Here is a 144,179-nt window from a genome sequence, read left to right as displayed (position 1 = left end):
GGCACGGCATAGAGGGGCCTGAGCTCTACATTAGGTTGAGTGCCTCAGCAGCTCCAGGTGAGCTAATTTAAGTTGTGACTAGACTGCTCCATGAAATGATCTCTGCAAGGCCCGTCAATCTGCAGGCTACACACCCCTTGATAGCTACTGACAGATAAATGGAAGAGCCCTTATGGTATTGCAAGATGTAATTAAAATGATATTTCTCATACACAAATTCTTACATCCACCCTTGAAAATGTGTAGACCAAGGCAGCTGTGTAAGGCAACACTCAGTAATAAGTCATCCATTCTAATCAATATCAAAACAGAAAACATATATCTTATAGACATAACAGTCCCCTAATTGTGCAGTTCAGCAATATTTCTTAAGCTATAGCAATCTGTCTAGCTGCTTCATACAGTTCTCACCTCACTAGTATCTGAGCATCTTTCAATTTATGGCTATAATGTTAGGCACCCCTCAATTAAGCATGACAATACATAGCACTTTTCAATAGCCTTTGTCAGCTGGTAAGCACATTACAGTTATTAATTAGGCTTCCTGATGCTCATCAGATGTAGGTTACAAAGTACAGCATGGTTATCTCTGTTCAGTGACAAAAAGCTGCTAATGCAAACTTACAGGTGTCCGGTGATCAGAAAATGCAGTGCATGGGTCATGCCTCAAAATTTCAGTAGTCTGTTACATCGTGTTTACCATCCTTTTTCAGGACTGAAAAGCCTCTTTTCTTCTCTGCTTTCCCAAAATACTTACAGGCATTGTCAGCATTTCCAGGTCATTTTCCCTTCCTGTTAGATCGTCAGCAATTTAGAAGCCATTAGGATATTAAAAATTGCTTACTGGCTGTCTGGTCTCTGAATGTGTTGATGAAACAGGTTTCCAAGCACGTACATAAGGGTAGGAGCAGAGCTCTTAAGAGTTTCTGCTAATTCAGGTTCATAATGCTCCATGCTGCCTGTAAATCAGTCAGTGGCTGCTGAGCTCCTTTCTTATGGACCTGGCCATGGTGAGTGCACATACAGAGCAGGAGTGCATACATCTGTAGGCGATAACTAGCCTCTGTTAAGAAAACTAATGGGCCAAAAAGTCTTCACACAAGTTAGTTTGCAAATGTGCAGTGCAACTCATTGGGCCATACACTTTGGTAACAGTCAAGTTCTTTTTTGGGTAAGATACCCCACAGGGTAAGTGTCAAGCAACCCAAACCACTCAGGGCAAGATCAGAGTCATCACTTGATTTTTGCCTCTCTGCACAAAAGAGCCGGAGGAATCTGGTTTTCACAGGAAGAGTTCATTTGCTCATTTTCTGGGGAAGAGGAAAAAAATCTCAGGAATCATTTCTGAAGTGTCTCCAGTTTTGGAATACTTCCCCTATTCCACCTCTTGCAAGGTACGCAGTAGCTTCAGGACAATTCAAGGTTACATATTGGACCACTTAGAGAAGTCAACCTTGAAAAGAGAGAAGTTTTTACTTTTATCTAGGACAGAGTAGTGTTGCCTTATACAAAGATAAGAAACTCAAAGGCATGCCTGCTGCAGTGATTTAAATTAGCCTTTTGACTTTGCTCTAAAAGAGCCTAAAAGGGCTCATGCAGTCACATACAGCTGTTCCTGGCGTCCTGCTGCGATCTGAGCTTGCCATACTGGTAAAGTTGAAGGGGTTAGCTGCACCCCATGAAGAGCTGAGCCCCTTGTGCCAGGGAAGGGAGAGGGTGAGAGGAAGGGCAGAGCAGAGAGAAAAGCCCTGGAGGCAGGGCTAGCCCCTGCCCCAGCTGCCTGGGGAGCACAGGAGGGCAGAGAGCAGCCCAGCAGCTCCTGGCCCGGCCTTGGCGGGGTCACCACAGGGGATTTGGCCATTCCCCACCACCAGCAGACGCTTCCTGTCAGCCACTAGCAAGACCAGATAAAATCTCCAGGTATGGCCAAGGAGCAAGAATGGTGCCTTGGTCCTCTCCGTGCTTCCCTCCTGGATGGACACCCTTAACTTGCAGCCCAGAGTTGCCCTGTGCCAGCACGCCTGGGAGCACCAAGCGCTAAACCTCACGTTTCCTCAGGTCAGTGCCCAGCTGAGCTGACATGACTGAGACCTTGTGGAGGTTAAGGATATGATTAAGCAAAGTGCTACGGGCCTTGGTAATTAGTAGCTTTGCCAGCCCAAGGCCACCAAATCATCAGGTCGAGACACTACGTCTTTGGGAAAGACTGACTTAAAACATAAGCAAGTACTTTTAGGGTCTAGTCTCAGCCCATTAAACAACGCTGTGTACTTACGGCATGTCTGACAGTTTAAATCAGATTTCTGAGTCAAGATTTTATGAATCTATTCTACTTGATTGGGTCTAAAATCTATAAAATGTGCACCCATTTGTACTATATATGTGCAACCATTTAATAGAAAATAAATCTTATATGGGAATGCTGGTGGGTTAGAAGATGTTTTATTGAAGCTGTAAAAATTACTATTAGCTTTTAAGTTTGACTATCAGATTAGTGTCTTACGAATAACAGCTCTTATGTCTTGAAATGTTACATCCAAAACAATATAGCAATTTGCTATCAAATAACAATGGTAAGGTTACTTCTGACAACACTGACTAACAAATTCTGTTCAAATTAAAAAAAAAAAGTACTATCCCTAAAATCACTTTCCAGCACAGTCAAAAAAAACCCATTATGTACCTTTTGACTAAAAACCTTACTCACAACCAACCATCTTGGCTTCCATCCAGAAATTAAAGATGCACTAGATAACAACTGAAAACGTACTAAAAACCTGTCTGTTCCCTATGGCATCAATGGCAAGGACTCATCCATTTTATGGATGCAACAAATGCACAATAAACATGTTGCTAATCCAAGATTTGCTTGCTGTAGGAAAGGAGTATATAGTTATGACTATTTACTCTTGTGAAAGAACTAGCCAGGTCAAAATTCTCTGTAATGGCCCCTTCTGCTGAACTGTCCTTACTAAGTGATAGGCACTATGTGTAGGTATTAAGAGACTAAAAAAACAAATGTGATACAGATGGATGAAGGGGAATGGAAAATATGGGGAAGAATTCAATATGAATACAGGCACACCTTTTCAGTACTAAACTCTTCTCTTCCCTCTTCCTCCAGTGCCCCAGATAATCCTTATCTAAATATTGTATTATAAAACTACATTGTCTTTTATCTTTTGACTCCATGTTTTTATCTTTTTCTGTTTCATTTATACCAGCCTCTGGCCTTTTTGCATTTAATAATTTGCTTTCTGCAGAAATTTCCTGTTAAGAGTAGCAAAAAATATAAGTATTTCAGTGGGTAAATAAGCACATGAGAGCTGATGTTGATGTGGGAAAAGATATGGGCATTTTAGCATGAATTCATTTTCCTGAAAGTTAAAGACAAGTCACATCTTTTTTTTCTTATAATGATACTTTCCATAGGATGAAGGCATGCTGAAGGCAGTGCAATGAAATTACACCAATTTACAAAATTGCAAAACATCAAAACTCCAGCCTGCTGTCTCAGGAATGTGCCTCTAGGTTCCATAACAGCTCTGGAATTCTTTGGAGGAAATATTTACTTTATAATTTTACCACAAACTAGAAATTCAGCATCAGCTATAGCATTGTTAAATTATTCCCTACTCACAAAAGCAGCTGTGAAAGAGCATTATCATTACAGACCTGAAACACGCTTTTCTTTTTTGGTTACAAATTCTCATTTAAAGTTGTCAATGAATATTAATTCTCATTATCCTGAAATGCAACTGAGCATGTATTCAATCATAAATTCCTAGTAAGACAATCAGGACTTCATATTTTCTATTGCCACTTGAGTTTTTTTCTGTTAGACAAGGAACTGCTTTTCTGAGCTGGAATCTGAATTTTGATATTATTCACCACTATGTCTTTCAGAGCAAAAATAGAATCTTGACTCTTGTGGATTTTTCTTCTATGTTGTAAGACCATTGCCAACATGGCCTGCACGCAAAATTAGCATTCCTTTTCCTCATATATTTCAAAGCAGAAAAATCCTTTTCTTTACCAAATACATATTTACTCTGACCTTATCATGCCATACAAAAAAGCTGGACTTGGAGTATAGCTCCACTGCCACAAAGCTGTGCTGCAGAACAAGTAGGATATGCAGCACTATGTCCACCCTGGCTGCCACACGTAACAACAGAAATGCAAGCACAGACTTTTGTATGGGGTGTATAGGCTCACCAGGGACCTTGGATCCCATTTCAGAGCCTATGCTAAAGTCCAAGCCACTGACCCACCATTGCTACCATTACTTTTGCTAGCCAAGTAAAATTTAGGATGTGTCCTAGTGTGGTAGTCACATTTCTATTTGAGTAGCTATGGCAATTACTGTATGGAACTATCCGCAAAAGCTGCGCAAAATATTTTGAGTGAGTGATGAATCCTCAGGCTTACACTTCCAGGAACTTGGCCTCAGGTTTACTCGCTTTATAATTATAATAGAAACCTCCTCCTACTTATTCACCCTCATACCATGCTGCTTGAAGTTCTCAAAATCTATGTAGGAAATGAAAATACTAGGGCCAGGCATAGCTGAGAGAGAGAGAAAATTCTGCTGTAAGGAATTCCATCTGGAATTTTATAAATTTTCTTCTTGTTGAACACCCAAACAAACCCGCACAGGATGTTTGCTTCCAACCAGTGCAGCCTGCAGGGTTTAATTAGCTGAAAGCTCCACAAAATGAGCCCTGCTGAGTTTGCTTTGCCATGGTTATAACCTAAGTTTTAAAGGAGACAGGAACAACCATAGGATATCTAATTATGTCCTTCAGCAAAGTGAAATGGTGAACACCTGAGTTCAGGTGATAATATGATCAAATATTTTTAAATGCAATGGAAACTGTCATTGTTGTTCTTGGACCTCTTTGAACTGCTGAAATATTGCACTCCTGGAGAGAAGCACAAACACACAGCTAATATAGAAGTAAGTAGACAGCACACTCAAGGTGAGACACTGTGTCACATTCTTGACACTTTTCTGGCTACTCTTTTAAAAATACATAATATCTTATGGAACTCAGCTAAGACTTACCTTTGCTTTCCCTCTCTGTATGAAAGATGAATATAAAAGTTTCAAAAATAGTGAAGCTGTATGTATAGTCTGTTTTAATAAGCCTGTCTGCATCATCTTGCCAAATGTGGCTTTCAAAACTTGTTTTCTTTAGATTTAATAGCATAGTTTTACCAGACAGTGTCTATACTTAAAATACTTGGTCAAATACTGTTTCAGAGAAGAAAATCTGCTGTTGTCTAGCAAAGAAATGACAAAATGAGTCAACCACCATGGCTCTTCCTGAAGTCAGCCCCTGCAGGAAAGCCTATTTTCAAGAATCATGTCCTTCACTCACTGATGGCCTTACTCTCTTCTCCCTTTACAGCTGGCCTCAAATTTCTCTTCATTGCTCTCTGCAGTCCTGGGTGGCTTGTGGACCTGTCATTCCCAGTAGCATGTTGGGCTGAAGCCTTGAGTGTGAAAGCTGCTGTTTTTGGAAAGCTTTCTCGAAGCCATCCTTTCCCAGAAAGGAAGACTCTTTGAGTCTGTCTCAAAGAGGCATGCTGTTTTGTTTATTTGTTTTGGCCTCTCCTGGCTTGATTCCTTGTGAAAATGGCTTATAGACTCTCGGCTTTTGGGATTCTGGCTGTCTATGACTACAGCCCTGGCTGTCCTAATTTCCCAATGCGTTGTTTGTTCTCTCCCTGCTACTTTGAAAAGAATCAGCCACTCCCTAGTTTGTTTTGTGTAGAGGTTCAAAAAAACAGAAGGAGACATTCCCACAGAGCCATGTAGACCTCGGCCCAAGAAAGATGTCACTGGGAACTCCCAATCCCAGAACCAGCAATGTCAAGCAGTCTGATGAAACAGAACGTTGTGGCCACCTCTTATGGCCATTGTCACCACAGTACTTTGTGTGCTTACTACATACTTTTTAATTAGAATTTGTGTTGCTTTGCCTTAAATATACCTGTTGTTAGTGGAAAAAAAACTTGCTAGTGGATAGCAAGTGAACTTGCTCTAGCAATCCTCACACTGCGGTAAGAGGAACTGTGGCAGCTGTGACTGGTGCTGCAGTCTTTGTGTTCAGGTTACAGAAGCTCCACAGTGCTTTGCAGGCAGGACTGTGTTTTCTTTTAAATAGCCCTGATCTGAGAAAAACTTTTGCAGTTTTCCCATAGCTCAGAAAGCTTCACTTACAGACCTGGGAACTGAGGAGCACCTAGATTTCAGCCCTGAGTTATAATCTGATTTACTGATCATTAAGTGAAAGGTAGTGCAAAAATTTCAAGCAAATCCCCATCTATGCATATCACAGACTTTGACACAGACTCTCATGGAAGGTAGTACTTGACTTGAAAGGAGAGGACAAGCACGCAGCAGGATTGATCAAGGACCTAATTTTCCAGTGCATCATGTCCAGTTTATGCTAGATTTGCTTCAGTGAAGCCACTGAATTTACACTGATTAGAGTTAGCATAGCCTAATGGAAAATTAGGCTCATGATCACTATTATTCTGGTCAGTACTGTGACTTTTTTATAAACTCCTTCTTGATGAACCAATGCCTACAACACAACTACCCATTATTTCAGGATTTGTCTTCCAGTGCTCTGTATTTTGCGTACTCATCTGCACCAAATACACATCAGTTCTGTTTTGTCATCGTTTCACACCCACTTTGCATAAAAATGAGCATAAAAGGCAGGGTGAAAGGCAAGGGAAAGCGGCCCCTTTGGAAACAGCCTCCCTGCTCCCTGGGCACCCCCGGGCTGCCAGTCCTGGGGCAGCCCTTGGCCTCTGGATTTAACACTCCAGAGGGACCTCAGCCAAGGCCAAGCAAAAGGCACCAGCCTGTGTCCCCTCCATGAGCATTCAGCAAAGGTTATACAGGAACGGAGGGAAAATCGAGCAGCGGAGTCTCTTTTTGGATGTAGATGCTGAAGTGTTGACAAGGAAATCGCCTCCCTCCCGAACAGGTCTCAGGCCATTCTGTGGGAAGCGCTCCTTAGAAAAAGTGCCGGCAGAGGTTGTCATGCTCGCAGAAATTGTGGGGGTGGAATGAAGGTGTGCGCGCTGGGAAGTTAAAAACAACTTCAAGCCTGATGACTGTTTATTAGTGGTGACCTGGGGACAAGAAGAAAGTAGGAAAAGCACTCTGTGTGTGCTCTCTGATTTATTACCACCCATTGTCTAAAATAAAGCAAGTCAAAAAGATTGTTAAGTCCTGCTGTGCTCTCTGGTACTAAATCCGCCAAACAAATAATTCCATTACTTGTTGTTAACACGTCCCAGAAATGTGAAACAAAAGGTACAAGCGATATGTTACTCCCCTCTCTGATTTTAAATGCAGTTCTTCAGACAAGATGTTCCTTAACACAAATTTATTACAAAGCAGCAACAATAGAGTGGCAAAGTGAAATAAAACCCCCAAATCTCCTTGGGGAGGTACAACATTTCTAACACTTTTTTTCTTTTGCTTTTGCTTTTGTGTAGATAACTGGCTTCAAAGGGTAAGCAGACATAACAGAACTATGTGCTATTGCCAAGCTGTGGTTAAAAGAAGAAAGGCTAATGTGAGATTACACTATTCTTCAGTTTATAGCGCAAGAGAGGAAAAGAATGACAGTAGACTAAGGCATGGAGGTGGGGCAAATTACCATTACTTTCACAGAAGATGGACAGTTGGTTCTCTGAATTATGGAAAGATCCAGCTTAAATATAATAATTAGCACAGAATGGGAATGGAAGTTTCTTTCATACCAAATAGCAATTACTGAGGAGGCCTTGCTTTAAAAGCTAATGTGAGTTTGCAATGAATAGGGAACTAAAGAGCGGATGTACAGAGAGCAATTTAATCATTGTAGGGGTATAAGGGGCTATGGTCAGCTCCAGTTAGCACAGTGGAATGAAAAAACACATGTTATTAAAATATCAATACAGGTAACAATGAAGCCATCCAAAAGATAGGCTAAGAATTAGTCACTGTGTATTTCTCCAGGCTGCATAGTGCTGTCAAATCAAAAGCTATTCATTCCATTCACCCAGGAAGAAAAAAAGGAAAAGAAATACATTGTCCATATATAGGAAATACAGGGAGGCCTGCAAGTCTTCCATAAGAATGGCAGTCACTCAAAATTGCCCAGCCCTCCAGGGCCAAGGCAGGAGGGGGAGCCATGTGCAACCTGGCTTCTGTACATACAACAGGCGAGAGGGAAAAGAAAGAGAAGATTTATCACACTAGAAAAATGAGAAAGGCAGGAATTTCTAAGGGAAGCAGAGAAAAAGTGGACATGGGCAGGATGGAGGCAGCACTACTGAGAAAGGGAGGAAGGGGTTAAACCTCCAGGAGAAGAGCAGAATAACAAAGAAAGCGGTAAAAACCACAGTCCCACAGAGGGGGAGGAGGAGGATGGTGCTCTGAAATGCTCAAAATCACGACAATGTGAATTAGTCTTGCCCTGAGATTTTGGACTCAGTCCATCTGTCTCTTAATACTTATCAGCTATATATCATCTTCAAGCACCTGGAGGAACATTAATCCTAACACCAGTCTTCTGAGGTAAATTTGTAATGTTACTGTGCTCACCTATAAATAGGACACCAGAAAGATGAGAAATGAGACCAGGCAGCTTACTGGGAAAGTCTTAAACTGTGTCTATACAAGGTGTCAAGTAGTGTTTTAATTCATGTTAGCCAGTGCTGGGAGGGGGGAGTCTGCACCTTTTCTCCCAGTGTGAACAAATCCAGGCAAGCCATACTTTCTCCTCTGTCATACAAGCATAAACTGATGCATAGATTGAAATTGCATTTAATAGCTGAGGAAGAGGGATCAGCCTTTATAATATAAAGAGAGAACTTCCTGAAGGAAATCAATCTGACTGAGCCAAACTACCCAAGAGGGAAGAGAAGAGGGGAATGTAGCTGAGGAGAGGGCTCTCCATCAGCCAGGGGTGCAGGTCATGGCTTTATTGCAGGTCAGATCGTATGTATGGAAGGGGGGGGGATTAGGAGCCATTTCTCAATTGCAAAGGAACTTCTTTGCAATTTGAGGCCACCAAAATATTTTTTTATACAGAAGCTGTTGATGTGAAAGACTGAATTCCCCACTCACAGCCTATACGTGGGCAGTAGCAGAACTTACACTTCCATCCCAATATTTCACCAAATTTTCCCCCAAGTGCTTTTAATATCTGATCGCTTTCATTGTGAGTTGATTTGATTTTCTTTTAGTGTCACCAGCTGCTCCACACACAAAAACAGTTGGCTGTGAACTTCAAAGTTTAACAGTGATTTGTGCTGCAGTTTCATGCCAGAGTTCCTCTAGGAGAAGATGGAGAATGAAACGTAACTTGTCCTGATGAGGACACATTTTCCTTCTGTCTGTACTGGAAAGCCTGCTCTTCAGGTGCAACTCATTCTTTGGATACATAAAAACAGGAAAAGCCCATCAAACTACAGGTCCATCTAGTCAACTATCCTATTTCCAAAGTAGCCGACAGCAGGCAGCAGTTGTGTAACAACATGTCAAGCGATGCTTCCCCAGACTATTCCCAGAAGTCCCCCTAGACCAATTATCAGCTCAGAGACTTGTCCATGCTTTTGTATTTAATAGCCCTCAATGGATTTTGTCCCCAGTGCTATTTGTCCAACAGCATTTTAAACCCATGTAACCATCTATAGTACTGTGGATCTAAAAGGCCCAAAGCTGAACCACGCTCCATGTAAGGGACTATCTCCTTCTGCATCAAGCTCCCGTGATGGCTGTCTCATTCGACCCTTCCTAACTCTTTTATTGGAAGAGTCAGTAAACACACCTTCCCTGTTCAGCCTCTCCTTGCCAGTAGTGACTTAACAGACCTCTATCATGGGCCTTTGTTGCCATTTCTTTCTCAGCCTGGAGAATCATTGCTTGCACAGAAGCCGTTCCACACATTTGATGTCCATGTTGTCCTTCTTGGGTTTTTTTTTTTTCTGTTTCAGCTACATCCTCTCTGAGATGAGAGGCCCAGATGCAAAAACACATTTAGCATGCAGGCACAGCATGAATTTGTACAATGGTAGCATGCTGTTTTCAGTTTTATTCTTTACACCTTTCCTAATACTTCCTAATTTTTGATGTGCTTGTGTGATAAATAGCAAGCACTGAGATGATGTTTTCATGCACCAAGCTTTTATAAACCTAAGATCTCATTCTTGAGAGGTAGAGATCACTTTAGAGAACATCATTCTATATGTGAAATTAGGAATGTTTTTTCCATGTATACCACTTTGTGTTTCACTGCAATGAATTTTGCTGACCACTTCATCATCCCATCATTCACTCTTATAATGTCCTTCTGCAATGCATGCAGTCAGCTTTGCATTTACTGCTCGGAATAACTTAGTATGATCAGTGAATGCTGTCACCTCATTTTTCCCATTTTCAGATTATGTATGAATATGCTGAACAGAAAGAGTTCCCCACACAAACCCCTGCAGGACTCCACTCATGACCTTCTCCCCCTGTGAAACCTGACTGTTAACTCTTGCCTCCTGTTTCCTTTTAATTATCCATGCAAGAACTTTCCTCCTTACCCATGGCTGTCTAGCTCTGCAACAGCTGATGGTGAGGGACCTTGCCAAAGAACCTTAGAAAAGAATTGATCAAATGATTCACCCATATATACATGCTTGTGGACTTTCTCTGCCCATTAAAAAAAAAATGTGTAATTAGGTATGATTTTTACACGTGAAAACACATCCCAGGGCAGCAAAACTTCTAGCACTGATCCACCAAATACCAACAGTGAAGTTCTCCTGGTCATCATGTGGTGCAGCTTTACAGCTGAGTAATTCTGTAATTACAAAATGATCTTCAGCACAGTTTATGCTGGCCTGGGAACTTTCAAAAAGCCGCTTTCATAAGGAAGACAAGATTAAACAAACTGTAAAAGGATTAGGAATAGGTATTGTAACCTGCGAAAGAAACTCTATTTCATGCCAATGTATTTGGTATTTCTGTTTGAATTTGGCATTTCCATTTGGCAAAACATTTTATCTTTGCAGTTATTTAAACACCTATATATCATAACCTTTTTACTACAATGAGAGTGGTCCATTTATATTTTTTTTAATTAAATGATCATTTCTATTAGTTAAATAAAACTATTGTAAAGGCTGGGTTCTGGTATTTTAATCAACTATCTCTTCTGTCCAACTTAGGGCACAACACAAGTAAAAATAGTACACCAGTTCTCTTAGATACATAAGGGGAGGAGCTGAACTAATGATTTCTGACTATTAGCACTTTCAGGATTTTAAAGTTAGTAGCTCTTAAACCCAAGGGCCTGGCTTCTACCCATTACTTACAGAGAAGAAAACAAGTTTTTCTGCTTCTTCTAATACCAAGTGGCTGCCACATTGTGAGGGAACCAGGCATTGAACTGAGCTAGCCAAATAAACAAAAACAAAAAAATAATCCTTCTACTGTCAGAAGAGACTTACTCTTGTCAGTATTTATTTGGCACCTGAACAAGCACTGCTTGGTCAGTAACCACCCACCAGCTCAAGGGTCTGCCTTTCATTTATAACTTAGGCAACAAAAACATACTGCTTTATATTATCTTCTTATAATCTAGTCTAACATAATGGAATAGATCAAAAAATTATTCCTTAAGCTTTACCTTGCCATGATTTTAAAGTGTTCCTCAAAGAAAGAAACAAATTTAAGGAATCAATTTTTTTGCAATAGACATCAAATTATATCTACTGTGAAACCTCTAATATCACATACTCAGTGGATAAATCTTGCAATTCTGCGGGGAACATTTCTGCGGTCTGAAAAACATTGCAAAGCAAGAAAGGACCAAGAGTGCAAAAAGCTTTTTAAATCCGTCTGTAGAAAAGCAGCCACCTCTGATGCAGCAATAGCTCCATGTTCCCAGGACTGCTGTCCCACATTGCACATGAAGAAGGGTCTGCAGAGCTGGAAAATTTTCAGATATTATGGTGTGATTAAGCAAAGCATAACCCCACACACAAATGGCTTGACAAGTCTAACCCCACAGCTGCCAGCATGGCACACACGGCTGCATAGTAGGATTGTGCCACAGCAAGAGTCACCATGGTGCATCAGGCACAGCTGGGGAGGCTCACCAGGGTCAAAAAGCCTTTTGCCTCCACCACAGCTCATGTTACGTACAGTGAAACTGATATAAAGCTGTTGCAGTATTAGCAGACAAGGGCATAAACTTTACAGAAAAACAGAGAATTGCTTCCTGCTGCCTATTTCAGGCTAGAGAGCATTTTAAAAACATTGCTTTAAAAGGGCGCCACGCAAGACACCAGCCTGCCAGCGGAGGTGATTGCACACCAAGCTTTCCCAGATAATTTAAACAATATACTGTCCCTTACTGTCCTCTACCACTGTATTTAAACATTTTATCTCTTTCCTGTACTCAGGATTATGTATTAGGAAAAGGAAGGAAGGATCTGGAAAACTGTTTGCCTGTGTTCTTGCTAAGCTTCTCTCCCTCAAGCCTGATGCCCATATGGCCTGTTAATAATGCAGCACCATAATTTAACACAGTTTGCCTTCAAATAAATCCCAAAGTAAGCGTGGTCCAGGATAATGCTCACTTAATATGAAGTGCATGTCCCAAAGGGAACTGACAAGCAAACCGAAATGTAAATGTAAAAGACAGAGGAAAAGTACAAGTCATCCTAAGCACTTTGAAAGTTTCTTTTTTCTGTTGAGCTTCCATCTCGTCAACTTAAATGAAAAAGGATTAGATCTTAATATTCTTTTGTAGTCCTGGTGAGTTCCAGTAAGGTGGAAAGTTTTAATCAGAACAATAAAAGTCTTTTTTAGAAAAAGCTTGTAATTTTCCTTTAGTACAAGCAGGAAGATTGCTTCAAGGGAATTGGTCGAACAGATAATGATTCTTTAGTACTTAAAAAAAAAAAAAATGAAGCAGCTAAAGGCTTGGACCAGAAATTTAACCTGATGTTAGCAAAGCCAGGAGTGAACTAAGATGATTTTATAACAGGCAGTATTAATAATGATATATATACAGAGCTTACAGGTTTCAGGTGAGTCACCGGGGCCAGCTACAACCGCCTTGTTGCTGTGGGCACCACCTGGCAGTGCTACGGTTGCTCTTTGGGTATCATGGAAGGGAGGAAAGAAGAGCACTTGGACAGTGCTAACGTGAAGACTATGATCCTGGACACTGTCCCACATTTGCCACACTGTACAGCTTTGAGACACAGCTCTTATTTCTTCTTCTTCTGAAAGCATAAGAAGACATAATGAGGCAAAAAGTAAGAGAGCCATTTAAATTTGGGAAAGACTGTGGCATCTCCATTGCGTCGTGACTGTGATTAAATTGTGCCTTTTCATTAGCAGCCACAGCATTTTTTCCATACAGGCCCCCTTACAAAGAAAATAAATAGCAAACAAGGAAAAGCTGAACATCTGGTTTGGCAAGTACATTTAATTTTACTGCACCTCAGTCAACTATGCTCTGCAATGTCAGAGCAGAGGCCTGAGCCAGCAGTGAGGTGAGGTCCATCAAGACAAATGGAAGAATTTCTTTGTTCATATAGCGATTTTACTGCCAAGGGCTGGCCTGACCCAGACAGACCAGCAGGGCCAGGGCAAGTTTCCTCCAGCAGCATCGCCGGTGCAGGACCATCAGGACGCAGCTGCAGCTGGAGTCCGTGGGGGTTAGCACAGCAGAGCTCTCAGAGGGCCTGTATTTTTTCAAAGGAGAAAGGAAAAGTTTCACCCAATGTGAAATTCAATTTGCTTAATGGGTTTCCAGGGATTATTCACCAACAGGAACACTTTGCATTTGATTTCTGCCCCCAGCACCCAGGCTAACATAACACTAAAGTATCCAGAGGAGATAAAAACAATTATGTAACTTTGTGATATCTGTGAGGGAGTATTATATGCAAAAGCTATAATAGTGAAAAAGCTCCGTTTCTATTACAGTTATGGAAAAACAAGACCTATTACTCATATAACATTTAACTCACTTTCAATGTTGCAATATAGTTCCTTGGTCTCAAAGCATTAATAAAATGTAACCGCATTGCAAATGCTGTTGAAGAAGCAGATTTTCATGGATTTACCAAAATATCTGAAGCTTTCTGTTTAAGCTTGAACAGGTAACTGAAATATTGCCACAATGAACCTACCAGCTTTCCCAAAAGCTCTTCTCAAAGTGCAGATGTGGTCTGGAAAATAGATAAATAAATAGGAGGTTAAGAAACACAATATCTGTTTCAGTTACTGCTCTCAAGAAATCAGATCCTTTTTCCCCAGATTACAAATGTAAGGCAATTTGCAAGTTTTTCCCCTGAGTTGCTCTCTCTACAAAAAGAGTTTAAAAGCATGGAAACAAAACAAAGTCTGTTCCTTTGTATGCATCATCAGGATATCTCAAATCACATTCTCCCCTGGTTTACACGCAGAAAAAACCCTTGGGCTGGCATGTGCTTACATTTGGAAAGCAGAGATGAAATGCCCATTAAAAATGGGGAGTAACTGGCTATGCAAAAGCATTTCAGGAGCAAATCACAAATCATTCGTTAGAAGAAACTGTGACACTGTTTCTAAAAGAGGAAATTTTCTCCTGGCATGCATTTACAGGATTATTGTCCTTAAGACTTGAGAAGAAAATTATCATTTCTGTGTGCATGGGGGAGGTCTCAGCTAGGCTGAAGCACATAGCTTTGGGAGCTGCGCCCCAGGAACGCCGTAGGCGATGCGGAGAGAATAGAGAGGCAACCTTCATAATAGGTCATTTGATCTACAGTGGGTTGTGAGGAGACATTAAAGGAATTGAGGATGGTTAATTCCAAAAAGATTTTTAAGGACCATGACAAAGCCAACAGCTGGAGAAAACTAGGACTATGCTACCTTAATTTGCCACAGAGATTATGGCAGGAAAAACTACCATTTAAAGGTATGGTACACTCTACTAGATATATAAGAGTAGTGAAGAACGCGGACAGCATACCTAATGCTATTTTAGAGTCTCCTTCACTGTCAGACTGGAGATCAGGTGAGACAAACACCTGTAAAGGGATGAACGAGCTGCATTTACTCATGTCTAAGCTCCGAGGGTCAGGAATCAATGTCCCTGAGCCGCCGGCTCGTAGTTTGCATCGGCCAGCTGAGCTCCTTCTCGCCCCTCCGCATGGGAAGCAATCCACAACCCGCCCACTCCAGGTCTCCTGGGCTGTTCCCAGGGCCGGGTCACCTCCCAAAGTCCCAGTCAGCCTTGCATCTCTGCGAGCTGCAGTCTACCAGGTTGAACTGCAAATCCTGATGCTGCCACTTTGTACCTACATAGCTCTTTGCATGTCCAAACTTCTGCAAAGATAGTATCTCCTAAGACATCAAAACACTCCAGTGATCTAGATGCCCAAGCATTGTCATCTTTATTTTGTAGAGGCAGTTACTAAGGCAGAACTCATGTGACTTGTACAAGGTTCAAATCAATGCTTTGCCTTCCAAACTTGCTTCCTTGAAAAAAAAATCAATAGATATATATATATACCACGTGTTTGGTTTTGGGAAGATACCTTAAAAGCCAGTGACAGTACTGAATAGATCGAATTTGGTGTCTTATGAATCCCATAGAACAATATACATCAATATTTGCTCAATATATGATCCAATCCTGCATAACACCTAACTGCAGATTTCTTGATAAACTATTCACTGTACTGATGCATGACAAGCTATGTAAAACCTGCATTAGCTACCAATAGAAAAGCTTAGCTTTTGGCTGAGGATTAATTTAAGGGTTTTTATGTGATGCAGGCAAATCTACTTTAGCTTTGCAAGACTATAACACTCCCAGTTTCAAGAGAATTTACTGTACAAAAATCCACTTTTCCCCATACTTAAAGTGTGTGCAAGAATATTATAAAGCATAATTCCTCGGGACCTACTGATTGCTCTCATGGCCCAGTTATACCAGCTTTTGTAGATTTTAACTTCATAGTTCTATTGTTGGATATACTTATTTCTGTCTTAGACTTACCTAAAAAAGATCCTCTGAGTTTTTGCTTATCTTTCAAAGTTTCTTCTAAAGGAAGAAATAGCACTGCAACATCTAGCCAGATGACTGCAGAAGGAAGCTGGCTATGAACTCGGACAAAGGATTTTTACTCCTAGCATTTTCCTGAATGCTGACTTTTAAATCCAGCTTTGTGACTTCCACAGTTTAGATTTTAATTTACTGAACTGGAAGAATTTTGGGAGATGATAGTTTGATACAGAGACTGAACTTTTTTGCTGAGCACTATCAGCAATTAGGAACAAAGAAATACACAAAAATACTACGAATCTGTACGCAATTTTCAAACATGACTGTAAAACATGATTTCTTATATGGCACCTACATTAGAAAGTGTTTAAATCCAGTATAGATGTACTTCATGAAATATTTTTGAAGTACAAAGACTAGGATATAAAGGACATTTCACGTAAGACAACTACCAAATGCAAATTTTTGCTAACTACATATCTATCTAGTAATGACTCACAGATTTGTTTGTTTGTATTAATATCTTATGGTTGCAAACAACAGAACCTGCACACCAACTAGAACAAGCATCTTTTCTGGAATATATCCATACCTGGCAGCCCCTGACATCCCCTGGGTGACCCTATGAGGCTGGTGGAAAGGGCGACTGTCCCGCACAGCTGGTGGTGGGCTGCAGGTGCATCTCCACAGATTTCTCCAGTGCTGGCTCACTGCATCCCTTGTCCATCCCAGCCCCTCTGCTTTCTCTGAAACACAGTAAATATCCTATCTATCTGTGCAATCATCCTATAGCTTGATTCAGATCTTTTAATACCCTATTAGGGTTAGGATAGGAATAAGCTTCTCTTACCCATTTGTCCAGTGCTGAGAACCCAGAAGGAAAGGAGATCACCCTCCTTGTGATAATTGCCTTTATCATTTTGTTCACATCTTATTTGTGATATTCTCTCCCAACATCATTAGGACATTTGAATGGCTGCCATTTTAGGAATTATGTTAGAAAGAAGTTTTGTCAGTTATCTTTGACTGTCTAAGGCAAATCAAAAAGATCCTGCAGTTGTCAATAAGCCTCTGTTTGTATTATGTCCTTGTGCAAAACCTACACTTCACTCACTAAAGCAACAGGAGCAATGCAGGATTTTCCTCAGTGCACATGCTCTCAAGTTGTAGTAGACCAGGTTAAATTCTAACACAACTTCATCAAAATGGATCCCACCTTTTGCTATCCTTTTGGGTATTACAAGCCATCAATTTATATGTGAATTATGGCTTTTTTATGTTGCCACCTGTGCATATGGTATTCTTCTCAAAACATACGTTTCTGCTAGATCTTATAGATGCTTTATTAGTGGGCATAAAGATGCTTGTATTACACAGTTGAAAGTGTGTAGGTGTTGCACTGGCAATTCATCAGTTCATTTATGCTTATGATGCGTTTAGCTTATGCCTCTAATGTAGCATTTCTAAAGTACCCTTCTGTTTTCACTGAGTGCATTCAAAATAATGCATTGCTATTTGCAGGTTTTCTGAAGCCCTGTTACATTGATCATTAGGTATGAGAGCTGAATCATCAATTATGTATTCAAAATAAATAGCACTGTATTGTAATTGCACTGGAGGAGATTTTTTTTCCTTCTGCTTGTCAGGAAGCATATTCAATATAGTTTTGCATTAAAGCCATGAAGCCAAAGCATGTCAAGGCTGGTGCCAACTGCTTCGTGCAGATTAAATCGAGGGAAAGAACATGGCAAAAGCACAACAGATTCCCTCATAGATGTACATCTGCAAAGAACTGCTGCTTCTCTCCAGTCATGATTCATACACAGTATTGATACAAAGGACCAGGTGTTTTACCACTCCTCAGGACTCCAGTCTAAAATTTTGTATTGTTTGGGGCATGCCTCAGTTGCATTCATTCAGTGTTTTGAACTGGCTGAGGAAAAATTCTCGTTGTGGATTTCAGAAGCTGCTTTCACAATGGGACACTAATGATGGTTATTTTGTTCTGCCCTTTTATTTTATTAAGATGAGTGCATATGGGCTCTCATACACTTTCTTTCTTCTTGATGCACAATTCTACAAAAATGTAAAATCCTAACTCAAAGAAGATTAAATTAGATTTGGGTGATATGAACCCCCAAAAAGGAAAAGAAAACAAAAACCCTCATCAGTGTATTGTGATCATGGAAGACAGTCTGAAGAAATTTAATGCCTTGTAATACATATTTAAAAGGCAGCTGTATACAGCCGTACATGGTTTTTCCTGTTTGCTTATTCATGAAAACAAGTAGCACTGAAGCACAAAATGCATTAGAGGTCACCACACAGCACAGCCACCCGCAAAAGTAGCAAGCTGATTTAGCATCAACTTCTTGTGGTTTTAGACAGTGATTAAAAATGGGAGATTCTAGTGATGCTCGGGTGATTCAGCTGGTTGTCCTATGGTCTTTCTCTCACTCCACTGAGCTACCATCCTTAAAGATGCTCTGTTTGGTTGGGTTTTTTTTTTTTCCTCATCTGATGCAATATTTATTTATTTATTTATTTATTTATGTAGGCTGAGAAAATAATCACTGCTATGAGATCTGCCTTTTGTGAAAGGCCAACTGTTGGGACACAGGTGCAGTTTCTTTCATGACTCAGGTAACTTTCAGTTCATGACTGTTAAGAGAGGACTGAGGGCTAGCTATACAAAAGGACGTTGGTGAAGCAATTCTGCAAGTGCTTCCCTCTGCATATCTGTTCCTACTGGGCCACAGTACTTGCTGATGTAGGGAAAACCTTAAACACGATAATCCAAGCTGTGTGGAGACATTCCCCTCCTCTGAGATTCACAAACTGTGATCTTTATCCTACATGCTCACCTCTAAACTTCAAACACTGCTACTGTCAGAGATGTGAAACTGCCATAGAACTTCTGCCGCCTTTTTCCCCAAAACTTCAGTGACCAGTGGAGTAACCATAGACACACTTTAGGTTCCCCCAAAGGTGATCAAGGAATTTGAAAATTTATATCGTTTTAATTGATTTGTGGATCTGGTTCCAATGCAGCAGTCTCCTTCCCTCTCCAAACTGAGCTTTCCTTTCTGTTACTTAATACCACCAGTACGTATTAAGTATTAGGAGACATTATACTCCCTCCAAAAGACAAGCATATTCTACTTAAAGTAAACAATGTTTTCACAGTATGCTCAAGCTGTTTCTAAAACCGGGAGTGAGCAGTGGTGAAGTTCCTCCACTGAACTGTACTGTACTCTGCGTGTACAGGCTAAAAGACCATGCTAGAAATTCCTTTTGGGCCTGTACAGTCACTGTTAGTGAGAGCCATAAAAGTCATGCTTTTGATTTTTTGAGGACTTCCATCAAATCACTTGCTGTGGCCAAATGCATAGAACAACTTAATTAAAATTAAAAAAAAGGACCATCATATGCAATCAGAATCCTATTATTACAAGAGAAAACTATTATCCCAGTGACCCTACACCCTGCAGGAAAGAACGTGAAGTTGTTTCTGCAGACAGATGGAAAAATACTCTTTAATGAGTCACCTTTTAACAATAAAGAATGAAACTTATCTGGATTTCAAAAGATAATTCTGAAAGTTTTTAAAAAATATTTTCATTTAAGAGAGTTTAAGACTTAAATGTGCTACAAATGCTACCTTTTTAAAGCAACAGGGTGGAACTGAATCAGTAGGCTAGTGGTAAATAAGGTTCTACAGTACCTCTGGGAGTTCATTACAAGAAGTCTGGACTCTTTGTTACGGATACATTGTGGCCAGAACAGACCATTATGGTAAAGGTTACACTTTGGAAATGTAAAAGGACAATAAAACAAAGAATACATCACCAGATCTTAAATCAGGTATCATTAGCCAAATAACTTTAGCCTTAACTCTTTGAAACCCCCTCAATAAATGTGCTGATCTAAGAGCACAGAAAATACACATTCTATTAGCTGCTAGACCCTCTGATAAATCTTTATATTTATCCTTAACTAAAGCAGGAACTGTTTCAATGTGCATTGGCTATATCTCCTGTTCTGTTCTTTAACTCTGTGTTGCAAGATGAAAATATCTCAGTGAACCAAGTTCTCACCCTTAATCTTGTCCACTGTTTGAACCCTGATTTTCCTTTCTGGGGGGGCTGGAGGTATCAATAATAGTAAGGAAAAATCAGTCATTCCAGATAAATCCCCCCATCTCAGCTCAATCCTCATACAATTTTCTGGACAAATGTGCCAACAGGGGGTTTACTGACTCAAGAACTTGGGACCCTTCTGGTCTTGGATGGCCTTTCCAGTGGTGTGTAGGTCAGCAGAGACTATCAGACTGCCCTCATGGCCTGGGCATGAAACTGTGATTCACAGTTTCTAGAGGGCAGATGTTCACATCAGGGAGCCCCTGACCAGAGTTGGGAGAAGCAGTGACCTGGACAGGGCATGATGTGAAGAGGGGCAGATGATGCTGAGTACACATGCTGTGCTGGACTTCATTGATGGACTGCAAAAGCTCCCACATGCTGTGCCTGCCTACACCCACACCTACCACTAACACACTTCACATCCCTAATGAAGAGTCCCAAAGTGAAGGTCCTGAGGAGAGAGAAAACATTTTATCCTCAGATGTCCTCATCTACCCCACCCTGGGACATTCTGCATTTAGAGCACCTCCAGCTCCAGGCATGTGAATATGCCACAGCTATCTGGATGGAAACCAACATGCCATTTATTTTCATGGTTCTTTTTTGGCTAGATGAGACATTTTAGTAAATAGTCTGTGGAGAGGAAGTCCTCACCATAATCCATATTCTCATACATTTCATTGTCGCCAACCCCGTCAGGACCCAGTGGGCCAAACAGCATGTCTGACTGAACTCTGTGCCATGCTACTTTGGGGAGTTTGGAAATGCCATGACATTCTCAGAGAAGATATGGGGAAAGGATATCTTACAGACTCCTGCTTTTGTGGGGTTTCTACTTTTCTTATAAACTTTCTAACATAATTAGCTTTGTCAAATGCCATTTCATACTGTTATCCTTTACAGATATATCAAAAAGCAGCAACCTTTACTTTTCAACCTTGTGCAGCAGACATGCTTTATAGACAAAAAAAAACGGCAATCTTGCTAAAACATGAGAGAGATGATGCAGAGACGCCTAAGGCTTCTGCCTGCTTCCAGAGTAGTGGAAATTGTCTTTCCTTCTGCCGGTCCAGAGGTAACTGGCCAAAAGAGGCTGGCTATATAAATTTCCTCTTTCATGCGGTCTCTGCACAGAATGCCGAGTCTGTTCCAAAGTCTGTTGAAATTGTGAAATTTTTCCCTTTGATTTAATTGGTGTTTTGAAAAAGTCTCAAGTTATGCTTTGTTTTTTGATGGTGGTGGTGTGTCAATTCTGTGAAGTTTATAGGAAGTAGCAGAAGTTTTCAGTGATCCTTTCTGAATTTCCTCAGTGCAGAGCTTTAGAAAAGTTTTCAGAAAGCATCCAAAATAACAACATTTGTGAACCTTTGACAGTTTACCTCACTGCTATCTACAGCTGAGGAAACAAAACAGTTCATGGGTCAAATAACATAGGCCACACTCTTCCTGTACTCAGCATCTCAGAAAGGATAATTAGTTCTCTGAGATGTAATTGAGAGTATAATTTAGGGTATTTTAGGCAGAATTTAACACTCTATGGTGAAGTCAGTGTTTCAGATTTCTTTTGTGTGTTCCTAAATAAAGATCTTATTCTGACAAATCATTTCCCTGCTAAGTCACTTCCCAAGCATTTGTTCTACAATATTTTTGCCTTTCTTTTACAAAGAAAAAGTTGAAAGATTTTATTGGAAGGGTACAAAAATATTATTTGAGAGGGCTTATTATTTTGTAGCATCCTATTTCCCACCCACAATATGAATTCTTACTTGCACACTACCCAAATATTAGCAGCGACTGCTTAACGTTAATATCTGCCCATTGTTGCTGCTGACCCCTAAGGAAACGAGGCTATGCAACTGCACTGTCTGTCCATCCACCTGCGTGACTGACAGTTCCCCAGTCCCCTCCAAACAAGTGCTGGTTGTTGGCCAGTTGCAAGCACATTTGAGAGAAAATTTATAATAAAAAAAAAATTAACAAGTTTCATGAAAATGAAAACCAGTCAAAGGAGAGACTCGAATTATGGTCACCGCAGTGGGGAAGGTGGGCAGAGCTCAGCCATCCTCCCCCAGCAGCAGCTACCTGGCCGAGGGGCCAACACGTTCGCCTGCAAAACAGTGCAGCAGCATCGCTGCCCAGCCACTGCATGGGCTGCCCCTTGCCCTCTGCGGTGACTTAAAGAGCATTTGTAGGCAAGAGGAAGAGAGGGTATTATCACAGCGGAAAGGGCTTAAGGATACAAATCTACAGGGAATTCAGCTAACGGAGCTAGAGGTTTCATTAGTTCTGCAGCTCATGGGGCATCTTTTCTTATCTGCATGGCGGTCATGCCCAAAATCCCGCTGACTATAAAGACAGTCTCTCCTTCCTACTAAAGCTTTAGTCATTCTTTTGGCAGTTTCTCCTGATTTTGTGTCAAACAAAAACAATAAAGGCAACAGATTGTGTAATAAAGATAATATAGAGTGAAGGGGAAAACACGTAAAAGGTGTAATGAAGCCAAACTGTTGCTAGTGTAAAGCCTCAAATAATATTAGTAACTTTGGATATGTCACTAGATTTATTTTCTTTCCTTGTTGGATATGTCACTGAAGGTATCTTTAGAGGGCCCGATTTCTCAAGAGTATGTGCTCAGTGCCATGAAATAAAGTGAAATCTGTGTATGGTGTTCATACAATTGCTGATCGAAAATGAATGGTGAAATTATTGCTCCCTCAGCCAGAAGTTCCCTTCCTGCAGATGAGATGAGTGAACTGACCATATGCGTGGTCCTAATCTGCTTTAATGTGAAATAGAATAGGTAGCTTTTATCACACTTGGGCTATTTCTGGATCCAGTAAATGAAAATAAATCTGTCCTGTCACCTTTGCAGGCATGATTTTTCCTCCCTCTCATGGGCACTAAGAGCCTTTGGCCAGAAAAGTACCTTTTATTTGTGGAAAAGAGGAGGAAGCAAAAATAAACATAAAGCAATGTCTCAAAAATTCAGTGGACTGCACAATTCCAAATCATCGATTTACTTCGGGAGAAGCAAAGCCCTTCCTCCCAGGTGCACCCCAAATCTTCCCCAGGACACGGGGGACCAGAAGGGTAGCCACCCCCGTGAGCCGGCCTCAGCGCAGGGCACAGCTGGAGCACTGCAGCCCACCCTTGCCGTGGCCGCTGGTCCGTCTGGGCTTTGCTATAAAATCCATTTTTCTCTTCCATGAGTCCAACTGGTTTCACCTCAAAGTCAACCTGATGCTGTTTTTGACTCTAGCCCTGTCTGTTCAGGACTAACTGGTCCCAAGAGGGATTCTCAGTCCCCACAAAGATGCCTTGCTGGGCCTCACTGGGTGGGTTTCTATTGCCAGAGCACCCTGTAAGCTCAGGCGAATCTGCTTAATGCAAGTCCTCTCCTGCATAACTTCTGTGCCCTGTCCTGAGGCAACTGCAGTTGCACAAAATAAGAAGTCAAATAAGTATAAGAAAACATGTAGGTTCTATGCAAAGTGCCAGAAACCATGTTTGAAGGACCAGCGTAGCTCCCTTGTAAATACTGGATCACTTCAGTTGTTAACAGCAACAAACAAAAAAACTCCAAAGTATCAGAAAAATCAAATGTTAGGTAAGGAAGTTAATATTTTATGTAAAGAAAATATAAACCAAGATCACCAAAGCTGGATTCCCTTGCATTTTTCCATATAGAAGCACACAGTTTAATCTCCAAATCCAATGATTATAGGGCTTGCAATTATAAAGACCACTCTTGTCTCAGTGAAGACGATGAAATTCCTCCCAGTTTATTTTGTCTTGCTTTGTTTTAATTTTACTACCTCCCTTTTCTGTCCTGGCTTGCAAGAATTTGGGCAGTTCAAGAAATTATGTGGAGAGCTGAGGAGGGAGCTTCAGTTCTTTCTGCCACTTCATGCTGGCGTCAATTTCAGAGAAAAAACATGCAGGAACAGAAAACTCTTCTTCTTTTTTAAACTGACCAAGGGTTAAGCCCTCTTCCCCTACCCTTTCCCCTACCCACAAATCAGGAAAAATGGAAACAACTTTCCCTTAATCCTCTCAACTAAGTGTGTTGTCACACCAAGTAAGTGTGTATCAAGTCACTACAAGGCCTCACACCAAAGTACTCTCTTTTAAAGAAAAAAGAAAATTTCATATTCCAATTTTCATTCACAGCTTATGTCAAAACTATTTGTAGGCTCTTTTAGTGGCTGAAGATTAAGAGTTCTTTCATCAACATTCAGTTATTTTGACTTAATTTCCTTCAATTCATTCTATCCACTGCTGCAATTTTTTCTCTTCACAGAAACTCTTTGCTGTCTGCTGTCAAATTCAAGGCACTGTGCAGCCAAGTAACCACCAGACCCAAACAGCAATACTTACAAATGGTGTCAGCTCCTGAGCAGAGCGCATCTCCTTCAAAAGGACGGGTTAGTAAATAGGGTCTGTTTACTTCTGACACTTTCCTTCCCAAGGGCAATAACGCAAATGAGTTGAACTGAGAAAGAAGGGAATCCCCATTCATGCACACAGGCTTTATTTTCAGGAGAAAAGGCCAGCTAATACAGAGAGAAAGAAATACAAGTTCCCACCACCTCTCTTGCTGCTGCAAAACATGTTTCCCTCTTATTTCCACAATTATCTAGCGTGCCATTCTGTGGTATATTTTCAAACTTACAAGGCAACATCTTATGGCGATGTAAATTGAATATGAAAAATAAGAGTCTCCCAGCAAGGCTTTGAATACCACAGGTCAGTCGGTAGTCGGCCTTGGCCATCTATCTAGCAATTTATCTGACCTGACCACTCTAGGGTTGGAGTGCCACTGCAGTAGTCAGAAAGAGCAATCCAGTCCTTCTCTCTAGAGAAGACCATTCACATGGTTTCAGGGGCTCTTGTCTTTTTGTGCATCCAAAAATGCATGCTCCTTTTGACTGGTGTTATTTCTCTGTCACCTACCCACCCAGACCTTTTCTTCTCTAGCTCTCTCATGCCTTCACTGCAAGTCCTGAATTTGTTACTTACTTACTTCTTTTGGACAACCAGTGACTCTTATTCTTTTGGATGCTGAAGGCTCTTGCCTGCAGAATAAGGCAGGGCATATCCTAGGGTGCTCAGTCACTTAATGGCATGTTGACAGGGGAGCTGCATGCGGAGCTCGGCTCAGGTTGGTTTCTAGTGCGATCCAATGTCCCATGGCACAGTGCTGCAGAAATACTAACTTGCACCCCCTAAATGCTGTAGTCGCTTAGTATAGTGCTGCTCCTGAGACAATAAACCCTACTTGGCAGGGTTTCTTTGCTTTGAGGAGACACCCTCCTGAGTGGTGATACTGCTCCCTAATGCCAGGGCTAGTCTAGTCATTGCCAGCTCAGTAATTGCCGAGCAGCAGGCTAAATTGGTCTCGGACCTGTCCTCAGCTGCAGCTGTTGTTTTTGTAAGTACATGAGGGGTTTGGAGCTTTAGGAAAATTGTTCTGCACTACCTAGTCTACTTTAAAGGAAGACAAATTATAACTTTTTAAGTGTAAAGAAAAGTAGCAAGCACAACTTCTTACACTTCAAGACATTAACTGATATTCTGACAAAGAAATCAGATGACAGTGGCTTTCTCTCCCTGCTTTCTCATCTTTTCATCTCTTTTTTTTTTTTTCTCATTTTTTGGTCTCCCTTTTTTTTCCTATGGCTTTGTCTTCCTTCGGCCTGTACATCAAAAACATCTCCCACCAGTCTGGTTCCACTCAGCACTTTTGGCTGACAGCAGCCCAGAGTTAATGCAGGGCCAGGCTGATGTGGACAGCCTGTACTGTACATTACATAGCACGTAAATGCAACTAATCCTGTTCTTTGACACAAGTGCAAAAGTCTGACATTTCTTTCTAAACATAAAGCTCCCAGTGTGGTCTGGGGAATGCTGTCTGAAAGGCTACAGCCTGGCAGTGAAGGGGCACAACCAGTTTTTATTTATTGCTGCAGACAGAAGTAGCATGTAGAGAGTGGCAAAAAAAAATTGGCTTACCTCTCTATACCTAGAGATTTCACATCCTGACTCCACAGAAATCTTCCCCATAGCAAACACAGAAAACTTCCCCATAGCTGAATTTTGCAGAGCTGTTCCTCACTGTCACGGTTCCCTGTGCTCTGCTCCAGCTCCTTGCTCTGTCCCCGAGGGACGCGCAGAGAGGTGGCTGCAGCAGCAGTGAAGGATCAGGGCAGATGTCAGCCCAAACTGAGTGCTTTCCCTGCTCACAAATCTTGCATGCGCTCAGATCAGGCAGGTTTCCTAGAAGAGGTCTTTCACTTTCACCTTTGCAAGCAGGGGTCTGTGGCAGCATATAACCTGTATCAGTAGCACCTTGCTCATAGCAAAAAGCTGCAAAAATTGTAAAACTTAACATATTCTTTGTGCACTGCTTATGAGCATTAATGCCTCTGGGCTACTGACTCTTTGTTTTCCTTCATGCTCTCTTTTACACTAGTGATGTTTTATCAGGTTGATAATTCAGCTGTATGAGAATCCCCTGATATCAGCATTAGTTTTGTCAAATCCCTTATCCAACTGCATGAAGACAGACAGGCGTTTTGTTGAAACAATAAACACATTACGTCAACACAGTTAATTCTGTTCACTGACTAAAACATTCTGTTGAGGAGCAAAAGGCATTAACCTAATATCTTTATCTAGCTGACAAAAAAACAAATTATTTTGGACTCTTTGATGTCATTGTGTTTTAGACTGAGGAAAATCGTTCCTGTGGACGTACCATTTTATCATCATTTCAACAAATGGTCCAGAGAATATGGCATGGAGAGGGGAGTCAGATGTGGGCTCTGCCTAGTGACACAGGGCAAGTCATTGCACCTCCTTGTGCCTCTATTTCCCTTTGTCTGCTGGGACTGGGACTTCGGCAGAGAACTGCTCCTGATTGTGTGTACGTACAGGGCTGGTCTGTTCCCTGGGTCAGGGACCATCGTTTTTTTGTGTGTTTGTTTGTATAACACAAAAGGAGAGAAATGGGTTTCCCCTCTGCTCTTGCAGAGCTCTAACAACAAGTGCTTGATTTCTCTTGGCACTTCTTAATGCTATTATAGTCAAAATCACTATAAATTCTTTGGTGAACATAAGGGGTTTAGGGGCTCCAAGTTGCTGAATGAGATATGCTATCCATGCGTGTCTCCATATGCCTTAAGCAAAACCCCTCTCTTCTCACATGTATGTCTTTTTCCTAAAGCTATTGAAAATTAGAGGTTCAAATTTCACATTATTTCTTCAGGGAATTATTTCATTTCAAAGAGACTGCAGGTTTCACTGAAGCACTTAACAGTGGGCTGCATTTGTACAGAGAAAGGAAGCTTTGCATTGGGGTAATGGATTTTCTTTTTTTTCCCCTTCTCCTCAAAAGAGGTGAGTTACATTATGAGAGTTTTTAAATGAGAAAAAATAATCGGTCCTGCCTCCTTGTAGGCTCATGTACCTCAGGTGGCGCCTTTAGTGTTACCCTCAGCTTCTCGTGGCCCCAAGACGCCTCCTCTGCAGCAGGACCGGGAGGATAAAGTGAGAGAGCAGCCCAGCTCCCTGCACCGGGGTGAGCGTGGGACCAGGCACCACTGGGTCCCCTCAGAATGAGCCCAGCAGGTCAGTGCGGGTAAATAAGAAAGAAAAGGTACCTTTTGCTGAGATTTGGGAGGTTTTAACTGATTACATAGAAAAGAAATAAAAGCTTGTTTTCTCCTCACTCCAGAGTATGGACGGTCTGTGCAGAGAGTATAGGACACTGTGGTGGCCTTACTTGGTCTAGCTGCTAGCCTCTGCCACAGTAATGGCGCACAGCATGCAGGCATAGGAGTGCAAGTCAGTATGAGCACAAGGATTTCTTGTCTTCTGTCAACAGCCTTACTAGCCTTTGCCGTCTCCGTCACCCTCTCCCTGCATGCTTTCGTAGCTCAATGCATGCATTTTGGCACTAGCTGTGTTTCTACTTTATGCAGATTATCCCAGCTCCTCATTTCCCTAGGTATTCTGTTAACTGCTCTCTTTATGGATATAATTTAGCTATTATTTGCTTCATATATCAGCTACATAGGGCACGTAACACGTGCCACTTTAAGACGAGTTAAACAAATGGTCTTGCCAGAGGTGTTTACAGTCTGAGAGCTTTATTCAATACCGCTATGGTCACTGGTACACCTTCCTTTAATTGTAATAGATGCTAGATCAAACCTTGGGCTTCCGTTTTGTTAGGGAAATCACAGCATTTGCCTGTGCGGAGGACAGTCAACTATGGACACATCCTGCACAGGTACTGGCTGTGATCTGCGCTGGTGGCTTTTAGCGCATATTTAGGGGCTAAGGCAGAACGGCAGAGTGAGAAATGACAAAAAGGACCAAGGGGCAAGGAAGATCTTTTGGGAAACATTTCCTCCTTCTGCTGAATCCCGCAGTGGGGACTCCCTCCCCTTCACTCCTACCTCCCAGGACAGGGACTGGTTAGGGCAAGCCCAGCCTGTTTGCGAGGACGCCCCGGACGAGTTCCAGCAGGGCTGGCGTGCAGACACTTGTGTTAATATGCTAGCAGTGGTGGCCGCTGCAGCAATTTCTTTACCACATGTGGATGTGTGCATTAGGACAGCAGGTGCCTGGGCCACAGAAGTAACCTGCCTGCAAAAGTTCAGCCTTGTTTTCCATCCTGCTTCCGCTAGGTGCGGGGTTTGGGCAGCACCTCTCAGACCCGGCTCTGGGTATGCCAGACACAATCAGGGGACTTCTGCGCTCCGCTGATGACGGCTCGCCTTTAAAGATGCCCATTTTATTTTGTGCTGATTTCACTATACACAAGCATGCAGATTAGCATTCTCTTTCGCCGTCTGGAAAGCCTTTTAATGGAAAGAGCATTGGCTGAGATTTATCAAATCTAGACCAGTACTCTGATCTTCTGTAGAAAAACTGTGCGTGTCCAGGCTTTCCTTGTTCTCAGTTTTCATTTGGAAAATGGCCATAATGGCATTTCTCTTCCCCACAGTGAGGATAAAGATATGTCTTGAGGGCAAAGCTGGTTGAGAAATGCTACTGTATCCAGTAATCTGAGTTAAAAACTAAGCACAAATGTACTTTTAGAAGATGAATATGCCACAGTAGTTGCTTGACAGTCCATTCCAGCTTTCTTATATAACCTGAAAGGAGTAGGATACCATCAGCCTTTGAAGTACTGTAGATCCCACACAGGAGATTTGAAACGCAGGACAAAACAGTGGGGGGCTGCGTGAGATTCATCCTAGCCACTTGCTTATCAGAAAGTTACCACTTGCCTTATCTATGAGACAAACATTTGATAGCAGAATTAGGAGGTTCATTTTAAAGGAATACTTATAAGGAATTAATAAGATGCTTATAATAAACATTCAAAGGAAATCCTTCATAACATCTAAATCTCTTACAGACTACTTGCCTACATTTCTTTTTTAAACTCCTGGTAGATAGGTTTTCTTCCTTCTGCTTTCTAAAAGGCAGCAGTGTAGCTCCACACAAAGTGGGTAGAATGATTGTGAATTGTGTGGTTATCAATGGATTCCTGATTAGCAAATTTTCTTCCATTTTTGCCTGCAGTGATTAAGAAATATCCAGTTCCTTTTATTGTTTCATTTTTAAGAAACCTTTTTTTCTCTTTTTATTCTGCTGGAAAAGAATCTGTTTTGGTTGATCTATGATTTGGCCCTTTGCTGTTGTCATGCATTGTTTTAGAGCAGCTTATGAATTATGGTTGTGAGCTGAATTTCTAATGCTGTTATGCATATGCTTACCTTTAAGCTGGTGAGCGATCTCTGCAAGATCGATAACACTATGTTTAAGTAGCTGCTTAGGGGCTTTGCTGGACTGAGACTGAAGTGCTCAGAATCTGCAAGACTGAATTCCTGGTGGATATGTGCTGTAATATTTAGATTTGTTATGGTTTTAATTTTACAGGTAAGGTTCTCTCATTTATTAAGTAGCTGCTATCCCCTAAGCATATTTGCTGTGACATTTTTTTGAGTGATCGTTTCAGTGTTCCCATAGACCTCGCCTGTTGTGTCAGCTAAGACAGTCTGCTCTCTGAACTTCAGAGGTAGTATAAAAGTTATCAGCAGTAACAAATTATGTGATAGCTATTTTGCTAATTTGGTTAATGAGATGTTTTTCCAGTGTGAGACAGATGTTGCCTATACTTGCAGGCACAGATAGAAACCTGGATCTCTGGAAATAGAATTATCACCTTCAGGATAAGCAAATGCTCATGGGAAGCCATCCTGCTTTACCTAGATGAACTGAGATAATCAATCAGCTAGGGATTTTCCATCTCCAATTTTAAACTTTTCTGGTATTATTTGGAATGCTTTGACTCTCAGTCTTTGAGGTTTTGCTGTGTTTGCTAAGCTATACTCACTTAAATCAGCTGCAAAAGCTAATTAAAATGTTGTTTGAAATCATTTCCCTGGTCAAAGCCAACCTGCGTAATGTACTATCATAATATTTTAGATAGCATCTGTACAGAGGTCTCTTAAAAAGAAATAGTCTTAATCGTGTAATATTTCTCAGTTATGTTCTTCTCCTTCTTTGCCCAATATATTAAATCTGCTGTACATATGACATTAATTTTTCCTAAATAGAAAAACTAAGTTAAGTTTCTAGCACAGCACGTTTCCCTTACAGACCCAGAAACACTTCTTGATTTATAGTAAATAAATTATTATAACGTAACATAAAAGTGTGTAACTACTTTTGGCCTGGTAGACCAGATCTAAAAAGTAGCAACACCATGTTGATCTGCTATTAATATATTGCACTGGGAGAAGAAATATAGAATCACAGAATCACCAAATTGCTGAGGCTGGAAGGCACCTCTGGGGATCATCTGGTCCAACCCCCCTGCTCAAGCAGGGTCACCTACAGCAGGTTGCCCAGGACCCTGTGCACTTGGGTTTTGAACATCTCCAAGGATGGAGACTGCACAACCTCCCTGGGCAACCTGTGGCAGTGCTCAGTCACCCTCACTGTAACGAAGTTTTTTCTTATGTTTTAAACAGAATATGGCATGTTGCAAAATATTCAGCCTTTTACAGATGACTGCCAAACTGAGACCACCATGGAGGCAGCAGAATGGTGCCAGCCCCAATTGTAATGCCTCAGGAGGGCATCAAGGAGAGAGACAGAAAACTGTAATGAAAGAAGAAAGCATTGACAGTCTCTTTTAAATAGAGTAGCATTATCACAGAAACAAACTATTGCCACAGTATTTTTGCACTAATAATGTGCGGGGGGCAGAAAAGTCAGTGCAGGCGGGGAGTGTACGAAAACCCAAGGTGTCTCTAGTGATGCAAAGGGCTGGTAAGTACAGGTGGCTCGCAGCAGGGTTGCACAGCTCAGCATGGGTCTGGGCACAGGAAGGTGTTTGGGCCCACGTCGTCCTTGGGACATGGCTGGTGTCACATCAAGTCTGGAGGGGCACAGCCAAGGCTCCTGAGCTGTAGCTGCAACTGTGTCATGGCCAGATGGCATTTCAGGATCCTACTATACCTGCACTGAAGAGGGTGGCTATGGCCACATGCAGACTGGAAACTTCCCTATTCCTGTCAGCCTGTTCCCACCATCCTACCAGGGATGGTGCTACATGGTACAGGTCTCCACAGCCTTCCTCCAAACTTTCTAACTTTGGATCATGTGAGCAGCAGGTACCAACAAAATCATCTGAGCCTCCACTTTCCACCCTAACCAGGAAAGCAAGGACCAGTTTTTTTGGCAGCTGCATGCCCAGCCCTCCTTTCCCACAGCCCAGCACGCAGCCAGGGCACCCAGGCTGGCCCCGCGTGCTGGCTGCCATCCTTGCTGTCACCGCAGAGGAGCACGAAACCCCCAGGTGTGTGGCAGGGGCTGCATAAGCATCCAAATGCCCCTGCAGGGTGGCAAGTGTCAGTAGATATGACTAAAAAGCACCAGGCTGTCAGAGGCCCAAGCCCTTGTTCCTCCTCCTCCCACAGGAGGTTTACAGAAGAGGTGTACATTTGGCCTCTCTACAGGACATGAAGCACTTGGAAGTGTTGCCCCAGCTGTTTCAAGAGCCTCTATTAGTGTGTGCATCTGCAGTCTGTCCTGGAGGACTCGACAGCCGCGTGGCCAAGGCATCGTTTCAGACCCCTGTGCCCCCGCCAGCGGCTGGAGTGCAGTAGGTGTGCTCCTGGAGCAGCTCTGCCAGTTTGGCTTAATCCAAAGGGGCTGCAGGTCGCTTGCACCAAAACCACCCTGCGACACAGGCCAAAGCGTGGTAAGTGGGAATGATTGGGAGATGCACTTGGAAAACATGCTCCAGGCCCAAATGAAAATGTTAATGTAGATGCACACCAAGGGCTCTGCTTTGCACCTTTTTCTTGATTGATCTAATGTACTATCGTTTAAGTGAAACAGAGGATTTTTATACAGAACCTAAAACCCTAAGTAACTGGTCCTCTAAACAGATTTTGGTGCAGACTCCGAAGGGTGGTCTATAGCTCTTTCTTACACAGTTTGAAAGTCAATGCTGAATCAAAGTCTGGGGAAAAAAAGGAAAAGGAAAGGAGGAAAAAAATACTATGTTACAACGTGTTCCTGTTTATTATTTCCAGGCAGGCTTTTCAAAGATGAATGCCTAACATTAGGCCATGAAATCTGTTGTTGCACACTGCAGCCAGCTGTCGTTTCGAGGGTGCTAGTCGCCAAGACTTCTCTAGCTAAATACTCAGGGCAGGACCGCACCACAGTGAGAACAGCTGACTGAAGCTACTAACACCCAATATGGTAAAGTCCAAAGCCACAGGAAACAGTGGTATGATGCACTATAAGTTACACGGCTTTGTGCTCAGCATTCAAAAGCTTGTACATCTGCACTGCTGCAGTAACATGACTTCTCCCTTGCTCCTGTTTTATTAGTAACCCTTACAGCCTTGAAGCTGCAAGGGAACTGGTGTGGAACCATCTTCATTCACAAAGAAGATACTCAAAGGGTGCAGAACTTGCTATCAAGTAAGTATATCCACTTCTCTTCAATACACAGTTGTTAAAAAACAAATACAATCCAGGTCCCATTTTATCTGAAGGCACAACTTCATAACGTATCACATCACTTTAAGCCGAGCTGTTTGAGTCAGCACACAGCTGAGTTGTGACTAGTTTCTACATGTCCGCTAACGTTTCTCTGCAAGCAGAGGAAGTTAAACAGATGAGATCAGGAAAAATGAATCAATCTTACTAAAAATCATCCATTTCCATAAGCACCAAACCAGACCAAAGAATAGCCTATCACACTGAAGAAAAGGTGTGCTTGTTTGAAATGTTGTACAACGTAGAATATAATGCATCTCTTTGCACATTTTTTTCCTTAAAGGCCAAAAATAAGCATGTTTTCCCTCTGCATTCAAGAGACTTAAACACTCAGCCTCAGAAACAGTCCAATGCTTTTGAACATCTTCTCACTTGAATGGGATAAACTTATTTACTTTCTGAATGAAAAAGTTACAGTAGGAAGAATTTTCCCTGGTCACAAGTAGGCCAGAACACAATTGAACTACTGTTGTAGTTTGATTTTGATTTACTTCTTTTTAAATCAAGGCTGTCACGGGTATATTGAGCCTGCTGACTTTTAACGGCTTTTTTCAGCTCCTGCCACAATAGTGTGACAACAGTTTTCACAGTACAATAGGCCACCAAGTCCCTCATCGACAGTGTCACCGTTGTGCTATATAGGAGTAACTGTAGCAATAAATGAGCAGGATGTGAGCAAGTCTGTGGAAGCAGTCTAATCAGCTTCAGTAGCTGCAGCTGGAAAGAACTAATGTCACATCTTCTCATCACATTAAATCCCATCACTCCTCCTGGAAAGATCCTTTTGCTGTCACCAGAATAACATAAAGCAGCCAGCAGCAATGGTTGTAAATGGTTTTTACCAGCCAGCACCTGAGCATGAGAGATGTTTACACGTGCACAGGACCATTTTGTCAGCATTTCTGTTTAGCACTTACAGTTTGCTATATTAACCCTGCCTTCAGGCTCTAATTCGGTTACATTTAATTACACTGGCAAAGTGACGTCATCCCTTCACATGACTAACATCAGTGGTTTTCAGAAACACACGTCACATGATACTGTCTCAAGGATGTTCGATTAATAGCCTGCTAGTGAGGCTGGCTCCAGTTGCTAGGACAGCAGGGCAGGAGCTGTAGAAAGAAAATGCTCCAAGAGAAAAAGAGAGGTCAAACTGATCTGGCCCTCAGGTTACTCTTGTTTATGCAACTGGAGGAAACCCCTTGCTCAGCTGTAAAAGCAACATACCTGCTTCCAATCTGAGATGATTCTTTCTCATTTCTTCTTGTTCTCATTGCTTTCAGGACCAGAGAGAGAGCAAGCCCCATAGCAAGTTTAGTCAATATATTATATTTCCCACTGTCAGATAGGTTCTGCCCCTCCAGATGTACCATCCACTAATGATAACAGGGAGAATGTTTGGCCATTGGTAGGATGAGCCAAATATTAATATCACACAGTGATGCTGCAGTTCTCACACACAGCTGTGGCGATTACTTGTCTATGGCATGATACCTCTCTGAACTCATCTTGTTTGTTTGGGATCAAAGTTTTACTATACTGCAATTTTTCCTCCTTATTCCCCAGTATAAGTCACTCCAGGGATGGTACATCTTTGTGGGCTGACAAAGTACTCAGGACAATTAATAGCTCTGAAAAATGTTAATTCCTTTGATTCCTGCTAAGCACACCCTTCACCTGCTGCTGCTGTATTTTTTATGCTTATTTATTAGTGCAGAGCCATAAACCAGCATTTTAAAATGTGCATGGTTTCAAAAAGCAGTATAGGTTTAGAGAAGGAGAACTGTTAACCAGTTGCTAACACAAAATGTTGTTTGTTTAGAGCCCATTCATAAAATCAGCCAGGTGAAAGCAACAGCGTCCCTGTGGATTTTGCAGCATCAGAGCAATTACAGATCCCACACTGCGCTGCAGACCGGAGCCTAATACAGGGTTAAAATGTGTAATTGTGAGAACCTTGTTTAGCAAGCACACAAATAGAAACCCCACCAGAGCTCCCCTGGCCAGCAGAGACCAGCTCTGTCCCCAACTACTGCGGTGTCCCAGAGCCCTCATTGCAGACCAGCGCCTCACTCAGCAAGTATAGGCTATTCAGCCTAAATATCCTAGATGAAAAAGTCCTCTTCTGTGATAACCATCCCATAACTGAATAAGATTACACTTTTTTTCCTGAAATTCTGTCTTAGTTTCTCCATTCGGTTCCTAATGATGTCTCATCCTCCCGCTCAGACCTTAATCCTCCACACTGATGTTTATAACCTTCAGACTCATGGTCTCACCTCAGTGGCATGACTTACTGAAACTGTCTCTTGGGGCACTTCCTAAAATAACATCAGCCGCAGCTCACTGCCAGGGGCCACCCCTGCAGCTCTTACTGCAGCTCCCCAAAATCGGTTCTTCCAGCTCCCTATGGAAATGCATGGAGTTGAGCCCCTTATCTCCAGCTTCTCTGTACCATGTTGTGATAAATGTTGCCAGAACTAACCACTGTTTTCAAAGTGCAATTTTCATCCTGGTATTCTCTGCTCTATTCTACTTTTAACAGTGGCCTGTTCTTTACTTTTTAAAGTTGGAGGCAGAGAAAGAGGGGTCATTTTAACATCATTTTTCATTTTATGCTTTTCTTCACTTACCAGCTTCCTCATTTTCTCACTCTTTTTGAGGTTTTGGAGGCCAGTGGATTGGATTTGCTTATATTTTTAAGGTTTTTTTTTTTTCTTTGCTATCTTTATCTCCTATATCTGAACTAACTCATCTAATGGCCTGCTCTTGCAGGGACCTAGAAGAAAGCTAATACTCTTCTTGTAGTTGAGTCTTTTTGTTTCTTACTGGAGATCTAAAGAGCTTTTTTTATGCTATATTAGGAAATACTTGTGGGAGAAGATGAAGTAGATTCTTCTGCACTACATTTCCACCAACTGCAAAGGTAAGCATGCTTCCACATCCTTCTCCATTATTAGTACAGATTTTTTTTTCCAAAACTTACTATAGTATCATGGATAACTGAATGCTCTGCACATGCCATTTTTGACGACTGTGCAGCAATTCTCAAAGCAGACTTCAGGGACACTAGGTTCACATATAGGCACGCAGAGCCATTGTGCAGCCACGGAGTGGGATGCTCCCGGGAAACTCAAGGCAAGTCCGCAAATGGTCCTGGAGGATGGCCGCTGGCTGCCACGCTGCCCAGCAGACCCTGCAAAAGCAACAGGGGAGGTGAGAAGTTTATACCACTTTCACCCTTGGTCCTCGCCTGAGCTACGTCATTGTCATGCCAGCCTTGGGCCCTGCTGATCTTGGCCTGGGCATGAAGCTCTTTTGTCCTTATTTTTCACAGTCTGGTTGTATCTGCAACACTGGTCTGTCCCAGGCACTGGCATGGGCCTCCTTACTGCACTGAGTAGTTGATAATCTTCAGCAGCTTTGCCTGTTAGGAGGTGTTATCCCCACCTCTTCCCTGCTTCCCAAAACCCTGGTGGCATCCCTCTGGGATGCCTTTGGAGAGTTAATACAAAATACTAAACAAGTCTCAGGGAGAATCTGCACTCCTTAATCAGGGGAGACGCACTGATTTCAAGGCCTGAGTAAAGCTGGGAGGATCAGTCCCAATGTGATTAGTGGCTGAACAGTTGTTCGAAGATACTAAACTCTCTAATACCCCTCGAGGAGTTAATTAAAGGGGTTTAATCTCCACTGAGCATAGGTGAATCTGAAACTGTCCCTAGAAATTACTTTCTCTGACTGAATGACGTAAAATCCAAATAACGCCCTGTACAAGGTCGATAGCTGTCCTGGAGCTGGGCATAATGCCTTGCCATAATGCAAGTGAAGAATACAGTGTCTGAGCACCTAGAGAACAAATGAGTGTTTCTTTTCTTTTTTTTTTAATTTGTTTTATTGAAGAAGTAATCCCTGGGCTTTTAAAATAACTAAATAAATGGAAAAAATTGGAAGCAACTCAATGCTCTTCCTACGTTAGTATTTGTAAGGGAAGAGGGACCTCCTCTGGCCAGGGAGTGGAAATGTGCCCTCTGCGCAAGTCATGAGCATTGGTCTGCTCATTCCCTTCTGTGCACAGGGGACATGGGACATCAGAAACGCCTCTCCAAAGGGGACCTTCAGTTGGCCCAGAGGCTAGGGCCATTCCCTGCTGACACATTCACTAGGTGCAGCGACATATGCTCATAAGCCAGGCTGAGCTCAGTCATAACAAATTGGCTGCCAAGCCACAGCCATAAGGTGGGCAACATCTGAAGAGCATGTCCCATTTACCCTGAAAGAGTACATTGGATCCAAACATTATTTAGAGGCAAGTATTTCATATCAGCTTCCTCAACTGCTTTCTCCTCCAACTTTCCTACAAAAAAGACATCAGTTTTATTGCTGGTTTGTGCCTCAGTTTGGTGACTGCATCACCCCATTGGCAGAGCGGCTGTTCACAGGGATGACCTTAGAGATTATTAGCAGCACAGCTTGTCCCAAAATTTAACCCTTGGGAAACACTGCATGGGTCTTTGCTATCGCAACATCTGCCAAATTAACTCTTCAGCCTCTGGTTCATGCTTAGAGCACCAGGAGGACAGCTGTTTGCTAGCAGCAATGCTGCTGCACCTGAAGGGCAGAGAGTAGCCAGCTGGCTCTGCAGCTCCAATCTGCTGCTGACATTGCAGGATGATATGAGATACAAGGGCAAAAAATGGATGTCAGTGTTACAAGAAAGAAGATGTTTAAATGAAGTACTTCTGCCTCCTGGGCAGCTAAGCTTGACCATAAGCAACAACAAAGGATTGTGTCCATCAGGAGCAAAACTGCACCAGTCACTACAGCAAATAGCCCATGTTTTCCTGAGCAGTCGCTGACTGTCCACGAGCAGCAGTCAGAAAACCCTTGGAGTACCTTAGGCACGGCAGAGAAATCTGAGCAGAAATAACATCCCAGGCCACAGGCAGTGAGGGGATCAGGCAGGTTCGCTGTCCTGTGCATTGCCTGTGCTGCGCTGGCTATGTGCGGCAGAGCCTCCCGTCTCCCTCGGGGAGCCTTGCAGTGCTTGGCCCTGCAACCAGAGGAGAGCGTCAAGGCTCGCCAAGTTTCCATGGTGGCAACTTGAGGAGTGATGAACCACGCTAGATGGACCCAGCGACTGTCTGTGCAGAGTGGTAGGCTTTTTCTCTAAGAATTGAATGGAAAGGCTCTGGGACTATGTCTATGCTATTAAATTTAAAATGCCCAGGACCACTCTCTGGCAATGGGGCCAGCTGATCCAGATCAGCCTTTGTCTACGCTGTTAAGCTCCCTCACTATCCACAACATGGTGGCCACGTGCAAAATGCTCCTTTGCCTGTGTTAAATCCCAGACTGTGTGTCAAGCCAAACCTGTGCTGGGGTCTGTACTTCACGGCATAGACATCAGCTAGTGGCCCTGTGCTGGGGAAGGTCCCCTAGGAACAGTGCAGCCAGGTTGCATGAGGCAGCTTGGGGGTCCTGAAGAGCAGGAGAGCAACTGGTGAAGGATGGCTGAGTATTGCAATATTTCTAGGTATGATGAATGACTGCAAAGCTTTGTCCAGTGCTTTTTTTTTTTTTTTTTTTTTTTTTAAGTGGGGCTCATGCCACAGCATTCAGAGCTGTATGTTGAACCTTTGGTGTGGAGGAGTGCTGGTCTTTTTCCTTGCCAAGCTTCAAGCACACAAGTCAGGTTTTGATTGGGATCCCACTCTCCTTTCGGCCACAGTGTCGCACACACTTAACATTCTGTTCACATGTCTCTGCAGCTTTGTGAGTCTCAGTTACTGCCTTTGATCTGGTTCCTGCAATGTTAATTAATTTCAGGCCTTCTTGCTCCCTACTTTTTTCAGTATGCTATTTCTAATTATTTTTTTTTCTTCGGGACACCTATTTCATTTCAAACAATTTTTCCCCACGAACAGGTTATTTGGCCATCATAACAATGTGTGATTGCGTACGAGTCATCAGCTAATTGCGTGGAGGTGACACGGGGATCCAGCACACCTCTCGAGCACACGCCCTAGCGGAGACTGGCCTAGCACTCGGAAACGGTACTGATACTCATTCACATCTCCAAACAGTGCACGCAATTGCAGGGAAAACTGCAGGAGGACGTTTCCCTCTGTCTTTCTCTGTTTCGTGCAGAGGCAGTTGGCTCATGGCGGCCTGGTGTTTGTACGCCAGAGAAGCGGGAGGGATTTCAGAGCTGATGCAGCGAAGTGCACAGCGAGCTGGCTTACACAAGCCACTTGTCACTGCCTGTGTGTGTGATCTTCTAGCTATGTGCTGCTTTCTGCTTGATGCCCTGTCTCTCTTTTTTTTTTGATTTCACTGCCATTGACTTCCCAAAGGCTTTGGATTAATCTGGTAATGTTACAAATAACTGAAAATAATCCTACATTATGTAGCAAACATCATTAAATTTGCTGCAAGAGATGCTGCTGCTGTAGGAACTGCTGCATATACCACACCTCATTTTAAGGCAATTTCCTTTCCATGCAGGATACCTTAAAGCACTACACCATAAAACAGTACTATGTGCCTTTGCTTAGGCAACTGAATCCCACCCATTGAGACAACATCCAGTTCGGAAAAATTTCTGAAAATAAATGGGGGCTGAGAGTGCAGTGGGGGAAGTATCACAAATGTTTGCTCTGCTCTTTTTCTTCCTTAGACATATGTTTACGGGTACTGCTTAAGGCAGGACACTGGTTGGGGCTGTACAGGAGGCTTGATGCATACCCTACACTATCGCTCCTTGCAGTCAACCATTCCCAAGTAATCCTTCCTTGAAAATAGCTGTGTTTTGGGATGATTGTGACCCTGACTTTAGGAGGAGGGGGAGTAGTACCCTTATGTCTGATGTGCAAAAATGGGGCGTTAAGGGCACTTTTCTGTTCTCAGATGTCTTGCTTCAACTGGGAAAAGGCAGTATAGTAGAAAACATGACTTTGTATATCAAAAGATAGTATGGGTAAAAGTCCAGTGATGTTTTTGCAGCCAGGTCCCAAGGATTAATGGTGATCAGCCAATGTGTTCTCAAATGCAGCTCATCCCATACTAAATGAAGAATTGCACTTAAAGCTTTTTGCTCAGAACCACTAACTGTCCCTGTGGTGGGCGAGAACCAAAGGTCATACTACCAAGTTGCTGCATGTGCTTTTTCAATTTGCTTCTTTTCAGATGAATTTCAGCCTAAGGTGGCTGTTATTCCAGCTTTACAAATGACTGATTTATTTTGAAGGTCAGGTGGGAAGTATTTAATTAGTTAGAATTATCCCCTGTCTCCTTATCACCCCTCCCCCTCTTATTAAGTTGACTGGAAACAAAGACTCGGAAAGAGAAAGCAAACTGGATATACTGCAATACTAGTGTATTCCCAGATCTCCATAATGGACAAATAATTCCACGGTTGCTAGGCAGTCAGTGTGACTTTTCTCATCACTTTGTTATTCTGCCACAAGAAATGATTCTTTACAACAGCTAATTACTTCTTTACATTAATGAAAAGGGAGCATCATCTAGACTAATGGAGAAATATAAACAGCCATGCACAAGCATTTCGCCAGTATCCCAGGCTTGCTACATGACCTTGCGCACACTGCTCCACCTGCCTTCGTCAGCCTTCAAATGGGAACAATTTACCTAAGCTCTAAGGCTGCTCTAGGATTTCACCACTGCAAAATGCTACTCAAGCTCATGTCCAAGTATAACACAGAGGTGCTGTGTATTATTAATAGACTGGCTGAAGGAAAAAGAGAAACGAAGGAAGTAATTTTTCAAAAACTTTCTTTCACCTCCCTCTGCCCAAAATAATGCAAAGCCACAGTTAAGTGTCCAAAATTCTGGACTGGATTCATTCAGTAACACCAGCGCACTCAGTCCTCAGTCAACGTGCATGACAGCTCTAGTAACTGAAGGGACTGGAAAAAATAAGGCTACTGTTCCAGCAAAACTACCTCAGCAATTGTTAAGAATAAAAATAAAGGCAACAGAAAACGGATTGCAAGCTTAAGACACTGAGAGTGGGAAAATGAACCCTGGGGAGAGGCGGCACTATTTGCTGTCTCTATGATTATCTGGCCACATTTAAAATAGCAGCACACAGGCAACAGGGCCATATCCTTGACATTTTATTTGCCGAGATAATAGCCTCAGAAGCAGAATATTTCCTGTGTTGTTCTGAAACCGGGGCAAGCAAAGCAGATTGGTAGAGAAGACAGCCCTTACAGCTAAGCAATGCCTGTGCTTTCCCCACAGAAGACAGGGTGGCTGCTGTTGTTCTCCCACTGCAGGCAAGACCAAGGAGCTGTGCAAGGCTCCTCTGGCAGCACTGAAAATAAAAGAAGGTTTTTTTCCTAATAAACCACTTTCCTAACCTCTTCTGTGGTTTAGGGACGATTTGCCAGGGATCTGTGCACCTCACCAAACTGCCTCTATGTGAGTAGTCTTAGGTCACCCTGAAGAAAGCTGGTGGGTCACGACGGTGCTGGGGGTCAGGGTCTCCCCAGTGGGGCAGGAGGGCCCAGCCCTGGCTGCAGCAGCTACTGTGGGCAGAGAGGGGCAACCTCCTGCCCACAGCACCTCCTCACCCTTGGACTAAGGGTCACTACCCCAAAAGGACTGGGTTCAGCCAAATAGGATTAGTCTGAAGAGCTCTCCTACCATTATACCTATGGACCATTATACCTAACTGAAAATTGCTTCTCTCCCCACCTCCCAATATGCACTTACATCTCTCGTGACCAGCTTTGGGAAGGAAACAGAGGCATAACTGACTACAGATGTCATACAGAAAATGGCAACGCTGACTTTGCAAAATTTGAGCAGAGCACTATCCCAATCAAATCTGGACAGCTCAGACCTCACCGTAGGACCTACATAAGCTACAGAGACCGGCAGATGAGAATACAGGAACTGCTTGGTAGCATTAGACTTTCCATCTGTTTAAGGCTTAATATAAGATAAACTTATTGCATAGTATCATAACTTGCATCAAAAAAATCATCTTATTGCATTAGGACTGGCTCTGTAAGCAGCTTCTTAAATAATCTGAAAACTGAAGTCAGTTGCTGGAAATATGGTAGCTAGTTAGAACTAAATTCTGGAAGAGACAAACACACACACATCTAAAGAAAAGGGTTGGGGCATTTAAAAAAGAAATTCATACTTGTTCAGATTTGTCCTCAGTCGTACTCAAAGAAACAAGCATTAGCATGTTTTGCACTCCTGTTCCATTAGCAGTTGATGTAGTTTCAGGGATTTAGGGGAAAAGCGTTGCTTGTCATAGACTTGAATTTTAAGTTTAGCAGTTAGGTAATCAGAGAAAAGGGGGGGGGGGGAATCAGAGGTTTCCTCTTGATTTCTCACTAAAGGAAAGCTTTGTTTTGCTATGAGGTGTATGTTAAGTAGTCACATTGTGGGCAAATACTTGCCTTTAGCACCTGGCCTTCCTGTCTGCCTTGTTCTCCATTTTCCAGCTAATAGGTTTCTGACATAGATATTCCAAGCAAATAAATAAATTGGGCTTCAGTAGGAGAGAAGGGAGGCCCAGCAATTTTGCACCAGCCTTTCACACTGCGGCAAATTGAAGCTCACCCCGTGCTGGCCAAAGGAGCCATTATTTAACCCAGGACACAAACCCAACTGAAAAGCAGACCCAACTGCTTTGCTGAAAGCTGTGATAGGTTGAACCTGCTCTAAGGGGATATCCATAAAAGATACAGAGCACATACTGTTAAGGGAGGAAACATGAGTATTAAAAAGACTCTCTAGGCTATTAAAGCAGGGAGAGCGATCCCAACAGCTTCATCTATTTACTTCCCACTTGCCTTAACTGAGACAGGCAGCTGTCTCATAGCATACACATAACACATACCACCTTTTTTTTTTCCCAGTATTTTTATTTCTGACAGGCATTTACAACGTTCCATTCATAGAACTAAAAACATAAAAATAGACCTTCTTTCAGCTTATAAAAGAAATATATAAGAACCTTTGACATAGACATGTCATGACATTATGTACAAGAACAGTGGTACCTTTCAAGTACCAGCCTTCCAGTATTTCAGAACAGACTGTATTCCACTGGGTACAGTACAGGACAGCTAAAACCTCTGCTTTTCTAATACATTGGGACACAACTGACTGGTAGATGATATAAAACAATGATGTGATAATACAAAGGGTATAGAAACCTTTCTAAAGCTTTTAGGAAAAAACGAAATCAGAAGATAGCAAAAAGTTAATAGAGAAAGCTTTCATAAGATCAAGTATAGTGCACCAGAAACCAGAAGGGGAGGGCAAGGGGGGGAATGCTAGCTGGGACATAAAGACGGCGATGGATTTTTTTTAGGGAATAATTTTTGTTATGTTTTAAAATATAGTCAGAGCGGAATTTATAAAATATAATCCTAAAGCTATTATAAAAATTTCAGGTTTTCAAAGTACCTACTAATGTGTCAAACATCAATAGATACAAAAAAAAGAAAATTTTCATATAATCCTCCTTTTTTCCATAGGTGAAACTGAAATGGGAAAGCTATATAAATCTTTAAGAAAAAAAAAAAGTGCTATTTTGTGTTTTGTATGTGGAAATCTACTTAAAAACCACAAGATTTTAGTCACATTTTACCCTGTTTTAGATGTTTAAATAAACAATTTAAAATGTTAAAGAGGTTTGCTTGTTTAGAACTTGTTCGTATTCTATTGCAGTGGAAAAGCTTCTATAAAGGAATTAAAATACACTAGTTTCACCCACAGTAGGGAAGTGGATGAGGTCAGTTTTTTGGCCATGAATTCCCTGTCCCCTAAGCCCAAACTCTGTCAGGGAGAGTGGACCAAACCAATCCGCGATGTTGCTACACTAGCTCCAGTGAGGTTACACCATGGATCAGTTTAGCCCAGTACAATTCAGTCATGTTATTTTATTTTTTTTATTTTTATTATCTAACTAAACTCCAGTCTCAAACATATACAATAATCCTTTTCCTGAAGAAAGTTATACTAAATAAGAGTTTCCAGTTCATATTTTAATATAAAACCACCATTTCTAACCCTCTGCAAAAAGCTAGCCTCATATCCTAGACTTGGAGCTAAGCTAACACTGTAAAATTCTTATCCCTTTGTGCCCCTGCATCTCAGGTAAAATACAAAAAAATATTTCTTCAAGTGTTAAATTTGGATCTCTTTCAAGAGAGTTTGGCATCTTTATAATATTATGTAAAACTAGAGCTTCCAACATTGACATTAAGTTAGACCTGCCACAGACCAAGAGGACTTAACACAACATAAATTCCAAACCTTTCCTCACACACTCCTAAAATACATGTATATTCTCTTACATTTAAAGAGGGAAAAGTAATAAGAATACTGCAACTGTACAGGTTAAAAAGGCAGTTTCCTCATGAAGGAGATGAGCCTACGACTGACATTTCACGGCTAGAAAACCCTTTGTTCTTTGTGCTATAGTTTAAGCTAGTTTGCTGCACGTAGGTAAGACATCCACAGTAATTTGTTTTCCAGTGATGATATTCTCCCCCTATTTAAATTTCAGCCCCTGATTATTTTAGAATAAATAAGAGTGTAAAAGCCCTTGGTAACATAAGACAGGACCTTAAGCTTATTCCGGTTCAGATTTTGAGCGTTTCTGCTTTTATGGGTACCTAAAGCGTGGCCGCGCGGCTTCAGGACCGATTCAGCTGCCAAAAGGGTGTGTGCAAGTGTGCAACCTACAGGGCCCGGCTCTGCACAGCATGCCTGGGGCGGGAGGGAGGGCCGGGGGCCGGGACAGGGAGACTTCCACGTCGGCAGGGTCACGGGGCAGCCCTAGAGCTCCGTGTTCAGTTTCCTGCTAGGCACAAAGTCTTCGCGCCGCACCCAGATGACCTCCTCGCCGTGGCCCTCCACGTCGCCGTTGATGCCGGACAAGGCCGCCTGCTTCTTCAGCTGGGTCATCCTGGAAGCGTGCGTGTCCATTGCCGGGCGCGACCTGTCCGCCCGGCACGGCTGGCTGCCGGCGATGGAGGCCGCCTGCAGCCGCTCCTGAAGGTCTTGGTCAGCCACGGCGCCTTTCATCGCCTCGCAGTACTCGTCGTCATCGCTGAGGATGTCCGTCTCTTTGATGTCCTCCTGCTCCTCATACTGAGCAAGGTCAAACTGTTCCTCTACCCAGCGGTCAGTGTCCCCACTGTGCGTGGGCTGCTGGGGCTCTTTTTCAGGGCTGCTCGTGAAGACGGCGTCTGAGTCAATGGTAAACCTGTTTCGGGCCAGCCGCCGCCGCCTCCTCCCAAGAGACTTGCTTGGGGCTGACACTGCGCACACACAAAGATAAAACCCCACAGGCTTTTTACACAAGGTACAACTCTCTTTAAAAAGTTAGTCTTCCAAGCGCCCTTTATTTAACATGGCTAGGCACAAAACAGGCAGACTCCCAAGAATGACCCAGTCACTCAGCATCCTCCCTACGGGCAAGTCATGCTTCACTTGGCTCCTCAGCACAGGGCTCGCTCCAGCTGTAAGAGATGTTTCTGCTACTCAGATCCACAGTTGGGATCATGGGCTACAATTACTGTTCCTCCTAAGCAGTAGGCAGCCAGCCAGCCAGCACGAAGTGCATCTGTTCAGCTCAGCTCCTCACAGGCAGTGCCCTGCTGTCAGTACACAGCGAAACCCAGCTAGCCTTACACCTCAACATGGCAAACTGCTTTGTGTCAGTAAGAGCAACACTACAGGTTTCCAAGTAGCTAGCCTGGCACTGAAGGTGCTGGACTTGTTGCGTTATTTTATGGGGAAGCAAGTTCCTCATCCAGGCTGTGCTATTCCCTGCCCCACACCATCCCTACTGGAAAGGAAAAAACCCTCAAAGAACAGAAGAGCTTTCAAAAGTTTCTTACTCAGCACCAGCTGGTCTACTAGCTTTTGCAACTGGCCCAATTAGCAAATTCATATCTTCCATGTTGAAACATCTTCATAAGAGGCTTGTGAGACAAAGCAGGGGACGAATCCTACAGCTGAAGGACCTGCAGGCATTCCAGTGCTTTACGTGCACACACACGTAGCTCCATCGTAAGCAGGTGAACTCCGAGGTTACAGTTTGTCCCCCTCCACTAAACAGCACTTTAGCACTTTTAGGTTGCTTTTATTAAACTCTAGCAGCTTGGGGGTTACATTTTAATATCCCTGAGCCTCAAAGCATTCATTAAGTACAGCAGCTCAGCAGTTGCAAGTTTTAACTATACTGAGAGGTCTGGACTCTAAGAGGAGATTTTAACCCCAGCAGATTTCATCATGCAAATGCATTGATGAGCCAAACTAAAACAAGGTTTGGCATCTACAGCAGATAAGCCCCACAGGTTGATTGAAGCACTGGGGTAAAACAGTTGCTTTTTGGCCTTCCTCTGAATCCTCATGCTTATGATTTTAAATGTCTCTGAGGCAGATGGCTAGCATCACCTCAAATGAGAAGCCATGCTGCGAATGTTATTGGCCTGGCCTGCCCATTACAGAAGAGGAACAGAAAGCCTGGTTCTCTACATTGCTGGATCTAACAAGCAGGAAAAAAAAAATCCAAAAAACAAAAAATCAGACCAGAACAAAACACGCAGCAGTGCTGTGTACTTTTCAGATGGAAGCAAGTGTTTCTTCCCTCCATCATCTAGTGTTCTGAAAATGAAAACCTGCTTTTCCCTGGGATTTTCTCATTGCTTTGCCTGAAGTCAACTGAAAGGGAAAATCCATGGTTTAGGACAGACCATTCAAAAAAAAAAAAAAAGTATCAAGTGCATGCCTCTCACATGTGAGAAGTAGAAGCACGCACCCTTTAGCAATAGAGCTGAACAGGCTAAAATGGAGGACATACAAAGCTGTCGCTTCAAACCAAGCCAGTCATTTGGAGGAGCTGATTTTTCATGAGTATTTTAGTTTAAAAAGTGCTAGGGTTAGCTCAGAAATTCTGTACATGCTTTTGTTTATGAAATATGCAGTGGGCTTCTGCTTTGTTCAGCTGAAGCCTATTTCCAGATTAATGTGCACAGCCAATCGGTATTGACAGGAATCCTACTTGTTCCTTCCATGCCAGAAGGACTTCTCTGAAGCTGAGCCTCGAGTGCAAAGCAAGGTAAATAGTGACAATTTAAGGCTCTCAAGGAGGTGAAGCATGGAAAAACAGCAGCTTTTGCACATACAGGAGAGAATGCTAATTCTAATATACAAGTAATAGACACCACCACATGTCCTATAATGGTGCTGGGGTTACTGGGATCTTGAAAGTCTGTAGCCCTACAGTACCTGCCCTGTTCATGGCTGGCCTTGCACCTTTTAGAGCACACAATCTTTTTCCACCAAAAGGAACATATTGCTGGGATGAGGGTAAACTTTCGGTTTTAAGAAGCTGCCTTCTGTGTTTATCCCGCAGAATCGAGTGCACAGCCTTCAGAAAGTCCTTCCTGTGTTCTGGAGAACTGAAATATAGACAAGAATATATGAGGCAGAGTTATCTCTTGGGAATTGCTACAAGCTTGCTGTAAATGAGATAATTAATGACCAGTACTGTAATTTAAGACAGTTCCAACCAATTGGCATGTTCATTCCACAGATAAGACTCAATTTAGTATAGTATTTTCAAAGCAAAGCTGAATCTGTAGTCACTGCAATGGACATCCAAGGAAACAAATACATTATTCATTAAAAGAACATTTAGCCATTTACCTCTCTTGAGGCTTCCTTTTCCTCCAATACCAACCACATGCTTAAGCTTGTCAGATAAACATCAAGCTGACCTATGATGGCTAATTAAATCTCAGTTTGTCTCACATAAGCACACACAGAGCAAAACTCCTGCAATCTCTACTGCCTAGTAGTGGGAACTGGCTTACTATCAGCTCTGCTGGACTCTGGTGAACTTGTGCACCAAGTTCTGACCTGAAGCCTAGAACAAGTTAGGGCAACCACCACCACTGCTGTAACAAAAATGACCAGGGTTTTCTTTCTAAGATAAAAGGCAGTGCCCTAAGAACAGGGTTTGGAACTTGTTAGCATGAAAGGTACTGGCTGAACAAGACACATGAACACAAAACCTTGCATAAAGATCCACTGCTGGAGTTTAATTGGGTGTAAATTTGTAAAGGGAAAATTGCAATAAGGATATTCCTGCAAAGGTACACTGCTGATCAAATATATGCTTTTATTTTAACACATTTTATGAAACCCTTCCTGCCAGAAGTAGGGTTTTAACACCTTCTCCCCTCTTCCCCTGCCAGCTGTTCCCAAATTGCCCTAGAGGAAAGGAACAGGCAAGCTAGGATCCAAAGATGCAGCAGCCATGGAAAAAATGAAAACGCACTTACCTACAGCAGAGGTGAAATGTTCTTTCCGGTCTGCCTTCGGACTCAGATTTAACATGGACAATCTCACATACAGAATTGGTCTCTGCATCTAAAGTGAAAAAGCGAGTAGCACTTCATACAATAGGTTCTCATATTTTACCTCAGTTTGAATAGTTTATTTCATAGTCCTGAAAAACAGGTTTATGGCAGTCTGGGACAACAGATCTTACACTGCAAACAATACTGACTCCTGGCCAAAAGGCAGCAGTGGGTAAATGGGAAACAACAGACACCTAAACTGCCTAAAATTTAATAGTACTTCATATGCACTCACTCAATCCCAAAGAAAGGAGGGGAACAATAGCTCTTCAGGTATTCCATGAAGTATTCTCACATTTCACAGGTGTAACTTCTACCAACAGCCACCTCCTACATTCTTTCTGCATTAGAAAGATTTTTTAAAATTTCAAGATTTTTAATATAATAAGCTTCACATGGAGCCATCAAGTGCAAGAACAAAAATTCACTAGCTCTATTGTCTCACAGCTGCAAGATTTCCTTCTAGTCCGCAGAAGAGGAACAGAGAGAATCAATCAGTGATGACTTCAATCTGTTTTTCCAGAATCCTGACTGACCTCAGAAAAGTACTGACAAGCTAGAAATATACAGCTGAAGCTTCTACCCCTTCATTACTCTCCTGCGCTATTATGGATGTTAATGTTGTGGAACCCTTTCCCTGCATATGCATATACTTAGGACAAACATCGGTCAGTGAATGCACTGAAACCAGACATTATAAAAGCTTTGCCAAGTTCATGCAGCTAGAACATTACCTGCACTTGCCAACGCTCGAACCTGCAATGCTTCTAAAGGTATCATGTGACGGAAGCGGAATGGATCCCACTCTTCATAAATTGAAGCTCTATGCGATCCTCCCTGGACAAATTTCAAAATATTGTCAGGAAACAAGATACCTCAGAAATCCAGACATAAGAATCCCCTCTGCTCTGCACTGGGAATGTCCAGTTAGGGAGTTGTTCAAAATTTCCCCCCCAACTAAAACATCTTGTGAACCAGTGTCACTGTAGTGCCCATCTATGAAGGTCTTGTTAAATTCTAGAGAAAAGCCATCACGAGACCAATCCACTCTTATCAATACTTCCAAAAATCATTTAAGACTAACATTGCATTCTCTCCTATAAATTTACATATACCCATGAACATGCATTTGTTTTGCTTTAGTCACTCTAAAGTTATTTTGTGACCAGTTCATGTTATAAGACAACCATACAAGCATTTCAAATCACACACTTTTTTGGTTTATGCCATATGTAGGAACCAAAATGGCTTTTGCAACATTAAACACTGTGTTGCCCATTGTACCTAGGCTTGTGTTCAGTGTCAAGCTTAGCTTTAACTTTTAATCACAGATTCCAGGAGGATCCACTGATACACAGTGCAGGCACACCTGAAATATTTGGCTGAGAGCAGCCAGCACTTGCTCAGTGGCATGCTAAACATACAGAAATCAATAGCCAGAACTGAAGTGGGGCATTGTGTTTCATTAACAAAGTTGATAGATGTCAGCTCTCACATTAGATTTATACACACAGATCTAAGAGCCAAACAAAAGACTTGTTCAAGGTGGTATCTTGTTTCATGAAAGTCCACTCCACAGCACGGAATGGATTTGGTAGACAACATGAATTGTCTAGCAGAGTGCAAAGGATAAACTAAACGAATGCTTGTGAAGTCCTGTTCCCAGGCTGAGTAGCAGGCTGTTCAGTATTACTTAAATCCTCATTTGTGTGGCAGAGCATGAGGATTGTATACAAAAGCACACAATAGCACCATAGCTTTATGGGAAGCAAATCTTTGTCTCAGAACTACACAAACATCGCCACAGAAACGGTTAATGCAACTTACAAGTTTCTTCTTCTGTTTGGAACCATCCTTATATACAAGGACCACAGCGGTTTTGAACACTAGAGAAAAGTCAAAAACAAAAGCCATATAGTCAAAAGTTCAAGAGTGAGCCTCCTATACACCCACACGTGCAGGCCATTCAACTCCTCAGACAGCCCTCAGCTGAGTCAAGAAGAGAAGGCAAGAGGAATCATGCCCATCCTCTTACATACTTTCCCCACCCCAAAACTCAACCTCAACAGCTTTCAGCACACAGGAACAAGTCGAACCTTCAGTGTTTAAGTTACCAGTTCTCTAAACAGCTATTCAAACAGCAGTAGTTCTATCTAAAAATTAAGAAAAAACTGTAACACCCCCCCCCCCCAACTAAGTCCACCTCAGACATATGAGCAGCATCCAACTACATGCAGCCAGTCATCAGATGACACTGCATTTAGACAGAATTTGAACCACACATAAGTGGCACAGTGGTCTATACCAGACTAAAAAGCGAGCAACACTGGCAGAGGTGTCATTTGATTCCTTTTTTACCATATAATATCCACATGGAGTTGGAATTTGGCTTTCAAAACTCCAGTTCTCCTCATTTCCTCTTTCTTCAGGCCTCAAAGGCACCCTTTGTTTTAGGATTGCTTAGACACTTAATTTTGGACATTTTATGAAACCGATTTAAAGCTTTTTGGAATAATTAAAAGTTGCTGCACATTCCTAGCAGCTTTTATAAGGTCACTCAGCTTTGAGGCATGATCAGGAGCTTTCCCAACTACAGAAAAGCAGTTAGTTTTTAGATACCAAGAGCAAAGCTGGAAAATTCTTAATTTGTAAGCTGTTTGGTGTAACACAAAAATAAAATCAAAGTAACTGGCTTCCTAACCATTATAGCTTTCTGGAAACAGCACAGTAGAAGCCTGGTTGTGCATGAGCAAGTTTAAAAACAAAATTAAGAAAACCTAGCACACTCTGTATAACTTCACTTAATTCTGAAAGTACATGATTTAGCGAATATAAGCCATCAAGTGCCTTCCCAATGGACTACACTTTGATGCAGTGGAAAGACCCTGAAATATATGCAAATAGCAGTTTCAACTTCTAGTTTGTCCGCCCAAGCTAGCCTACTCAGAAGGAGACAGGCCACTCCAAAATAATGTGCCAGGAGTCCTGGTTTAGCTCTTAAAGTTTAGATATACAAATCCTTTCTGGCAAAAGGGACAGAGAGAAATGACAAAGCCTTTTCATGCCCCAGCCCCATCCAACAGCATGTGAAACAGTTATTTGGAATGGATCAGCCTACTGCAACGTATCTTTTCAAAGACAAATATCTTTCTCTATAGCTCTCAATTTATAGCCTTGGATATGGGCTTAAGCAAGTCTTGCAGTACTGTAGCAGTCATCTCCAAATTTTTCACCAGACTTAGATCAATATAGAGCAGAATCTGAACTTTACGGCAATGAGACAAATACATTTCAAGTTCCAGCCAACACTGCAGAAGGCAATGCTCAGCTACTTTCAATCGATACCTGCTAAGGCATAGTCTACACTTATTTACACATCTGAAATTAAAAACAACAACAACCACCAAAAAACACGCAACACTAAGATACAAACCAAATGCTGCCAGCTCAGGTTCCTTCTTCCATTTCCCCAGTGAAGCAGGAGGATTAAGCCATATCACTGTATTATGCAAGAGCAAGTCCCCCATAGAAAGGTCTGCAACCTGCCGATCACAAACACATGCACAAAGATAGTGTCAGTTTAACAGAAACAAACAAACAAAAAGCCCCACACTACACAAGCAAACTTTTGGAATGAGATATTCAGTTAGATGACTGCAAGTGTGTGCAAAGAGACTGTAGCGGACTGTTACATGCACACTGCATGTAAATCCTTATTTGGTGGGCATAAATTAGGGCAAGTCAAGCTTAGAGTCTGGCTCTCATGATTTTGTAGGAAGCCAGCACTTGTCAAAAACACCAGATGCTTTCCTTGGCTTTTTTGTTCTTTTGTCTGTCTTTCCACCTACCAGTTCCTTGCTATTTTGTTTGACCACTTGAAGCATCCCCCTACAATCACACACACTCAGTTTGGGGTAACATTCAGAGATAGCTCTTGGTGAAGAGGTCAAAGCATGGCCCCTCCATAGCGGCCATGGCTCTTGATTCTGTCCAAAGGCTCGTCTGTGGAAGCCACATTGCTGGACATGGACTAAGAAAGGTGATTGTGTCAACTGTTGGGAGACGCAGACCAACGATCGCTGCAGCGACCAGATCTTTTACTTTGACCTCTGGTCTCCTAAGGTGACAAAGCAAGGGCTATCCCCAGTCTGGGTGACATTTTACACTATTCTTCCACCCTCCACTCCGTGAAGTCTGACATTTGTCAAAGGACACCACAGATAGCATCAGCACAACAACTTGAGTTCTCCCCAATAAACACAAGAGCAACACTAAGGAATGCGTTTACTGCATCCACTCCCAAATTAACACCAAATGACAACTGCTCTCTAAACAGAAGTCCTGATACACTCTCTCCAGCCCTGCTTGCCAACACCAGCCCTGGTCTCTGCCATCTACCCACCGCATGCTTCCCCCCACTGCTGCTATCCAACTCTCACACCCAAAGCTTCCCTGACTCTGCACAGCCCAGACCACCTTTGTCTTGTATTTGCCCAACGCCTCTTACATTTGATCTTTATGCTGATTGCTGGCAAAATCCCACTATCATTTCTTCACATGGTCATGTCTCTCCAATGTTCACCCACATCACTGCTCTCATCAGTCCTTTAGCACTCTGCTTCAACGTGTCTCCACCTCTTTCTCATTGCCCCCTTTCAACCCACCGCTCCCCTTCACTACACTGCTGGACTCACAGGCCAATGTTTCATCAGCAAATGGTGAGTCCAGGCCTCAACTTGAACCTTTAAGACACCATCCACAGGTGTCTGAGATGCACACCCAAGACTGAGCCACACTCAAACTTCATGCATTTCAGTATGTGCTATATGGGACCTAGACCAAAGCCCAGGCCTCTCATACATCAAGCCAACTAACACACTTTCCAAAATGGTAATGGCAGCTTCTCACACACTGGATCTCACATTGTGGTCTATTTAAAGTGATTAGAGAACTAAGTACAGACTTGCCTCAGCATGTCAGTCTGCTCAGGCTGGTGGAGCAAGATTATTTATGCAGAACCAGCAGAGCTGAGATATGGACATCAAAAAAGGGAAACTGCAAGTTTGGCTGGGATTTTGACCCAAGCGCAACATTCAAGGTGAATGAACTCATTGCTTCTATACATTTGTTCCACTCACTGAACTGTAGTTGGAGAAGCAGTTTTTGGATTGAACTAGGATTTATCTGTTTGTACCAGAACTCACTCAAACAAGACAGCATGAAAGGTAAATATTTGATATAATTTAACATTCACAAAATGTAATGTTCACACTACAGACTCCAAAATAGCAGCCTTGTTCTCTTAAATTTGACAATCTGTTACCTCCTTTTTCTCCCCTGTTTGCTCTGCTATGAGTTGGTCAAACACCGCACCATACTCTTCATGGATTTTCTGCATTTCATTAATGTGGCTGGCAACTTTGTTCATTGTTTTTATGGCCACTAGAAGAGAGAGAGAAAGGGAAAAAGACAAAAAGTATTTTTAAGCCCCTGAGAGGAAGAGGCAGGAGGAGAGTTCCAGATCAAAGGTTAAACAGGCAAGAGAGGCACAGGTTAGGTCCTTACCATCAAGGTGATAGTGCTCTTCACTGTCTACATCAGTCAGAGCAAAGAGCTCCTTCAGCAGGAGAGGATATTTCAGTATTCGCTGGATGGGTTTGATGAGGTAAGACTCCAGCGTGGAGGAGTGTTGCCGTCTAGGATTCTGAGCATCCAGAAATGCCTTGAAAGCAGTGTCTGTCTTAGCTAGAAGATTAAAATGAAGCAATGGAATAAATCAGAAATAGTAACAGCTGCCCTGATAAAGTGACTTTTCCAGCTTGAAATTCATTTATCCAGAGACATTTTGTGAGGAAGTGCAGATTTATCAGATCCACAGTATTAGATTTATGCCCTTCAGGTTTTGAGTTGCTGTCACTTTGCCACATAGACACTATTTATGATTTAACATCAGGCACCTGCATACCATAAAAACATGTACTGTTTTTAACTACCCACAGTATTTCTGTCCTTGAAACTATTTTAGAGTTGCATAAATCCTTTTAATCATCTGTTTTCTTAAAGGAAAGGGTCATAGTGGATATTTATAAGAACTCATAGTACTAGACAGACAGGCATGTTTTGGGTATTTTTATCTTAATAAACCTTAAAATGCAATACTAAACAACAACAAAATCAAGAGCTAGTAAGGAGGCAGGAAACAGTAAACTTTTGGTACTACACCACATTTTAAGAGCTCAGTCAGACTGGGCTTTTCCATCTGACTGCTGTTCATCATCTTTTCCACCTGACTGCTATCAAATTCCACACCCTCTCCCCTCCCCCCCCCCCAAAAAAAACCCACAACAACCACACACCCAATTTCTCTGTTGCTCCCCCTACTAGAACATGAATTTGTTGGGGAGGTGAGTATGGAGAAGAAGGCATCTTTAGACATACAAGTTGTTCAGTGCAAAAACAATTCCACACAATTGCTTTTATTAGAGCCATGTCCCCTGGTGAGGTTGGGTGGTTTTTCTGCAGATAGTCACCTGCTTTCAGTAAAGCAACTTCTGTTTAAAACCAAAAGCCACCTGCACCACAGCTGAAGACACCAATTACACTTGAAACACTCCCAGGCTTTTTAAGAGATTTATCTCTGAAATCAAATTTGAAGTTCTGTTTGTGCCATAATTCAAGCACATACCTCTTTCATTTATAAATACAGTCAGCAATGAAAAAGCAAAACAAAACAACCAGAATTACCTAGTCCATAGCCTTAATGTTAAGGTCAAAGAAGCTGATGCCAGCAGAAAGCATGAATGTGACTAGCAACAAATCATTTATTCATGGATTCCACGGAGCTGCCAACTTTTCTTTGCAGCATGGTAAATAAGAGTTTACAAGTAATAATAGCAAAAAAAAGGTGGGGTTTTTTGATTGTCTGATATCTAGATGTTCTTTGAAGAATAAGAGCTCCCCCTTAATGGCATTAATCCTAGAACTGGAACCGTTTGTTTATTTAGCATCCTGGCCAAAAGTGAATTGCATGAAGCAGTGCTAACTCCAAGAAATTTACACTTTCATGGGGTGGTGATGGTGGGGAGGGGAGAAAACACATTCCAAGGCAAGGAGGCCCATGAGCATTTATAGGCCAAACCACAGTTCATTTATCTCCACCTCAGCAAACGAAGCTCTGCTAGAAATTTTGACATGGAAACTTCTCAAGCAAATTGGAACAGAGGAGAGAGGAGGAAGAGAAGAGAGAAAAAGCACAGTGAAATTAAAATATTTAGACAGCTTCCATAAAACATCCTCCCAGGCTGATCCATTCCTAATGGCTGTCAGCATTCAACCAAATTTATTGGAGCTTCAGTGGGATTGCTACCAGCATGTATTCAGAGCACAAACACTAAGAGGAACGAGAGGCCAATATAACTATCACCACTTTTGGTTCCCAAGTGGAAAGTGACCCATTAACACATGCCACATTGCCCATTTATGAAAACTTTCTATGCCTCGTATTACCGAACAGAAACTGGAGGTATCATAGGAGAATAAAGTAAATGGAGGGAACTACATGTGAGGTCAATCACCTTTCATATCGAGTTCCTTGGGTATCGCTACATTGATGGTGGTCTAAGAACACTTATGGCACTGGGCTCTCTGTGAACCTTTCAGGCCAGCTGGACTTACTCTCCTAATGCTACAAAGACTCCTGGAGAGCAGCCAGGTATGCACACTCCCACTCCTCCATCACAACTTGCCTTGCATGGTCTGCCTCGCAGTGACCACGTCTCACCACCCACCAGGACAATCTGAGCCAACCCAAACTAACGCTTCGCTCCCACGTATCTCTCTGCACACCCAGATCTGCTTATCCAGCGTGTGGCTCTTACCTTTCACCAGCACTTTTGGGACTTTTGTGTGGCTGGCACAGAAGGCACTGTACAGCTTGAAACGGTCAGCATAGTAAAGAAAGGATCCACCCAAGGAAAACAATACTTTCTAGGATTGGAGAGAAAAAAAAAAAAAAAAGCATAAAACACATATGGAAACTTGTTAGTTATTTTCCCTTCCGACAGGTCAGCTGAAGTCAGACTGTCTAAAAGGGGGTCTTCCACAGCAGGCTGTGCAAGCATGACTTTTCTGAATGCTGCCACAAGTACCCACCGTGCTTCCCAACTGGGGACCTCCACCAACGGAGAAAGATCAAAGCAACAAGTACAGAAGCTCCTCAAAAGGCTGACAGGAAAGAAGTCAGAACAAGACTGATGTTTTCCTCCCTACCCTGTATAATGTGGCCAAGGTATAAGCAAAGAGAAGAGAAGCAACAGTGGGATGGAGGGTTTCCATTTACCTTTCAGATGACAGGACATCACATTTTTAAGAGTGTTCTCACACCACCAGGCACACCCAGCCTTGGTGCCTAAACCCAGCCTGGACTCCCTACTGTTAGCATAGCTAAGGCCATCTGGAGAAACCACTGACTATACCATGAACCTAGATTCACAGCTCCAGAGCTGTATTTAAATGCCTGAGCTTAAGATGCTACTGTTCTAACTTACGACTGGAGGCCACAGAAAGGACTGTATATATCTGATCCATTACAAAGCCAGGTATTAAGGAGCTGCAAGCAAGACCAGGATCCCACTGCACAAACGTGCATACACAGCAAGGTCTTTACTGCTGTTGAAAATGAGCTTGGGTTAAGGGCCAAACAAAAGCCTTTCCTAAGAAGCCTCTGCCACAGACAAGCCTTCACTCCACTACACACTAAGGAACAAAACGGAGCTGGGGGAAAAAAAAAAATACACAGCTTGGCTATGGTCAAAGGGAAGCACACAGTAGACCTGAAACCAAACCTTAAAGTCCCACTTTGCACTCTGCTTTACAACTATACCCATAGGACAGAATTGACAATGAAATTGATACACTTTTTATGGGAAGAGGTGGAAGTAGAAAAATTCAGGACAGAGAGTCCTGAATATGAGCTTCTTTCTTATTCATCTATTTCAGTTCAGAGCACATGGTGATTACAGACACTTCTACCACTAAAAGGAATCTCTGCATTCTCGATTACGGGTACACTTCTTACAAAAGAAGAGTCAAATTCTAATTACGTGAGGGCACCGTTTATGACGAATGACGATTTAAAATGAGCACCTGACAGCAAAGCTACACACACAAAAAGACAACTTCTTTCACTAATTCTTGAAGGGATATATGTTTGTTAGCTGAAGATCAAGCCCAACGGAAATATTATAATTATTCATCACAGTATCCTGTCCTCTACCAAGGTGAGTGCTCAAAGCAAGAGTAAAACTCCTCAAAGACCAAACATTGTATTATTTATTTGCCATACATGCAGTACATGACTACAGGAGACATAACAAAGCATAGACTAAACAGCCAGTCTGTTTTAAACTGTTCTCATATTTTGCTTTATTTTTTAAATTAAGTTTATATACCTTTAGTTTATATTTCTACATATCCTTCATGCACAGCTGCTGATACTTGAAAGTACTTGCCATATAGTTCTGCTGTCCATCAAAAGCCCAAATACCAAACTCAATTTACAGTTCGGAATTATTTCCCTAATGGGCTTCTGAACTACTGCATTAGACTTGTCAGAACAAAGGTTTTATGTAATATTCCATTTCTAGCTTTTCCTTACAGCTCAAGACAAGAAATCTGACAGAAAGGCAAGAATAGCATCTAAAAGCACATGAGATTACAAAATTCTAGTGCTCTATACAGCTAAATGTAGCTTCAGCTACAAACATAGCAGGATATTCAGTATTAGTTAACAAATTAATCTACTGTGCAAGTAGATACATGTTTTTACATGAAGAGTGACAGTAATCAGACAAATATGATAAAGAGTGTTAGAGGACAACTTCTGGGATATAGTTCATCATTATGTAAAACTTAATAGCGTTAGTCTATTCAGAATTTAAACAGTGAGATTACCTTAAATTGCTCAACTTTTTCAAGCTTTTCCAGGTCTGGAACCAGCCTTACTCCATCTTCAAGAGTTTTTAAGAATTCTACCTGGAATGCTACCATTTCAGTCAGATTCCCAAAGAGAACATCCAGCTAATAAAAGGAAAAAAGAGCAACCTGCTGAAAATATCATTGTTAAGACCACTTTACAGCTAAATTGTGTTTTCTGGAAGTTCAGTAATTCTCAGTTCAACTGTAAATCAGTGCAATGTCAGAAAAATCACATTATACATTATTGAGCAGTACCTTTATACTCTATTCAATCTATTATTTTAAAAGAAATGAATTTCAGAATTTCTCCATAACCTTCAGCAAAGAAGGTCAAGCTTAGAAGGGGAAAGATAAGATATCTAACAAAAGGACAAGCAACAGCTAACATACCTCATCTGGTGTGAGGAAAGTTTCTTTTTGTAGAGGTTTCAGGTATCTCTCCATCAGACAGTTTAGGTCCTAAAAATTCAGAAAAAGATTCCTGTGGTGGTTCCTTGAATTGCCTCTAAATATTTATTGAAGTGACAAAGATGACAGTTTACCTAGTCTATGAATATTTCCTTGTCATGCATAAGGCAAAAGAGTTAGCTTTCACAGAATTTAAGATAATAAAATAAGACATTTACACAGTTTTACTTACAAAATCAATGCAAGATCTCATGAAACAGTATTCATCTGCTTACCAACCAAGTCAAGTCACTCCAAAATGATGGAATAAGAATTTTGCATATCTACTTATTTCAGCGACTTGTTAAAGTTACATGCAGTTCTGCAATCTGTCACTAGAATAGTAAATTAGCAAAAGATACATGCACAAAATATATTTTGAAGTAGAAAAGAGACTAGCAAAGCTCTCCAGAAGAAGGAGAAATATTAGTAGGTCGAGACCACATATTGAGACCCCTTACTTTAACGTAGGTGCGTTCTGTTTCGAGAAGTTCACAAATAACCTTCCGCAGCTTATCTGCATCTGTGAGCTGTCTCATGGTGGCCAGCTGGGGTCCGGTGAATTCCTGAGGATGAGCACTCGAATCAGAAGGATTCATTTCATGTAGACTGCGACAGAAAGCAGCGACCTGCTCTGTACTCTTTAAAAAAGAAGGAAGAGGAAAGACCGAGGTAATACTTTAGGTAAGTGCTACAGGAAAGATGGAGTTTAGAAGCCTTTGGAGTTAAGCAGTTGCTGCTTGGGGGCTTTTTGAAAGACACCAAAGTTCACAACTGCACACACCATCTTACGCATCTGTCTCTCCTGCCTCTCAGAGATAGAGGATAAGGGGAAGAAAAGAGATTTACACAATACAAACTAATTGAAGTGTTGTTCAGTAACATTCCTGGTTTCAGATATGCATGAACTTTAATTAAAAAAGGCTTGTCCAGCACTTAGAATTGAAAAAAAAAACAAAAGAAAAACCCAAAGCGCAAGAACTGGGAACTAAAAATGACTGCCCAAACAAAACACACACCCCAGCGCTCTGCCAGTTCCCTAATCTGGTTTGCAACAGTCCCACGAACCGCTGTGTCAACACAACCAAGGAGACAATGTGGAGATAGAAACTGCTCAAGCATTTTTGAAGCAAAGCAGAGCCATCTGCGGAGCCAAAGCCTCAGGCTTCGAATGTGAACTCCTTGGGAAAGGAGCATGCCTTGAAGGGTGAATGTCCTCCCCATAAGTCAGGGTTTTCAGAGCTTCTACATCTAGCTGGTTCTTTAATGTTTAATCAGCTGTCTATATATAAAGACAGTTATCCTCTCTTCACCTCCCTCTTGCTAGATGATCATCATGCATCTTTCGTTACACTGAAAAGTTTTTGAGCAGGTTCAGTCTCTAGTGTCAGTGACGACAGCGCCGGGCTTCTAGGGTTGCCGAAGCAGCCCAGTGCCGTATCTTCTTCCCTCCCCGAGGCCCAGAGAGGGCACAGGAGGGAAAAGAGCAGCTTCACTTGATCACACCTCTCTCAGCTTCCAAGCTTAATCCTGCCACTGTGTCTTAATCCAGATTTAGAGTCTTACCAACACAGCCTCTGCATCCCTCCAGTCCATATTAAAACAATTTACCAGAAATTAGCCTGTTCTGACATAGAATATGCAGGAGAAGAAAAAAAAAAAAAAAAAAAACAATTTGCACTGAGAGATCCCTTCGCTTGCACCAACCCACCAGCAGGTAGCAACAGCGGCAGGAGGAGCCCGAACTACTACAGACCTCCAATGACTCAATGCTGAAAATCTCTGCATTTGTTAAGCTGCACGGTCTGCTCACACATAGCTATTTTCCTCTCAGTTCACAACCATGAAGCCCTAGAGGAGCATGAACTATTTTAGCCAAGTAACAGATTTCCTTCCATAACACAGTTGCTTTCTGCAAAGCTACCTTATGGCTGTAAAGACTTACCTAAGTGTACCACAGTAAGGCATACTAGTAAAGATGCTTATTATCCAAGGAATAATTTTCTTTAGGTCACAAGTATAAGCTATGAACTAACTGTAGCTGACTGTCTGTACAAAGATGCCTCTTGGACACAATTTATTACAGTTAGAATATTCATCTTCAGCATCTGAGATGCAACTTCAGATCAAGTAGAAAGGAAAAAAGTGTGGTAAGTTGGGGGGGGGGGGAACCCTTCCCCTCCTCCATCTCCCTCAAAACAAACAAAAACCCCAGTGAGTCCATTTCTAACTAATTCAGCTTCAGATAGTGGTACATTTCACCAAGAGCTGGATTTATTAGTCAAAGTGATTCCTTTTATTTCTCACCAAGATTCCTCCTGTGCTTGCAGTACTCTTAATCACGAAGTATACCCAAACCCTTTGGTTACGTTTACATTAGGTTTCAACAAGCTTGGTCTTGATCCCAACAGCCCCAAATCCACAGAGTGCAGGAGGTGAAAGCCTGGCCTCAGTGTGGGGGGGAAAACATGAAGTTACCTGCTCTGGTAGCAAGGGACAAAGAACTGACAGTTAACAGAAGTTAATCTGAGCCTGCAGAGACCCCGAATGGGTAGGGTTTTCCTCGGGAACATTTAGCTTCACAAAGAACATTTCTTGAAAGAATATTTGAGGAAGGCATAAGCAGCTGCACATTCTTACAAGGGCGAAAGGCACAATTAAGAATAGTTAAAACATATAAAAACATTGTTTATTTTTAGAGTTTGATTCCATATACAGTGTTTTAAACAGTTCATGCTTGATACCCTGCAAACAGCTCACCATGCTGGGTGTTCACTTGCAATATGTTACAGGGAAAGATGGGTCACCCAAAGAAAGGTGGGAAAAATCCATATAGAATGTGAAACACTAGGTAAACACTAACAAGTATCTAAAAATTGAATAACTGTCATACTGGCACACAGTCTGCCCTTAAGGAGTAGTTACACCCATACTCCAAAAAGGAAGCCTCGAAGACTTAAAAGCCTTATCTCCACATATGCATACTTTACAAAATGCTCATTGACTTCACCCATACCCAGTTCCAGCTAACAACACCTTTAAGTTCTGCTTTGCCACTTCTGCTCCTCACATCTTTTAAATATTTCCCCACAAGTGTCATTCACCTGCTACTCTTCAGAGAGACAAAAAGTCTCAAGCACATTAACATGCACAAGCCTGTTCCTGCTTGCTCTTTGAACAAACTGTCTGTTTTGTTCCCAAATGTAGTCTTTTCTACCTTCTACCTCATATGTACTTAAAATGAATTGCTAGACAGACCAGGTAGATGCATATTGCACCCAGTGAGGTTCAGAATACAACTGTTTTGCTTAAAACTCTCAAACAGCATTAACAGAAGTGTCTCTGCCACCATTTTCCTAGCGAAAGTGGATAGAATATGGAAGGTCCGGAATACAACCAAATCCCTTTATCTCCCAGTATCAGCTCTGTTTGCCAGCTGCTAAAACAATAGCACTGAGCTGGGATTTCTCTAGGAGAATTACTGCATCACACTTTAGGCACAATTCTGCAAGCAATCCCATCTAGCAACCTTAAAATGCGACGAAGTGCTTGCACAACTGGGCTGTAAAATGAAATTTACTTTCCAGGTGCATTAATCCCTTCTCGGCAGGGGGTCAGCAGAGGAGCTAAGCTCACGTCCTTCCCAGGCAGGAGCACTTCCTTAAAACTGTCAAGTAGTTCATGTTGCCCACTGTGGGCAGTTCTGGCTGCCTGCCCTATAGCTCTGAGAAAGTGGACTGCAATTTCCTCTGGCATTCACCTTAAAAAATATATATATAGGTGCCTGGGCGTCAGACAGAATGTCTTCTTAAACAGCATACAACACCTGTGTTCTACAACAGGCAGCAAATTCTAAGCATTACTGATCTCCCAAACAAAATTCAGGCAAATTGCATCCTTTCACGTATTACCCGGATTGTTAATGACATTGCACAATAACAAAGAGCCTCTACTGGCTATATACATTACAGCTTAGTCTCAAATTTATAACCTTAAAATTAAAACAGCATGAAAATCCATTTAACTGCTAATTACTTAGACTAGTCACACTGCACAGCAGATCTGCTCACCAAATACAGCATACGGTACAGAGAGTCGCTGGATCTCACATCGCTTTCGCTCTTGAGTTTACGGTTAACTCTCCAAAGAGCCGACATCGCTGGAAAGGCAGTATTGTGAGAACTGTCATTCAGCGTTTTCAAGCTCGGCTATGAGAAAAATCCCAGTTCTCCACATATTCAGCTGATTTGAAATGCTTTCCCACTCCAGACAAATATTCCATGCTGCTTACTTGACACACAACACAGAAGACTGCTGCATTTTAATAAGAAAGGGCAGTGACCATATTTCTCTAAGCAAAGCCTTTCCTCATGTGTCATTTGCCATAGGCCTGGTTCGCTCTCTACATCAACTGGAATTAAGAACTGACTATGAGTTAAAGCTGAGAATTTAACGCTGCTCTTCATGGAATCATTAAGATGAAAACTTCAGCAGAAAGGCTGAAATGCAGAAAAGGAGAGGTGAAGGCAGCCCTGGAATATAAATGCCTATTGCCTGTGGCTGAGCATGAGCCGATTGGCTACAAACAGCACTGCATAAGAATATTAAATATCTGAAGGGACAGAAGCACAGAATTAAAAGATCTTTTAAAAAAACAGTTCTGTTACTGGAAAACCTACCCCCTCAAATCCCTATTTTAATCCTTTCACATCCATTGCAACACATTGAAGGTTTTGAGATTTAATTCTGGTTTTGAATAATGCCACAGAGAGAAGTCCTGTTTTCTTTGAAAAGATACCTCTAAATGATATAAGCATGTACACACACACACCATTACAGCATGATCCCCTAAGCACAAGCGCTGCAAGGTAAATAACTTTAATTTCAAAAGGCAGATGTCTTAAATTAGAAACAAGGAGAAATAAGTGTCCTGTAGTATTTTAATTGATTACAGCTCTAAAAAACACATTCCCAGTCAAATTCAAAGGACTCGGTCCATTATAGGAAATAACACGCATAAAGACTGATCTTGTGATGTAATATAACCCGTACCTTAGCTTTTGGTAACCTGCAACATTAAGCACCTATTCATATAATCTGTCTTCAGGGTACCTCCTTTGAACCTCAATTTATTCTAGGCTAATTGAAGGGCCCAAACAGTCAGGTCACCACAGAGGCAAGTAACTATTTAAGAAATTGCTCTAGTAGGAAGGATACGCTGTGTTAGAGACTGATCAGAGACTGACTAGTCTCTCAATGGAGACTAGTCACCATCTAGATTTCATGAACAGCCTAAAACTTGAACTCACATGCTAGATTAAAAACAAGTCTGAAGAGGTGGCAGTGATCACGCTTTCTTTTCCCCCCACAATTCTCCCTCCCAGTTCTCTCCTCCTCTTCAGGCTTGGCTCCCACATAAAATGGGGAGAGCAGGGAAAATTAGGAGTCAGCTGCATCACTTAAAGGAAAAAAGTCACACCCAGAAAGCATACCTGCTCATTACTGTTTATGCAGATTTAAACCTAAGAGCTACTTGACACAGGGAAGGCATCGTGAAATTAGATCGGGAGCAAATTCAGAGAGCAACAGCTGTCCCACAGCACCGCAATGCAAACGCCTCCACCCACTTTGGAAATGGGTTTCTAGTATTTTATCAGAACAGTTTTACCGTCATCCTGTTTTTTTGCTTATTATTATAATGATTCCTTTGAGGATAGCAAGGCAGAAGTAAATTCCATATTTTTGCAGTCTTTCCTCATAGATCAGTTCTTAAGGATATAGAGAAGACAGGATTTTCTGAAGAGGGAAGGATCCTCAAAGCTACTGGTGTACCCTTCAATCTTTCACCCCATCAACAGCTTGGAGGCTTCTATGGATTAAAAAACAAATGCACCACTACTAAGCAAACACACACCCACGTGCACACATGCTGGGGTGGGGGAAGGGAAAGGGACAGCTGGAAGGGAGGAGGAGGAGGAGGAGGAGGAGGAGAAAAGACACATCCAAATATCTCCTTTGTTACATATCCATCAATCACCTACGTGATATAGTTACCGATAAGTCAAAAAGGACCCAGGTCTGGCTTTTGGTAGGATCGCACACAACTTACCTTCATAAAAAGTCTACCCAAGCTACAGGAACACATGAAGGACAGTCGCAGCGCTACATTCCTCTCCTTTTCCCATGAATTATTAACTCTCATCTAGATTCACTCTGCTGGCCAGGGAACTGGGAAATTTCCTCAGAGCTCTCCTCCTCAGCAGAGCTCCACAGGCATCAGCAGACCACTGTGAAGGTGCAGAGCAGTGGCGTTCGCAGGATTAAGTCCTGTTTCAGAATCATGCCATTGCAAGGCAAAAAGCAACCCAAATGCTATTTTCAGATCTTTGGCTGCTAATGCTGCATCTGCGCTGCAAGAAAGGGAACTTTGCATTTAGCTGGTAGGCTCCAGTGCAGTTAAACTGGATTTCCTCTGTTGTCCCCGCAGTGAATGGCTAAGAGTCCTCCTGCCCTGCTTTTACCAAGAAGAGCGGTAAATAAGCAAGAGAAAGAATCAGAAAGTCTCCCCTTAATGCCTCCATCTGAGGGATAGACTGGAAGTTGTGTTAGTAACGGCAGCGTATAGGAACATTTCAGTTCCCATGTACAAAAACAACCTGGGTAAGATAGAATGGAGGACATCAGCCTGATCTTCTGCTCCATAATCCTAGCAGCATGGAAAGGTGTGGCAATGCATGGACAGGAAAACACCTTTGCTTTTCCCCCTCACAGTACCAGCAGGATGGCGATTTTCCATGGAGCAACGTGTGGTGTTACAGAAAGACTCATTACCCCCCATGCAGATCGGCTTTCCCAAGCACACGGAAAAGCAAAGGGATTAAGCAAACCTTCATCAATTTAATTTTGAAAAGTTTCTTAGTCTTGTGGATTTTTTTGTTATTGTATTAAAGAATTAGTATTCAAAGCAATGACATCCTCCCCTCTGCCATTTACTGGAATTCTTGACAAGTGTAGCAAAATAATTCAAGGATTCCTACAGCTTTAGTTAGAGAAGAACCACAAAGAGCGCCACAGAGCACAGAGTTGTTCTACATGGAAAGGGACAGAGGCATTCACGAGTCTGCCAAGATGGGCACACTATATATATATATATATATATATATATATATATACATACATACACACACACACACGCACATGCACACACACTACAGGTACACATATGCTTCTTCCACAGAAAACAGTTTCAAGCGTTCTGTCCCATAACAAACAAAACATGAAGAAGTAAATACCTTATTCTCCTCTACATCGTACAAACAACACAAGGCATTTCTGAATTTTAAAAGCAAATAATGCGACACTAACATTTCACTTATGGAAAGATAGATTTTCCTCTCCCTGGAACTGGGGCTTATTAGACTTATGAGTTACTCTTCCATTGTATGAATATTAAGCATTAGAGCTGCTAACACATACTTCTCAGTTTAACTAAATCTGCTGAGCCACTAGGCTAATCACATAATCCTTATGCCTTGCTTTAGGCAATTATAGCTCTGAAGATCCAGGAGGCAGGATGCAAAATGGAACCCCGCAGCCTCTTACATAGTTCAGAAATAGAAAGCTACAGAAAACACAGCAAGAATATCTATTCCCCGACTAGCTACATGTTCTACTTAGTGCTCTTCCACAGCTTCAGTGCTTAACAGAAAAGACTTTTCAGAACACATGAAAATCCCATGCATTCACAGTTAAAAATCCAAGAGTATCAACAAACAATTCCACTTTCTCAAAAAGAAATTCTTTGTACTTACAAGAAAAGGTTCCGTAAGAAAACCTGGAAACAAATTGCAAGAGTAATCACCTTCTTTGCATGCAAGCTCCACATATATTTCATGTATAGGAATGTTTTCTCTTATCTGACTTCCACTGTCTGGCTATCAAAGACAAAACTACAGGCTAGCGTGACATAAGAGATCAGGAAACAAGAGGCCAGGGTCTTTTCCTTCCTTTCACTACAATAAGCAAATAGAACAGTACAGAGACCAGTTCAGGACTCACTATGACACATTTTAGCTAAAACAAGTGCTGAGAAAAACCACACCTGTACATAAACACAAATTCAGTGAGAACTGATACTCCTTAGAACACGTATTCTGTAGAAAATTAGCTGTAAACTCTCAACATCACTTATGCAACAAAGACTTAAAAGCAATCAGTGCCTTTAAAATAATCTTACTTGATTCTGCCTCAAAAGCCACTAACCATCACAGATAACTTTGTGTGAAGCTCCCCAGGACCAGAGCTAGTGCAAACTCCAACCACAGCAAAATCCATCCCTTAATAGGTGGCAATTAGCAATCCATTTGCACAGCCTCTTAGCTATAATTGGAGTTTTGCTTCAATTTAAGGTAGATTGGATATAATTAGTTTGCATTTAAAAACTAGCATGTGCACTATGCTATTGATTTAAGGAAATATTATAACTTACATGCTTCCCATGCCTTGAAATCAAGAAAGAATAAGAAATTGTAATAATCCATCTGATTTTTTGGTTCAACTGACCTGCTCTGGAGAAAGGAGATGATAAGCCAGCCCATTCAAAAAATATGTGGAAACATTATCACAAGATACTGAAGATGAGAACCATGCCTGCTTTTTACCACTGTAAGGAAAAGGGGCACAAGCCTTTCTCAACAGGTAGTGATGTGCCATAATCAAAGCTGTAATTTGTTACATTCAGTATCATCTGTAAACACCTTAAAAGTAAGATCAACATTTTCCCAGAAAAGATGCTCTAATTGTGTGAAGTCAGCACATCAGCTGTGAGTCTACTGTGCTTTCACTCCGTGTCATGTGAAAATGAAAATTTCTCACCTTGCTCATCTTATCGGCCTCATCAGATGATTCCAAGTCTTGCACTTCTGTCTCTTCTGGAGCCGTCTCAACAGAGCTGTCCGGGTCGCCACCAAGCAGGTGCCCTGCGGAAATTGAGGTGCGTGTGAAAACATGACCATAATTTCCTAAGCTTTGAAAAGCTGAGTGCAACAGATACTGAGTTCCCATGAACAGCCAGGCCCTGTCCTGCACCCAAGCACCTGCTGGCAAGACATCATGCCAGAGGCACTCAACGACCTCAAAGGGCTACCTGGGGTTATGGCAGGGGCCAGGTTTAACTACAGGTGTGAAAACAAACAGGCTGTGGCCAGACATACTGTTTTGGTTAGAAATTACAAAAGCTGATTCAGAGATAAGGCTAAAATGCCACGCTGAAATTCTTACTGCTATTATTAAGTTCTTCGCTGAAATTCTTACTGCTATTATTAAGTTCTTAGTTGGCAAACAGCTGCCTACCTTTATACATCAGTGGTTTCAAGTGGAAACTCCAGTACATCAGTGAGTGTGTATTGGCAAGAACAAAGTCTTGGATGATCATTCCTCTGAAGAAGTTGAACATGAGGATTTTAAATCGATTGCAGTTTTGGCCTGATACATCTGCTACTGAGTTTCGATGTTGATTTAAAAAAAATAAAATCTCTTTTAGCAGTTTTTAGGAGTCTGTCACATTAACTGGAAACTGAATTTTGTTTCTTTGGTACATGGCAGCAATCATGTACATCTATGCCTTAGCACTCTCCGGAAGCTACACTTGTGATACAAATAATAACTCTTTTACAACTTTTTGTAAATAGATGATGAATCTTCTGCAATTGACAAAAGAATTAAAAGAACTAATCCCAACCTCAGAGCTCTGTGTGCACACAGCTTTTTTCAGGATCTCATTCTCTGACTCAAATAGCTGTAAGAAGCTGTATTACTACGCCTTAACTAATCTTCATGGGAAACCAGATTCCACATACATTGAACTAACTTCTAGACATTGCAAATTATAATGAACAGCTAGCATTTTTAACTGACTATGAAGAAAGTGGAGAAACAGCGAGCAGCATCCTCTATAAGAAACAATATGTATTATTTTTATATATATATATATATATATACACATACAAACACACACCATTTCTGCATGCCATTTTAATTTGAAATCACTCATTTGCTCTTCTATACAAGGGTAGTTCAGCAGTATTCAGTGATGGAATGAACTCTGCTAGGCAAATCCTGCACACCTCAGTTCAGTTTCATGGCAGCTTAAAGAGACACTTCACAGAAGCTGAATCCCGGTGTTAATTACTTTTAACATTCCCTTCTCCTCCCCTCCTCCCCCCATAATCCCATCAGGAGGAGTTAATTCAGCGGTCACACTCTGGGGCTGGACTCGGAAGGGCGGCCTTCAGGGTAGGGCTCCCTGCTTGCATCCTGTCACAGGATCAGCCAGTGAATGTCCCCCTACGGATTATGCCTTTCATGCCATTAAGTTTATTCTTCAGATAACGCAGAAAAAACTGACCAAAATGCAATGGGTGCAGCAACTCACAAAGCTGCTACTTTCGAAAAACAAGACTCAACAGCCTATGTTAGCATCTTCTCTTTTTTTGCTGTTAGCATCTAGCATTTAAACATTTGGGTGGAAAATCAGCACTTTTCTGAAACAGAACAGAAAATGTTTCAAACTGCTAGTTTTTTGGTTTGCTAGCCTATAGATAAGCAGCCCGAGAGCACACTATCGTGTTGTCATAACTCACTGGTCCAGTAGCCATGCCCTGTTTGCTACTAGGTTGAAACACGACCATGCTACAAAGGTAACAGTGGTTTAGCACATCAGATGCAGCACCATTTCTATTTAAATCCCATGATTACTCTTATGTTACTTGCTATTTTCAATTAGACATTTCAATTTAGATAAGCCACGTGTATTTGTCTATAAAGGAGCATTTGACTGGATAGCAATGCTGTAAGTAAAAAGGCCGTGGTGAAGATAACACACATCCGTCATTCTGATATGTTTCAGTTTAATGCAATGGGGTTTGACCAGAAAAGCTATAGTAGTGTGGATGGGCTTTTTTTTATTATTATTTAAATAAAATGGCAAGCATCTGTAAAGATTTTGAAATAAGTGGTTGCACGTTTCTAATATATTTGTTTATATTTGTCCTGGACTAAAATATGAAATAGAAATCATGGTATCTAAGAAAGACATTTCCTAAAAGAATAAGAAATTAAATTCTGCTGTCCCTTCCCTGCAATTAAAAAGCCACTGCTCTTGTTTCAATGAGTGTTATGTTAACACATAAAGCTGGTTCAAGAACGCGTATTAGATTAGGCTCTCTAAATCAAGACTGAGGACAGAGATCTAGGTCTGTGTTCTTTAGCACCCAACTTTCAGCTGCTGTTATCGCAAGCTTTCAACCACCATTAGCAAAAAAAGTTGCATAATTTTACAAGAATTCCACCTTATTGGGTCTGGAAATAACGCAGAAAATTGGAATTCAGAAATCTGGAACTAAATTCAGAAAACATTCTGCATACTAGATTGTATCTAAATTGGACAACAAATAAAATCAAATGAAAAGGATGTAAAAGACAGTTCATAGTTGAGCTTCCCAAAGAGGCCTATTCCTTTTGCAAATATAAGGTTTTCCTTTTGAAAAGATGTGCTTGTAAGGGATGTTTGGCAAAACAAAATCTATTTGAAGAAGTGTTTTCTTCTGTAAGAAGTTAAGTTTGCTGTGTCTTGCTCATACTTTTTTAACTTGGAATAACCACCTTTACCGCTTTCTGGTCTCTCTATTAATGTGTGAAAAAAAGATTTAAAACTCTTACGCTATTCATTAAAAATGAGAGAAAAATGTGCTAGGTGTCATAATTTGGGTTGAGCAATCTGCATTTATTCATTACAATTAATTTTCCATTAGCAGTTGTGTGAAATGAATCCTGCAGCTGTTTCTCGCATCGAGCCAAGGCAAATGATGTTTGTTTGGGGGGTTGGTTTTTGCTTTTAAACTGTCACTTTTTCTTTTCCTGTATACTAAGACACCACTTAATCTGTTTCCTGCAGTGTAAACACACTCACCCAGTAGACAGCAATCTTTTACTTACGTCTTAATGAGCAGTCACACAGTACATGTGCTTAGGGCATTTCCAATGTCCTAAGCTGCCAAAGGCAATGCGTACTTTAGCAGGTTTATCTGCTGGTTGTTAAACACAGGCAATCACCTCAATAATGCTGCATGGTCCTGTAACAGCTATTTAATACCTTACAGTTACTGTCCCATTTCTGTCAGGTTCATTAGATCATTTTATTTTTGCCCTGTAATCTTTATTTAGCTCCACAAGGGAGCTCTGAGGACAACGCACCCATTTCCTCCTGCAGCACCTGAACACTGCCTAACTGCCACTACTTGTTAAGGACAACAACGTGGGGGCTTCACTTGACCTTAAGGAATTACAAAGGGAAACCCAAAAAGCAGCAGGAAAAGGGGGTCAAGTCCATGTGGCCACAAGCACAGATGGAGGTCTCAAGAGCTCCCCACTCAGCAGTATAATATCCATGACATTATGATTAAAGCCCACTAAATAACTTCTATTTATGTCTTGAACTAACAACATCAAAGGAAGTTTTATACCACTGGAGCAAAGGTGCTGGGGCTTAAAGGCCTGGAGAATTACGTCAAGCTTAAGTACCAGCCAACGGTTGGCTAAAATTTTCCACAGCTGCTACTTCCAATTTGTAGGGTTGCTATCACTTGAGATTTTAACAAGAGTCCCATAATATTTGTTAGCACTCTTAAAGCCTGGCTCTTGGTGCCAGACAATTTTTTTTTTAATGTAATGGAAGTAAATATTCCTAGCCAAGCCCCGTCAGCTGCAGAGAAAGGCTCAGAAGTGTGCATCCTGCTAACACAAAAAGCAGCATACAAATCAAAAGAGCCTCCACGTTTATAATTTTAGGACCTCGGTGCCTTATTCCTGAGCATGTTGAACTGGCCATACTGAATTTAGTTCCTGCACTGGCAGCAACGGGAAGTGCAAGCAAAGGCAGCCACCTGCCAGCACGTGAAGTGCTGCGGGTCACGAGCAATAGGCTGGGCCACCTAAAAGCTTTGGTTCACAACCTTCCGGTGCCCCCATCTCTTATGCAGGTTGTCTCATGCACCTCCCTGACTGACGGGAGCACGGACAAAGCACAGGGCACTTTGTTTAAATAAAGGGGAACATGAAAGATGAAAGGGAAGTCACCTAATGAGTAAGGGCGCAGTTTCTTTCGGCTCTGCCATGCCTACTTGTTCTCTTCTTTCTACTGCCCACCCTCCTTCCCCCCCTACCCCGCTCCCCGCAAGTTTTGCTGACACAGCTGTCTCCACAGCCAGACAATGAGCTGAACAAAAATAACCATTTATTCACTTATTTTTGCTGGCTTCCCTAAACTAGTTCATCACATGGCCCCGCAAGCATTCCTTACAGCACAACTCAGGGGAAGGGGGAGAGCATCAAGTCACCAGTGAGGACTGCCTAAATTCCCAGGGCTGCCTGCAGCAGTCATGATGCTTGTGATATGCCTGCAGCCTTAGCAACATCAAGGCAGCAGCTGACTGGGGCTTTTAGAGCTAATTTTGGAGCTAATGAGAACTGAGGTGCCTAAGCCCTCCTACGAGCCCTGGAGGAAGACGCCCTCCAGCAAATCCATGCGGTGCTGTTTAATGTGTTACCACTCCCCGCTGTCCCTCAGCCAGAAGTGACAGAGGGGATGCAGAAGGGACAGCAGAGCACGACACAAACCCATGCCTGGCCACTACAGGTATCTTAGTTGACACTGCCATCAAAGGCAAGGCTGTAAGGCTGCTAAGGCACTGGTCTGCGACCTGGAGCAACCAGGGCAGAGATCTGCGATCAAGATTTGCCAGCATGTGAACCCCCAATTCGAATGCTAGCCAAGACACTCAGGTATCTGTGCTCTTACAAGGAGCATTGTGGAGATTTCAGTGGCCAAGGGCTTCCAGGGACCCATGCTTGACTTTCAGCTTAAAAGTATGTAACTTACTTGGACAATTCAACAATAACTTCCTTAAACAGAAAGTGATATTCCTAAATGCTGTCAGTAAATAGCCCCGTTATTACAATTGAGGCTCCTTCAGAATAAAATTTGCCATTAAATGGAACAATTTTCATATAAATAGTTAGAGATCTGTCTCTCTGAGGTTAAGGTTTACTTGGGACAAAATTTGACCTATAAATCCACAATACAAAAGGTTAATGTACTTTTCTTTCCCTTTTAGAAGAATTTTGATTGGCTTTCAAACACGGAAACATAAAAGCAGGATACATCATTTTTACGTTGGGTTGTTCTGTCCCACTGGGAAGTCCTATAGAATTGATAACCTTCACAAAGACACTGCAAAACTCAACTACAACTATCTCAGTTACAGTCAACAGAGTGACCAAAGGACAGAATAGGAACACACTGGAAAACTCTACCTTTTCTGGAGAGCTATAGAACAAGTCCTATAAATGTCTCTTCCTTTTTGACAGAATTCTGCTGCTTCCATTTCTACTTCAACTATGTAATACATTGCTCAAATATAGAAAAATCTATGCTGAATGTCATCTAATGCAATCACTATTATGAGGAAAAATGCAGACTCAATTCAACTTTCCCTCTATCAGCTGTCCTGCAGTCACTTTTCACGCTGACCTGTTCATGAGCCTAGTCAAACACTTGCCTAAGGTCATGTACTTGAGTAGTCTGGTTGGAATAAACAGGAATACTCATGTGCTTATGCGCTGGAAACCAAGGATCCTGTGATCAGAATAAAAAAGCCATTCCTTCCACAATTAACATGTTTCACTCCATTGCTCATTACACGGTTACGTAAATGACTTTGGATTTTAAAACCAAAACCGAGGAATGGGATGCTGCCACCAGCTGACTGCAGACCTCCCGTCAGTTCCTGCGCACCACCAACAGATATGCACGGGGCCAGCAGGGGGAGCGGCAACACAACAAGAATATTCGGATTATAAATCTGTTTGTCATAAAGCAAGTATGCTTGCTGCAGCTAAAATGGGTACATTCAGACACCCAGAGTTGCAATCTGAAAACTAAAGGGCTAATAGTCATGCTGCTTATTTCAGCAGCAGCTCAGAGGGACTTTAGAGAAGCCAGGAAGGAGACTTCAAAACACAGTTCTCACTGAGACAGAGCAGATCAGTGAAAAACTTCTACAATCTTTTGCTTTTAAGCTTTTAAAAAAAGAGCTCTTGTGACAACAGTTTTGCATATCTGTACTTAATTATATGCAAGACCCTCAGATTGCTGCTGCAGTAAATGCCACTGGAACTGCAATATCAGCCATTGAAAGATAACACTATTTTTGAATATGCTACAAAAGAGATGAAAGTAGTTGTCTGCCTCAGGAAAATAACCCTGAAGAAATTAAGGTTACTGTTAGTTTCAATGTGTTCTGAAATTCAAATTACTTGACCTAAGAGCTGCTGAGAAAGGACAACAATGGCAATTCTTATAGTGCATTTGCAAGTTTGCTTCATTTTTATACTATATTCTTTAATGAATGTGTTAACTTGGTTCTCCTACTTTCTGAATGGCAAAATAATAGACTCCTTAAAAATATCTAGCTGCTTCATATCTACAAGATTAATATACTCCTTCAAAATATACTTTTTTTTATCAGCTACTTTCTATATAGTGATTTATTTGGCTCTCTGCTATGCCTTCACACTGTACCATGTGCTAGAATCTCCAAAATATAAGAGTATGTAAAGCCTAGACTTCAGAAATTCCACCCCAGAGTATGAAAAGCATATGAAAAAGTAGTTAGTTGTGGGGAGACCACAGGCAAATACAGATACGACTCCCTACTTACATTCCCAAATCCCAAAGCCTCTTCTAATAACAAAATAACTCTTTTATGCTTTGCTGATTTGGGGGCAACACAAATGTGAGTTTTCAGCTTTCAACCTCTCATTCGCTGGGTTGAGTGGGGCAGACCGTGGAGACAAAACACTGCATGTGGCAAAGAGAGGCAGCTCTCAGTGCTCCTTTTAGGCAATAAAGAAAACATGTTGTGTTTCTCCAGATAGAATCCAAGCTAGTCCTCCTCAACCAGATTTATGCAGACTGTGTTAGAAGGAGAGAAGATTGAAAGCCAGAACAAATATTAATAGATGAAAGAAAGAAAACTTGTGGCTTTGTAAGCATCATGTAGAGCAAATTCCTAGGGGAAAGTATACATCATATCCAAGATGCTATTTTTTACATCAATTAGAGATGTAAAATTCAAGGTCATCTCAAGAATAATCTATTAAGAAAATACAATGAAATAGCAGCTGCCACAGAGCTGATCTGCAGGCACTAGCCCCAACCTCAGTATATATAATGTAGTTCCAGATAATGAAACAGCTGTAAATCACATCACATTTAACAAGACCGCTGGCAGTCACTCCATGGAGGTCAACTCCCAGAAAAACAGAGCAAGCTTTGCTCATGGAAGACCTCCCAGCAAGTAAGGCATTAGGAAAGCTTCCTAAAAAAAATAATTTGTAACACAATAGCTTTCTATTGAAAAGATGCAGTTTCATGTGCCTTACATAAAACTTCTGCCCTTAGCTGCCTTCATGACACATGGAGAATTGCAATAGTGAGGAATGGTAATGACAGGACATCAGTGTAATCAGTCAAGCAGACCCTGAATTTGTGGAAAATGGGTGGATCTATAGGCGATTTATACCTGCTGGCATTTCGGCCCGGTAATGTTTCACTCTCCTGCTGAAATGGAGGCTATACTGGTTCAGGACGGAAAAATAAATCTGCATGCTATAAATAAAGCATATAATAGAAATCACTGAGCTGATTTACACAGCCAGCCAAGCTGCCAGTAATCAACAAGGATACAAATAAATGGGTCAGTGGGTATTTCATACTTGACTACTCTCCACAAGAAGCTGCAGAGCTGAGACCAAAAATATAAGAATCAGCTGCAAACCCCCAGATAAGACCACACACTTCCTTTCCAAATTTCACAGGGATCCAATTTTAGGAAACAAATCTCTGAAAAAGCACAGGGCTAGAAGAATACAGGCTTCGGTAAAACACTGCATTCTACTAACATCTAAAACCAGAAATTGATGTCGAAGATCAAAACACCTGCCTCAAACTTTGATGCAGATCATTGATTTCGCTCCCACCTCAGGCTAAGTAATTCCAAACTAGAACTTTGTCGTTGTTTAGTTTTTAACAGTCTTAATGCAATTCTTTAGAGGCATATTTGATATGGCAATTACAGGCGCTTTCAGAAGCTGCCATAAACACCTGCACATCTGCTGATGTGCTATTTTGCTGCTTCTGTTGGTTAAAGAACTATTTGCTCCCCCTTTGAGGAGGAATGAAGGCAATTCCCACCTAAACATTTGCTGTAATGTGAAGGAAAGTAAGCATCAAGAGAGTCCCTAGACTTCTTTGCCTCCTATTGCATGAAAAAAAACTGAAGGACCTGACTACAACACACCAAAAGTAACAGACAGCTGTACCAAGAGAAATCTGAGTGGAAAAGGAAGCCAGAACATCAGCCTCAATCCTGGGGAGCTATTTAAGAAACAGGCATTTTGTACCACCAGACAGCTAACATGTTTACTGCAGGAAATGGAGAGAAAAAGCAGATGTTCCACTGCACTGTAGAAAATGCAAAAGCCAGTTTGGGAAAACCTTATAAAATCTATGAGGACAGACATTACTCAAACAGAGTAACACAGAGGAGGCTGCATCTACAAAGTGGCAGAGGCAGGTAGTCTAATTTTGGTGTGACATGTTGATCAGCTGTGTCCCATGGTTTCATTTCACATAATGCACACCATGTTATTACTGAACAATATTAAAAAGCATATGTTAGGTTCTTCAGATGCATTTGGCAAATTATAAGCTGTCTGACCCTCAGCAAGGAAAAGGATCCCCAATGACCTAACTATTCAAAATAATGATGCACAGAGCAATGACGGTGGCAGAGACACTGCTTATTGAGACTAGCTTGGTTACCAAATGTGTCTACTGTAGATTAGAAATCACTATGTTGCATGACATGAAAATCCCAATTCTCACTTCTTTGCAGCCAGGGCAGACATACACTTCTGTGACGAACTGGGGTGCAATACTCAGCATGCATTTCAGTGAAAAAGCACAGGCAAAGACAACAGGATCCCCCCCCCCCCCCACACGATGTACTGGTGTTATGTGGGAAATGGGGACATCTTGTGGTCAGCTATAAAACTTTACCAGGTGAGCTTAAGAGGCTTTTGTACTTAAAAATCAACTAACTGGGAAAAGTTCAGGGAAAATTAATAAAAAAATGTCCTCCAGAAAATGTTTAGTTTAGCAGAAGGGTGAGAGGAGAAGTTCTTTTATCTAACGGCTACGTAGCTCAAGCACTCAACCAGGGCTTTCCTTTGTCTTTGGGGGGTTTTCCCACACCCTACAGAAGGCTTGCTTCAGCTCAGCATCATGCTGATGCAGGCACAGAGCTTCTGGGTTAGCTCAAATTTGCACCCACACTCATCCCAGAATCCCCTACATAAAGCGATTAGGGCAGTCAGACATGTCCTGGGAGGAGGCTGACTTTAGCCCTGCTAAAGTGCGTTACCAGTCCCTCTCCCCCTGCCCCAGCTTTTATTAAGAATGTCCAAAACAAAAATGTTTCATAAATGTCAAAACAACTACTCTGACATTTCTGAAACCTTTACTTTGACGTAAAACTAAGTATTTTGACATATTCGAAATCCATTCACTTTTGACTGGAAGACAGTATTTACCTCAATTCAAAATGTTTTTGGATATCTAGAAACTACTTTTTGGCCATTCCATTTATTTTTCCTATATTTTAAATTATTGCAAAAAACTGAAGCTAGCACGTACACCCAGTATCCTCTCCTGGCTTGGGGATGGGGGCATTTAGAAACATTTCTCTGAATATGCAGGACAGGTAGGAGGAGACACGGTGCAGGAGCTTTCCTACTATCCCAGTGCAATTCCCAGTACTGCTGTCGTACAGATCTAATGGCTAGCAGCCATCGAAAGAGGTGGTCCTGCTCTTCTGCAGCCATTTCTTTCATCTCAGCACAGGTGCTTGTCCTCATCTGGTTCAGGAAGCTAACCTGGTAGAAAATAAATCACGTTTTCCAGTTTTCTACCAGTTTAGTTCTCTGAACAACCCACTGTGGTGCACAAGAATGCTTCTTCCCACCACCATGTGCTGTGGGACCAGTTAGATATGTTTGGCCATGTGAATCCATGATTTTAGGTTTTGAATGGTCCTTATGCGTTATCTACGTGTCTCATCAAATACACACGTAGCCTGTGCTCCTGGCTAGTTGCAGAGAGGGTGAATCCTTGTCCCCTCCTTCTGTCCCACCATTCATATATTCTGTGGGCAAATCCAGAGACAAAGGCATCTCCTGAGCAGACCAGAAGTATGTCAGCAATCAGTTCTGCTACTGGCCAGAGGCACATCTGGATTGGTGATGACATATATTTCACAGCCTAACCCTGTATGCAGTCATCGTTCGTTGCTACTGCAGATTATACCCTATGGTTTCCAGAGCTCTTTTATTATCTGCCCAGCACATTTCGGCTGTATTCCCTCTCACTTTCATCACAGAAGTTACAAACAGGGATCAATGGGATCACATCAGCATACTGTAAATCTGTATCCTCCTCATGGTACTTTCTACAGTGAAATCAATACCTTGGTTACTCCCAGCAAATGTCAGCGTGCTGTCGCTCAGGTCAGATGGGTTTTCCAAGCGACGTGGCAGTGGTTGCATTAATTTCTGTCCTTCCTCTATCTCAGGATATGTACGCACTGTAAGACACAGTGACGGCTGAACAAGGGCATCTTTCAGCAAAGCCGAGTCCAGGTCTTCAGCAGCTTTCTTGTTGATCTCAACAATTTCATCACCAGCTTTAAGGCCTGCAATGCACAAAGAAACAGGTAAGACTCGCACAGTAATGTTTCTGTTACCCACAGACATCAAGGAGCTCTGCTGGGGTATTTATGAAGTGCCAGACAGTGTTATGTCTAGACATGAAGTAAACATTTATGACTGCAAATGATACAGAAATTTGATGGACTTCTGCGAGATCTGTTGTCAGGCTAGTATTCCAGTATCTGTAAGCTTGAGGTGCCCGAGGAGTCTCTCACAATGTACCAACAGCAAGATATCCCCTTTTTCTTCACATCACTGCATTTATGGATAGATTCAGACTTCTGAACTCTCCACACATGCCTGGGGAAGGAAGGAGTGGTGTGAAGCAAGTGTGAACTGGGTCTACGCCTCTGCTTTGGTGAAGCAGGGGCTCAACAGGAACAGACCAATGAATCTCCCAGGACAGCTATGTTATTGGGCTGGGTTGGTTCTTTCTTTTACCCAATTAATAATTTTCCATATAGGTGAATGTTTTTATTGCTACACCTAGGAAGAGACAAAACATTTCCCAATGAAATGAGGTAGACGGTGCAAGACATCAGATAGCCTCCTCTAGGGCCCTGCCTGAATTACATACATCCTAGCACATAAATCTTCAAAAGGTAAATTCTAGCATGTGATAAGTTAGTCATGATTTTTTCAATCCAATTTCAGGAGCTATTTATAGTCCCAGTGCCCAGGGGAAATGGAGATCTGCAGAGAAAACAGCTGGCTCCTGCTCGCCTCGAGGGCGATGCAACGATGCCGACAGGCAACAGAAAGCCCTCAAAGGTCCCGCAGGAAACACAACCTTCCACTCAGCCAGCGGGGTCTGCTCCCGGGCTGGCAGCAGCATGCTGGACCAGGTTTTAATCCCAAATAATCTTCCATCAGAGAGCAGCACACTGAGGGGCTGGTGCTGAGAGCACCGACCATAGGAGCTGCACCCACCACCAGCTTTCAGCTCTACTCCAGGGTGACCCTGATGGCCCCTGCATCCGCCCGGGTCCCACCTGCGGGCCTGACTGATGCGAGCTGCACATGGTGGGAAAGCTGATGCTGCAGTGGCCACCAAATGCCGGGACCGTTTTGGCGTCCTGGTCATCACCCTGGTGGGGCTCCCCGTTGTCAAACTGTGAGCCTACCTCTCTGCTCCCTGCACTGAGAGCTGCTGTTTGCAGGTGAAGCATCCTAGTGCAGTGCAGTCCTCTGGTTTGGGAGATCGGGCTAATGATGAGTCTTACCATCCTTAAGGCAGGATGAAAGGTATGGCTTAATTAGCCTGAGCTGGGAGCAGAGCTTGGCTGCATCCTCCAGGCTACAGGATACCCACATTTGAGAGAAAAGCTTGAAATAGGGAAGGGAAGGAGGCTAAGAGCTTTAGCCCTCTTTAGGAAAATTGAGATCTCTCTAAATGCATGTAATTGTGCCCAGAAACTGTGGTGTGGAACGCGGTTTCGGAAAGAATAAAATGAAATAAATAGAACAGCTACAAAGTAAATGGACCATAAAATCATATTTGAAACAAGGACAAAACAAAGCAACTCAAGCATTTCATATTATTTCATTTATTCTACTTAGTGATGCGATGTCATAATAGTAGCACATTAATATGCCTGCAACCATAAACATTGTATTTGGGGCTTCATTTACTCTTTGTAATCCTGTTTTTAAATCATTTGGGATAAAGCATCATACATATCTCAGTACAGTCGAGCATCTCAAATTTCAACAATGGCTTAGCTAAAGCAGACCAACAAAAAAATCATAAATTGTAAAAATAATTAGGAGAAAATAGTATTTAAGACTTTTTAACTGGAAAAAAACATTGAAAATACTGTAACTCTTCTGATTAAACTTACTATAGGAAGTGCTGTCAAACGCAAACATAAATGTAAATAATGGGAGGAAGAGAGAGTTTTCCTCCCTGCTCTCTGCTAACTGTGGGTATCTTGTGAAAATATCCTATCAAAGACTGTTCACATAGACATGGCTTTTTATATCAGTCATGAAGAGCAAAATATCACTGGTAGCTTGTTTTAGCATTTCAGCCCCACAGGAGGCAGCCTGTGTTCGTGCATTTGTTTAAATTCTTGTTCAAACATTTTCTACAAGTAAAATAAGGAAGCCTTGCTGAGAACTTCCCCCCCACTCCCGACCCTAATACTCTCTTTGCTCCCCACAAGATGCCTGCAGACTTTTATTTCCCTGCTGTGGGCTGGCAGGGAGCCGCCTCGAAGTTCAGGGCTTTTGGCAGATCCCCGGTCCTGGTCAGCCAGGGAATCACCACTGCTAGCATGGGGGTGAGGGGGGTAAGGAGGGACAGGAGAGGGAAAGACTGTCTTTTCCTGCTTCATCGACATACGCAGAAGCCTCCAGAACTACCAAGACCATTTTCTTTTGGTATGGTTAAACGTTACAGGCTCCTTGCAGCCAAAACGGACTGTCTCCCTCCCCTTTCCTCTGCTTCTTCCTTCCTGATTTCTGGCTGCCCAGCCCTGCCCCTCCACCATGCCACTTCTGGCACTTGCTTCACTGCAACACAAGACAACTCCATTTGCTAACAGGTCAGAAGACCAGTCATCATGTATTTCTATATCAGCAGTTTTCTGTCAAGTCAGTGAGCTGAATCAGCACAGCAAAGAAACAGCACAAGGCACAGGGCTGGAGCATTTTGGGGGAGAATGGCTCACTTTGCTTTCAGCAACAGCAAACTGTTGAATAAGCTTTGCAGTAGCATGTAATCACTCGCCAAGAAAACTCTGAAGGGGTTTTTGAGAACTCTGCATACACTGATGGGTTATGATGGGATGACAGTCTTCCCACTCTTCATGCTTCCCTTACTATTCTTAAAAACCTGGTTAGATTTCAGCTGGCCCAGCTCCCTGACCAGCCCATCCTGTGACTGCATGAACAGCAGTGCCAGTATATCAGAGAGGGCAATAAAAACAGTTGACCAACAGTGGGAAAAAAGGTAAGTGCATGAAAGTGTTGGGATTGACTTCCACTTGCTTAAGCTGCAGTGAAACCATACCCTGTTCTGCACTAGGACTAGCCTGGTGAGCTAGTTATCTCTGCTGTCTTCTGGTCCAAGTGCTGACATGCTTCCGGTAATCACTGAAAGCAAAATTAAATTAGAGTCCCAGCCACCAAAAGTAACTGGATGACTTTTATTTTACCTGTTTATCTCCCAGTGACTGACTTGAGAGGGGCCCTGCTTCTCCTTCTAGCTGCAAGGGACATGCTGACCTTGCTATATACATAACAACTCAAAATTAAAAGAGGTTGACTATAAAGCATAGTTGATCCTAAGAGCAGAACAGAAGAGTATTTCAGGCTCTTCCCAAAAGACCATAATGTCTTTGGGACAGAGATCCTTGTTTGGTGTGTTTGTAAAGCTCCCATATTAAAAAGCTCATGGTCTACACTAGCAAAACAAACAAACAAAGAAACAATAACAAAAGCATTTTAAAATGGGGAGGTGTCTTTTACCTTTCTTGAAAGCCAGACCTGTCTCTTTGACACCGTTCACATACAGCCGACGAATCCCTTCTTCTTCCACAGAGGACAGCGAGAAGCCTAGGGAGGTACGCAGCAACACGGTTAGAATAAGCTAATCATTTTCAGCATTTCCTAATCACTGCATGCTCTACTGATAAGGCCGTTTCCTCCACAGGGAGCCGAATTCTTGACAAAGCGGTAGCCCACTCCTAAAAGCCTTACTTACATAGCTAGCCTTTATTCATGAAAGTACACCCATGCCACGCAATCGCAAACACTGCTTGTGTAAGGAAGGTTTTCAGCACTAGACTTCCTCCCTTCTCTTAAAACTTTACAAACGTAAAGGGAAAGTTAAAATACAAAAGTTGCTCTAAGAAAAACCTGATCTTAATTTCTGAGTTTATATAAATCATTTACAGTTTTATTTGAGGCTATCACAGCTGCAAAGTGTTGAACACACTTCAACTTCTCTTGCCACAAAAGGTCATTTCAAGAAGTTTGCTGTTTGCAGACAAAAGCTGTACAATGCAAGCTAGGAAACTAAGAATTATGGCTGGCATGCCATCCTTAACCCACATGAGGCATAACAGTGCAGCATAACAGCAGAATGTCGGCTTTTACTTTTTGAATTTCCTGGACTAGATAAGTCTGTAAAAATGCTGCCTCCTCTTCTCCCCCTTTCTTTTCTCAGCTGCTCCTTGCATGACTTGTTATTTGCCAAGTCTCAGCTCAGAGCACATTTTATAGCTACTTTATAAACCCACAGAACAGCCTTATAATGGAAGTATTGACACAGTCTTAATTTTAACAGTGCAAATGGTACTGTTACATTTGCTATTGGTGATTTTCTTGCCATTTGGATCTGACATTGTGTAGGATAACAATGTGTAAAGGAAACTGTTTTTAGTTAAACAGGTTTTATTTATTTACTGTTGAGAATTATCTAAAGTAGAACATTTGCTTTTCTGAAACTTCATTACTCCCTAAATGGGTGTAGGCAACCATTTGCTCTCTTTTTTTCTTCCATCTAGAAAAACATTTATAAACCTGTTGGGGGAGACATTTGTTCGACATGGAATCAGCCACCAGCCAAGAGGAAGCAGATGTGCTGAGAGCCTATTCTTACTTAGGACTCCCTTTAAGTTGATGTTTATGGATGAGAAGTTATTTTTTCATACATCACTTAAAAGAAAAAAAAAAGGAGGGGGAAGAACGTGGCAGCCTAGAAGTTAGCAGCATATGGTGATCCATGACTTACTGAGCTACTTGGAATTTGCATGTGGGCTTCTCAGCTCTCACTAAAATGAAAGTTGTGAAGCTTACTCGACACACCAACTTCAGTGGAGCAAAAACTCTTGACTAAACAAGAGAAGAAATGTAAAATATAGTAACTATTGGTTGTCATCACTGCAAAGCTTACCTGGAAAATCCTAAACCAGAAGCATAGTGATATGTTTAGCCCAAGACTGTAGTTTGAGTCAGCACAAATTATCAGTTGCTAATACAATCACCCTTTTGAAACGCAAATGTTGTTTTACAGCATTACCTTCACTCAAACTACCATACAGTTAAAACACGGCTGGGCTGCATCTCAAATTCTTGCTGTGGCTAAACTGTGAAGAGTTTAGCACACCCAACCTGGTCCAAAGCTCCACTTCTCTTCTATGAGAGGACAACTACCTCCTTCAGTCCATCAGGGATAAGTGCATGTGTAGTTGCTTTCTACTTCAGGTTTCAGTCAAGAAAAAAATCCAGAGCAGTAATTAGTGGCAGAATGGGTGCAGGGAGCGATTGTGTGTGTTGTCTAAGATCAGCTGATCTAAGAGATGAGGGATGCAATTGGCAACAGCCTCGAAGTGGTCATCTCACAAGTACACTTAGGTCCTCTGCAGACAGGGTATGTGACCGTATCCCAGGTGTAGCTAAACAGTGTTTACTTCTGTGGTTGTGATAGCAGCTGGGGCCAGATAGACAGCTGGAAGCAGCATTGCCTTCCCTCTGCAACGCTGGTACCAGTGCTCTCACAGCCACGCAATAAACCAGAACAGGGAACTGACCCACATGAGAGATATCTTGGTCAAATACATATATATGTGTGTATATATATGTGTATATGTGTATATATGTGTATATACACATATATACATACATACATATATATATATATTGTGTGTGTATGTATACATGTGTATATGTAGGTATAGTTTATGTGTATACATGCATAGTCTATGTGTGTATGTACAGTTTTCATCTGGATGAATTCTCCAGGTGCTCCACACAAACACTTGTACTAGCATTGCATGAGAGGAATGGCAGGAGCGAGAACAAGTGGCAGCAATTGCATAAGCTTGCCTCACTGCCAAAAAGATTATTATCAAACCATGCACCAACTCTGAAACACAGGCCTAAAAAGATGGGTCGTGACCCAGACAGAGTCTTTTCTTCACTACAAAGTTTTGATAACAGGAGGACAAAAGTCGGTTTCTAAAAATGTACATGGTACACAAAACCAGCACAATACCTGAGCAAATCCACCTTCACAAAATGCCCCGAGACACATAGTTGCTAACAAAAATGCCAGTAGAGATATGTATGTATGTACATACAGTGACTGGAAGCAACAAGCTCTTATTACTGGTGCTCTGTGACTTCTGCCCACACAACCTTGTGCAGAGAGGCTGGTACAAGTGAAAGCAGGCAAGTACGTATGTGCCCAGCAATATCAACAGCAACAAGCTGACAAATCTAATAAAGACAAGGTCCAACAGGCTGGCCAGATGCTTCAGGAGTGTCTCTTACCACAAGGACACTAGTGGGAGTAGAAATACTGCACAATGTCCCTAGCCGAGCTCTCCCTGAAATGATCTGCTCCATCCTCTTTACATCCCTTGAACTCAAGATGTGCTCAGACATGATGGCGAAGCTCCCCTGAAGGCCTGCTAATGCCCAAAGGAGCAGCTCTGCCCTTTCCCTGCCACCGGAAAGTCTTAGCTGGCCTGAAACAGCTTGCAAAGCCTGCAGAAAGCTATTCACTTTTAGTATTTTACTCTTCTGCCAGGCTAGTGAGCTGAACTGGCTTGTCTAATTGTACCCTTAATCAAAGCATTTCACCTCTCTGCCTTTGATACCATGTCTGTTAAATGGACATAACAGCACTAAGTCTCCACTGTCAGGATTAATTAATAGCTGCTTCTGAAGTATCTTAAAAATTCAAGAAGATTTACAAGTATTATTATTGCTATAGCTATATTGCTAGCAACAGCAACAGGTAATGTCACTGACGATTTTCATAATCTTATACATTTTCAAAATGAACACTTCTCCAGTTCTTCTGGAGAAATCCAGGTACAGGGAATTTGGACCTATGTTTTTTAAATGTGCAAGAATTATGAGAAGAGTTGAATGAAGCTGAACAGAAAAAACAAGTAATCATTAGCATAAAAAATCTTTTAGCACCCCAGACTTTCGATTGTGGTACTGGTTCTTGACCCAGTCCCATGCACTTGTTGAAGTTCTTGCAAGGGGCTGAGCCTCAAGTGCTGCCCAGCTAATTAAGAACCAATCCCAAAAGCATCCCTGTTCACAGAAAGACTTATGTGGATGCTTATATGCTTTGAGACTGTGCAATCATATTATTGATTTAGATTTTTTAAAAAACAAAACCAGTAGCAAGAACCCTTAAGCAATCTTGTTAAAAGAATCTATGCCAAAACAATAAAGCTCTGATCTTTGTGTTGCCATAGCTCATGAATGTACTTAGCTTTCTCTCTAGATTGTAAAAGTACATATTGCCAATGTTAATTCTGCAAAGAGACAATGTAAGTACTAAAAACTCAAACGTACTTAACATACAAGACTGGAAAGGATCTCAAAATGAACCCTAGCTTACGCCAGGCACCAAGGCACGATCAACACAGCTTATCACCTTACTTCTGTCCCCCACATCTAAGTATTTCAGTACACACTTGTCACTGTATGAACACAGAGTACCATTTCTATTAGATACATACCGAATATAGAAATTCTGCTGCTGTTTAAAGTCAAAGTAAGTTTTGCTATTTCTTTCAACAAGACTCTCAGAGTCGGCTCTGATGCATTTTGCATTCACTCTGTGCAGGGTCAGGGCCACTGAAATGATACGCTACGTCCCATGTCTCAAACAGCTGATCTCATTTCACAGGACATCACAGTGCATTTCATTGCCTTTCCCTTCTTTCACTTACAAAAAAAAAAAAAAAGGAAAGGAATAAACAGGAAATGCCAAGACACCCCTAACTCTTGCAGTGCTTTCAGGCACAGCATAATTATTGAACCTAGGGCCATTGCTGTGCTACTTCCTATTTCTTTGGTAGGTCTTCAGTATTCAAACTGCAGTCAGTACCACTGCTTTGTAGCAGAGCTCAATATTCGAATGGCCTGCAGCTGTATAATAAGCAGTTTGGGGATTCAGAATTATTCTAGTCATTAAAACAGAATATTTAGATAAACACTGAAAGATGCAGATTGGTTGCCTGTAGGGTAGGTTGCATAAATAATGTGAAAAAAGCTCAACAGGACTGTAATTGAGAGACCAAAGGGCAAACTCACTGGGCTGAAGGTCTAGAACATCAAATACTGGAAAGCTAAAAACTATGACCAACCCCAATATAAAAATTAGGAATTTTTCTGAAATTACACTACACGTAATTATGCATATATGTAGTTATAGAATTATGTATATGACATGTCAAATTCTGGTTTGAGAAGCCCACAGGGGTTCCTTGTGAGGGTCGTTCGCACCATGTCCCTGTTGCCCAAACCTCAGGGACAGCTGGGTGAAATGGGGACCCACAGTGGGTGCTGATGGCAGGACAGTGAAAGGGCCAATAAGCTTTTCCTGCAGCAGCTGCCCCCGCAGGAAGCACACTGGGGGGCTGGCCGGAGGCAGCTGTGCACCCAAACGCAGAGGGGGAGCCTGCTGTGCCCTTGCTGCAACCTCAGCTCTGCGCCGGGCATGCTGCAAAGCTGCCCCAAATGCCTTAAAAGAGATATTTGCATTGTGGGTGACCACCCACAAAAGTGGGATGCTGTTTTCTGCCCCATCGGGCAGCAGTAGAGCTATGCACGTGCCTCAGTCACACAACCTGTGTACGCTGTGTTTTGAGAAACCGCAAAACCAAGAAAACATTTGTCCTTTCTGCCACTGTGACTTTCTTCAGAGCGATGCATCCTACCTGGTTCAAGCACCAGGAGAAACTGTTTGGCACATTACAAATAAAACCCACCATGCTTCAGGGCAGGGGAGCCACCTTTCTGTGGATGGCGCAGAAATCAGATGTGCTGTTCGTATTTTGTTCAACAGGCCTTTCAGGTATATTAATGAATAGCAAGTAAAAGCCTGCTCACACCAGAATTGACTTCGTAGGAAGGTAAAAACAGATCAGGGAGAGAAGCTTACCATAAATATCAGAGGATGCATCAGACTTCTCTATTTGAATGTGCTGAGTAATTTTCTGACAGATTTCTATTTCTTTGTATAGCTGAATAGAAAAAAACAAAAAACAATAATATGTTATCTTGGGAGGACAGGTTTATTGTACTCATTTTGAACTTTTTTTTTTTAAATTACTGGAGAAAGAAAGGGACTGTGATCATTATTTATTTATTGAGTAATTTTCTCCACACCTGTGAAATGTATTAGTAGTGCAATTATGCTTTACTGTTAGGAACACATTTAAAGAGGAGAATGTGGTGTTTTTCTACTGCCAACATAAAGGCAAGGATAAATACATTTTACTCAGTCAGTGCAATTTTGAGTGCACAAGAAACAGGGCTTCCAATCCTGTTCCTGTATTTAATAACTAGTCATTATTTAACATTTACTACTCATTTTAATAAGGCATTGCAGGAATTTAATTATTTTTATAGTCCTAAAATTGCACATAAGAATTTTGTTTCTTAAATCCATTTCTTAATTATAAGACTCTCAGATTTATATACAGTTCTTTTTTTCAGCAAGAAGTTGCACCTTTAACATGTTTATTTGTACTGAACCCCCCTCCCAAGTCTTTGAAATCATCATAAACAACCTCACTGGGAGACCAGAACAAATTCACAGCTCCAAGTAATAAACTAGAAGCCTAAACATATACTCCCAATTCACTCTGCCCTTTAGGTGCTAAGCAACACTTCTGCAGGGCTATATCCCTCTGTCAGAGTTTGCAGCTTAAGTTAACAGAAATCATGCTTTAAATCACTTACATTCTTGTGCCTTGTGTCACATACTGTTATATTCTGGTTCTAACAAATACCCTTGTATTGGTGCCTGTCACACCATCTGAGATAGGGAAATTCCAGTTTTCCAGACAAAGTCATCTCGGCCAGATATTTAGAGGCTCTGACCTGACATCTTAGGCCCTGATGTACCCAAAGCTACATAGGAAGCCTGTGGCTCAGCACAGGTTTGAAGTTGTTTTTCCAGAGCACAGGCTAGAACTTAAGTACCAAACCATCCTTTCTTCTTTGGAAAAAATAAAATCACACCCACAGGTGACTGGGAGCCCGCAGGCAAATATTAATTTTATCTCCAGCTTCTATTGACATTTATGGACGTGTTTAATTGCAAATATTATGTATTACAGAACAGTTATATACCCACTTAAATGCTCGCATACAGCAGTGCTGTAAAATTCAGCGAGGATGCCTTTCTAGCTTAAAATGCAGTTTGCAAGTATAGGAACCTATTACTAAAAACTTTTTAAAAATCAAATTATATTTACAGAAATCTCAGCCAGATTTCAGTAGAGGTTTTAATAAGACAAAAAGAAAAAAAGGAGCAAATTCTTCAGATGCGGTATTTTCAGAATAAAAACTGCATCTGATCCGGGCAGCATCTAAACAAGGCAGTTATCCTGAGGAGCAGGATCTATCCTGCATGATCTGGAGCTAGCAGGGAGGCCCCCCACGCTGTGACAGGGACACGGGAGCTCCTCACTGTCCACATCCCAAAGTGCCATTTCAAGCAAGAACCTCTACAAAAAAGGAAGCAAATAACTGGGATCCGCAGGCTTCAGCTGAGCCGTGCGAACTGGAGTGCTGGTCCAGGCAGCAACACTTGCATCCCTGTGCCACGAGGACTTGCTGCGCCGATGCTGAATATTTGGGACCATGGTGCCTGATGCCACACCGCCAACGGCCCTGGAGGCACCGCAGGTCTCTGCGGGGAGACGGTGACGGTGTCACTCCAAAGGATGACAGTCCAAAGCGGTCTCCCCGCCTCAGACGAGGAAGGCACCAACTCGTCTTTGCTCCGCACAGAGAGATTTAATAGCAGTGCGGGGCAGCAGCTTCACCCTAAGCCTCATACTACCAGCAAGATCTCTGGGGAGGCCTCTGATCTCCTGGTTCCTAATCAAAGCGGTGTGTTGCTTAACACAACAGTGCCACCTAAATTTTACCAAAAGTTGCAAGTCTGGCATGCTGAGCTTCAGCCAAAACATTCCAACACTTATTTTACAATAAAAGGTACTTAAAAAGGTATTACTGTCTGGTAGAATACCTAATGCTAAATACCCTCCCCCTGAGCCCTTAGTAATATTTTTTAACACATAATAAAGTAAGCTTGTGAATTCTTAAAAGATGATGTTAGAATACAAAGCATCACCTATAAAGTTTTGGGGAGGAAAGGAAAATACATATTTAATCTCCATTTCTGACTTAAATTCAGCAGCTGATTTGCTCTGCAAGAAAAAGGAATACCATCCTAAGAAATTACGTTTACCTTTTCTGCAGTAATGTATTTTAAAAGCACTTTATTAGAAGGAAGGTAGCTCTGGCAAGGTGACATCAACATTAAATAACACTAAAAACAGCTATTCAGGAAAGTACAAAAATGCAGGTGTTACTATAGCATATTGCAAGAGAGTCATTTAATCAAACACTTAAATAAAAGTAATTTAAATTTTCCTATGACATAACCACACACACACACACACACACATGCAATCACACAAATGCAAGTTGTCTTCATGATATTAGGTTAGGTACGATCCGGCAGCCCCTATCTATACTATGATCTTTCAGCATGCATATAGTCACTCTGACTGTAGAGTTTTGGCTTAATTTCACATTTTCAGAATAAACAGTAACTGATGACTATGTCAACTCTATATTCCCTCAGCATCAGAAAAGTCACAAAAGTTCCTCCAGGCAATGAGAGCTAAAATCTATCTCCTCTGGGTTTTAATTCTTCCCAGTTTATGTTTCATTTCCCAGTTTTAGTGCTCCACTAACACTATTTCTCACCAATTCTTTTTCTTAACAGTGATAATGGCAAACCCCAGACCTTTATTACTAAATGAACAAGAGCATCCATAATTGGTAAAGTTTTGCTTTTTATAAATAAAACAGCTACCAATAAAAAAGACTTTAAAAGCTTTACAGTGTGCATGTGTAAAATCATAGAGTTAAAACATGACACTAATTCTGTTTGGTCTTTTTTTTTTTAATCTCTCATTTCAGAATTCCTTTGAAGTCTGCTTTTGAGATGCATGATATGAAAACATCCGACTGAAGCAATTAGGAAAGCATATTTTCACACACAACTCCAGAGCTTTTTAACCTCAACTTTTACCTTCCCAGTTAGAAAAAAAAAAAGAACAACTTATGCACATACACCCCCTTTAAAAAGTCAGACAAAGCAATCTAAACAAGGAATATTCAGGCCTCAACACTATGACTGTAAAGCAAATGAAACACACACACACACACACACACACACACACACACACACACAAGCAAAGCAGCAACTCTTTTCTGAAGATGGAGTGTTTTGTGAAATTGCTTTACTGTAGGCCAATCTGCTATGGTCAGCAAAGCACTCTAATTGTAAGTTAAAAAGCATAACTCTGCAAATTACAAATACCAGACAAACACTAATTAATAGTGTCCTACAAAGTGTCATTTAATTTTGCTCCGTAGGTAGCATTACCAGTTCATAGATATCCTCTTCTGGCTTTGGTACATAAAATTGAATCTGGTTTTCAATCAGGAATTTAAGACGCAGGTAGTGAGCGGAGTGATCCAGCTGATGTGTCTGCAAGAAGTGGAGAAGAGGATTTAGAAGAGAAATGCAACGGCTCGAATTATCTATAATTACAGAATGGAGTGACAGTCACAGAGCGAAAAAGGTGGGGCTGCCCCAGCACCATCTTTCATAAGAGGCCTGAGGGTTTCCTGACCTAAACAACCTGAACATTCTCCTCTTCCCCAGAAATTAAATGTTCATGTCAAGGGCAGTGCTATTACTCCACGCAGCCTCTTCGGTTCTGCTTATTTGATGCTTGCACTCCATCCCAGGCTAGTGCCAAACTAAGCAAACTTGATTAAAGCAGAAGAATCAGAGCATACGTTTGTATACAAGTGCGTTTAAAATGGCAAGGAGGAAAATAAATGTTCTGCTAACAATAGAAAAATGTAACAGGAGATTTTCTTTTCCTGTTTGTTTTGGTTTTTAGCTTCTTCGTAATTTAGCAAGTAGGTATGGTGTGGAAAATTTCAAGCAGGGTTATATAAAAATACCTGTATATGTCCTCTAAATTCAAAACAGCACAGGATAGGTTAGCTTTGAAAAGCTAAAGAAGCCAAGAGTTGCATACTGGATTGCATCCCAGTGGAAACAGGTCACACCATTTTAATGAATTAGTTATAATTAACTGAGGAGATGGCATTTGGTCTGGGAGATGTTAATGACCTTTTCTCAGCACGATTAATAAGTTCAATTTAAGCAGAGGTTAATGCAGTGTGTAATCAAAACACATTAGAAAGATGATAAACACAAAGGATGTCATTCAGAAGTTACTTTCCAAAGTCCATAAACTGTTGACGAAAGCTAATGAAAAACCCCAAAGTGATTCCAAACACAGGAGGTAAATTCACCTCACTGTCGCTTTCAGAATCCCGTCATTGTAGGGCTTATACATTTGTCTTACCATTCTCTACTCACAAATCCCCAAAGTTTCCTAGGTTTTAGTAAAAGCAATGGTCTATCTGAAAAATCATGCAAGAACATCACTATTTCCGACTCATTATTCATTGGCCAAGTGGTTTTTTAAAGGCTCACTTATCCAATTCAAGCCAAGATGACACCCTGAGACTCAGCTGACTGATCACACAGTGCAGCTTATGAGTAATGGACAGTGAGTGACTGTGGAAAAGATCACACACTGACCCAGTAAAGCCTTCCATAAATATTCAGAGAACGGAGAATGTTTCTGAAAGTCTGGATTGGCTCATGAATAAAAAAGAGCTACCAGAAAAAAAATGTGGACAGACCTATTGTTTCATTCTGCATATTGCTACATTCAAACATGGCCAGTTCAAAGACCAAATTATCCTTATATGGAATCGAGTATCTGAAATGGGATAACCTCTGTAATGTGGACAAATATCTAGTTAATTAAAGTAATTTAAAATTTAATGAACGGCCAAAATAAAAATAGCAGAATATAGACGATCCTCACCCTCTCCCCTTTTTTCTCTTTCTTATTTTTAGAAAACCATTTCCCAAGTTGCACTCATTGTTTACTGACCATTTTTACCAGCTTCTTCTCTTACATGCACAGACATACAAATGCCCCAGAAATAAGAAGGAAGCAGAAATAGTTTTAATTCTTCAAAAATGATACATATGAGTCCTAGATTAGTTGCTGGTCAGATTAGTTTATTATCCACAGACACAACGTGAAGAATGTCTTGCACATGAATTAAATTTAAAAAAAAAATAGAGAAGAGACATAAAAACAGATTGCACAGCTGAAGTCAGAAGGAAAATTCTGTGATAAGTCTCACTGAAAGTGTGTAAAATGCTTGAGCCATTTAAAACAAAACTAATAGGGAAAAATACTATAAGGAAGGAATATCCTAGCAGAAAACCTAGAAGAGGCAACCTAGCAGCCTCTTCCTACCACTCAATTCTGTCTTCCTGGGGGCTCTTGCGCCAAAGATCTCTCCGATATTCTGCATCTCATTCACCTGCAGGTATGGCCAAATGAGGCCACTGAGCAAACTACACGCCACCCAGCTTTAGGCTGATACGTTACAGGAAATCTAATAAAGTCCCAGGTTCAGAGAAGGCACCTATCCATACTTGTGCATTTCTGTAGCTTCCAAAGAGTGATTCTGAACTTCTTCCTATTACAGAGAATATGCAAAGAGACACTTTTCAGTGTGCCAGAGGGCTATTTAAAAGGCCAACAGAAATCAGTCTGTTGTAGAGGGATGTAAATTTATGCAGTCTGGGCCTTAAGTCTTTTGCGTGCAAGACAGCTCCAGGCCAGAAGCTGCATTAGCTGCACTAGCAGGGCATGGAGCCCAAATTAACATGCCCTGGCCCCCCCACAGAGCTGGGAGGCACGGTGCTAGCCCCGCAGCTACATGGCCTCCAGTTCAGAGCAGCCGCCTGCCCCGGGGCGCCGGCAGGGTGAGCTCACGCCTGCCTGCAATGCGCTCTTCAAATCTCGCTCCGATACCATCTCCAAAGAGCAGCTTTGCCCCCAGCCAGCTTGATCGGTAGTTCCCAAAAGTCAATGAAAGGCCTTCTGCCTGCTTTGATATGGGCACTGAATCAGGCCTGGAGCAGACTGCCAACACTCCCATTTTCACCTAGGTCTTTGCAGGGACATTTGCTTAGGAGAAAATTACTCGTGCTGGCCATTTTAGACATTAGGAGGCAGCCAAACACAAAGATGACAGATGCTGTACTAGAACGCTGATATATTCCAAAGCACAGTATTGTCTAAAGGGGTCACTGAATAAAACTCGTATATTTTGAGCCATTCACTTACTTCCAAGAAATATCATTAGCTGTGGTGGATGCCATTTATCCAATGCAGTGCAACCTCATCCAAGTCAGGAAATGCAAGTCATCACCATTAAAGTTGAAATGGTACAGCACATGAGCCATAACATTTAGTTAATTAAAATCTGTATAGCTGCAGTGAGGCTCGTCTACCTAGAAATTTTACATTAGTTAAACTGTTTCAAATAGGGGCATGATTTTCTCCTGAAATGAAAGGACAAGGTCCTCTTAAAGTGGACATAGCTAGACAGCCCTCAATGCCACTCTTTAGCCACTCTTTTGTTGCTAGTCTAGCTGCATCCATATGTGGGAAGGTGGGAGCAGAAACAATACGGCTTTAATGATATATTAATATCCTTTTGTGACCACCCAAAACACCTTTTAGCAGTCCAAATTTATTTCTCTCCTAATAACTTTGGCTATGTCTGGACTAAATTAAGCAGCTAACCCCATTTAAAACACAACTCGGCAGCTTAACTGACATGCTCTTGAAGAAGAATTTACAGTCTGGGGTGCGATCCAATTCAACAAGCTCCCAGCAGCGTAGAAGTTTAGCACATAATCTGAACTATTTATCCATTTAGGCTCCCCTCTTGTTAAAGCAGGAGGACAGGCTCCTCAGACGGCAATTCAGACTGACTTAAGACAGGTCCGAAATACCTGTGTTTGTCATTCTCTCGAGGGCCTCCTGCCTTAGCGAAGGATCGGGATGCAAAGGGACTCGTAACAAACGGTGCTCCCATCTTTGGGAATTCCTGTCCTCCTCATACTGATGTAACTTAAATGCACATTCTTTCAGCTTGACGTGGGAAACCCTTTCACTAGCATCGAAATGACAGCATCACAGAAACACACGAGTGATCCTGCTGTATTACTCCCATTTTGCACCTGTGCGGCCCAAGTTTTTTCACTAGAAGATGCGCCAGACCAAAATCAAAGCAAGCCCACAAAGCATCAGGCTTAAGTAATTTATCAGAGACCTTGAGCACAGATCCAAAGACCTAAGAGAAATCTGTTTCTTGCCCTTCATGCAGAGTCTATTTGAAAAAGGTAAACTGTGAGGAAACAGAACCTTTTTTGCTTCTCTCTCACTTTTTACCCAGCTCAGTAAAAAGACTAAATGTCATGGAGTCTTCCATGATCCAGTTTCGGTATTGTCCTCTCCGTATGGGTTCTGCCTAAATCCATATGCAGTGCGTGTTTTTCTACTGAATTTTAAGACATACCATTATGTAAATTTTAGAAATACATATACACATGTTCACGCTGCTAGGTATTATCTATAGGAAACAATTTAATGCATATATACTGACTTTTCCTGCCTTCCAAATGATGTTATTAGTTAAATCTTTAGAGAAATCTTCAAGAAGCCACTTCAAAATACGCTTTAGACTCTCCCCCCACTAATCTTGAATAATAAAAGTGTCACGAAACAGCCTCCAAAACCTAACTCACTATATAATAACAAGCAGCAATGTTAGTATAAGAACACATTTTCTACAGTGACTTGAGTGCACTTAATGTTCCCCCATTGAATAATCAAGCTCAGTTTAACAGCATGGATAGATTTAACCACATCTACAAACATGAAGAGGATTATATGAAATGTAGATCTTGAAATGTTTACTGTACCAGAACTTGACTGGTTCTCAGATGGCAGATGGCAAACTGATGTGAAATGATGTGGATCAGATATTAAAGGGGAAAAAATGAGCTGAATGCAAGAGACAGAAGAAAGAGATTGATTATTAATTGCTATAGAAAAGAATGCATCCATCAGTGTTTTCCAGAATGAAACCTCTAACAGAAAGGAAAGAAATAGATAACAGCTCTTCAAAAAACAAACACTCACCCACCTCCCCATCTCCTTATACAACACCACCCACAACAATCCAAAACCAGTTGAGAGACCAGATCCTCAGCAGATACCTATTGAAAGCGATGGAGCTACCCCAATTTACACTAGCTAAGGATTTGGCCCAGTGAGTTAATCATCTTATCCAAAGGAAAATATAAATCCTAAAAATAAAACATTACTAATAATGTGTCATCCAGCTTCCTTGTTATGTCTCTCTCCAAAAATGTCATCTTTTCCTGACTACAATGAAGAGCTTTCATGAGCTGCAGCAGTCTTTAACAGTGCACCTGGCAGAGAGATGAGCACACTCTGTAATTATTCTAAACAAATGCCTTTCTCTCACCTTCCATTTCTTTAGAAACATGTGCAACATGTTCTAAAAGTCCCCAAAGTTAAGCTCTTAATAGCAATAAATGTTTTCTTTTCTTTTATTGTTGTTGTACAAAAAGAGGACTCAGTTTTCAGAACAGCACGTGACATGAGTTGGGTCTAGCTTGCAGTTAGCTGCTTAGTGGAAAACATACAATATGTGGATGCCAGAACTGAAAGCTTGTATTTAATTCGTCAAAGCTTTAAACTTCACTGCTGAGCTGTAACTCTTTTAATGGCCATATGTCTCTGATACTTCATCTTGCAAAGAAATCTAGGTGGGTTTTTTCCCCCTTTCAAAATGCAGATAAAAGCTTTCTTCTCTCTTCCCTCCTGCCACCTACATGAGGCAAATGTGACTCTGCAATGCAGACAACAAACACAAGCAACTTCTCATATTCCTTCCACTGCTGTTTTCTCTCTGAAATTCCTCCCCCATGCCTGCTGGGGGTGGCGGGAGGAAGCGGCAGGGAAGGAAGGAGGAATGACACCTGCAAATGGGGACCGCCTGGCACCTGGGGAAGGGTGATATCATCCCACTCCTCCGAGGGAAGAGGGAACAGGTAAAGGAAGGGCTTGGCAGAGGCTTGCTCTCCCCTCAGCCATAGTCCAGCAGGGTTGGCAGGGAAGACAAATGACTGCAGTGCCAGGCCACAGGAGATTCCAGCAAAAGCAAGCTAGCTGGGGGCCAGCGGCTGAGGCAGAGCCAGGGGAAAAGTGTCCTGAAAACAGCTTTTCTCTGACAGAGAGAGAGTGGGCAGATAGGTAAGAGGTCGCAGCAAGAAGCAGAGTGAGGATGCGGAGGCACTTCATAGGCTCATGCACAGCATCCAGAATGGGAAAGACATAAACCAACCCACATCTTTCTCCCTTCACCCAAGTCAAGTCTAGCTACAGCTGTAAGAGTTTTTCCTGTATGCAGTGCTAAATTAATTTTACTGAATAACTCAGTATGTTTCAGATTTTTCTTCTATCATGCAACTGACCTCTCAAACACAGCATGTTGTCTGAGCACTGGAATACGAAAAAGTCACTACGAGGTTCAACTGAGAGGGCTCTGGCTCAGGCACACCTCCCCACCCTGCCAGGAGCGCTCACAATCTTTACCTTGCAAATCATTTCCAGAACGTCTCTTGTGGTGTCCCCAGGGCGGATCACTGTGAGAGCAGGCTGGTTGTTCGGCAGGCAGAACCAAGACGGGGTAAAATACTCGTGAACCCAAATATCACAGTCAGGGTTGTGTTGATGGACACTGCTCAGGGCCACTTCTTTTTCTCTCTAAACAGACAAAATCCATCATAACTCTATGAGCCAAATACAATCTCTCTCTTCATCAATAACAAGCGTAAGGAACATTAAATGCTGCATCATAAAGCTCTCTTATAGTGAAGACATTTTATTCATAAATGTAGATTAAAGGCTTGTCTGGACTAGAAAATTTTTTATTTTACCTGAGCAGCTATGAAGTATGCCTCCCCATGCCACCCACACAGCTACACTAGTGTAATGTACTTATCCTGGGATTTCACACTATGGCTATTGGGAATGCTAAGAATGTAACAAAATAATAATAAGGCTAAAAAAGAGGTTTAGGATTAAAACTTCAATGCACTGTATCTCCCAGTTATCCAATCCAAAACAAACAAAACTGTTGTAGGTGCTACAGTTTCTACACCTAGGAATGGCAAAATAGCACATCTTAGCATTTATTTCAAATTTCCTGTGTTTTATACATCCAAGTTAGATCTCAGGGTGTGAATCTCCAAAAAGTGATGGAGATTCACAATACCTGTTTGCTTCAAGTGGGCTCATGCAGCTAAATCCATATTCACTGCATGAAGAATCTGCACCTTAGCACTGTCTTAATGCTGTTTTATAGCCGGGCAAAGAGAAAGCAGTTGTCACAGTTACTGCAAAGTAGAAGCTCACAGAAGCATATGAGAACAAAATAGAGAAAACTGCACTTTCTAGCTGCAATAATCCTAAATTATGAAAACCCCATATGGCCACCATAATTAGTCATTTTGCAAAATCAATGGAGCCTGGTCCTTCTTTGCGGGCAGGTGCTTCCCTTGAGTGCTAATATTCCCCTTGGGTCTGGCATCTCCGTTTGGTCTCAGTATGAAATGTTTTGACCATGGACCTCAACTCAAATCCCCAGTGAGCTGCCGCCAGCCCTGCAGGATGCAGAGGGTGCGCTTCTCTTCCAGGGCCTCCCTGTCCTCCCTGACGTGTCCTGAGCGAACCGCAGTGGTTTTACTGCCAGCAGAGCTCTCCACGTGGCAGAGCTGCCCTCCCGACAAGGTCCCGCAGTGCCTGCCAAAATTGCATTTAAGCTGGCTACAAATTGGAAGGAGTCTGGCTGGGGAGTGGGCGTTTTACCTTGCCATCTGGGACCATATCATCAAAGATCCCTTCTAGAGACTTCTTTACTGAATCAACTCCTTCACCAAACACCTGAGGAGAAGAACAATGCTGTTTTAAAACATGAGAGCACCTTTGCACTATCTGAGGCACAGATGATGGCCTGACTTGATTGAAGTGCTGTATCTTAAGGGTTGGGGGAGAACAGTGTATCTATGAAAATCAAACTGAAAAATATAAATTTTCATCTCAAAAAACACAAAAGAGGAAAATATCAGCTTATTAAAAAGGAAGGGGAGGCTGAAGAACAACCTAGTGAGGGGATGCGATGCTGAAAGACTAGAGGCCAATTGTGTATACAGGCCTTTCATTGATTTACTCTGTTGAGTTGGACAAGTTTTATCTCCTCTTATGCTCAGTCTCCCCATCCATAAAATGGGGAAAATGAAGGCTTGTCCACTTTTGCTAAGGCTATGAAATCTTCAGAAGAGGAGCTCTGCAGCTGGTTGTTTTTGTAATAAACTTTCAAAAGTACTTAGCAAACATTCAACTACCACAAGTTTAGGCTCTGCATAACTCTGCTCTAACAAAGTAAGAGCTCGTGATCCAGCATGAGCCAAAGACTCAAAACTAACTGGGCTCCTGAGAAATGACAGAATGGGAATATTTACAGGATCGACCTCAAATCAGCATGGGACTGCATCAGGCTGGCACATCTGCAAAACGCAGCAACCCACTCTACCATGTGCACAGCTCTACACTCCCTGTCAGCTGTCTGCAGGAGATAAAAGCAGGGCGGTTATTCCAGCAGAAGCTTATAATTAAAACTGAAAAGTTAAGTTTTATAATTCCACATCACCACCAGTTTATGATCAAGTTGCTGTTTTTGATTATTGACTATACTGTACCTAAATTGAAGCAGGAACAATGCAGGATGGGAAAAGGTCACTTCTCTTTAAGAATTTAGAATTCATTGCTTCAATTTTGCAAATACTTTGCACACTACTAGATACAAGCAGAGGGAATACATTCAGACATGACCTATAGATATATTGGCACCTTCCCAAAGCTTCACTTTTCTTTGATGCTCTCCAGGATGTTTTTCTTTTTTTTAACCTGGAACAAAATCCCTTTTCATTCCTGTGCACTATGGAGGAGTGAGGGGTCTGCATGTGTGTGCCTGTGTGTGTGTGTGTGCATGGAGGGCAGAAGGGAGGAAGCATGAAGAACACATGTATTTCTATGGAAAGAAAAAAGGCTGAGTTCAGGAAAAATCCAGGGTACAGACACCTAATGTCACAGCATGGACAGAATCCTAGCTCGGGACAAGGCTCTGCTTGATTTGGGGAAAATAAGTACCCAGCAACTAGGGTGCCACTGCACCAGCACAATGACTTCAGAATTTGTTCATGAAGGCATCTGCTAGTTTCTAGTGAAACAGAGAGCTTTTGCTCAGCCACTAGTTTACCTAATGGTAAATTTTGAATGTCTCATTGAAAACAAGCTAAACAATTTTACAGCATATCCTCTGCTAAGCAGAACAAACACCCACTGCTGCTTTAACAGAAGGAAGAAGAAATCAGAGGTCACAAAACAAAACATGCTCCAATCCTTTCTCCCCTCAAAAAAGTGAAAGAAGAAAAAGAAAAGAAAAGCCTATATTTCCTGCAATTAGATGAAGTATAGCTCTCAAAAACTGAAAGCTATAATTAGGGATGTCTGGAAAGAATAACAGGGAAGTACCTTTCTACCACACTGAAACCCATTTTCTAGCAAAAGATCTGGGGAATGACTGGGTGGAAACATTTCAGATTTTGCTTTTTAAACATCTGAAGCAAAACCGGGATTGTCCCTACTAAATACAAAGCTTTTCGTTACGTTAGGACATTTTCCCCAAGTTAAGCTGCGTTGATCATAATCTACAAATTCAAATTTTAATTTAAAGAAACAGGCAAGTATCTATTTTTTTCTTCCCAAATTGTGTCTGTTTTACACTGCTGCTTTGTTACTCCTGAGCTTAGGGAAAGTATCTAGCAAAAGTAGAAACAGCAGAAATGCAACAACAGTAGAAATGCAACCCATTCAGCTAAAAAAGCTGTGAACTTCAAACCTCATTTGAACAGGAGCTGCTATATTTATTTATCTGTGACTGATTTTTGAAGAGGATGTGGAATGTGACTACACACTGTAAAAGACTAAACAGGCAATCTGAAGTTTGGATGTGCCACTGCTTGATATAAGTGACTCTTTGCACGAGCTAAGCTCTGCATGCTAACAAGTCTTGAAAGTACCACACATTTCACCCCACTTACCTGATTAATGCTTGGCCTCCCTTGCTTTTTCTTTGAGGTAGTATCCAGCCCCCAAAGAGAAGAAAACCTGCTTCTCCGTTTACTGGCAGATCTGGACATGGCCTGTGTCCTTCTCCTCACTCCAGACTCCCCTGTGCGAGCCGCCACCTGTCAATGCCATATGGTTTTAAAATCAAAAGTTGCCGCATCCCACCATATCATTGCTTACATAATTTAACAGTGGAATCTGATGAAAAAAATGGCAAATACTAGAGTAACAATGTGTATTCACAACAGGGACAATCCTGATGCTGCCAGCCTGTCTCCCTCCCACTGTAATTCAACTCATTTCTTCAGACATCAAACATCAAAAAGTAAAAGGGACAGTACCCAACATTTTTTGGCATTTAATCTGAGATAATTTAAACCATCATAATCATCACAGACTAAATACCCAGCACTGGCGAAGGTTTGTTTTTTGTTTTTTTTTTTAATACAAGGCTTCAAAATTGGACACCCAAAACCTGAGATTTCAAAACCTAGCTGCTTCTTCTGAAAAGTTTGATCCTTCTGTTTGCTATTTTCTGTGAAAGCACACTGGGCATCCTAGAACTGACTCATAACTTTCAGAAGGCCAGACAAAGGCCTGCAAATGGATCGAGGTATTTAAAACCTACGCTTCCTTGAAGATACATGGTATCTGTAAGGAGTAAGCAAACCACAAGAAGAAAAAAAATGAGCAAAATGATCTGTTCAATTACAGAAGAGGTAGCAGCTTGGGTACTTGAAAAATGGCCCGTGGCAACCCTTTCAGCATAAAAAGATGTTTGCCTTTACCAGACCAAACATTTTGGGAGTGTTTTCCAAATAAAGAAACTCTAGTAAAAATTAGTGTAACATTAGTCAGAGGTGAAGCGTTTAGGCCACAGTTTAAGCAAATTTCCCATCACGAGGTAGAATCAGGACACCAAGCTCCTCTCCTGTGACAAGGGAGTGGTGAGAGAGACAGCAGGTATGAACCGGCGCAAAAAACGCGGCGAGACACACACACCCACCTTGCACGCTTGCAGACACACTTTCTGGAACATCTTTTTACTAGATTCCCACACATGAAACTACTAAAATGTGACTGCCATTTGGCAACCCAGCTAGAGCAGCCAAACTTGCGAGTGATGCCCCAAGCTAAGGAGCTGAGAAACTGGTTGTTTGGGTATAGTAAGTTCAAATCCTACATAAAGATGAGAATAACAGAGTGCTGGCTTGGGTATCCAGGGAACAGTGGCTCTGTGAGTAACAGTGATTCTCCTTTGGGAATGTGGAGAAAACAAGGAAAAGGAGAACTTGAAATACTACTGCAAGCTTCTCAATTTCCACAGACTGGCCTTGTGAGCAGTTTCTTAGCTGTACCTGGAGGTCACTTTTGCGGAGGCACCTGGCAGATTTAACACATACTCTGACTGATGTACTGAAGAACACCTTCTGTAGAGCTAGGGGTGCCAGGCTATCGCCATTTGGCATCCAGCTCAAAATCTTGAGACTCGCTGCACCATCTACACACTATTGAGGGTAAGGGGGGACACAAGAGTTTGCTTAAAGGAAAAGAAAGCACGTGTCTTTTCCAACACAACATATTCAAAATATCTTTTCTTCACTTGGCTCTCAAGAGAGACCAGCATGAGGAGGCAGACTGTTTTTCAAGCTAACACTCAGTGCTCAGATGCAAAAAAATAAGCACAAATGCAAATTACAGCCCGCCACTTAAAAAAAATATAAATCCACCAGCAATTATCGGGATGATGACGCTAATCTTTTGATATATAAAAGAATAAAAACGCCCCTGACTGAATTACTGCTCTGGATTCAATTGAAGGGTACAGCTGACATCTACAAGACAACAGTGGAGCTCAGCTATTTCTGTGAAGCTCCAGGAGCCCAAGCCGAAGCTACAAGCACATGATTTAAATTCATTAAAAAAAACACCACTTTGCAATGCACTTCCCTGTATTTTAAAGAGTTGTTACATTATTAAATTTAAACAATCATTTTAAACAACTGACAACTTGTTGCCGCTTCATAAGTAGTACAAAAGAACACTTCCCCTCCCTTGTGGAGCATCAGGTGTTGATCACTGGAGACAGGATATTAGACTAATTGGTCAGTAGTTTCATCCATATGGTAGAAACAAGCTACGCCCTAGCGGGTCTAAGCCAACATACGGTGAGGGCCTCGGAAAGACTCCTATTGACTTTACAGGGCTTTTGGATTAAGCCCATGTACACGGACATTAGAGACGAGCCTGCATTACACAGCCAGATCTTAGTCTTTCCAAATTCCAGAATCATGTACATCCAGCTTTTTGGCTCAGGCCAGTAGGAGAGATGGGAACAAGCTGTAAAGAACAGACACAGACTATCCCAAATGCAGACTTCGTATTTTGGGACAGGCTCATTGTGAGCACCCAGAGAAGCACCCTCTGCCTCCGGCAGTTCTTGGAGCCCTTGTCCTTGTAACAGGAAGATCTGTTTATAGAAAGCATGTTTACAGTGCAGAACTGGAAATTCAAAATCACATGTTTAGGAGGAACATGGTTCTTCTGCTTTCATAGGGCCATGACTTGCAAGCATCTGCTTTTCAGTTTATATCCAAGACACATACCCCCTTCAGGAATCAGAATTTTCTGTGTGCTAAGGTAAGGGCTCACCCCACAGGAACAGACTGCTGTTTGTCGATTTAATCTCTCTGTTGAACGCATGAAGCCATTTGCAGGTTGGCAAAGATGACCCCTAGCCTCTGTTCAAACTTACCAGTGCATGAAACGAAGAGACTGAAAAGATTCCAAGGCGGCCCATTGCAACTTTAGTTGGACGACTGGCAAAAGCAAGCAGTCTTTTAGGGTTTGGGAGCTCCCCTCCTTGGAGACTAGCCAAATAACAGCGGTACCGAAATAGATCCATCTGGAACTGTTCAAGATTTTGTTCCCAAACAAAGATCTACATACAGCAAAGATTGAGGAGTGAGACGCAGGAGAAGAGAAGGGGAGAGGAGGAAGAACAGAGTGATAAACACCTTGAAAAAAATATACTGTTCCCACTAATATATCTCTTTTACCAATGCTGATCTCATTTTTGAAGAACAAAAAACCTTAATTCCCCTTCTTCCTGACTTTCCCTCCCCTCCCTACCCCATTTTTTTAGAAAAGTTGTCATTAAATGGAAAATAAATTCTTTTTCTTATGCTCATGGCAGAAGTCTTCTCATGGGACAACTGCTCCTCTGATACAATGCTAATTAATAGGATTAAAATTCCATTTTTTAATTTTCTTTGTATTCCAGGACTCTCTTCTGAGCAGTCCCTTAAGAGGCTTCTTTCATGCATCAAGGGCATCTGAGAAACAAGAAGACCAAAACTCCCGAAATTCCACAAACAGAGAGCCCTGGATCAGCAGCCGCAACAGCAGCACTGCTGTAAGAATCAATGAAGCTTGCTATTATACTCGAAAAAGTGAAGTACACCGGGGATAATTAATCTTATCAGTGGAAGAGCACTATAATCAGCCCGTGTGAGGGCTTATTTAAATAATTTAAATTACTGATAAGAAACAGTTTCAAAGTGTTTAGAAAAACTCAGTTACATAAACAGAGAGACTGTTCTGTTCTCTCACTGTGATTGACAGCCTTTGAACAAAGCCCTTTGAACAGAGGCAAAGTACCTCTCCCCTCTCCCACCTCTTCTCATGGGTTTCTAGGGGGTAAAAAACCTCTTTAGCGTAGCACATGAAGGCCCCCGCCACTCCCCACGGTTTGCATTCCAAGTGCATTTGGCAGCCGGGGTAAAAGAGCTACAAACTAATGAAGCAGGCGCCATATGTTAGTTTCCTAAAATAAGGTGCCGCTGTGACAGCGGGAGAAGCATCTGCTCTAGGCTCACGCCTTCTCAAACGCAACCAAGTTGTCCACTTGCAGTTGGAAGGACCAGTCACAAGGGGCAACGAGGGCTGGCAGCCATAAGGCCAAGGCCGACCCTCGCAACAAATGGGAACCAGGGAACGCTTCTTCATCCCGTCTGCCAGCGAAAGAAGCAACCTCTTCCATGCTTCAGACAACGGCGACAGCAGCATTTGCTGGTCTATGACCAGCTCCTCCCTATGATATTTTGCTACTATGGCCTGGCAGCCTTTTCCCTCCCCTAAAGCCCTCACTTAACATCCATGATGCTAGCCAAACCCCTCATGTGGAGGCAGCTGTGCCAGGAGAAGAGAGCCCGTGCTCTATCTTAGAATAGGTTGTTTGGAGAAATGGTGCCACTGGGGCAGCTGACACCACTCTCCTGCCAGCATACATCCCGCCTACGCTGGGGAGCTCTGCCAGCACACATATACGGCAGAGAGGGAGCCGACACAGCCACAGCTAATCTGAATAAGGCCTTAAATATTTGCTAGGGGCCTATTTCACATAAGCAAGCAAGATTACTTGATCCAGTATGGTCTTCTTCTTCTTGGAGTCCGTTACTGAGGAGAGCTGCATTTCACCCATTTTCTTCATCTTCTCATCCATATCGATCTTCTGCTCCAGCTTTTTTATTTCTGTTTTCAGAAGTTTGACAGTGTCCTCTTTGTGATGCTGCCTTGCCACCGCAGTTGCACAAGCTGAATGGATTGCAGTGATCCAGTTCTCAAGCTCTGTCTGGCTAGAGGTCTGAAGAGAAGGAAAGAGGGGAAAAAAAGTCAGGATTCTCTTTAAAATTTATTAGAGATTAACAAATGCAATTCCAAGGAGTTTCCTTTCCCTTTGATCTTAAGAATCAAAGCCTTAAACCCACTTATAAGAAAAGTAATAAAAAACCATCATTCTTAAGCAGGTCATTTTTAAATCAGCACCAGGCAGTCAGCACTTAGAATTACACCTATATCTGTGTCTTGCAGCTGTACAGTGTTTCCCAGTAAGTGCTTAAGAATTACCTTGCTTGTTCAATGTAATGCTGTCATAATTTGTAGCTCATCATTTAATGACATTTTCTAGACTCCCAGTTCCTTAAGGCAGAGAATGGCCCAGTCTCTACACTCTTTACAGTATGGAGAGATTTTTTGGCATGCAACAGTTTTAATAACAAATTAAAGGCATAACACATGGCCATAATATCTATTACTAGCTTTACTATGATGCATATACAAAGAATCTTTCCATTTCTGAAGATCCCAAAGTGCTCTGAAGATGATCTGTATTGTTAAAGGTAGGATCTCATAATTTTTATGGCTCTTGTACTGTCCCTTCCCCAGCACGCGTGTGACAGTTTGGGAAGAGGGGAGATATTTGGCTGGTGCATGGGGAACCAGTACATTTTTCTATTCTGATTAGAGGCTTTTGACACAGAAAGAAAAATACTTCAAAGCATTGCTTTTCCAGCCTTTCAAAATAAAAAGCAAATCTTCTTAGCTGTCTTACTAAACCTCAGCCCTTTAGAGTAGGTTGTAAAACAAAATTTACAGCCAACTCAGTGTTGCAGCAGACTTGCTCCGAGTGTCAACCTTCATCAGTAATCACACTGGTATTTGGCTCATGGCTGAAAAAGTAACAAGGTGCCAAACCACCTTGTTCTAATTAAACTTTCTGATGATACCTGATCTATAAATAGACAGCACAGTATGATTCTCCAGTTGCTAGCATAGACGAAGAAGGTCATCCTCATTGCTCTCCTAGCAGTCACAATTAACAGGAAAGGATGCAGCTTACTGAAGCTAAGGAGAGATTCCCACAGAAGTTTTATTCTGAAAATCACTTATGCACAGACCAAACTCCAGACTGATGCTCCCATAACTTCTGTGGGACTGAAAGAGGTGAGGCACATGTGTCCCACAATGACATCATTTTCCTTAACTGAGGTTACAAGACCTAAGGAGAAGGTAGGCTCTACATTGAAAAGACTGATCTTTTACGTCCTGTTTTTTGTGTCTTCAGTTGACCCTATGCAAAGTGTATTGCTTAAATTTAACAGGCTCACTACCCAGGTAATAATACAAACAAGCTCTCATTAATAAATGTGGGCTCCAATGTCTTACTGCCACTGCTGAAGATATGTTGATCCCTCCTTGCTGAGGAGTTTCTGCTGAAATCAGAGAAATTATTTGCAGAATAGGAGATTGCCTGGCTAAAGTCAGGTGGTGGAATCTCACCCCACCAGCTATAAAGACATTCTTTGTATGGAAGAGAGTACCACTGGAGTTAAAATGAGATGGTATGTTTTGTTAATTCCTAGCAAAATCATAACAGCAAGAGGTCATATTTTTATTTTTTTTTCATTTTAAAACATTATCCATATGTCGTTAGATTGTTTGGACTTTCTGGGGAGAGGGGAAAAAAAAGGAGTCTGAAAAGGATTCTAGGAGTTGGAGATTTTTTTGGTAGATGTGGGGGCAAGGAGAATCACTCTACTTCTCAATGGGAAGGACCATGTAAACAGGCTGCAAACATCTGATATATAAGTACGTGGTGTCACAAGTTGCTCTGAGCTTCTGGAAAATGCATGTGACATTTGCAAGTAATGGATTTGTGTAGGCATGATAAGAACTGACTGAGCAAGGAATCATAGTGTAGGAGGTGTATGATGTCTCTAGATGCAATGCAATGGGAAGGCTTTTTACAAGATGCCCAGTATCTGTACACATTACGAAGTAATCCTGTTTTTCTCCCTAAGCATACAGTCTCCATAGGATAGAAATAGTCCTCTTCAGGTCTGGTGTCTTCTCAACACAACAGCTACTACAACAGTGTGTCAAGGGTGGCTGTACAGAAAAACATTAGTAGCTAAGTAACACTGCTGAACAGCCATACACATGCTCAGCTGCTCTGCATGCATCAGAGCAAGCCCTGCAGTGCAATCACTTGCACGTTATTTTCACCATTATGGCTGATCTCCTTCCCTTCTCCCCAGATTCATCCCTTCTTTTTCTTCTGCTTCTGCTTCATTAGAGTTGCATGGGTTCCACAACAGAGGGGACACATTAAGAAAAAATTTCCACAAAGCAACATAAATTATTGTTTTTCATTTGAAAAGGCTCATTTTTGCTCTTTCCCACAAAGTTACATGAAAATCTACCCATGACATAATAACAAAGGGCTCTTAATGAATAAGGCCCTATGTTGCCACAAAAGAAATGTACAGAATGCGACCTTTTCAGCATTTAGCCTCCATTGACATTAATTTTATGAGAATGAAGGTTTTTCCTTAGAAAATTGTAAGTAAAAGAATTTATGATTCTTATCAGTAGATCAGGAGGCGATGGTGTACCATGGCCTTTTAAATACATGCTGAGTCCATAAGCAACCACGCTTACCTCCTGAATGAAGCGCTCCAGGTGGCAAAATACATTTACCCTCTCAGAGAAGGGGATGAAGGAAAAAGGGGCAGCACAGCATTCCACTGTGAGCTGAGGAAAAATCAAACTGAAGTGGCAGAGGTCCATAAAAAATGTATTTTTTTCAGCGTGCAATCAGATACTCAGCATCTTCAAGGATGTAAACCAGAGCACTTTGAGTCAGTAAAGCTGTGCTGTTTTGCTCTAGTTTGAGAATCAAGCCCTTTTTTATAACAGCTGAGAGGACCGATGAGACAACATACTATTAAAGATTTGTTCCGGAGTACAAGGGAGTGATGGCAGGGGCACATCCTACGACGGAATAACTTGTGGCTTAAGAAGGCAAGACAATCTAAATACATTGTCACTAGAAAGGGAAAAAAGTAAGGTATTCCTCCAATGAAGAAAATTGGATCAAAAGAGGAGGAAATATCACCACCTCAGCATAGGCTGACAATTACAAATAAAAGAATGTTAATCTTGACTAGTGAGAATTTGCAGTAAGAAAGGAACACTGGAGGGCACCCCTAAAAAACACTCAAAGATGCAGTAGTAACGAAAAAGCAGAAATATTTTTCAGTGAAATATATCCGCTGATGTTTGGCCTTCGATATAAATTCTGAATTTTCTTTTAAGAACATACTCTGTGAATGACAGACATTTCTATTTTCTGATTTAAAAAAAATGCCATTTCAGTTTGCTCTCAGACGACAGCAAAATGCTGATTAATGTCTATATGAACAGAGGGCAACTGGATTCTGAACAGCCACCACAAATGAAAAGAACATCTGGAGTTCCAAATACTCTCTCACACTTCAAACACCTTTTGGTCATGTAAACCCCTCCAGCCGCTCTGTAAGGTCCCATCTTTGATATATGTTTCTTGTGAGATGCAGCTAGTGTTACAGCGCATTTAAGGCACTACCATGTGTCCTGTATGGTAAGTGGCCTGATCCGTGTGTTATAACCACACTGTCAAACAATACAAAATTCCTGATTTCCTACAGGGATGTAACAATATTTCTCAAGGAATTAACAGCAAAGTTCAACCATCTACACAAGGAGGGTCCAGTCAGGCAATAAAACAGCAGATCTGACAGTAATTCATATTTGGTGTTGGGTCTCTTGAGTGGCATTTACAGGATATATTGCATCCTTCCTCTTACTCGGCCAAAGGAAAATCCCAAACCTACTGGAGTCAGCAGGATTTTTCCACTGATTTGAAACAGAGCTAAGATTTTCTCCTTGGTCTGTGGGATGAACAAGACGAACAAGAGAGAGAAAAGGAGAACAATTCCGTCAAACGCACAAACACAACCAACCTGAAAGAGGAATGCATCCCCAAGCGAATTGCTGAGACAGAAAACAAAGTCCTTCTTGGGGTGTTCAGGCACTGCTTGCACTATGCTGTTTTCCACCCAGACAGCGTGCTTTGGGATGCTGTTGTGGTCAATGCCAGTTCTGCCATCAGTCTCATAAAAAAATAACGTACACCCTAAGAGAGATAATTAGATATTAGCAAGCAACACATTTAAACACAACAGCCACCCCATGTCTATTCAATGCTAATAACTAGGAGTATAAATCATCCTTTCAACTGCCACAGGTATGAGAAAGAACACTTAATTTGCTGGGGCCTGTTCCGGTTTTCAGCCTCACTGCCGAGACCACCAGCGAAAGCCCAGTTGGCCCTACAACCCAGCAATTTCCACGCCACAGGGGAGCACCATGGCACACCGCGAGGTACGTGGTGCACCTCCAGCAGGGACATTCTGTCTGCCCTGAGATTGGTAAAACAGAGTACCATAAGCCAAGAAGATCGTGGGTGGTAAAGTGCAGCTCAGGATGAGATCATTACAAATTACACCATTACAAATCTCTACGGGGGGCTCTCAGGCCATCCTGTCCCACCAAGGTGACCAAAGCAAAGATGGCAGCGCAGCTCCCCTCGCAGAGCCCGCGGCTGCGAGCTGGCCCTGCCAGACCTGCAGAGCAGCCGGGCCCGAAGGCAAACCTAAACTGCCTTGCCCGAGCCTCTTGCAGCTGCTAGTTACTGCAGTCCCTTGAAGGCAAAGATCAAGTTTTTTAATTACTAGATGCAGATGAATAACTGGAAGAAAAATGATCTGGAAGGAGCTGTGTTTGCTGGAAGACTGACTTACAAAAAAAAAAAGGAACAAATCAAATCCTTACTCTGCTATAAGGTTTCAGCTGTGAGTCACAGTGATACAGTTGAAAACAAAAACACATTTTAGTTGAGGACAGCAAACAACCTACTTGTTTTACAAAATCACCTTTACAGTTCTCTGGAAAAAAGGTGTAGCAAATCTGTAGCCTTAGGTCTCTTTTTTTCTACCTCAGTTTTCTCCCACCTTTCACCATTATCTACATTGTTTTAAATTAAAACTGGCACACTGTTTTTCTTCCACTGAAGAGAGTCCTCTTGGTGCAAATTGATGCACTGTTTCCCAGTCAGCTCAGCCTCTCAGAAAACTATTTGCAGACAAACAAAAGCAGCGGTTAACTTCAAAGCCTCGCTTAAATACTGGCATTATTAAAGGCACAGCAAACTAAGGAGCAAACACTCAACTTGAGTCAAAGCGCTTTAAAATAACATTGCCTTTCTGCTCATCCTTCCCCTTTTTCCTCCCAGATGGCCCTTTGTTTACCGGCCCCTCACAGCAAGACCTTCCTGCCACAGGGCCTCCGCTCCAAGGAGATTAGGGCTTCCCTCTGCCCTCTCGCCCGCCAAGCTCGCCTTTTTTTATTTCCCCAGTCCCTCTAACAGCCGCAAGGAAGAGCTGGCACACACCATGTTTTTTGGTGTTAAAATACTGCTTCCAGCGCTCTGCAGGAAGGACAGGACTTTAAGCCTTCTAAACTTTGGGTAATACCCTCTATACCAGGATATGTGGCCTGGGGCTGTGCCTTCCTCTGACACTTTCCTACTTGAATCACAGACGAGGTCAGTCGTAGCTGGGAAAAGGAAGGTCCCAATTACTGCAGACTTTGCTTTCCATTTTGCTGCTACACAAAGATTAATTAGAGGCTGCTTTCAGAGCCCAGCTGCAAGTTTTGCTGCTCCCTTAATATTCATTTGCATTTATAAGTACTCGGACCCCAAATAGGATTGGAGCACCATCCTACCAGAATCTGTAAAAATACAGAAAGAAAAGAGTTGGTGGCCTGGAAAGCTACAGAAGTCAGCGGGAAGGCAGGGGACCCTGAGCTGAAGTGACTTCCCACCACCACGGAGTAGACGAGCTGCAGAACCAGAGTCAAAATCTCCTAAGTCTCAGGCCAGTCTTAATGACCACACCACAGCTTCCTCTCCACATCGCGAGCTGTGTTGTAACTCTTCTGGGTTTTTATACCCTTGAATCAAATAGAAGCCTCAGAGAATCAGAAACCAACAGCACTAAGCACCGTAGAAAAGCACAAAAAGATAGGTCTCCTGCTTGAACATACACTGGCAGCCACTATCATCTCTTGTGAACTTCTATTATCTGATTCGTTCTAGCTGCAGCAGGTATTTAGTTTATCAGCAAGCAGTAGACACGCTTCCTAAAGGAAAACATCCAGTGATCAGAGATGCCATCCTAGATGGTGCCAGCAGGATTTGAAGAACAGTATGAACCCTGCTTCAGCTGCAGCACAGTCATGTGACTTTGACTACAAGCACACCACAATGTGAGCATGCCAATGACCGTTAAATAAAACCCTACTCTGAAAAATTGGGACCATTTCCTGATACTTTAATTATATTAAAGTTTACAGCAGCTTTTGTTAAGAAGCTAGGCTATTGGTTTCTTTATCTTGTTTTGTAATAGAGGAAAAAAAAAGAAAAACAGCATATGTGTAGTTGTCTTAGATGGAAAACAAATCATTACACATTCAGGCCCCTGTGCAGCTGCTGCGAATACAGTCCCTTGTAGAACTGGAGCCTGTCTTTATAAACTGGTAGTATTTAAACACTAAATCATATTTACAACCTCCAGACTTTGAGTTACGGGCCAAATTCTGCACTAATACAAACCCAACCGGACAACTCGGATGCCTATTTGAAGGAACACTTCCATGTTTGCTCTGTACCTTTCAAGGAAACCCAATAGTGCTTCCATTTCCTGCGTGTGGCTGACTCCACTTTCTTATTCTTTTTGTGCACCAGAAAGTTTTTCACTGCCAGAGCTCCGGCTTTCCGTACTGTGCCCTGGGCAGCCGTCAGGAGGATATCAGACTGTCCCGGGGAGCTGAGAGTACCACTGCTTTGCTCATCACTGAGGGCAGAGCCAGCCTCCTCCAGGTTCTCACTGTTGGTGGTGCTCATCTCCAGCTCTCGGCGGAAGTTCTCATACACACCCTGGCGAAGGCCATCGCCTGTTGAGCTACTCCCGCTGTCACTGCCAATGAAAGCCCGACTGGCCGTCGGAGAGTAACTGGAGTTGGTAGCATTGGAGCGTCTAGAAAGCAGGTCAGTATCGGTTGCTGCTCCCTCAATCCCGCTGTCGGTGAACTCGCTCCCTTCACCTGCATTCACGTCCTAGTTACAAGAAAGACACAACATCAGATGAAGAGGCTGCCGTGCGCTGCCTGACCATAGCATTCTGGAGACACAAACAGAACCTGAAATTCCCAAGTCATACCACATTTTTTCATGGTATTATTTTTTCTGGCACTGGAAATTCCTGACATCTTTCTTCTGAAGACAAACAACTGGTAAGGCATGCAGAACTTCCAGCACAGTTTAGGAAAGACCAAACACACAAGTATAATTTCAGGAGGTGCCTCTACAACATTAGCATTTTAGAATATAACACGTAGCTTCATCTGTTTACATTAGGATAAGTTAACAGTGCTAAAGGTTTTGCAAAAGGAGAACATATGGTAGCAAAAACTGACGGTGTCAGGAAAAGTAGCAATCAACCTACACATTTTGAAAAGAAAACACTAATATTGTACATGTACACCTACAGTTGAAGACACATTTTAGATATCCCAAGACTGTCATTTGCAAATTATATAACTGGAAAGGTACCTCTTTTCTCCTAAGAAGCTAATGTATTTGAAATTATTTCTGTCTGTACTAATCCTGCATCCCAAGCCTTATGATGGGCCAGAATCCTATTGCGATAGACCCTGCAAAAATACAGCAACAACAGCAGACAGCTCCTGGTCCCCAAGAACTTGCAGCTGAAGAATCAGAAGACACAAGAATATGGACAGCTTGAGCAAGAAAGGAAATGATACATCAGAATTGAGATTTGGGAGGGTGGCGCACAAGTGGCGTAGCTGGCCACATGCAGCAAGGCTATTGCCAAAAGAGGCACTTAAGGGTTTGCTGTCATCAACTGCAGCTTGTCTTAAAATGCTGAGCAGCAAATTGGAGCAGTTCAGCAGCTGACGGACAAGCAGCTCAGACTAAGAATAGTGGCCTAATCACTACCTTCTCAGCACCCAAAGGTATTTGCAGCAGTTTTTGAAGGAAGAAAAATAAAGGCCAAGCTTCCTAAGTGGAGACAAGTATCTTATGTTTGACACTCAGGAGAAGAGGGAGCCAGGGAAAAAGATAAAAAGAGGCAAGAAATAGGGCCAAAACAACAGGAATTTCAGCCCTGTCACTCCTACGAAAGAGGCTGGTGCTTGATTTACAAGTTTTCAAAAAAGCTGAGGAGACTCTGAAAAGAGGCAGCAGAATGGAATATTTAATTTGAAAGAAAACTAACGTCTAGGTGTCAATTCAAGCACAAGTCTATGGATCCGAGAGCAGCTCTGCAGAAACTAAGAAACCCTCCACTCAGCTCTGTTTGAAATCTTCCTCCTTCTGTGGCGCAAGAGCCTTATGAGGCAACTGGGGGGGGGGCGGGGGGGGAGGCGGCAGGAGCGGGAACGGGAGCGGGGGGATGTTCCTGAGCTTGACTAACTCATAAGGCATTAATTTGCAATGGATGGGCTAGTTCTTTATAAATGCTACCTCTCGAGGGAGACTCGCAGTCCAGCTGGAAGAATAACCACTTCCTTCCCCACTCAGTGAACAGTTATCCTAGTCAGTCTGGTTATTTAATGCAACACGTAGTTGATAGACAAGCTGCTCCAGATAGGCCAATATTCCTTTACTCCCACTGCATTTGAATGAGTTGAGCAGGGTTTCCTGTAAATGTAATGATCTACCCATACAGAGCAGTTTTCATAACGAGACATTTTTTCCTGCTGTTCCAATGCACTTGTTTTTGGAAGCCAATTATCTTCCCATTTCTTACAACACCAAAAATCAGGGATGTGTGGAGAGCAGAACCAGCGCTGCTCAGAAACCCGTGTTTACACAACACTGCTGTGAGTGAGTTTTAGCACTCCATCACAAAAAGCTGGATGGTGCAATTCACGACGGTAACATTGCATATGTGACCCCAGCCAGGGAGCCAGCATTGGCACGATAGCTGTACACTCACAACACTTACAAACCCAAGTAACTGCATCTCTGTCAAGAGAGTTACCTCAGCATAAAACCAGAGCACCAGAGAACTGAATCAGATCCACGATGTTTACCGGGATAGTTATATAAGCAGAATGACTGGTTTTTGCATTTGTTTTCTGGGTTGTTTTTTTCCCTCGGTAGCTACCCTATAAAATTGATGCACTTTTTTAAAGCGAAAAAGTGTGTCATTCTTATAGCGTAAATAAATTTGCATTCTGCAGTGAATATTATGTAACCGTGGCAACAAAAATTATTTGAGGTTTTGAGAGTTTTATTTTAGATAAATCATTTAATAAATACCTTTCTAGTAATTATTTTATCCATGCTATACAGAGAGGATAGAGTTAATTTGAAAAGCCTACCTTACATAACTCTTAGAAAACCTGTTTAAAGTAGTCATCTAGAATTAGTTGGTTTTAAAAAAAAAAAGAGCCACTAAAACAGACCCACAGACTTGGAGGAGATAGGATTTGTAATCCTGCCAGCCAGTGTATACACAAAACCTTCTTGGTGCTTTTCAGCCTATGTGGAGCATTTTTTCAAAACCTGAAGTCTACCTAGAGGTGTTTAGGGACAGTGCGGAAATGCAGGGTCTCAGGATTCCTAGTGCTCCCTATGACACCGCCTGCCTGTGTAACCCGGATGAGACACAGCATCAATCGCCTCAGTTTCCCCATCCCAGTGGGGATTATAGCAAGTAACTCGTATAAGAGCATAATGGCTTACAATTTATAAAAAAATGGGAAGCCAAAAAATTCAGAGTGAATATTATCTACAGTCAAGTGATAAATTCGAGTGCATTTTGTAAAAATCTTTATAATCTTTCCATAATGCAAGTGATAGACTTGGATGGGTCAAAAGATCTTTCTATGATAATGATTTAGCCCTGCCCCTAATCTCCCTCTGCTTCCTGCACTCCCTTTTCCTCTCTTAAATCTCCTGTATCAAAAATTTCTAGCCAACCTATTCAAGCCCTTTGGTAGGATGAGTGCCTGAGTACACAAAGGCCAGAATGGTTCAAAAATTATAGCCTGCTAATATTGTTCATGTTCATGAATTATGAAATGTAGCATTCAGTGAGATTAGCACTTTATGAAGTCTGCTGTATGGGATGATTGCTCTATGGGTTAGTAGGGTTAAGAGTATTCATTACACAGGTCTTTGACTTTTGAGTTCTTGCTGTAATGTCAGCTAGTTCTCATCAGAGGGTATGAAAAGCTCTCAAGAATCAGACTGGATTTGCTGCGGCCATCTCACGGTGCTGTAATCTGCACACTGAAAGGCATTCAGTTAAAGAGTTCAGCAGAAAGTTACAGAGGTTTAGTATTATGCTTCTTCAGAATACGCTGAGGCTGAATGGGTAATACTCCAAGTCAAACAACGCCCAGTAGAAGGGTTTGATTAAGACATCACTGGGGGCACAGGATTACTTCAGCAAACTTTCAAACTAGGACGCTTAAAGTATCCCAACCGGCACCCGCACTGTGAGCAGTGCTGCTCCCCAGTGCTGAGACTGACGGGGATATGGGTCCCCAGCTTTGGGATCCAGCCTTCAGCACTCCTGCTGACGCAGCCACCACAGGCTATTGCCCAGACACACAGGGAACACCACAGGCTCCTGTTTAAGAATTACTCATGTTTCCTGCTCCATTTCTCAAGGAGCCCCACAGGCAACAGCAACATCTCCTCCAAGGAAGACCTATTACCACTCTGGTGCCATTACAGGATATGCCACAAGGGCTTTCTAATGAAACAGGCCTCTCAGCACCTCACTCCTGAACAAAAGGAGTTCCCACGTAAAGACTCCAAGGTCAACAGCTAGTTACAGACACTGCCCAGGCTTCAATATTCACGTCTCTCACTCTTGCCCAGATGCTCTGCAGCTGCCCATTAGGATCCAGACTGGCATGTGCCAGCCACATCACGGGAGCTGAGAGACATCTGAACACTGCGACCTGCACATTTCTGAAGCCTGGAGTTTGAGACATTAAATAGAGCACAACTAATCACCAGCAAATTACTCTGGAATTCGAATGGCTGTCATCAAGGGGCTCCTTTTCATTTCACTAGTTAAAAAAAAAAAAAAAGTTTTATTTAACTCTGTGAAACAATCAGGACATTGAACTCAATATTTTGCACCTTGCCAGAGATCCTATGTTTTATAGTTTCAGCCCGGCAAACAGCTGTCTCCAAGCAGAGGATTATTTTTGCTCAGAGAGAGTATCACAGGAACCAAATGCAAGACTGGAACTAAAATTTGTATTGCCCCACCTAGGCTTCCTACTGCTGTTTACCTAACTTCAGGCCTGGGAGGGCTGGAGGGCAAAGTAAGAAGGAGGTGGAAATCATTAAATTAGTCACACAAAGTAGAAAACATGTAGCCAGAAAAAGTATTTCTTCCAAGACAGAGAGATCAGGGAAGCCATGGGAATACTAATTCCTGGAATTTTCCAAACACAGGTCTTAATCCATAAAGAAGACAAATTGAATAAGCAGGGGCTTTGTCCCTTTGATTTAATAGTTATAGGGAGTGCAGGGAGAAAGTAGCATAAAAACTATTGGCTAAAGGGAACTAAACAGGGTCTAGTGGCGTGGCTGTACTGCACTACCAAGTGCCCTGATAGAAAGGCAGCAACTGGTAATGCCACTTTCATCAAAACCCTGTATCCCTGCTCTTGTTGAAGATGATGGAGTAGTGGCATCATTTCTTACATTGACAGTGCTATCATATTGATTGTAAATATCCAGAGTTTATGAAAAGAGGTTCAGCAGACAGTAATTTATCACACAGAGAAGGAGTGAAATAGGAGGGAAAGGTGGAATGCCCTGGGCCAGATGGATGCACTGCAAAGTTAAAAACTAGAGACAGATTGAATGCCGTCATTGTTATTAACAGCAATGAAATGAGGCCCAGCAAGAAGGCTACATGCCAGAACAGCTAAAACAGCCTTAATAACAGTCCAGCGTAATGAAGTGGAATTATCACAGCCCCATCAAATACAATTTTACTGATAAACCAATTGTGTAAAATATTAGTGGAAATATTTGCAACCCACTTAAATATATGTTTTAGATCTCACATGAACATGGGGTTTCATACAAAGCAAGCTATTGGGAAAGAAGAGTATAACACAAGCTATATGAAGCTAACATACTGGTGCTCTAGCTTCTGCACTCTCATGAGATGACTGCCTTTGGATGTCCACTATGGTCACATTTGTTTAAAATTCTTGCTAGATTTAGATGATATCCAAAAGCCTTCATTTTAGAAAAAAGGGCAACCTTCAGCTGGTGAGGATCAGGTGAAAAGTTCTGGGGGCAGGTTCCAGGAGTCCTTGTCATCTTTTTGAACACAGCTGGTACTGGCCTCTATTAGCAAGAGGCCACTGGATGGGATAAATCTTCCCCAAACACTCTGGCTCATGACTGGAAACATTCAGAGTGCTTACAATAACTATGCACTTATCAAACTTTCCACCAAAAGCACTGTTAAATACGCTAGTGAATCACTTTCTTCTGCTTGACTGATAGCAGTGATTCATGGGCACTTTAGGCACCTTGGACTGATTTAGTAGGAAAACTCTTACTTCTCTAATATAAACAGTTCCTTACATGGATAACACTTCTTTCTAAATTAACTATTAGATTGAAATTACCGGCTAGTAAAAGGCACCTGGATGTTTTTTTTTTTGGAAGGAGCTCCATTCAAGAGGATACAAATTCTCTATTTCTCATCCTGTTTAGCAACAGAGCAATTAGCTGTGAACATTCAGCAGCATCCTGAAATTGTGCGTAACCTGTCTGATTGCTAGTTAGGCAAGCACCACAGAATAAATTTAAAACAGAATAGATAAATAACCTTATAGTTTGTGTGCTTTTATATGCCTGGTATCTCTTTGGAGCTCCTATACAGAACAAGATTGTCCTTATGCTGTTTTTCTTTTCTGTTTGGTGCTAATTCTAACATCATTTGGTGGTGAAGATGTTCTGTTTAGGTACATTTCTCCAAATCAGAAAGAAATCCTTACACCAGAGTAACTTGATCATCTGCTAACCAACACATTACTAGACTCACCTGTCTTGAAAAGAGTCAAAACTTTCCAGGAAGCTGGACCATTTATAAATTTCATCTAAACCTGATAGGGAGAAATGATTTTAAGGCTGCAATGGAGAAACACAAAAGAAACTCAATAGCTCATTCTGTCTGGAAGGAATACAGGTTTGAAAAACTGTTAAAAACATACTGAATCATGTCCACACAATTCACTATAAAGTCAGAGGGATTATAAGAATTACATGAATGAGATCTGCTAGTACAATAATGAATAAAGCCCCTGAACCAGACATTGGGAGCTGATATTAAAGAATGCTTAGAAGATATCTACAGGCCTGTGTACAACAGGGCAATACTATATGAGAATTAGCTGGGTTGCATCAGATTGCTAGCAGGTTTTAGAGAAATAAGTTGACAGCCACAAATCAACATGCACAATGCAGGGCAAACTGAAGGAGTTTTCTGTTTGATGGGTTGGGATGTGTTTACACTTCCTAGGAGGGCTCACAGTGAGGCACAGTTACAAGCAAACTATGCTTTGTATGTGGATACCAGAATGAGATGCTGAGTTTGTTACCTTTGGGAATTCAAAGAGATCAGATACTGATATGTAAAAGCAGCTCTGGTTCCTGCCTCTTGTGCAACCACAACAGTGGTGCAACAGTTCTTCACATGTTTGAAAGAACAAAAAAAAATCACTTATATACACTCCTAAAGCTACTTGGAGTGGTTTATTTAGCAAGTAGGCTTTAGCTGTGATTCTCTGAACTGAAAGTCACTTGAGACAAAATAATACTATACCAGACCTCTACATGTTTCTCCTAGCAGTAAGCTTCATTCCCATCTTGAACGGTTTATGTCACAGTAACAGGCTTCTGGGCAATACCGCCCATTCCCTCGGAAAGGATTAAGGAATGGATTTCAATGGATTTTGGTTCCAGAATTTCTTTGTGAATCTGTACAGTGTAAATCTTGGTGAAGGCTGTACAGACAGAGAATGTTGCAAATGAAACTGTCCCCCATAGAGGTGCAGCGAAATAGCAAGGACAGATCTATCCTTCTCTCCAAGTTACTGTGGAACTCTTTATCAACTCATGACAACTTTGTGGCATCAGTCTGCAATCTGTTCATATTTGAAAAGTTACTTTTGCATCTCTAAAAGTTAAAAGTATTAGGGAAGAGGAATGGGGAGGATGTTTTGAGTTTGCTTTATAAAAAAAAGAGAAATCCATGTCTGTAGGAGAACACACAGTTAAAGGACAACAGACCCCTTACAGGAAACAGCTTGAAGCACTACCATGGGACCTGAGCAAATCAGCTTTTGCCTGGCTTTAGCACTAACTTCTGGGGGGCTAAAGTATATAATACCATGAATGAGAATCAAGCTGTAATCCAGTAAAGTGTCTTGCCGTGTGGTCCCTGCACACAGAACCTTAACACACAGCTTGTGACACCTGCCCAGATTTGCGGTGGAAGCTCGCTTTTGGTCCTCCAGTGGCAGGAGGAAGTTCCACAGTTCTTGAGCACTGCAGTATTTAATCCCTCTGTTCCCAAATGACATGTTGAGGACCCCCCAAAACTTATCTTGCTTTCATCCCAATAGACCACCCAGATGAAGAAAGCTTCTACAGGGATTGAGCTAACCATAAACTAATGCAAACAGCCTGACCACGCTCAAGTTAAATGGCAACATGCTTAACCAAAATCCTCAAAGTAAAATACAGGATTAGGTTACTTCTTGTTCACTTGCCAAGAAGAGGCAATTCTTCCTAAGAAATGTAACCGATGGCGTAGAAGAGGGAAAGAAGAAAAGAATGCCTGGAACAGCAGCTTGAAATCAAAACAAAGCTTTTGGGAGGTTTCACCTGAGCAGTCACATAACTTAACGAAGCAGGAAAACGTGTGCCATTTGGGATGATGACTAGTCACAGGACCGCTTGCTGAAGCACTCTCAAAAGAAATGTTTCAGGGAATGCTTCACTGGAAAGGATCACTACTGCAAATTGCATCCATCTAAGTAAGCACAGCCCATCAAACAGTCAGTTGGAGCAACCTGTCTGTGATTTTTAAGTGGAAAGTACTCCTAAAAACATGCAGCATATATAGGTTTACAGAGAATACAATTACTGCCAGTGGTACAAGCACTTCAAGTGTATAAATGTCAAAGTCCTGCTGTTTAAAAAAATTTGACTGAATGGAGCTATATCAGATATCAGGACTGCTGATTGCTATCCATTGGCTTCAGACCAAAAGCAAAGGAAGAAAAACAATTAAGATCTTCAGAAGAGTATCAAAATACTTGTCAAACGGAGACCAAAACATTCATTTTCACATGCCCCTTTCCTTGACAACATTGAGGCAGAGGTGTGCTCTCTGAAGGGAGTGACTGCTGTTTGCTTTAAAATATCCTGACCTGATCTAATCTCATCCATCTGGGGATGAGAGCATGGTGACAGAGCAGCCAAGGCCTCTTGCCTATAGATTTAAAGCCCTCTATTCAAGCTTTTCTCCAGGCTCATGCTGAATCCACTTCCAGTTAGCCAGGCTATAAACAGCTCGTTTGGTCTAGTCAGATGGATCTGGTCATTCAGATGCACTGAGAACTGCAACACTCCCTGCGTGCCCCAGCACAAGGAACCACCAGGACCAAAGATGTGGATTCACAAGCAGTTTACACTGGTTTAAGCTTGGGCTGCCACAAACAGGTGGTTATGTCTCCCCCCCCCCCCCCCAGCCCTATTCCCACCCCTTGCTTTGAGCTGGTGCCATTTGGCTAGTAGCTGAAAACACGGATGTGTATATGTTTTTAATAGGGTTGTTTTTCAGTGGGCTCAGCAAAGTGGTTTGGCTGACGGGTGCTCTCCCATGGGATTCAGCCCCTGAGTCAGGCTAGCCAAACTGGTCAATTCAAGAATCTTTGACTTTCTGAGATTCAGAGAACGGCTCAGGATGTATCTCAGACCTTTGAAAAGACCTCAGTCTGGAAGGTGCTACAGAACTGTGTGAACAGGGATTTGAAACAGCAAGAGACACACTATCACAGAAAAATAGTAACATTTTATTTTTAGGAAGTTATTAAGCTATATGTCATTAATTGTAATTCAATGATAAAGAACTTTAACATGGTCCTTATTTCTTTCTTTGATTCCATCTGGAGTCAAATGATTAAGATTCAATGATCTGGGTCAATATCATTAAGAATCGTATTTAGGTTGAAAACAGCTACGTTTCCCAGACTACAAACTGGAATAGAGAAATACAGAATCACTTCCACCAGAGAAGAGATTCAATTGCTGCAGATACTTGGTTTGGAAAAGAGATAACCAAGGAGGGCTATAAGAGAAGTCTAAGGTAACTAATGGTGTGCAGAAAGTGAACAGGATACTGTGGAAGCCAAAAGTAGAAAATGAATTCAGAAAAGAGAATTCATCGGGGACAGGTCAATCTGACAGTCTTGGATACATTCCTCACTCAGGAAGCTGCAAATCGTTGATTTTCTGGGATCAGAGAGTTTGCCCTAAAGGGAAGTTCACCCCATACTCTCTCTCTTTCCTTCTTTCTTTCTTTCTTTCCCTCTTTCTTTCCCTGAGCACTTGATAACGGGGGAACAACATACTGGGCAGAATGGATCTTTCATTTGACCTAGTGTGGTCCTGTTTACATTTTGAGGTTATATCCTCTATGACACAGCATCATTTGTGAAGAAGTTTTACATAGCTTAAATAGAAAAGTATCAGCTCTCTGGAGTGTAGCCATCCTACAAAATGTAATGAACACTATAACCTGACACAAAATTCTGCGAGATGGTAAAAAAAACAGTATCTACTGAAAAGATATTCTAAATAAGTTTCAGTCTGATTTCTGTGTACAACCTGATCTAATTCCCATGAAAACCTTGATTTCATCCCTATCTTTTTCTCCAAAACTTTTTATAAAGAATTTTTTTTAATGGATTCCATATTCCTTCAGGCTCTCTGCACAGCCCTAAAAATAGAAAAAAATTGAAAATCTGACTACAGGGGATTTAATGAGCCAAGAATGTAGTTTGAGGTTGGCACTGAAACACTTGCCGTTTCCAGACAAGCTAGATAGGAAATTTGTTCACTCTCCCCTATTCAGTTTCACAACAAACACTGGACGGAAGACACTGTAAAGGAACTTGCTTTCCCTGTAGAGCCAAAGCACATCTTACTGCTGTTCCTTCTTAAAAGTTATGTAAAAATCTTGGACTGCACCATTGTAACACTAATGCTATAGCTGAAACGCCTGAGAATAATCCAGAAGAAATTGCAAACAGGCCTGCAAATCTCACACATGGACTAGTCACTAGAAGAGGAGAGAGGCCCCCCGTCTCGTATATGAGTGGTCCACCGAGTGGAAATGCTTTGGCCATTGCTTCTGTTTGGATTTTAATGCACACTGGAATCATGATCTAAATACATAATCTAAATACAGCTTTTAAAACACAATCACTCCCCACAGAAAAGACAGTCCATCCATAGCTTCACACCTACCAAGGATCACGACTAATTCTTTCCCTACAAGCCAAACACCAGTGCTGGAAACCTGCAGGGGTCCCAGACGTCAGTGGCCACTTGCTGTCAGCAGCCACTGCCATCACCACTTTGACCAGGATGAAAATCAGCCAGGCAGGAGCAGGGCTCGCAGGGCTGGAGACCAGCAGTGGTTAGGGTTGGCTCTCACAGATCCACTGCAGACACCAACAGACATGCTGCCGGCCCTGCAGCGTGGGGAGCATAGTACGCTGTGTGACCAGAACATCTTCTGTATGTGCGAGATGTGTCCCCCTGACTGCCCTCATACTGAAGCTGGAAATGTCAAAAGAGGGTCACACCCTATGCAAGGTTGTATCCCCTCAGTTCAATGGTCTAGAGAAAAGAGCAGTCAGAAATTACCCACAGAGGGAGAACATGGAACAAGAAGGGGGCAAGACAGGTGTGGAAGTGGCACAAAACCGTATCTCAAGGTTTCCCTTCCCTAATTCTCCTCCAGAGACTTTAATTAGGGCTTTTGTCAGCAGAGAAAGACAAGGTTAAGTCTCCCTCTGAACAGCCACCAGGAGAAGGAGGAGGGAGTCTCTTGTAGGCAGATGTTTAGCTGCAAGCTGGACATAACAGAGTCATTTCACAAAATCTTAATCTCAATAAGCAAACTGCAGGATTCTGGAGATCTCACAACCCACAGCCAGAACAAGCTGTATCCAACAGGAACTTGCCTCCCTTTAAGCAAAAATGGGTGAAAATGTCAGCCAATTAAGCTTTTTCCACCTACATCACATCAGCTCCAAAAGCCAAAAAGGATCCCAACAGAGCTCTATGGGAAGTCTGGCTTCGGCAGATCTGAACCTTTAATGTTAAAATGCTACGAAAACAGAACGGCTGCGTGGGTGCCCCAAAGCCACTCTGTGCATATTAATTGCTTAAGCATGTTGAAGATAATTGTCTCTCCAGCGTTAAAGGCTTTCCTTCTCAATTAATGAAAAGTGACTCCCACATTTCAATTTAAGGTTTAAATTTGGAAGGGAGGGAATTTTAAAAAATCCTCTTAAATACAATGGCCATTAAAGAGTTTTTTTATTTTTTTTAATGAAAATCACATACTTGTGAAGAACCCATGGATAAAGCATTATTCCAAAACATGTATGGCTGTGATTCCAGCTCCTCCTTTTTGTCATACATTCGAGGATGTGTTTTTCCAGCAGCAGTGGTCAGCACACCACAGAAATTTTAAGTCACTGGTAACTTTTAAAAAACTTAGCCCATATACAAAACATAATGATGTACATATGGTTGAACATGCATGTAACAGTGGCTAGATTCAGGAATCAAATACAAGGGCACCATTCCATTGCCCTGGTCTCGGTCCTGCCATGTGCTCAGTGTCTTAGGGACCTCTCGGGCAACTGGACTGGTCAAGAACCACCTACAAGTGGCTATTGGGACCTTACAGCACTTTAAGCATCAGGGCAGGTGAGACTAAAAAACTGTGCAAGTATCTTGCCAATGACTTTCCAAAAAGTGAAAAAGACATTGGCAATTACAACCCCAAACCCCTGTGAGGATGGGCAACAGTGATCAAGGCAGAAACCTCAGTCCTCGCTTTAAGGCTAAATTAGGTGACTTTGAACAAGTTTCTCAAAGTCCCTAGCTTCCTCTACATTGTTAAATAAAACAGGGGCAGTGACCACTCGCTGGTCTGGAAGCCAAGAGGAAAAACTGACTGTGTTCACACCACATCACACTTTGCCTGGGTCACCTCTGTGTGGTGTCCCTATGACACAGCTACTGTTTTGGGGGGTGAGGGCAGGGGATGGACATTCGCAATTGTAGAAATAACGTGAAAGTTTTGCCTCAGGCCACTAAATTGTTTTTAGAGCATGAAACTGAGCGTGTGTACTGCAGGCTCTGGGGCAAACATAAGGGGGTCACCAAGAGCGTGAAGCCCAGTGAGAAAGTTTTGAAAGACCGAGAAGGGCAGAGGGAGCTGAAGCAGTACCACTGCCAGGGCATGCCACCCCCCATATCGTGCCCAAGTACCGGCTGGCACCAATCAAGCAGTGCCAAGGAGCACAATAACGATAAAGCCCCACAGCCATCTGCTCTACATCTCAGCTTCTGCCTGTAAATTAGGGTAACCATCACACTGTACTTCATACCAGCGGTGTTGAGTGAGGAAGAACAAAGTGCTGAGATACTACAGGGCTGGGAATCACACAGGTAGCCCTGGTACAAAGACAGGTTGGTAGCTTCCCACCCCTTCACCCCACCCGAAGCTGCCTAATTGGCTTCACCAAGGAACTAATCCTTTCATTCTGTGTGCAAATTTGTACATCCCTTTCACTCTATCAAACATATAATGAGAGTCATTTCCCTAAACTTGCTAAAGGTAGGTTTGGGTTAACATAGAAATCATTGCTGACAAAGTATCTTATATTTACGGCTTGCTGCTAGGATTAAAGACTTGGAAGGAATTTTGACCTTCAAAGCTTTAATTTTGTTGATTTTATTCGTGGCAATAATAATCACTGCCAAGACTCCTTACAGCCACTGTCTCCAAGAGCAGGAGATACATTTAGTGAAACCAGCCCACAAAGCGATTTCACAGGGTAATGCTGAAGCCTCACAAAGTGGAAAACAAATTCATGACTTTCACTAAGTGCCTCAGAGGAACCTTCTTAATAGCAGGATAAGCATCAAGAAGGAAAGAAAATGTTTCACTGTTCACCAACAACACTGCTCTCTTTTTCTTAAATGCACTTGAAAGAGGGCTGGGAGGCAGTAGTTGCACTTAACAATCTTTAATGAAAGCTGCTATGTTTAGGGCTTCCAAGTAACATCCTTTTTTTTCATTCTCCTCTTGCTTTTTATCCTGTGCTGTCTTGACGAAGCACCAAAGAGTTTCTATGTTAGCACTGTAAAATATCTCCAAAAATACAGAGCTGATTTTGAAGTACAAAGCTTCAGTTGTGGGACACCGCAGCATCTGTTTTAGGATGTCATTTTTATATTTAAAAGCAGTATATATCTCCATAGATCAAGCGCAGCTGGGAAGTCATTCAGCAACCCCTTTCCATCAGCTCTCATAAGTTAGTGCCAACCACTGCCCTCCCATCAGCTGCTGGGGGGGCTCCTCTCACCCTCCACTCCAGCGCAGCCCAACACCTACATTGCGGCACACTGCAACCTGCCTGACTCACACTGTCAAGCCTAATATTGCTGGTGTCCTGCCAAAAGCTCAGCCCAGCAGAGGGATGCAAGCCTACTGGCCTCCGACCTTGATGCAACGTGCTTTTTTTTTTTTTTTTCTCCCTTGGGTCACGCAGCATGGTGTGTACACTACATGACACATACTAAAACATGCAATAAAATCAGGGGAGCCACTGAGGCATGCAATTTAGTGCACAGTTCTGACCTGTGCGGTCAGACTGTTCTGTCTGTGTCCCCTGGCCATATTTCTGAGCAGATGCCCACAGCTAGAAAGTAGTTAACGTGAAAGATGTCACAGACAGCCTCTTCCATTAGGCAGCTGGACCACTGCTCTGAGAAGGTTCAGCAGGCAAGCCAAATGAACTAAAAATGAGTGAAATATGCCTGCATGTATATGTCATATGTGACCTGTACAGGTGGATGGGATTTGTAACCCATTCTATTTTTTCCCCTATAAGAGCAGGCTGCCACTTAGAAGCAGAAGTGCTGTTTGCAGCACAAGGCAGTGCAGCGTAGCTCAAACAAACATAGCACAGCCAGAAAAAACAGGGCAAAAAATATAATAAAGACACTGTTGCAGCCATCAAAGCAAAGGTCACAAGAGTAGTGTTCAGAAGGCAGGAGGGGCAGGAGATAGAAAAGCTCATCTAGGCTATGTGCTGTCTGCTAACGGATGAAGGGTACTCCTCTGTCCTCCCTGGCTAGCAGAAGCAGCACCTTCTCCATACATTTCAGTTTACAGCAGGTGAGCAAAAGCAGCCCAAGAGCTTGCAGGACTGCCAATCTCTTCCAAGGGGACAGCACCGTTTCCGGGTGCTGTTTTGCACGGATGTGAATGTCAGGTATTTGGAAGAGTGAAATTTCAGTCCAGCGAGTATTTATGATGGAGGGCAGAGGAAATGCTCACAGGATTCTCCTTTGCTTCTAGCCATGAGAGCTAAAGAGTGTGTGCACGTGTGCATGCAGAGGGAGGGAGAAGGGGCAGGGAGGGCAGAGGAGGGAGAACCAATGCATGTGAGCTCCCCAAGTGGAGCAATCAATTTTGGCGGCTACCCTGAAAAAAAAAGGCACTGATAGCACTGCAAAACATACAGGAAAATCTTTAGTTGGCAAACTGCAAATTTATCTTTTCCAGAGAATGGAAGAGTGGAAAAGGCCCCAACAGAGTTATGGATAAAGAATGGAATATTAATGGGAGCAAGACAGTTCCTGAGGCCATTTAATTCAGCTCTCTCCTGGATATGGTTCCTTTTGTTCCCCCTTCTTGGAAAGGGGGTGTTGAAAGAAATCAGAGCCTGGAAGAACCCAGAATATCTCCATCTACAAAAGTAGCTTAGCAAATGTCACGCACTTCCATTTTACATAGAAAAAAATTGCCTTACCTGAGTAGTTTTTGCCCTTCTGCCTTGCATGCTGTTACTATGGCTAATTTGCAGGTTGGTGGCCCCTTCTGAAAGGCAGTGAGATTTCCTACAGGGGAGCGTATTATAATTACTGTAGGAAGGTGCATCCTCAGCAGTAACTGATGCCATCTTATGGCTCCCAAGATCTGGGATATCAGACATTAAATTCCGACAGTACCCGCCAAAGGCATTTCGTGGGCCTCCATTTATCGTAGCACTTGGGGTTTTGGGGGAATACAAGTCAGTCACAGAGTTGGCGCGTTGGCAGGTGACCAGCTGCTGGGGGCTGCTGCTTGCCTCTGTCCCGCGGGCCACCTTGCCATCCTTCTCTTCTGCCAAGCCCAGGATTTCCTCATTGCTCGTTAAATGCTCCTGGCTGAGGTCGGAAAGCGAAAACTCCAAGCTGTCCTCGCGCCAGATGTCTGCAGATTTGGAACGCTTTTTCTTGAAGCTGGCGGTCTCCATGAAGTTTGTCCCATTTGTTGAATACCGATGCGGCCTGCCATCGCCCTCAGCCAGAAATGTAGGCTCGTCCCCATAAAGTCTGCTCTCCTCCGAGTCCGGCATGCTCTGCACGGAGGCCGCCGTGAGAACGGTGCTGCTGTCCACACTGGGAGTAACAGAGGAATCAGTGTGGTAAGAGACAGGCCGCAGGCCCATATCCATCCGGTCCACCCAAATGGGGCTCCCAAAGTCCTCTAGATTGGCTTCCTGCACAAACGGCTCCAGACCATTTTCTGCCAGCGACTGGGGGATGCTGGGGGTGCTGCTAGAGCGGGTGCTCACTTCTGAATTCCTGTGGATAATTTTTCCTGAAGAAGCGTGCCTCGTCCGGCGAGAAGTTTTATTTGAGAGGCGAAGTGAGCGGGAAGTATGCTTTCGGCCCAGGCTGGCATGTTTATCCCCATAGAAAGCATGCTCTACATTTTGGCTTTCCGCGTTTCCCATGGTTTCACAATCTGCAAGGGGAAAGAGCAGGAACCATTAAAGTCGGCAGCTAAGCATGCACAGAAGAAACATACACACTTCAATATATTTGATGGCCAGTATGAAAGAAAGGGTGTTTTTATAAAAGCAACCTGTCCCATCCATGTGAATGCAACGCTACTTTATCTCCCAAGCCACTTTCCACGTGCACACAGAAATGTATGCTACAGCTTCTCCTGGGTCTAGCAGGACTTATTCTAACAGCAGTAACTAATTCAACAGCATTAATTAAGGGAGCCACCAACCGTGCCAGTAAACTTATAAATATAATGCAGTTAAATCTGTACACAGGAAAAAGCCAAAGACCATTGCTATGCTGGTGTAAATGAGGAGAGAATCTTGAAGATTGCTCTGAACCGGAGTCAGTTTATCACAAAAGTACACTGGTAATCTTGGTTTTGCATGCATTCATTTGACTATTAACATTAGCTAATCCTCCACAATCCTGGCCAACAGTATAAAGTCAAAAAATGGATGGCTACTGTTCATTTGCATGCAATGAGATGCCAAAAGGTAGAAGGATAAATGCCTTATCTGTGATTTTAATTTTTTTGCCAGGAACTCCAATTCAAAGCACCAAATAGCAAAGTACAAATTCAACTATTCGGCAGCAAGCTAATGATAGGTTTGATTTCTGGAACAAAAAATAGTGCAACATTAATCAGGTACGGAGAGCCTCACACAAGAAAGCCATATTATGAAAAATAAATTAGCATGAGTGACTCAGACTATATAAAAATAACCCTTCCTTCCTACTCACTCTGAAGCAGATAGCTAGATCTAAATGCTTTGATCTAGTGAAGAGAAAACTGAGCTGGAACTGAGGGACCCGAGCTCTGTCTCTGTCTCTAACATCCTGCGTTAAGCTGTGCAAACCCCTTCATGAAACAGTTTGTCTAGAAAATGGAAGCAATGATCTGGATCAGTTTTGGAAAATACTTTGCAAACTGTGATCTCACTCAACAAGCATCAGAAATGTTTTATTTGTAGTAGTGGCTCTTTTTGGCCAAAGAGTAGAAGAAGAGCAAGAAAAGTAAATGTTAAAGTACACTGCCATTCAAAATTTAATAGAAGAGATCCTGAAATACACATAAGAATTATATCTGATGAATAAATCCATAAATCTTTAACATAAATTCCAAGACAAATCTTTCTGGTTTTGATGTTATTCTAGTAATTTTGATTTAAAAAAATGCCTCCTTGATAGTAAAATAATCTCTTTTTTTTTATTTCTTGGGACAATTTCTTCTTAGGACAAATTCTTCTCCTTTAGAAGGATGTGCCAAAGGGTATTGAGCCAGATGCTCACAGAATGAGTATGTTCATGCATTTTTCCTCACCATCCACATGCACACTATCACTACTGTACAGACTGAATTAACCCCACATAAATTACACAGAAAGTGATGAATCAATTCTGTTAAATATAAGCACAGCAATTCTGCTTTAGGCTGTTTTGGCCCATATGGTAGAGTTGAACTTCTACAGTAATATTTCTGAAAACAGTCAGAGGACTACACTTCTCAATTCTTCCATCCAGCTAAGTAGGTCATGTTCGAGGCTAAAAATCTGTTCAGTGATAGAGCAACAAGCACCTCCAGAAATATTTATACATTTCTGTATCTGAAATAAATATAATTCCATGTCAAGTAAACTAAACCAGGAAATACCCTACATCTACTGAAATTATTGGCTGAACTCCCATTGACTGTCATGAGATTTGGTTATCATGCATCTTTTAGAAAGATAAATGCACTGAACAGAGAGCAAGTTTTAATCTAAAAAAACCCCAACAAATGACAGCATTATAAATCCATGGACAGGGTTTATTATTCCTTTAAAGAGAGTCCTTTGATATGGACTGGACTGAAAAACAAATTTCAGTCAGCTTTTACTTCTAAAACATTTTAAAGCAACTCATGGTAGCACAAAAACTGCATTTTGCCTTGTATGCTGTTGTCTAAAACCAGACCTCGACACTCCTAGTCTTGCAGAAGAAAGCCTCTTGGGGTAAGGCTTTTAGCTGCTCTGACTCCAAAGCTCTCGCTAACCACACTTCCATCTGCAAGGATTTCCACCAGCTGTAAAGCCCATCATCACATGCAGTCACTTTCCCCAGTCTCAAGGCATGCAACTACTTTTTGCTATCAATTTATGGAGAAACAGCAGTTTTAATGGTTCTCTTGGAAACGCGAATGATTAAAGAGTGGCTCTTTACCTTCAAATACCAAGCTGTGGACAGGCAGGAGTGTCCCTAACACATCATACAGCCGAGGCACACTTGTTGATCAAAACACCCGGCTGCCCTGCACTCAGGCATCATGATAGAGGAAGCAGCACTGTGCCACCATCTCAGTGTAGGTCAGGCAAAATTTAACCAAATCAATAATAACAGAACCAAAACCTACTCATCAAGAAAAGGAACAGCACCTCAGGCTGTGTCCTGCGTGGAAATAACACAGCTAGAAAGCCCTCTAATGCAAGAAGGAAAGTATTTTCTCCGCAGACGGAAGCACGGCCATCCTTGGGACACAACCGCAGGTGTCTGCAGCAATGTTTACTGAGCAAATTCACACAATGAGAAGTGTCTACTAGGTACTGGCAAGAAGTGTCAGACCTCAAAGTAAATAGCCTTCCCTTTTTAATTCGGTGTATTGGCACTTTAGGTGAGGATGCATTTGCAAATTCTGCGGGCGGGGATGGGGCTGATTAGCCCATTAGCCCATCCTTCAGCCGGGAAGGGTGACTTCAGAGGCCTTACCTTAATCCCAGCGATTTCACTGGCATTGTGTTGCAGGTAAGCACGTATACTGCAGGGAGAGTGAAATGAGGCTGCAGACAGTTCTAGCTTATCTAGCCGGAGCGATTCCAGACATTATCACCCCCGCAGTTCATCGCTGTCCTTCGGCAAAGGCCGAGCTGGGAGGACACGACTGCCTGAGCGCGCCTTGGGTGGAAAGGTCCAACCCTGCCGGCACTGACAGGCCAAGCTAAGGGCTTTGGGCTGGTGGGGTGGCTTGAGACAAATGACCACTTGCTCCCGGCAGAAGGGGGATCCCTTCCTACCCCCTTACCCCCATTTTTGTCTCCCCTCCGCGCTCCCAGCTGCACATTTCCACCAGTTATCTTAAACCAATTCAGGCGCTTATCTGATCATGCACTAAAGCCAGCTGGGTTCACTAAAAGAGCAGAAGACAAATCCAGAAAAAAAAAAACTTTTTTTTTTTTTTTTATTGCTGGGATGGTGAGTTGAACCGAAGCGTGCCAGAGGCAGCACAAGGAAGGACGTGTGGGGGATGGAGAAGGGCGAGGAAGGGGGTGGTTTGCCCAAGGGCCGGAGGATGAAGCAGGGGCTGGGGGAAGAGGGGAAAGTGAGCGGCAGAGGGCAGCGCTTCCCCCATTTTTGGCAGCTGTAAGCTGTTAGTTTGGCTAATGCGGATGCATAAAGGCGCCCCTGAAATGGCCAAATTTGCACTGAAGCAGATGAGGAGCCCTCTGCTAGCATAGTCAAGCACCAGGCGGAGGGGACAAGCCCTAACCTTCGCACCCCAGGGGCAGCAGCAAACATGTGGGGCAGAAATGTCCCAAACTGCTCCGGCTACAACTGCCAGATGCTACCCATCTAGGGCTTAACTGAATTTAGCATACTCAGCGAAAAAAATCTGTATCAAATTAAGAAAATGAGTACTGTTAACGGGAGCTGCACACAAAAGCTGATAGGACAAAGGCTCCCCTTGTTTGCTCGCCCACTGAATCCAAAGGTGACCATTAAAGTACTGTCAAGGTACCTACAGGACACTACATAAATCAAGTGTGACCTGCCTTGATGCTTAAAACAGGTCTGTCAAGCATGGCCAAGGAGTGCAACGTGTCAAAAATCTGTTCCAAATTATTCTCCAAAGATGGCAAAGATCAGCACATGCAAAATGTGGATCATAAGCAGAACTAGTTGGAAATTTTTCAACAGAAAATGTCGATTCATCAAAAACCCAAAGTTTTCATGGGAATGTACTAGTTTTGACGAAAGGCTTCTTCAGTCCAAGACGGCAAATTTTGAAAAGCAAAGCAGGGAGACATGCACATCTCCTGAAACAGGCAGCAGCTTAGTGACTCAGCCACTTGCCAAAGCTGGGGAAGATCAAGATTCGTATCTGCTGCCTACTTCGGGCCAGCAAGGGGGGTGCGACTTGTTCCTCCACATCCTCGAGAGGCAGCCTAACCCTCAAGCTGTCTGGGAAAGGGCTTGCCCTTTCCACAGATCTGTTTCTTCCTGGTTCAGAGCAAGGAAAATTCGGAAATCATGGAAGTCTTCAAGGGGACGGGGAAGTCATCTTTTACCCAGCTTGCATGTTAAGAGACAGTAAAGGTTTTATTTTTATTTTGGGGAAAAAAAAGTGATATCAACATCAGACTATCAGGAGGGAGAGTGCAAATTCTTCAGTAAAGCTTTGGAAAAGACAGTGCTCCCTGTATCAGCTACATTCAGTAGAGAGATTGAGTTCTCGCTGGATGAGTCTTAGATAAAATAGTTACATATAAGGAGGATCACACTCTGGGCAACCACTGATGATAGTCCCATTTAAGAATTTCATTTTCTTTGAATATGGTCATTTTCCTTTGTCTCCCCTTCCCCCCATATTAAATATTTGTTATAATTATCACAAAAACAAAATATTCATTTCAACCAGACCTAAGTACTAACTCTCAAATTTGCAAAAAGTTGGGCCTTTAGATTCCAGAAGAAAATCTGAAATATATTAACTTTCCATCTAAATTTGAAGCACCTCACAAGACAACAGATTGCAAATTTAAAATTAGATTCTGGTGGGAGGCCCTGGTGATAAATCTGTATTTTTCTCATGGAGCTGACTTTAAGGCTGTGAGGACCAGAACAATGACTAAAGCCACAGCGAGCGACGATTCTACAGAAATAAACTTTTGCTAAAATCTGCCAGCCAGCAACAAAGATTTTTACTGAACTCACAAGAACCACATAGAAAAATGTACAAGGCTAATAGCTAAGTGTGAACATACACACTTTATTCTAACTAAAATGTGCTTTTTCAAAAGGGCAAGAGAGCAACTCAAATTCCATAATAAGCCTCTGAGTTTCTCAGAAACTCCAACAGCATATTTAATTGTTTTCAAATAAGAACTTTTAACCAGCCATTTCTTTTTTGTAAGCTATTCTTGCATATGTTAAAGCATGGGATGGACTCCAAAAAGGCCCCGCAGGCAATTCAAATGAGAGAAGAAGGGAGAGGGAGGAAGGGATGTCATCAGTAGCTGCTTGATAGCAATTCAAATGCCTTTGTATTGCTAAATGGGTGTAAGCACAAACCACATGCAGCTTATCCAATTTTTCCCCTCCCACGTACCATTATACAACACAGCAAACTCCTAAAGAAAATATATGGACACACATGTACCTTACAAGGCAATACTGGTATCCAGCGCAACTTTCCCCAAGAGAACTGTGGCATTTAGAGGTATAGAATTGCAAATGATATCAAAATGAACAGTTACTGGGATTGCAGAATCTGTCAGCACCTGCCACTCAGCGACTCCATTACTCTCTCGTCAGAGTCTATGACTATATGCCAAAAACCTGGGGAGAAAGAGGGGAGAAAAAAAAAAATCAGACAAAAGATTAGCAGGAACGGATATAAAGGAGGACATTTTCCGCCAAGTCCTATTATCATCACTTACCTAAGAAACATTATTCCATACAGCATATAAATGCTGTGTTTAAATTTGACTTATAAAATCTGATGATAGCAGAATAAATGAAAAACTCACTCAAATGCTGTGAGCCCAAACTACAGAAGGCCCAGAGTTCCTCTTCCCACCACTTTTTACAACAAAAATTCATATAGAAATTAACATGCTACTGCTGAGGACAATCAGTCTCATATAGGACTAGAAAATGTTGAGCCAGAAAATGCACTTGTATCTGTTTCTGCAGGGCCGGAGCAGGAAAAGCCACTAAAAATGGTCCCTTCCAACAAACAACAGCTTAACTTCTGCAGTTAGAAGTTCTTTAACTTCTGTTGGCAGTGAGGACTCAAACTGCCTAGGGAAAAGGGCCTGAAACGGAAAGACCTCAGACAAAATTTCTCTACGCAGACTATCTAATTTAAGAAAAGGGTAGTAATCTGAGCAGTGGTTTCATTAACATTAACAAGGATGAATCAGACACGTAAGGCGGAGCATTTGCATGCATTTTTGTGCACAGCTAAAGGACTGTGAGGTTAACTGCATTCACGAAAGCGCAGATACAAGAAACTGCTGCTGCAAGACAGACTGCACCTATTTACACACCTGAAACGAGTCATAAGGCTAGTCCTAAAGCTACACACATGCATTTGTGTGTACAAATCCCAGTACTTCCTTGGCCTGATACCACTGGAAAGTTTCCTTTCAAGTACTCCTTAGTCACTTAAGGTCCAATCCTGTGAGATACCAAGAACCATAAATTCACTGGCATTTTGGGTGCTCTGCCCAAGCAAGCTCTTGAGTCACATGACCCCCCCTCTTTATACAGCCAAACAAAAGTAGTGAAACATCAAGAAAACACTGCAAACTGAGTTTTGCAAGTTAGATATATTTCCAAAAGGAGCAAGGAACAGAAACTTTGGAAGAGATTACTGATGCCCTTCACGTTATTAGAGCTATTTGGTGGGGAAATTGTGATCCTCACTTGGCTGGAGTCTCAAAAAGAAATGAGAGTCACCAGCTCCTTTTTAAATTAAAAACATTCTCATTTTCTTTCTTCCCCTTTATGTTCCCCTCTCTGTTCCCCACCTCCTTCTCTTCCCCCAAGCTGTAGGTTGAGATCTGAAAAGCAGTTCATGAATTGCTCAGGAGCTGGCAGAAATTAATAAAAACGAAGCTCATTTATATTGAAATGGACTCATTATCATGCCAGCTGCCAATAATTTACAAGACGAGAATCTTGCTGACAAACAAGGTCCTACAGGCGAACGGCTTTCCACCTGCATCCAACGCCCAGCCAACAGCCCCGCATGGAGCATTGCTCACCTGCAGAGAAAAAGCAATTGTGATCATCTTTTTTCAGCTCCGTCTGCTTTTGCCACAGAAAACTTGTCCCGAAAGAAAAAAAAAAAAAAAAACAGATGTGGCTGAGCATTATCAGACTTTCCATTCTGAAGGGGTTTTTGAGAAGTTTGTGATTCAGTCAGAAAAATCTGCTCTGGGCTGAAGTGAACTCTGGTCACTTTGATGACAGACGAATTACAGTGTCACCCGTTCCACACACCATCTTTGCTCCTCCGACAAAAATCATTCTCCCCTTGTACTCTGTCTGTACATGAAAGGTTAAAAGAAATGACTTGTTTGTAAAAAAGGTGAAAAGATCTGAAGTGGCTCCTTATAAGTGGAAATTAGACTATCCAAGTTTTCGGAAAACTCTAGTACATCTGAAGGGCTGGCAATATCCTTTTCTGCAAACAGATGAGTACACGTGCGCACATGGTTCCTCCTGAATAAAAGCCGAATAATCGCTATCCAAAGATTCTTTTCTGAAAAGGTTTGTTCCTATTAACTTATACAGCTTAGAAGAGGCTTTCCCAAACAAAAGCAAGCCATACTTTTCAAGAACGTTTCCAATACTTTTCCTTGTTTGCCATTACTACGCACTGGAACGTTCCTCACCCCCATGCTTCCCATTTCACCTCAACGGCTCAGGTTTCTGCCGGAGCAGAAATTTTGTAGGTTTCCAATGCTGAAGCAGACCCAGACAAGGACTTCTCTCAGAGAGGCTCTTTCTGGCAAAAGGGGACGTATGTGCTCCTCCATCAGGCGGAAAGACAGGAGTGAAGGGAACAAAAGCACAGCCCTACAGCTCAATTCCCAGCCTAGATCCCTTCCTGCACAGGGTGCCTCTGCTCCAGGTGCTGCTGGATACTTGCTCTGTTGGTGGAGCTTGACCGATGAGGAAGCGGACTGCACATTCAGACCTGAGGTACCATGCGGAGGAGCACATTAAGCAGGTGACCATCCTTCACTGAAAGCACACACTCTCACCAGTGACCGTTCCCAGGGTCAGTTGTAAACATTCACACATGGAACAGTTCATCTCTTTAAGAAAGACAGCCCAAATAAAGATTTTCAAACTGCTATGTTAAAGACAAAATTTTCAGTCTTAAAGCTGTTTCCTGCAAACATGCACACGCACACACATATATATATGCACATGTATGAAGCATGTATGCCAATGTTTACATACATCGGTGGGACTTCTCCTGTTTTTTGAAGGTTTGGAAATAACACAGTTGTATTTATTTAATGGCCACAAAAGAGCGCCCTGAAAAATCAGACCAAGGAGTTCCCACAGGGCTCAGCACACAGCAACTTAAGTCGGTCCAAACTGAGGAAGTTCAGAGCAAACTACTATGAATGGATTAAATGAATGCATAGTAAGGAAGGAGCATATATTATAGTAGCACCTTGTTATCACATCTGCTATCTGTGATTCCAGGTTCAGCAAAGAGAGGGTTGACTTTCACATGCTGGGAGGAGTTTGCAAGGCCAAGAGATTGGGGGGGGGAGGGAAATCACTTTGCTTTCACTTGACATGAACATTAATAGATGTAAAATATGGAAGCTGCAATTTTCTAAAGGCCTCCTTCTTCAAGCAGAATTCTTCCTTTCCAGCTAGCAAAAATTAGCATGCAAGTATATCCTCTTGTCCAGTGAACATGAAAAGTTGGCTAGAAGAATGACAGCTCTCTTTCAATTCTATTTTTATGTCTTGATTTTATGATGCATCTTTTCTGTCAGATTCAAAATGCAACTGCAGATGTGAGATCAGTCGGTCATTAACTAAATCTTCATCCAGCTTTGTGAAACCCTCAGTAAATCTACCATAAACCATCAGGATGTATATGTCTATATACATAGACAGGATGCAGTAGTCATTTCATACCAAAAATATCTAATATTAACCAGTGGCTCTGGGCTGAATTCCCCATGCACTATCCCAGTTCCACACCACTGAAACTCTGGTGTTCAATCCTGTCTACTAGAATGGAGAATTAGACCTTATATTTGTAACTGGAGGCCACATCCTGTTAGCCTGTATTGCCATAGAGTGCTTATTAATATGAATTGCCACTGAAGTCCATGGTAGCATGTACCCTGAGAAGAAGGTACAAGCTCTACCATGCTCCAGCGTCCTGGTCTCCTGACAATTCTGGCTCTTCCCATCCCACACCCCTGGGTTGCTCTCCACAAAATGACACACAGGAAACGGATGGATGGAAGGAGAGAGGCTGGTACATGCCCAGATCTTTGCTGAGGCGACTTTCTGTGGCGAGGCTGGGGTGCACACTCACCTTCAGAAATGTAATCCAGAAATGTTCCAGGCTTCCCTGTTCTAGATGTCATCACTGAAACTACATATAACACTGAGCTCCAAGCTCAAATGTAATGGATTGCAGAAGTTCGTTGATTTTTAAACCAGGGAAACTCAGTGATAAATACTGTGGGGTTTTGTATTTTCTTTTATATAAATGTCATGGAAACCTTTTGTTTGTGAGGAGAATGAACTTTAAGCCAATTACAGCTAATACTACCAGGCAAAGAGAATGGCTCCTCTTGAAACTGGAGTCTAATGATCATGATCAGACAGACAGTGTATGGGCAAATGTCCTCATGACGTCTAGTCAGCTGTAACTGGCCAGCAGAGCTGGGATTGCAAAAACTCTTCACAATCGGCTCACTAACATGCAACGTTCGTGTCTGTCAGGCTAGGAGAACGAGGCTGGGTGATCACTCCAGGTGAAGAAGGGGAAAGAAAAACAAACCCACAGTCTCTTTGTGGAAAATTCATAAAGAAAAGATGTGGGAAGCCTTTTTCCTCCAGCTGCAGCACCACGCCTATGTGAATTTCTAAGGAAGGGAAGAAAAAGCAAAAAGAGAGAACGGGAGAAAGGTCCCTCAGGAGACCTACAACCTCAGTAAAACTGACAATTAATCATCCCCATGTCACAGGTAAAGAAAACAAAAACAGAAGTACGGCACTGACAAAGCTCCGTGGGGCCTTGATAATAAATTAATGGAGCAGAAGAGAAGGTCGCCAGCCCGGGGGAAAGCCCCCTGCTCAGGGTTTCTATATTTATACAAAAGGATGTGAATAATTGACACGATGGGGGTTGGTTTGTTTTTTAATTATTTTTTACAAGTATCTTACATGTTCTGAGTTTCTCCCCTTCCCTTCCCTTTCATTTTTAATGGTGGGAAAATCCCCCTTTCTTCCCTACGGGAAATCTGCAAGGATTTGCACGTTAAAAGAAAAGGGCAAAGCAGGGAGAGGATTCTAATTTCAGATCATAAGCCATAAGCAAATCTATGGGAAGCCGAGAGGGGAACTCCCTGGAGCCTGTGGGGCAGACTAACAGCAGCTTGTGCGCTGCTTCCTGGGAAGTGGAGGGCTGTTATAACCCGCTCCAGGACTCTGGAAAGAGTCTGGACTCCAGCGCTAAGCCACAAGGGAGCTGCTGGAAACAAGAGCTCAGTTTGCCTTTGTGGGACTAAAATGGGAAAGGCAGCTGTAAGGACTGTGTGTGCACCTACATGTTACTTAAAAAAGAAAAAAATACTCCCAAAATGCAGCTCAAATAAAAATAGGGTGTGGTTTGTTTATTTACCTTAAGGTTATACATTATTGTTATTACATTAAGCTTGAAAAGCACTTTCTGCCTGTGCCAAATGAACAGAGAACTGCTGATACACAACGAGGACAGGATGTGCCAAATACCTAATAAAAAAAAAAAAACTTAGAAGTAACAAGAAAATAATGTTCAGAACCGAAGACAAACCTCCAAACGGCTCTATCAATGCACTCACTGCTTAACTGAGGCCAGGCAGCGACAGCACTGCTAACAGCAAGGCAGCTGGAGAAGACAGGAGAGAACAGAACTGGCACCTGTCACAGAGTGCAAAGATGAAAGAACCACCCAGCACGATGGTTTAGAGCAATAAAGTTTGAAACCCTTGCCTTAAGTGACTGGGGAGCCACTGAATTCAGGATGTGAAGGATAAAAATACTGTGGAAAAAAAATTAAGGCCAGTAATTGGGGGAGGGGAATTGGAAAGGAAGTGTTTATCCTTATTTAAGCACATAGGTAAGTAATCTGATTTTCAAGCAATGCCAAAGACCTCACACAGATCATTAAGATGGTGCCTAAGATATGAACACAAGTGTCTAATTTTAGATCCCCTAACTTAAGAAAGAGAGAGGGATTCCAGAGGTCTACAGAAACACACAGCAAATTAAACTCAAGCGAATGTATGATCAGAGTGGCCTTCACATTTTGGTCACATTCTCTCTGATGAATGAGGTACAAATGCATTGTAAGGTATGTCTTATAATTAGTAGAAAAGATGTGAAAGCAATAACAACTACTGCAATGAGGCCAAAAGGGAATTATAATACAGAAAAGTATTAAAGAGGAGGATGTCCTTTTAAGTTTACAGCGCATGTTGCAATAGTTTTGGTATCTGTGTCTCTCTCATGAGCTCCTAATTTTAAAGCAGTATCTAACAAGATTCAGCCTTCACTGAAATTATTTGCCAGGGCCCATAGGCTAGGCAAGGAAGGAGAGGCCAGCAGCTGCAGCACTCACTTGGCAAAACAAGGTTCAATTTTTGCCTGGCGGCCTGCCTCTTATGTGATCTTGGGCAAGTCAAAGAGTATTTTGCTATCTCATTTTCCTCTCTCCTACACTAAAGAAACACCCAAGATGGCCATATCAAAATTTAAAAGTTACTCCAAGGAGGAAAGCCAAGTTTACCCAGCAGAAAGCAGGTAATTTTATATCCCGTAAATAACCCACACGAAGCAGTGCTACCAAAGCTGTAGTGAACAAGATTGAACTGACAGAGAAGAGGACCCGGGGATGCCAGAGACAGTGACACCACCGGCAGATTGCTCCAGCAGGACAGGGCAGGGTGGAGACGTTAGAGACGGGAATTCACACAGCCATCTCCATCCAGGCCAAAAAGTAAGACTAATGATGACTGTACGAAGCCTGCTCACCACCCAGCCCTGGGAACGCTGGGGCAAGCACTCTGGCTGGGGCTGCGGGACAGCACAGGTGAAACAAAGAGGTGCCCCAGCTAAAGAGGCAGAGGTGGTCTCGCAAAAACTGCCATTAGGAATTGTAAATAGTGGTTATTCAGAGCCTGGAAGGAGAAGCAAGCAAGCAGATGACCAAATAGCTACTGTTTTTGTCTAATATGATCATACCGACCACAACAGAGCAGGTTTCTCAAGCCTGGCATTACAATAGTATATAAGCCCTTACCGTTTCTCTAGCAAGGAGAGAAAGCATTCATGCAAAACTCAGCTGGTCTGTACCAGCTTGCCACTGTCAGAGTTAAATTAAACACCCAGATTTTATCTTGCACGTCCTGACAGAACCTGATCAGTCACAGAAACGTATTCATACTGTAGTAAGTTTATCTGGGCTTACCGGTTTTAGTTACAACTCATACATCGCATCTCCTGACACAGCTCCTGCTGATAGCTCTTCCCCCGCAGAAGGAACACACAACACCAACGGCCACACTTCGGGTGTTGTTTCTTTCATTCGAAAGGGGCAAAACCTATGAGGAATTTTAACCCCAGAGGAGCACATCCTAGGGGAGAGCTCCATAGCTGACGGAAAAAAGGAAAAAGCAGAATTGCCAAAAGTCAGGCTAAGGTACCTTTGCGATGGAACCAGTCACAAGAGGACATGGGGAAAAAAGAAGAGGGGTTACTGTGTATAGCTCAAGGGCTGACACAGAAGTTACTCTAAACATGGCCCCAAAATAAAACGAACGCTTTGCCTCGATTTTCAGTACAGGCATGGTGGGGGACAAAGTGTGTGAATCACCACATCGGAGATATCCAAGGAGCAAAATTCAAAGAGTTTAAAATGTGACAGTCTGGAGTTTTCAATCTGCACCCCAAAACTATTAGAAAAGTGGTATAAGAAGCTGCAGGTACAGAATACAAGCATTTTATATGAAAACCTGTGGATCAGGATCCTGCCTTGGACTGGAGAACAAGTGAGGTACATGTTCTTATGGAAAGAAAAGAAAAATCTAAGCTATGACATACCCAGCTGTCTGGCCTCAATAGCATGCAAGGCTGCAGAACACATCTGAGAGAAAAGAGTAATGAACAATATGGAAATAAATGGGCAATTGAATAAAGTTCAGCAGGGATTGCGCCAAACTAATCTGATCTCTTTCTCCAAAAGGATTACCCATTTTTAAGGCAGAAGATATAATCTTTCTGGGAAGCTGTTAGTTAAGCTGAAGATGATGAAAACTAGCATAGGAATTATGATATGCATAAGGAACTTGCAAAGAGGTTGTGCTGAAAGAATTACCTGGCTCAAGGGACCAGTTTTTTTAATGTTATCAATGATGACACACAAAGAAAAAATGTACTAATGAAATGTGCTGATGACACAAAGCTGGAAAAACATCACAACAGAGAAGAGGCCCTTTGTCTCATACTGACCACAGGGGACTATAAGCCACCAGGGTGATAAAGTAGTGACAAAAAAGCAGACGCAATCAAAAGATGCATCAAGCAAGCCTTTCCAAGCAGAAATAGGAAGTATGAATGCTGCTAGAGAAGGCATTGACCTCATCTGGAATAATGTGTGCAATCCTTGTCATCCATGGTAAAGGTTAATACAGGCCAGGACATCTTCAAAAAAAGCAAGGCAGATACAATGAAGAATAGAGAGCTTCACTCTCAGAGCTGAAAACAACAGTTAGGATTGTCTAGGATTGTAGCAAAAAAAAGAGGCTTCAAAAAGATATTTATGCTCACAAGCAGAAAAGGCTAAGTTAAAAAAATCATAAATTCAAATAGTTGTATTTATAGCAATTTCATCTTCACAAAACAAGCAAGACAAGGTTAAAATATACCATTCCTACTTCCTGCTCCCTCACTCCTTTGCAAATGGTGAAGTTGTCTGGAGCCCAGCAATGGTCCCTGGAAGTCAGCTCAAGGAGACATGCAGGGAGACCAGCCTAAAAACAACCACCGCCCAGCCTGCCTGTGGTATCTCCCACGACAAGACGTACACAGCAGGCAGGTGCCAGCCGCCTCCGGCATGACTAGTGCTGCTGGCACAAGGAATCACCACACAAATCTCAACTTCTTAAGCTGACTACAGAGATGGCATGGGAGCTAACAGTCAGGTGGCCTTTATTCCATACGAGTTACGATGTGGGAGTTTTTGGCAACAGCAGGCATACGCTTTGTTATTTTTTCTACTGCTCTGTACTGGTGATGTTTTTCTTTTGATAGAGAGCATGCAGCCAAGCCAAAGGAGCAAGGGAAAGCACAGTATTTCTAGTGTCTCGGTGACCTACCTGTTGGATGCATTTCAATAGACAAGGATTGCAGACTATACAAGTTTTGCACAATAATTTCTCTTGGACAGATTAATCTATACCTCTAGATTAACAAAACCTCGGTAAAATGGAACACAAGTGTGTAGCAAAGAGGAAGCTTTGTGCACTAGCAATCCAGGTGGATCTTAATGGCTTGTTCAGGAGATGATCACTGCCCTGGATTTTATGAACTGATCAACTTTGGAAGGATTCATGGACTGCAGTTTCATCAAGGGAGAGGGCTAGTCCTTCCAAAAGATGTGAAACTCAAGCTATTTCTGAGCAATATGAAAGGTGTGACACATTCGTGCAGTGGATTTATTCTTCTTACTTTAGCAGTCACGGTAGTTGTTCAAGTTCTCCTCTGGCTTTGCAAAATATGGTCCATCAGAGGCAAAATGCTGCTGTCAGCACACATAAGCTACCTGGAATCAGTGTATGTTAAGCCAGCACTGCAGAATGACCAGCTGTAGGTTTTGAACATTTGAGTTCCTGACAGCCATCAGAGCAGGT

The 144,179-nt window shown here is 42.2% G+C and overlaps 1 protein-coding gene across 1 annotated transcript; it reads right to left on the bottom strand.

Moving 5' to 3' along the window:
• Window positions 1-43,218: 43,218 nt before the first annotated feature.
• TIAM1 (TIAM Rac1 associated GEF 1) lies at window positions 43,219-129,215 on the bottom strand. The gene is made up of 26 exons (XM_067299334.1): window positions 128,235-129,215; window positions 112,692-113,139; window positions 109,922-110,094; window positions 105,718-105,942; window positions 104,053-104,238; window positions 101,270-101,416; window positions 98,976-99,050; window positions 97,701-97,871; window positions 91,499-91,603; window positions 87,968-88,049; window positions 82,522-82,608; window positions 78,810-79,034; window positions 75,807-75,809; window positions 68,041-68,144; window positions 59,628-59,807; window positions 59,110-59,178; window positions 58,696-58,821; window positions 56,622-56,730; window positions 54,310-54,489; window positions 54,068-54,186; window positions 52,178-52,286; window positions 50,572-50,630; window positions 49,479-49,581; window positions 48,667-48,754; window positions 47,609-47,781; window positions 43,219-45,633 (listed from the first exon to the last, which is right to left on the bottom strand). Exons 1-26 carry the CDS (start codon window positions 129,201-129,203, stop codon window positions 45,149-45,151), a joined length of 4,800 nt encoding a protein of 1,599 aa, XP_067155435.1. The 5' UTR covers window positions 129,204-129,215; the 3' UTR covers window positions 43,219-45,148.
• Between the last annotated feature and the right edge of the window lie 14,964 nt (window positions 129,216-144,179).

The sequence above is a fragment of the Apteryx mantelli genome, chromosome 1, assembly GCF_036417845.1.
Source record: "Apteryx mantelli isolate bAptMan1 chromosome 1, bAptMan1.hap1, whole genome shotgun sequence".
In the NCBI taxonomy this organism is placed as follows: Eukaryota; Metazoa; Chordata; class Aves; order Apterygiformes; family Apterygidae; genus Apteryx; species Apteryx mantelli.
This window is presented reverse-complemented; position numbering and strand designations above follow the sequence as displayed.

Coding starts and splice junctions, on each gene's coding strand:
- TIAM1 (XM_067299334.1), bottom strand. CDS start 129,203: ATGGGAAACGCGGAAAGCCAAAATGTAGAGCATGCTTTCTATGGGGAT. Junction 59,179..59,627: donor CAGAACGCACCTACGTTAAA/GTAAGGGGTCTC, acceptor CTGAATTTTTAG/GACCTAAACTGTCTGATGGA. Junction 48,755..49,478: donor TCGAGCGTTGGCAAGTGCAG/GTAATGTTCTAG, acceptor TTTTCACTTTAG/ATGCAGAGACCAATTCTGTA.